The 125,056-nt window shown below is 39.7% G+C and overlaps 2 protein-coding genes across 7 annotated transcripts; one reads left to right on the forward strand and one right to left on the reverse strand.

The window, feature by feature from the left end:
- Positions 1-37,343: 37,343 nt before the first annotated feature.
- SERPINI1 (serpin family I member 1) lies at positions 37,344-98,745 on the reverse strand. 6 transcript variants are annotated; one of them, XR_012674698.1, is made up of 10 exons: positions 98,631-98,735; positions 63,589-63,856; positions 61,568-61,798; positions 58,688-58,882; positions 57,608-57,812; positions 49,608-49,705; positions 43,355-43,441; positions 41,983-42,072; positions 40,039-40,176; positions 37,344-39,811 (listed from the first exon to the last, which is right to left on the reverse strand). XR_012674698.1 is itself a non-coding variant. In XM_075157436.1 (10 exons), the coding sequence occupies exons 3-10, from the start codon at positions 63,836-63,838 to the stop codon at positions 40,100-40,102; spliced, it is 1,233 nt and encodes a 410-aa protein (XP_075013537.1). In that variant the 5' UTR covers positions 63,839-63,856; positions 98,115-98,258; positions 98,631-98,713; the 3' UTR covers positions 37,344-40,099. The 6 variants fall into 6 exon arrangements, 4 of the variants coding, with proteins under 4 accessions (XP_075013537.1, XP_075013536.1, XP_075013538.1 ...); XR_012674696.1 differs by lacking the exon at positions 98,631-98,735 and adding an exon at positions 70,597-70,618; XM_075157436.1 differs by adding an exon at positions 98,115-98,258 and having other exon boundaries at positions 37,344-40,176; positions 98,631-98,713.
- A 145-nt stretch (positions 98,746-98,890) lies between these two features.
- On the forward strand, positions 98,891-111,860 carry PDCD10 (programmed cell death 10). Its single transcript, XM_075157438.1, has 8 exons — positions 98,891-99,012; positions 105,654-105,868; positions 106,506-106,559; positions 107,912-108,029; positions 108,685-108,811; positions 109,194-109,272; positions 109,586-109,668; positions 111,376-111,860. The coding sequence occupies exons 2-8, from the start codon at positions 105,773-105,775 to the stop codon at positions 111,455-111,457; spliced, it is 639 nt and encodes a 212-aa protein (XP_075013539.1). The 5' UTR covers positions 98,891-99,012; positions 105,654-105,772; the 3' UTR covers positions 111,458-111,860.
- The last annotated feature ends 13,196 nt before the right edge of the window (positions 111,861-125,056 follow it).

Genomic DNA, 125,056 nt, shown 5'->3' on the forward strand with positions numbered 1-125,056 from the left:
TTTTTTTTTTAGCTTTGCTTTGTATCTTAAGTGGGATTTCTGGTATCTCTCAAGGAAGGAAAAAAATATTTCCTTCATTGTGGAAGGATTAAGAAATATGGATGGCTGAATTAGCTAAGACATCGTATAATATTAAAGCAGCCTGGACTCTCCATTATACAATAAAAACTTTAGAACAAAAGCCCTCAAAAACAGACTATGAGAACTATGTTTCTCTGTATATAACATCCTGATCCCCACTGGCAGCTGAGTGGATGAAAAAGCTGTGCTGGACATTACTACATCTAGGAAAAACGCTGAGTAAACACCTATTGTCTACAGTCCCTTTCAGCTTGTCAACTGATGTCTGAGCAAAATTGAGTATATCATTACTTTGACATTACCGCTTAAATGCTGCCCTCAAATCACGGCTTAGCGCTGCACTCTAAGTTTATTTCCAATGCATTTATTAATACAGAGATTATATGAAAACAGAGATCCCTGGTATAACTGGAACCGAATCTAGAACATTTGTAAGAGCCATCAGTTTGTGCTACCAAGCTGGGGAAAGAAGCCTTTTGGGTTACCGGACCTTCCCTTACCTGGCTGAGGCTGGACCAGATGACCTCCAGCAGGGTCCGTTCCAACCTGAATATCCTACGAGGCGACGTTCATCACAACCTTTCTACCACAAGCATTAACACTGAATCGCCTTGCCCTGACCACTACACTGTATTCCGGCAACCAGATACACCTGTGAGGCCAGCAATCAAACCCAGCTGCCTCTGGCAAGGACAAAAGATGCTTGATTACAGGAGGAGTGCAAACATGCAGCAACGGGGGCCGTTCGCTAACACACATCCAAACTGGGGAATGGAAATATTGCTATGACTTCATCTGAAGTGGAAATTAGTTGGGGGGGACGACTTAAATTTCATAATTTTGTAGGAAGAAATAGTTAAACAAAGCGCAACAGAGTTTGTGATAGATACGTGGGGTGCTTTGAGGAGCCGAATGTGCTCAGCTCTACAGTATTTGTTGGCAGCTCGATATCTCTGCACAGAAATGGCACCTTGTGAGTCTAAAGAGAGACCTTTCAAATGAACATCTAGTTAATTTTAAGAAGCACCATAATAAAGAGATTTTATTCCTTTGGGCATCCTATGAAACAGAATTCTTTGAGGCCTGCAGGAAGCCTTGAAGAATAATTTCCACAACCCAAAAAATTAGCACAAAGAGGGGAAAAAAGCACTTTAAGCCCAAGGCCTATGGCCAACTACCTCAGGAAGGCTCTTTCAGGGATGCTGGATACAACAGACTACACTTTTAGCAAAAACTCAACAACCGGGAGACCCAGAACGGCTTACGGATGAAAGGAAGAGCAGCAAATTGCACCTGATTATTATTGTCAAAAAGTTCATTGTTTCTCTGTGAAATCTGTTTTTCTTTTGGCGCTAGTTCCTTCCACTGAAAAAAAATTTTTTGTTTTTTTCTAATTAATTTTAACTTTTGGCAGTTGCACTGCAGTTTATTGGTGGCTGCTCTGCTCTCTACAGTTCTTATTGTTGGATAGTTCAGGTCATATTATTTCGCCCAGGACAATATAATTGCTGTGACAGTTTTCAGGGCTCATACAGATATCTATCTAATAGATAAGCCACTAACTCTGCGAATATCTTCTCTTCCAATCAATGTGCTTTGTTAAAACAGGATTATACACTGAAATGAATAAAAGGACATTCTATAGTGAGTAGCTAAAATTAGTACTAAGGGAGTTACAAAGCCCCATGCTTCAGGAATGAACCACGTACCGGCTGGTGACAGGCAGACTTGCCCTTCACCTGCCTCTGGAGAAGGACAAGAGCTGAGCATATCTGAGAAACCCTATCCATTTTCTTTGAAAGACTGCACCTTGGCTCTACTGCAAATAGCACACCGTCTGCATAGCCCTATCTCAAATTAAAGGATGCGTCTCCAAGTATATTAGAAAAACAATTTGTTTTAAAGAAAGAGATGAATTACAACTTAATTAAAACAACACAAGAAGGCTGGAGAAGGAAGGATGAATTCAGACCAGTCCTAAGGAAACTCCAGTGCTCGCAGCGCTTTGAAAGAAGACGTTCGGGCACCATGCATCATCAGCACAAGAATTTCCATTAGTTATTCCCAGGAGGCACGATTCTCCTCAGGTAGATGGCTTCACAAATATACCTCTTTACCACAGCATACTTCCCAAGCCCAGAAATCACTCACTCCAAAGTCCGTTTGTATTTAGAAACAAAAAAGAACAGAGGTTGAGGGGGAACACAGCAGCAGTCTGCTTCTGAAGGATTTAAAGTCACAGCAGACAGAACAGACGACGTGCCACTTGCATAGCATGAAATGCACCCGTGACTTACAGCGCAGTAGCTGAAGAGGGTGTTTCAGCATGCCGTCCCGTGTTGGAAAGCAGACAGTACTCTTGGAAAGCAGATAAATGCAAGGAGAGTGTTAACCTTCAGCAATATATAATCTTTCAAGAAAGTTGTTTACCAGCTGCTTTTCTCCAGCAAAGACACATTCAGTAATTAAGAACCCAAGCTTTCTGGTCTGCAAAAAGGTGTGTAATAATTAGCTTACCTTGTTTAGCACCATGTTGTCTCCTTATTTGTTTCCACTCGTAGTTGCTAGTTGTCCTCAGCCTATTAGGAAGAACTGAGGCTTCAGCAAAACAGCCCAGGCTGGAGGAGCAAATCACAGTAAGTCCTACGGGGCAAGCACTTCCACAAAACAAATTCAATCTCAATGATCCCCCCCTTCCCGGCCACTCCATGCACATCCTAGCCCTTCATCTGCTCTTTCTTTGGGGGCTCACCAAGTTCACCAAGTTTTACCTTGTTAGGCAGAGCCCACAGATGTCTTGGTTCTCTGGCTGTAGCTGGCTATGCTTCTTATCTATCTGGGCTTTATTTATATGCCCGTCACCCGTTCTGCTTTGTAGGAGACTGTTGACCTCTGTCCTCAGGTTCCCAGAGAGCCTAACAAACACCCTTCCCACGTTAGGAGGGCTGCCTTATATCTGGAGATGGCTGCATGGGCCCCAGGCCCGCAGGGCAGCATATCTTTTAATTTACAGGCAGGGGAAGGAGGAGAGGGAGTAACGGGAAGACCGGTAGCGACTGGAATATGAGAACTTCAGGAGTCCAGCTCACTTAATGATGGGCCTTACAGCATCCATACTGGATTCCTGCCCTTCAGATGAATCAGGCATATGGAGGAGATATGCCTATAGAGGGAAAAATGGCTTTCATTCATCCACAGATGTTTATAATTAGAAACAGAAACCGAGATTTTTGTTTTCTCCTAATATTGTCATGTAATACCTTTCACTGTAGTTATTTTTAAAAATACCTAGTTTCTTTCAGAGATGACCATTTGCATACATTTCCTAACCAAACCATGCCACCTCCCCCAATCCCTGGTCCTTCTCTTGCATTATGAACTGCCCTATCTAGCTGCACGTACTGTCAAGTTGCTTGACATTAAATACACACGCACACTTACTATGTCACATTATATTTTGCTGTGAATGTAGATGGGGTATCTGGGCCTGGACTTTTTCCTCTGGTGTGTACAACAGAAGACATTACCTTTCCAGCCACGTTTATAATTCTAAATTTGAAGATAACTGTGCACTGAGCGCTGCAGCAGTCACAACGAAGGCACCGCAATACATCTTCTAGACCACCGAGGCATTACCTTGTAAAGCTCCTGCTGAAACGTGCCTCCTGAGCTTTGTTGTAACACCGCATTTCCAGCCCTTGCCCAGGCTCAGTCCTCTCCTCCGGTCTGCGCAGTCCTTGGCCACTTGCCCCTCCGCTGTATCCCCACAGCCCCGCTGGTTTCTCTCCAGCACAGACCCTCTCACCGGCCCTTTCCCGGCCAGGCTCCCCAGGCACAGAACCTCCCCCTGCGCTGGCTGTCTCCACCCTTGGGCTGCAGCTCCCAAACGTCTGCTCTGGGAGGACCAGCACTACTTCACAGTAGCGCAGGCTCGGACCTGTAACGATTTATACCGGGTTTCCAGCAGGGCTGGTTAAAAAAGGAGTTCCTTTTTCTTCTCTTATGGCAAGGAGATAGAGACCCGTACGTGCTGTTGTATCCCCTGGACAGTGCTGTGCAGGGCTTTGCAGTGCCACACAATTATGCTCGAACTCGGACACCTTTCATCATATAAACTGCTGCCCTGGGGCCCTGCCCGAGCTCATGCGTGCCGTGCTAACGTCATCCTGCATCCAGCACCCGAACTGCTTCAGGCTTCCAGGCGTCGCACTGAATCGGGATGGGAAAATCCAGAACTTAAAGGCAGATTTAGGGCAGATTTAATTACGGCCTTTTCAATAACTGGCAGACACCTGTGGTGTAAATAAACCCGTAATTTGTAAATGGGATTATATCTGCAGAGAAATTTGTCCTGGACTTATTCTAGCACCTTCAAGCTGACAAATATTAGGCACCGAATGTAATAATTAGGCATTCTGTTACTGTGAGGTTTTTGGTTCAGAGTGCTTGAGTGTGATACTGTCACAGTAAAAAACTTAGGACATTTTTATCTAATCTTTGTGGCATGGGACATGATATGCACTTTGAGCACTTCCCTCTGTAGAATTAACGTCACATTCCATTTTCTCTGCAGGCATACATCTACCCTTCTGAGCTTAAGCTGTGATTTTATAGTTGTACATGTTGTAATGTTTAAAGGAAGACAATAAAGAACAAAAATAGCAGAGGAAAACAGACTGCCAATACTTCAAGCTAGAACCAGTGGTAAAACATTAAGCTGAGTGAAGAAATGCAGCAGGTCTAAGCTCCTTATTGTGTTTTAGACACTGCTGATTTCAAATGTCTTCCAAGCTGAACACATTCCTCTATAATGTACCCTGATTCAGACACCTGTCCTCATGAAGAAATTTGCCTTTCAAGGATAAATAGGCATAGCTCATACAGCATGGATGTCGTTTGACTGATTTATTTAAACCCACAGAACTTCTTGCTCCGCCAACAATTTCATTTTGCCTACATGATACCAAACACACCAAACGCTAGTGGTGGACCTGAAGATGGAACTGGGAGAAACTGCAGGGCAGGACCAGAGACACGAGCAAGGAGAGAACAGCTAGGTCCGGGAGGCAATGAAAGGCTTGCAGCAGCCCGAGCGACCAGAGACACCCTGGGCTAGAGTTTCAGGCTCGTGGGAAGCATTAGCCCGACACGGTGAAGGTCTTTGCAGCCACCAGCGTGTGACTGAGCTAAGACAGAAAAAGAAGCAAGATAAAACCTAGGAGAGTAAAGCTCGAAGATGCGTCATGCTGAGAAAAGGTGAGAGCTAATACTGACTAAAAAAGGGCTTGGAGCCCTGAGCACAGATGCAGTCTCTAGTTTGATTTTCCTTGAGTTCAGAAAAAAGGAACTTTGTATGTTTTACACAGAAAATTATAATTGCATCAAAGAAACATCTGACTTCATCATCCACGCCTCTTAATAGGAGCATCCTTAAACTGGTTCAGTGCTCAGGTCGTAAAGAGTAATTACAGCAATCTATTAGAAAGAAAATAGACTATATGTAGAGTAGGAATGGGAAATATATTATGTTAACACATAGTAAAAATAAAATGATCAGTATGAAAAAGAAAACAAAAATTGGCTTGGATTTCACTCCCCAAGGCCGACTGCACCATTTCCTGTAGCTTGACTATTCATGAACTTTCTGGTCATTCCCAATTTGTTACTGTCCATGCTTGTCTCGTCCCTGTTATGGTCATTACATTTATTTTTATAGCTGCTTTTATCTGAAGCATATGTTGTCAATGGCCTTCTTTCCTTATCTTCAGTGCTTTCAATTACATAATGTAGCATGGTACCTGGCAATTCCAAAGCAAATGTATCTTGGATGATAGATTACAAATGAAAAATGAATGCTCTGGGACATCTTAATAGCTTATTTCCAACCATGCTTCCTGCCAATGTGCCTCTGCGTGTCTCATACATGTATCCAAATAGATCAAAACATCAGTCAGTATTATTCACTAAATTCATTTTTTCTTTTAGTGTTGATAGCAAGGAAATCATCAAAAATGCTGAAGGTTTTTTATTGAACAGCAAAACTTAAGTGGCAGTGATCGAAAGCTGCCTCATAGACCAGAAGGTATTTGATTTTAACCAGTCAGGAAGGAAATGGTAAAACAAATGAATATACTCTGATCTTCAAAAAGAGGTTCTCCAGGGAAAGGGGAGAGTGTTCTGCTTCTCAAAGGTTAACAGCCTTATAGTGCCCTTTTTGGTAACCTGATCCCTGATTTGTGAGTAGTTTCCTTCCTTCCTTCCACACAGAAGAATAAAACTGGGCTTCTGCAGCTTTGAAGTCACTGGAAGTTTTGCTGTTGAATTTAATGCGGGAAGGACTTTAGTAGTCACTTGTGTTCAGAGAGGGAATAAGCAAGCACTGAAAGCGCCGCTGTCCTGGCATCACCAATACACAAATACCATGAACAGAAGCCAGGGCAGACAAAAGAAAGCTAAGCCCCTTCCTGGCCACAGGAACACGCAAGCTGGTCCATGGAGGAGAGCTAGACTGTCTTCAGCAGCAGCCAACGCAGAGCCTGCCGTGCAGCGAGACGCCAGCGAACCGTCGGAGCACAGCCCTGTGCCAGCTGGTTCGTGGTTTGTGACGATGCAGCAAGCACCATGACCTGCCACGTCACCCCGTCCTTTCCCACAGCATATTTCAAAGTGCGTGCCAGGGAAATTTCTTACAGATACAGTGACCTGAGAGTCAACAAGGACCTCAGGAAGTCACTTGTGATGTCCTTAAAACCGTTCTGCGCTCCAGCACTAGCAGGCGAAACTCTAGGGAATCATTGACAAGTTACTTACTCCATATAGGTGTACAAATTTGGGCTTGATCCATTTGCATTAACATTCGTGATGAATTATAGGCTTAACTGATCAGCTCTGATTTGCCTCTGACGCACTCTCTCAGCCTCTGAAGCTCAGTGTAAGGAACTAAAAGAAGACATTTTTGCAAGGAACAGCACTGCTTTCCTCTTCCCCGTATTCACATCTAATACTGGTGCTGCAATGCACAGTCCTGGAGAAGGATATTGGCTCAAAGTCTTTATCTTCTGAGTGATTTAAATAATTTGGACCAATTGTGCTTCATGTTCTACAAGGTTAATGTGTATACGAGCAAACGGTCGTCTTTGAAATGCTCATCAGTAGTTGATGATTTCTTTTCTGTTACAACTTTGCTTCCATGACCCATGTACAGTAATACTTACAAATTTTTTTAAACCTTGCTCTGGAATTCCTGGGATCATAATAAAGAGATTAAATGAAAAGTCTTGTTTTCTCCCTCTTCACTTAAGGAATCTGTCTTTTGATTTGATATTGGTCACTTTTTATTTTGTATTGAGAGATTTAGACATAATGAGAAATGAAGAGACAGTTAAAATGAGACTTGAGAACTCCGTTCTGAGCTCTGTCAGCCCTGTACCTGTCCCATGACGTTAGGCAAGACTTTGCGAACACATCGCTAAATTTTCATGAAATGTCAGGTTTGAAGGCATCTTTGTGAACAATTGGAAATTGATTTCACGATACTTTGATACTGAGCTCACAGGTGGTAACCATTATTTTAGATTTCAGACTGCAATCACAATAGATGAAATCTCAAAAGCTCTAGCAAAATAAAGGCTCTGCTTTTGTTCCATTCCTTCCAGATTTTCTTGAAGTCATAGATTAGATTTAGGTTAGACCACTCCATAACATAACTGTGGAAATGCAAGGGAGTAAAACTCACGAGTAATTTGCTGCAGGCCCATTTTTTTCTTGAGTGAAGCTGAGTGTAAGTTTGGCAGGAAAAGAAAGCTAGATAGTAATAATCTAATTTAGAACCCAAAATGTATATTAATTTATCCCCGGTTTGGCATGAACTTGAGACCAGTTTCAAAAGGTTCCTGCTGCTGGGGTTTCTAGTCCACCAGTAATGTTGAAATGTATCCAGCGTGCTTCCTCAGTCTTATGGCGGTTGTCCAGTCAACCAGCTGGAACCTAATTGCTCTTTTTTCCCAGTTTCCCATGTGACATTGCTGATAGCGAACATCTCATTTAAAGCTCATTGCAGCAAAGTGACTCAAACATTACCAGTACATTCTTGCTCCTGGATGCACTTTAAATAAAATCAGCAAGGCTCCCCAGATATTACCTCGTATTTCTCTGGCATTCCAAAGCCAGAGCATTAATATAATGAAAGGAAAAATTATGAGGGTAGAACCAACCTCCTGTCTGGAAAGAATAAATCACTGTCTGTGCCTCTTTCTTGTGACTGGCCCAGGACTCAGGTCTAAAGCGCAAAGCCTCCGAGCGCGTTCCCGGGAGAGACTCGACCAGCTCCTAATTACATGTGCGAGAAGTGGGTGGTAGCTCCACTGGGAGCTTGTAACCGAAATGTCTACCCACGGGACTGGAGCAATTTCCCCTCTCAGTCTCACTTTCTAATGCCGAATTCTGGGAAGAGAGCCTAGTCCTCAAGTGCTTTTTGTTGTGATTTGAACATCGCTGATTTGAATGCTCCTTAGTGCCCGATACCTTGGGAAAAGACTCTTTCCCCTTCCGTCTCCAGTCGCACCGCCTGGCAGCAGTCGGTGTTTGGGGGCTCGCTGCTGTCTGCCTCGGCTGGGTCGGCGAGGGTGGTCCTTCAGGCTGTGCTTCCTCTCTGCTTGAGCTCCCTGCCTGGCTGCCGAGGAGATGGCGCTTTCTCACATACATCCTCGGTTGAGAAGAATACGTTTCATCCTTCGTTTTTACCCTTTCCACCCCCAAACACAACAGTGGGTTTTTATGTTGATTACTGTATTATACTATATCTGGATTAATTTCTAGACCTGAGGTAGACTACTAGCCTCACTCCTCAGAAAGCTTTCGGTTTTTCTGTTCTTATCCTCCCCACGTGAAAGATTCCCGTTCCTCTGGAACAGTTTGCCATGCTGTACAGCACACAATGTTCTGCTTTTCCTGTTTCAAAGCTCTGGTTGCCTTGTTGTTTCTGTGTAAACCACATCATCTCTCTCTGAATCTGTAAAAGCTTGTTGCCGTGTATCGTTGAACTGTATCCTCTTGATTCTGTAGTATGTTTATGGAGAGGTTTGTCACAGCGTGGTCTGTTCCTGTGCTGGGGTGGACTACACTGACTGGACCTAGTTATCAAACCCTGTGAGCATGTAAATACTGGGAAGGAACTGGCCTGCTTCTATGAATTGCAAGAATATTTCCCGAGTGTGAGCCCTCAACCTGACACCTCTTTGCAGCGGTCCATTGTCTTTTTCCTTCTACAGCTGTAGAAAATACTTTGAGCTAGACACTGTTATACATTCAAAATCTTGCGACCTAGTTCGTGCAATATTTTGATCAACTATTTTGACTGCTAGGCTGTGGGAGAGGTAAGGACAGTCTTAAGGAAGAGCCTGGAAACTTTTCAAGCTGGTCATTTCTCTTGCCCGGATCCAATACAGACATTATAGAGAGCTGCTGCGACCTTTCTGCTGAGAAGTCGTTGCACTGCAGAGCTCTACAAGGCTGAGCAGTCATTACTCCTCCCCGTGCAACTGAACCAATCCACGCCTGCAGCCAATACACAGCAGAGAATTTATTGACTGTCTCTGGAATTAGGCAATTCTGTTAATTGTCTTCATTTTCCAGGACTCTGTCATTCTTTTCCCGAACCATTACTGGCACAGCTATTTGTGTGCCAGCGTGAGCTGCCTGGAAAAAAAGCTAAAATTGAACAGCAAATGAATCAAAGACAAGGGCAAACACCTCTCAAAGATAATTGCACTCAGATATCCTGGGGAGCCCTTACAAATCCCTTTTCAGCTTCCACAGCTCTTTTCCCTCATTGTGGCTTTGGTTTGAGGAACCCCTATTAAGCAACAAGACATTCCTAAACAATGCTAGCAATGAGTCAGAAGGCTTCTTTCCTTTTTCATGATTTACCTCCCCAGTGCTCTCTAGCCATACCAAATTCCCAAGCAAGGACTTTTTGCATTATTTTTTTATTTCTAAGGGTCAAAATGATCGGGGTGGCTCTGCCTTTCCCATCTACAAAGTGCATTAAAGAGCACTAGGACATTGGTGGGACATGAAGAAGGAAACTGCGTAGCCTGTTCTTTTATTCAGGCTTTTTTTTTCCTTTTCTTCACAGCCTGGGTGTTAATCCCTGTACCATTTCCCACAATGAACATGTGGTCTGAACTGGGACACGTTTTAAATAAATGCAGTGGGAGTCAATAATTGCGAGTGGTTGTCTACACAGAGTTCCTAGACAAGAAAGTCACCCAATATTTTTAATACACCAAACTCATGACACTCAGTGTACACATTATGTCTTATTTACATATCGCTTATCCATACTTACTTGAAGTCTGTGATATCACAAACGCATTAAAAAAATTGAATTTCTGCTTCAATATCTCTTTGATCAGAAAAAAATAGTCCCTTTCAGACACAGGATTTATTGTATCTTTTAAGTGAGTTGGTTCTAGCACAGTTGTGATCCTACAAAAATACAGTGCTAAAGTATGGTATACATTTTGAAAAAAAACCTGGTATCTGGGGGTGAACAGTCCTCTGGCAGTTTTGGGATACCATCCAGCATTTTCAGATTTGGCAAACTGGAGAATACACTTAAAGAGAGACAAAAGAAAAATAGAAATTGAGATAAATAATCTTGGGAAATGTTGAGAACAAAATAGACACTGACAAAAAACAAATAGTGGATTCAAACATACCAAAATAGATTTGTATTGTTGGAAATCTTGATTTGTCATTTGTTGCAGAATTTATCTGATAAAGAGTTAATTAAAAATTCTCTGTTGCACAAGTTTTATGTCCTAGACTCAGTAAAGCACTACAAGTATCTACATTTTTAATAGAGTAGAACCAATTCAGTTGACTAATGCAAAAGAGGACACAGTGTTAGCCTAGACTGAATTTCCTAGACTGCTGAAAAGCAAAGATTCAGAGCGCAACTCAGCTTTTATCCTTCTGTGATAGAGAAACCCTCTGCAAAGCTTTTTGCAATTCCCTTTCTTCCAAAGAAAAGACGTCCCTGTTTTGTGGGCATGATGCAAAACCGGAATGAATGGCTCTACCTCCTAACACAGTGTCCCTTTTAAACAGCACATCAGTATCTCTAACCTCGGTCACGAAGACTGCTGTTTTCTTCTTTAGAAGAGTTTGATGGAGCCGTAGCCCCCCCATAAGCATCACACAGGGTGTTAACCCACATGCTGTGGTATTTGCTCCCGTGCCTTTTGAGGTGAGCGTGGACTCCAGTGCTCAACCTCGGCATGTAACTCAGGGCTTTATCTATGCTTGAAAATGATTCATTCTGTCTTCCAACGCTGGCAGTGAAAGTAATACCAGAGTTATCTATATGTAATTGCCTTAAGAACTGGTAGGGTTGGGAGCAGAAACATAATTAGCAATTTTCAAAGTGCTTTTCAGCTTTTCTTCTCCTGAACCTTTTGATACGTAAATAAAATGTGAAATCCATTATTTTAAATTTACTTTTTAACTTTCACTTTGATATCTGCCTATCTACCTTTAGAAAGCACAAGCATCATCATCACACTGCCAAAGGGATGCCTACTAGACTGAAGGAAAAAGCCTACTGGAAACTCAGAAAGGTTTTCATTAAACACTTTCTTTTAAACTTCTCTTTTTTTTTTCCCTCCCAGGAAACGACGACTTCTTAGACACGCGCTGGAAGGTTTATCTCAAAAATGTCAACAATGCCTTCTGTAGATGGCTGACGCGACTCTGTGTTTGTAGTGGGGAAAAACACGCAACCATGCAGAGTTCTGAAGAGTTCAGAAGGAACACGCTTCGTTCCCCTTTCTGACCTGTGTGCAATTTTTTTCCTGGCAACAGGGTTTTGGAGTCAAAGCAACTGGGGGAGAACGGAATAGGGGTGTGAGTGTCAAAACATGCATGAGACTTAGAGTAAATTATCTTCCCCTGAATTCTCTACTCTATCTCGGATTTGAATTTTCAAGTCCAGTGTCCGAGGCAGCTCTGTTAAGTCTACACCACGCTGCCCTGCCTGCAACACATACCCACGCTGAGTGGGGTGTTCAAGGCAGCGCAACTTCCACAGTGCTGCCAGAGAGAGAGGAGAGAATCCAGAAAAATCAGATGAAGGTAACTTAGTTTTCACTTGCTTTAGCTCCCAGCTTTCAACACATCCTTCTGATTCCATCTCTGACATGAAATGCAATTTAGACTCCTTTCGGAATACACGAGGGATGCAATGAGACTGAAGAGAGTTTGAGTAATAGGTAGTTTCTATTAATAAAAGGGAATGTAATTTATCTGCCCTAGTCACTATCTCTGAACTTGATCCGCGGACTTAGTTCAGTCCAAGAACTGCTAGCCATGTGATTACAAAGCCTCCTAGGCAGTTTCTGAATATTTTGTGGCTATTCGCAGATGCTGGCTCACCAGCCCATGTTCCTGGAGCATTTATAATAGCTGAGACTATGGGAAAATAAAAAGATTGCTCGTGAGAGCTGCTTGTATTTGAGATCCTATTCCTTTTGAACACACACAATCATTTCTTTGTATTGTTCAACTTTTGTTGGCTATGAGATGGTAAGACTTACAGTTGTCTGTATCCTTCTTGAAATTCACAGGGATTCCTCTTGAGTATACGGGATTCAAGCGGAGTATGTCTGAAGTCTGATATTCCACTCAGTGTCATAATGTTATTTTCAGCGAGTGATAAGTGCTGAATCTGAGGTATCTTTGGCAGCTGTTTGAAGGATGTAAAGTGGTTTTTGTTGACATTTAGTTCTCTGCATCTGTAAAATATAAAGCATATGACATCACTGATCATATCTGTAATATTATATACGTGTAAGCCAACACAGGGACGGCTCTTCACGTAGTCCAAGTCATGGGAACTTAGGGCTTCCAATGAGAGATACAAGATTTTGATTCCTCGAGACCTGCTTTCACACTAGTTTTACATTTGTGTTATTTTTGCCTACCCATGGACCTCAAGATCCCTACACTTTATGCTCTCAGCTTTCTTTATATTGTACAATGGATACATCATTATCATTGTTCTCAATATTACAACTTTCCATATACCTAGACATATGACAACATAGTAGCAATAGATGGATTGTAAAAATATAGTTGTCATGGTCACACCTGGCCTCTCTGCTTGGGTTATATTCCACTATTTCTTCATATACATTCCTTCAGTTTTCAACAACTTTCCCTTTTAGCAAAAACATCACTGAACTTGATGAGACTCATGAATTATCCACCAGGAATAGAGGAGACCTCACCTGACCTCCTTACTGAGCATTTTCAACTTGGGAATGACATGAACTCAGAATAGCAATATCCTGATGGATTCTCAATATAATACCCCCCAAAATATAATTTTTTGGTAGTTCTCAAGAGTCTGCTCCAGCTATTACTTAGGTAAATAATAGTTTTGATTTCTATGATATTGCATAAAAATAGAAACAGGACATTTTGTCTACCTTGGCAGCCTTATGGCACTTAGGTCTGTCAAAGAATTGTCCACCAACCAAAGTTTTTCCACCCGAATTAATCTTTGGAGAATCCTTCTGAAGTTTTCCACCTGGTAAGGATCACCTAGGTCCTGAAATAAAAGGTTCAACTCCTGGGAAGGGAAAAATAAGAGGAATCATTTACGGTTTTTTTCTTGCTTTCTAATTACTATATCATTAAATCTTTTCAATGTCAGAATTAGTTAAAAGGTGGATCTGTTTTATTATGCTTATATCAATTTGTGATGCCAGTTGCCAAATTCACCTTAGAATCATAGTGATGCACTGCATAATTCCTTGAAAGTAAAGAAGAAAGAAACCATCTCTTAAGCATGTGAATCTTACTGCCCAGCCCCTCCTTGCTCTTGAGTGGGCATGCCTCTGTGCGTGCTCTGGGTGGAGAAAGCAGGACGAAGTGATTGTGGCTTATTGGTTTGGCCTCTAAATTCATCTGGAAAAAAAGTGCTTGCAGTAGCCAGATACCAATATTCCCATGCATAGGGAGAGGCGTGATCCAGAGCACTGGATCTCAGCGTGAGATGAAGTTACCTCCTGATCTTAGGGCGATTATAACTTACTGCTGATCGGAACCAGCAGTAATGTAGTACCTCCTGCCAAAAGAACTGTTTAGGCCGGTATGAGGAGAGAGTGAAAGAGCTGAAATTAAACTGCTCCATTCTCTCACCATTCATTTACCATCAGGCACTAAGCAGGCAAAGAACATGTCGCGAATGAGTGGTTTAGAGGCCGCTTAAAGAATCACCATCAAAGATATTACCAGAAAGTGATTTTAATAGAGATTTATAAAGGTGCGACCTAACAGAATTCGATGGCAAGGTTCACTCTATTACTTATTACATGGATGAAAACATATAAAGAAAAATCATCTAAGGGTTTATATTTCAGGGACTATATGTGTTTGGCAGCAGTTTAGGTTTCATTCACAATTTAGCAACATTTAATTATCAACTAATCATTTACAAACTTTAGTAACGCTTAATCATTAACTAATTCAATATTTGCAAAGTAAGTTAGTAAGTCTACTACAATCACAACTTAATTACAGATTATGCTTACTATTAGTTCACACACACAGAGAAACATATATATATAAAAAATATACAGAAGGTACCCGTTAAAAATTTCCCTAGTGTTTCTTCCAGCTTGTAAAAACCTTCTGGTTTACGTCGTCACAATGCCAACCTGAGCTTTAAAGCTGCTAACTGCAAGGAGCAGTTGGCACATTATTATTCGGCTTATTTACTACTACAGTACAAAGAGTTAATGAGAAAGTTTTACAGCACAGTTTTCCCAGTTCTCTTGCAGTTTCTTTTGCCACTTCTCTGTATCAGTTACTTGTTTTCTTCTGAGGGTCCTGGTCAGAAAAAAAGATTTACAATAGTGGATGTGATACGGAACTGGCACTTAGTTACTTGCTGAAACATTATGTATATAGCTGGGAAGACATCTGAAATGAAGAAATATATATAATATTACAGGTGCATAGGTTTCCAGGCTTCTAAGATGCAAATTAATGTGAAGATTTTTCTACCATTTCTGGGCTCATAATTCAGCAAGCAATCTAAGGTCGTGATGATTGGTACATGGTTAGTAAATGACATTTCTTCTACAGCTCAGAAGAAAAGTTTTTTCTGAATAGTTGAGCATAAGGATCTGAATTCTAAAATACTGTTTCTATATATTCTTTCACATGCTATGAGTTTATATAGCGGTTATGTACTTGTCCTTTAATTGTCCTGAGCAAGGGATATGTTTGTAACTTCCAGTCCACTGACAACAACTGCAACTGGGATTAATAGCTATACTCAAAACCTCATTTGTATTGAATGAACAGCACATGCTCAAGACTTAAAGCTTGAGAAAAAGCTACTGAAGTCTACTGAAATCCTTAAAGCTATGCATGTCTTCAAATTCCTAACTAAAGCAAAGACAGCATGGAATTTTTCCACTGTTTAGTCCCAACCATGCAAACACTGGATTTTAAAATCCACCTTTCATTTCTCATTCTTGAGTGTGTCTATAGATTGTAATTGGGCCAATTCAGTCTTAAAATAAAATACACATGCCACTGTATGAAGAACTGGATTTCACTCTCCTCTTCTTGCTTGGCATATTGATATCACATTCTGAACAATATTTAAATATTATTGAACTTTTGAGAGAAGTAATCAACACCACATTAACACTAAAAATTTTCAAATTACAGTTCTGGCTTTTGTTTCCCATTTTCAAAATTACGAAGGGTATTTTCCTAGTGATTAAAAAAAGTAAACATGTACAATATGGGATGAAATCCTGCCCCTTTTCAAAGCAATGACAAATTCCATGATTTAGGCTCATAACATTTAAGGACATACTGTTTGAGTAAATAGAGTTAAGGCTTAAACGTGAATATGTCTTTTTGATCTTTACCTTCTCTCACTTGGGGACAATGAAGCTGATTTCCTCGAACATCATGTTCTTCTATGTCACACCAGCCGAGATACTTGAAGGAATCAGAAGGAAGCTTAAAAAAAGCAAAATAAAGATATAAAAGAATCAGTTAATGTTTTTCAGTTTCTGGCATTGTGTTTTCTCAGATTTCTGGCCTTATTACAGTAGAAATAATATTCATACATGTTTACAATGACGTCTGCCTTAATACCATCTGGTGAATAGCAAAATGATGTATGGAAGTGAGGATATAATGGCATGCATTTGTGTATGCATATGCATGCAAACACATTTCTGGACAAGCTTACATACAATATATCCTGAATGCAACTGAGGCACTAAATCTAAATACAGAAAATCTGCCGCTGTGGTTGAGAATATGAGGTTTCCACCCATTTTGCTTTTCCACTAAAACATGTTCTATAATTTCCAGGGCATCAGAGTCCCAGGAGGGAGCAAGGAACAAAGTCTCTAACTCTGCCTGTAGTGTGTGGAGTAGGTGTGATTTGTGTCATGCCCAACAGACACAGCACCATCATTGCCTACAGTGGGAGAACCGCTCAGTGCAACGCAGCTTGGTTATTTGCTCGGAATTCCAGCATTTCTTTCACTGGAAACCATGATGGTGGAGTTGAGGAGGAAGGAGAGATGGAGCATGCACCTCTGAGTCATCCCCTCCAGTCAGAGCTGAGCTATACACACATCCAGAAGCTGGTAAATGCTGTGGGGATTCACAGTTTAGGTGTAGTTTACCACAGCCCCTTCTGGTTTACTTCTACGAATTGGCTCAAATATCAGAGAGAGATGTTCTCACAGAATACCTGTTTTGTTATCTTTCATAGCACTGCTGGTTATGACATTTTATAGCGAATGTACACAGCCTCTTCAGGATTTATTATATAGTTACCCATTGCATCCAGTTCTGTGCATAGTGCTCAAAGCTTCCTGGGCCACTAAGTCAAATGCCTTGCCACTGCTGACACCACATCATATAATCTTATTTATAATCACTTAATCTAGCTTTGGAAGATAAAGGGAGGCAAAACATAATCAGCTTCAAAGATGAGGAAGAGATTTCAGCCTTAGTTACTCTTTGTCAGTGTCTCTTCTATAAACTTGTAATCAGACTGGTAACCCAAACACTTACTGGGGAAGGTAGCCTGGAATCACAGTTCTGCCTGATGAATCCTTTGTTTTGTGATAAAACCAGTGGAATAGTGCGTGTATTACTTAGGATGGAGCCGCAGGATGAATAGGATTTACAGAATTTTTGATTGCTTGTAGTCAGACCTGAGGAACTAGAGAGGAGATGTTAAAAGAGTAATCGATTCTGTTCAGAGAAATGCAAACTATTTTATAATAGCAGAAAATACAGAGTAGCAAGGGGTAGGACTTACCACCAAACAATAGCCACATGATCCTGAGGTCAAACCATAGGTAGGGCAATCCCTTCCAGTCCCTTAATGGGACCTCTCACCTAAGTACCGTTTACTTACACGTACAAGGCTTTCACAGAGATGTCCAAACATTAGAGAGAGGAACTTACTGGCAGTTTGTTAGAAAAACTCAATCTTGGAGAAAATTAAGAACTGAACTTCTTCAGTAGCATGTCCCCTTCTGTCATGTATAGCCCTGCTTTTACGGATCCAGGTTGTATGAAAAGATACCTCAACTGCATATTTATTTTAATCCCTTGAGGATGTTTTAGTAGAATCTCAAGGCTCCAAAGAAGAGTTGAGTTTTGTTCAATAGTCTTGAAGTCATGTGCTTCTGTGCTTTGCTAGTTCATTGCCTAAGAACACATTCAAAAGTATATTTTATATACCCCAAATGATGCAAATTCTCCGACTGTGCTTCAGAGAGATTGAACAATTTCCAGACTGGCAGCTGCAATCTAGAAATTTACCATGGAATACTTAAAAAAAAAAATTAACTTAGTAAGTGTGTGCATACAGCACTGTAATTTGACTTTTCCCGTACAAGCTCGGTGAGAGCTTGCCAGAAAGTATCAGCTGTCAGTAAGCATCATTAAAACAATTATAGTCAGGAGGAGAGATGGAGAATAAAAATGCAGCTTTAAAATGGTCTAGTGAGGATGGTAATGAAAGTTTCATATTGAGTGTAACAGACAAGCTAAATAGAACATCAGTTAAAACTTACGATTACAGATTATTGGCAAATAATTATGAAGAGATGTATTCTGTTGACCTTACTAAGATTGTCTTGCCTTTTTTAAACATCATCAAAACCCAATATTACATCTTTCCGGCTTTTGCCTGAAAGTGCATACAGACTGCACAGAACGGTACCGACAGACGGAACTACTCCCCCCTTCATGCTTTATGCTTTTTTTTAATGGGATCAAACCAGCCATAATAAGCCGTGGGTGACTTAAAGGAAGCTGCGCAAGCTCAGCATTTCTGAAAATAACAGCTATTTACTTAGGCATTTTTAGAGGTCATCTTGAGGCAAACAGACCATTTTCATGTGTATGTGCTGCTACAGATCAGCAGGCATTCACACACACAGCAACCGTGTGAAAAGAGGATTTACATTTGGTCAATATAAAAAAAAAAAGAAAAAAAAAGTGCTGGGGATTCTTGCTTAGCCCTATCTTGGTATTTGTTTTCCTTCTGCTTCCTTGTATGTTAAATGAGGTACCAGAGAAATACGTAGAAATTCTTTTATATTTAAGAAAAAGATCTATTATTCTTCACAAGACTTTTGAAAACCTACCTTCCTCTCAGCTAGATACTACCTCCTCTGCTGAGACATGAATATATACTCCTAGTCCCTTGAAATGTGGGATAAAACATTTTAGCTGAACCATTTAACATGATATCTATTCTGACCTTTTGGCAGAAGCCCACTCACAGAATTCTGTATTGGTGATAGAAAATAAAACATAAAGTTCCAGAATCAATATGGGATAGATAAGACTTCTCTAATCAGGTGGATAGTGAGATTTCTATTGGAAAGAGTGACAGAAGGAAGCATTTTTCATCTCAAAACTGCCTGAGTTTAATAAGCACCAGCTGGACCCTATCATTATGTCACAGAAGATTTTTCTGAAGGAGCAAGTGCGACATTGCTTTTCTTTCCCTTGCTTTGTTTTCCTCACTCTTTTGCTGCAAAATTGATGCAAAAGAAATGGCAATGAATGAGGCAGGATGCAATTCCAAACAATTACAGATCACACAATACATGAAAGTAACATTTTCTGCCTTGATTGTGAGGCCCTTCGGCTGGATATGAATCTCCAATGACACCTCTGGGAGCAGCACACTAGATTATGTCAAGCATTAGGGGAAAAAAATTAGATTCATGATGTCTGTCCAGGCTGAGTCATTTCCTCTCACTTTGCCTGCAGTGAGAAATTGGTGGTTATCATAAATCATAGTCCTAAATTCTTATGAGAGAGGAATTAATTTCACTAATGGAAACCCTCTGTGGCAATAGCACTCCTCTATTCTCTCTCTTCTTGGGGTGGGAGAGTATCTCTGATGTCTTTTAAGCAGAGATACTTGACTATATTTTAAGAATCCTATAAAAGAGGATTGGAAAGGAAACTTAAAATGGTAAGGGGGAAAATTCTTGTGTATGACTAACTTCTAATTTGTGAGGCTGGCCCTCATTCTAGTTGTTCGTGCCATGGCTACAGCTTTGCCACTGATACCAAATCCACGTACAAAATTTCAGAATACTCAAGTCAACATTAAACATCTAAAACCTCCATCTGGTTTAAGTATGATTTCTCCCACCTCGCTGGAGTTGCCAGCCTGCAAAGCCAGGCTTAGCAAATTTTCTTGGCTCCCTCTACCGTCAGTGGAGACAAGTGGGTATGTCCAGATGCCCGCTTACTCAACCCAGCCTCGATCCCTGTTATTTTCAGCTGGAGTGAACCACAGTCCACACTGTCTACATGAGGAGCCCACAGGCTTTCCTGAGAGGGGACACAACTTCAAGGCATCTGAAGCTTGATGAGGAGGATCCCACTTTAAGTGCCTAAAGGGTGGTTTGAAATAGCAGGACTTCTGATCACTTCAAAAAAGCTCAGGGAAATAATTCTGTTCCATGTAGCATCATTGAAATACATAAAATAGCCATTTCGTCTAAATAATTAAACAAACAAACAAACAAATTGTACAAAGCAATTCTTTGCTAGCACCTTGAACTCTAGAGTACTGCATATGAGCTGAATAGAGGTAGCATGGACTGTGCGGATAAGTGAAAGTACTCATGACTAACCCAATATATTTTATGCTTTTTCCTCAGTGGAAGTCCCTGTGGAGAATTAAGTGGCTGAAATATTTTGTAAAGTGGAAGAAATGAGTACAGAACAGCTACTGCATTTTTCAAAACATGATTTATGAGATATCAGACCATATCTTGGAAAAGCACGCACTCCTATAGAGTTCACTGTTAAAAGTCACACATTATCAAGATGTCAGAGTCAGTCGTGTGTCCGTGAAATGGGTCTGCTTCTCCTCCCACTGACACCTTAGCAAAATTTTCATAAGTAACAAAATGCTGTAAATTCCCTAACTGCAGCGCAAGTACATTTGAGTCCAGCTGACTTTAAGGGCAGAATATATTAAAAGCCCATGAAATACTTTGAAGAGCTATAGCTGAGCTACTTCTGAAACTACACCAGTGAAAGATACTCTGAGTGAAAAACATTCCTCCTGTGTATTAGTTTAGATATTTGGCCGTTAAGAAAAGACTGTCAGTCAGAAGACTCCTTTCTCCTGATATAACCGGCAGCCTCGATAAACACACATCTTAGACTCTACAGCACAGGTTCAGCTTTGCCTCACAGAAAATGGCAAATGGAAAGCTCAGTGGAAGAGGAATAAAGATAAATAAGGTTATAAGCAAACTCTTGTGATTGGGATCTGAAAGGCTTTTGTCCCAGTGTTTTGAGCAGTTTTGGGGTCTGTTCTAGCTTCCCGTAGTCTTATCCCCAGCTACTTTTCATGAATCAGCAGCCCCAAGCAGGCTTAGTTTTCACTGAACCATGGCGGCTTTCCCTGTAAATATGAAACGTCCTTGATAAAAGATTTGTGCTATTTATACTACCTCTTACACATACTCAGAGTCAGAATTCTTCTGGTGCTTGCTACTGCTTCGCACCCCACCAAACCAGAGCACATACATAGTGGAAAGGCCCTTGTGCTCCCGTGCAGTCGACCCCAGCGGCAGTCTGCTCAGATTGCTGTTTAACAGCAAAGTGCTCCAAGCTCTGTCAGTCCCGCCACTATAGAAGTGACAAACATGGACCATTCTAAAGGAACCAAATCTAATGTATTTTAAGATCACCTTTAAGAAAAAGAAAAAAACCCCAACAAATAAACTGAGAAACGGGCGATAAACCCTCCCAAAGCAAAGAGTTCTTATATCTAGGTCAGAGCTGCTGATTTTGCCTAGGCTCTAGGAGAGCTGGTTATGGATCCGTCCAAACCATTTGCACAAATAGCTGTTTGCTTGCATGATACAAACACACGATTATTTATGTTGCCTCAGTCAATTGCACATACCAAAGCTGATCAACAGAAATGAACTGCAGGGTTAACTTAAAAACGCAATTTGTACAGGTATTTAAAAGACAGGAAACTCAGAATTCAGGCTGTGCTTTGTTCAAAATGCACACAATTTACTGCTATGTAGCAGGTGTTGCTTGTATGCAAACATTTATCATGAGAACTCTCTGAACTTAGAATAGTAGAGGACTTGGACATTGTGTTTCCATGCTCTATTACCTTCCAATTATTTTTTATAGGAGTTTTATGAGACATTATGCAACATTTTGAAGCAGTTCTTTTGAGCATAATTTAGTGATAAACACACCTGTAAATTATGGTTACAATGCATCCTTGCTGCTAGCTGTATCATCAATTATCTTGCTTTATGCATCATAAAAATGCCCCCCTCAAAAGACATAATTAACATAATTAGGTCTTATCACCATAATTATACGTTCCTACCACATTAACTAACATTCCATGCAGCTCTTCATGGATCTAACTTGCAACGATACAAATTCCACATCTCAATCAATGTGCCTTTCACACATTTTTACAACAAATTACACTTTTTTTGTTGAGACACCTTTTGTCTTTCAGTAATGAGCCAATGACACCAAGAAAAAACACATTTTTCTTCCTGTTTTCACTGCACAATGACCTCCATCAGCAATACAGGTTGGTACATTTTAAAAAGAAACTCAATCCTGTAACACTATCTTTGTTGTCAAAGCATGTCAAGCCAGCTGTGCAATGACCACAGTTACCTCTCTTCTTTCACTCTCCTACCTTTCAGACATGTCTTGCTGTTGCATAAAATCCTCACATCTTGCATAAGGCTATTTGTCTACTGTTAAAGCTTATCTTCTCATCTTTGCCCCTGCGTCGAGAGGTAGTTCTACATCCTCGGAGGAGAGGTAACCTGCAAGGATCCTGGCTGGGGCTGTGTGGATTCACTGTCTCCAAGGAAACACCGTCACCTCGCAACGCAGTCACGTTAGGAGGTATTGTTACCAATCTCTTAAGCACATCAAACAAACTCCTGTGCTGATCTAGCTGGTATCAATGAACCGTCTTTCCAGAAGGTGGCTAAAGATAGGTTGGTGATACTTGTAGCAAGATACGTGATCATCCAGATGAATCGCTGGTGCGCACACTCCAGTGACTTCACTTTTCTGAATTGCTTTCACATTTTTTGCCCACTTTATCTTTTCTTTGCTTAAAAGATCCCCTGCTTCATTAATGGCTGTTAAATGCCTTATTAATTAACCCAAGAACTTTGGATGAAAAGAAAATAGATGCTTAAAGAGTCTCACGTTTTATGTAACGTTCATGAAAGTTCTTCATGAGCATCTCTCCACTGTGTTGAATGTCCTTGCCTCATTTGAACATGCTCAGCCATTTTATAAACAATCTTCCAGGCTTCCTTCTTCGAGTTTGCATATGAGAATGAAAACAAGAGACTCTTCTCTTGGTGGGAACTGACAGGTCAGTTTTGTGTCTATTTTTATATTATTTTTTTCTTAAAACATTAAAGCTATAGGTTCTGAGAATAAGTCTAGTGAAGCTCTTCACTTAAAAATGTATTTGATATAATGTTCGTTTGGTTCACTCAGACAAAATGTAGACACTGGCAGTGTGCCACTGATGGAATTGGAGCAGCCCAATATTGTTATGGGCATTGGCTAGTCCCTGCTGAAGTTTACAGATGGCTCTTAAACTCTAATAGTAGTTACGGGAACCAAGTTTCAGTGCTGTGTAAGGTTATAATAGAGCAGTCAATCACGCCCTATTGATCTGCATCTTCCACATGACAGGCACAGTTCCTTCTTCATTTGAGATCCCAGGCTCCATACTGAAAGAAGAGGGGATAAATAGATTAAGCTAGATGTGGAAAAAAGTACACAGTAAACCCCTCTACCTCATATTCAAATGGAAATACCATATAGCCACAAACCTCTATGGTTCGGACTTCCTACCTTTCAATTTCTTCACAGAAAAATTATTCCCTAGCCTCCCTTTCCTTCAGATTTCTCTTTTCTCTTCTTCTTGGTCATTATAAAATGATCATTGTAAAATGTTTCTGTACAGAAAGGCATGTGCTTTCCCCAACAGTGACTGAAGTCTCCAAAACATTCCCTTAGAAATTCTGCTGGCAAACTTCACTGTGCCAGTAAAGTACAGGAGCATAGTGTTTTTCAGAAAATTTCAGCTCCTATGCAAAGGTATTTTGTGGTTCCAAATCATCTGAAATTTAACAAAGTAGTCATTTCACACAGGTTTCACTAAAACTTTAGGTGGTACGAACTGAGTTTATTACACGGTGGGCAGAGGACGGGGTATTAAGAGTTTCACCAGGTCACTTGAGCATATCTTTTCTCTAACTGCTAAGAAAAAAACCCACAACTTATTTCTAAATTAAACAATACTGTAATTTGGGGCTTTTCTACTTATAATTTTTCCTCTATATATAAAATGAAAGGTATTAGTCCACATCACAGCCTAACGGGCTTCAGATCTTCTATGGCAAATGCATTCCTCATAAAGCATATGAAAAATTATCTATGTGCTATTTCAGTGAAATGACATCTTTAAGATGGTGTCGGCCTTTCCATTACAAACACTATCTTTCAGATCTTTACAACCTGCCCATAAAAATGTGCTTCTGCCAAGAAATTCAGCAGCATGTCCCATCCCTGCAAGAAAAAAAGTTTTTCCCACTTTATCCAATTTTGACGAGTAATTTTGAAATGGCTGAGCGGGGCAATACAGGGTGGGCATCAGTCTCAACCACGTGCCTCTCCCATCTACATCCAACCGATCGGATGCTTCCCTGCATGTCCTACAGATACAGCTGGTGCTCTCCTGAAATATGTATGAACTAGGCAGAATACGTCTCATCCCAAGATCTGATTAATGACAGAAACAATTCAAATTATTATGACTGCTGTAGGCCACAAGAGGCCCTATTGTTCTGGGCACCATAGAAAGCCAGTAAAATAGAGTTTGCTCCAGAGAGTTTGTAGTCTAATTGAACAGAGCAGACAGACAAAGAATAGGAGAAAGGAAATAATATTATCCCTCCTCCTTTTATACAGAAATAACTGAAATGCTCAGACCATGAAATCCTGGCGCTGTGGTAGTCAACAGCAAAAATTCTGTTAATGTCAATAGGGTCAGCGTTCATACAGGATTCACAGAGACTGACTTCGTTAAGATCAGACTAGATGAACAATCTGGCATTAAAGTCTATGCATTTAAATGGCTGAGTTTTTCTGATCTGACATGTTAGTCATCGTTAAAGAATACTTAAATGACACTTCTCTATTATAACATTTTTCTGATTCAGGGATACAGCAGCTTGTAAAAATCAGTTTGTTGATGTAATTTCATGTTCTTCATGTAAAATTCTTACTTTACTTAGTGTTAGCTTGATCCTTACTGGTGATATCCAACCATTAGGTTGATGCCACCAGTAAAATCGGATCTAAAAACTTAACGATGTTATAGCGACAGCAGAAAGCTAATTTCTATATTGATCTTACCTGGTTTGACTGTATCTGGGAATCCATGGCATTCATGTTGGATGAATCAGTTAGAGAGAGAGAATTTCTTTGAATATTTCATTAGCATAATCTGCATAGATACTCATAGGAAGCACTAGAAAAGGAACACGATATTAAACGCATATATGCTCATCTGTGCTTCAGCAGATAAGCAGGCACACTTGCATAAACTAACTGGTTATTTTGCTGAGTTACCTAGGCAACAAATTTCTTTCTGTCCTGCCCATTCAGGATTCCAGTAAACAATTTGACTCCCACTGGTACAACTTGGAGAGCATTCACAGGGAAAAGCCAAGTACAGCAGAATAGTCTTGGATAGAAGAATAGCAGAGTTAGTGAAACATTTCATCAGGGTTACCAGACAAAAAGGAATCAACAACTAGCTGCATAAATAATTGAAGTGAAAACTATATATGTCTGGTTTTCTAAGGTGTTATAAATGCATGAATTCCAAGAGAGTTGGAGGGGCTGTAACCAAGCAACAAGTACTGAAACTTGGTCCTCCCTTCTGGAAAAACAATGGGCTTGCAAGTCATGATGACAATATCTGGCACTGAAGATTGAGTCTTTCCATTGATTTTATGGTCTTTGGATCAAGCCATAAAAAGGGATGTTTATGGAATGAAGAATGGCATTTTTATTTGGTTTAGGAAAGACTTATTTCAGTATCAAATCTGACTTTTCCAATAAAATAGGTGAACAGTTTCTGGATGAAGTAGACTTTTTCTGACACTAAAGAAAGATCACGTATAAGTAATGTTTTGAGATTTTTTTTCTCAAAAGTTTCTTTTCAAAAAAGTAATGGGCATAACTTGCCTTCTCTTGCATTTGGCAACTTATCTATGGGTGCATGAAAGAGAAAACAAAATCATATCCCAAGTGAAGTTGGTGGCATGCAGCACTCCTGTTGATTGATGTACAATAATGATTTCTCCCATTATATGTCTCACTGAGATGAGATAGATTTCCCCTTTCACCTTAAAACACGGCTTTTTATTTTGAACGAAATTATTGCATCCCTAATCCACAGATGCACATAAGCTTATGCTTAACCTTTTAGCCCTTAAGAGTAATGCCATTGAATTCAACTGGAGCAGAATCAAACTTGTATGTGCATACAGAAAAAACCCAAAGCCAGATATCTGCCAGGTTTTTCACAAGAGATTGAACCGAGCATTCTTTTACAGAGGTCATGGTTTAGAGCTCATTGAAATTGATAGGCAAACTGCCATCCATTTTAATGAGCTTTCTGTCAGTCTTAACTTGTCCAAATGCCATTTCTCTCTAATTCTCAAAATTTGAAATATCTTATCCAAAGCTGCCAAAACAAACAAGATCAGACATTTGATGAAGCCACCCAGAGATGAAAACTCTGATATGAGGGCAGTCTCATTTGCTTCCATCCACATCTTTATTATGAATCTCATGTTTCATCTTTACATATGTTAATTGTTAATAATTCCCGATGGAATATGACATTCATTAAGTACTTCCTAATTTATTGAACATAAGTTTCATCAGGTAATTTTAATCACATGAAAATCATTCTAAACGCATTTTGATAAACAATTTCCTGTTGCAGTCTTGTAAGCTTCCTTTTACACCGTGTCATTTGAAGCAGTATCTCTGGTTATTCTCCCGTCTAACTTTCATCATTGCAGATGCCACCATATTTCCATAAATTGTTGTATTTACTTATGTAACTGCTGCCAACTGTTAAAGAGTTATGTTTCCTTTTTTGTGGAGAATTGATTACCTGAATTATATTGAAAAAATTGGTTTACCTCATCCATCAAAACCCTGCCTTCCTGAAACTCAGATCTTGCAAATATGGGAATACTTAGGAGTCACTAGAGCACTCCTTTATTAAACTGGCTTTACGAAGTTGTCATATGTTAGATATTTAAGATAAATAGGCATAATCTCTTTAAGTATGGAATGGGAAAACTACTCATAATACATTTGACTCATGCAGTCTGCCATTATCAATACCAGCAGTTTTCAAATTTTTTATACTGGACAGCCTTTCCTTTTGCCTGAAATACTTTGCACCTTTCCCTCCCTTTCTCCCAGTACCTTCCTGCCTCACGTGTACATCTGTTTCATTCATATACTGAAATATGTTTAGTTGTGTGCATGCACACACAATATACCAAACTCCACCTGCACAGCAAACCTGTTTTCCATGCGTATTTACAGATATGCGTATTTGTACATGTATATGTATTTTTGTGTGCATGTGTGTATGTACACGTGTGTGCACCTTTACACACACACGCATACATGTATGTAATTAATGTGCAAAGACAGGCAGGGGAACAGAGTGAATTTCAGTACAAATGTGCTTAAAAACATATCCACTCTCTTGCAAAGATCTATCCATTCTTACTTTTGTTTCTAACTATGTTTTACTAACTACATTTTACTAACTACATTTTACTAACTACTTTTGTTTCTAACTATGTTTTACTAACTACATTTCTGGTTGATGGTACTCCGTTGCTGGGCCAAGATGAGAAAAACTACCCAGCTCTACATATGCTAAGAAAGGAGTGAAAGGACAGGAAGGCATACAAAAGCAATACAGTTGAATGAAAAACGTAATTCGGTTGTATAAAATTCAGAGACACCTGCGCCCACTGCAACCAAAGAAGGAACTGAGAATTATGAACGTGTATTTACAGGCAGAACTTGTTCCTGACATCTCTGACTTTTTTATCCCTACTCTTTCCCCGAGTCTTATTGCAAAAAAAAAAAATTGAGTTCAAATAAATGTCTTCTTATTCACTGTCTGCAAGGATAGTAAAGATGTTCTCCAGCTGAAAACAGAAAGCAGGGCCTCCTATGATCATGGGGAAAAGAAGGGAGAAGCATTATGACGAGAACCATCTATTTTTATTAAAGGTGTTTGTTCATACAGCTTTTGTCAGGAAATCCAAATAATTTGCTCCCACTTGCTTTCAGTTTGAAAAAATGGCAGCCTTGTGTTACAAGAAAGGAGAAACGGCCTTGTTTCTCTCCAGTGCTTCTTTTATAGGAAGGAGACAGCACTGTAGCTGTCCACAATTCCTGCATTTAAAGCTAGAAACTGGCATGTCCTGCCAAAAGAAATTAAATGTAATGAAAATGTGTTTCTGGTCAAAGTCAGAAACTGCATTTGCTGTATCACAGTATATGCGTCCTGAGGGCTACACGACGTTCTCCTTTCAGCAGTACTGGGGGTATTTAAGCATTCTTGATTTTCCATTGCTTTGACCCCTTTGCTAAGTATTTGTACCTGCTGCTACACAGGCATGAGTGCTGGCTTCACCAAACAGGGAATTTCGGAGTAACAAGCGTTTTGCATTCACAAGGCATATAAATATCTATTTTAAATCAGGTCTACTGACTTTAGTAGAGAAGGCATTCTTGACTCATATCTATTCAAAAGACAAGATGACCTTAAAGTATCTCCAGGTGGATGATGCACCTTCCCCTTACTCTACACAACACCGTCTTTCCACCCAAGTTCTGGTACTGTAGGACACCAAATCTGTTGGCGGGACTTCCCAGAGCATGTGTGTGTAATTACTGATAAGGGGAATGCACCATCAATATGCATTAGTCTTTCCTGCCAACTGATTAGTTTCAATCAGGGTCCAGTAAAGGCAATCCACTGGCTTGAAATAGAATGACTTCATCCGTTGCCTCTCTCTGCTTTAGCTGTTTTCATCCAAAATCCCCTCTGAGGACAAATCTAGATTTTTTTCATAGGTTCGTTTCCTCCCCCCTTACATTTTTGCTTTAACAGAGATGAGGTGATAGAAGCAGCAGCTTTTCTTTAAGAAAAAAAAAAAAAGATTACAAAACATACTATTCAGATCCATCCTGATATTTGGACTTCAGAGAGGCAAAGTCCACTGCTGGCCTAAAGGGGGGTTATGAAGGTGCTGTTAAACTACTTTATGTCACTGTATTCTCCGGTCACAGACCTGCCAGGCCACTGAACCAGCCTCAAACATAAACTAAACCCATCTTTCAGCTGCTCCAATTTGTCTTGCTCTGCCAGCTCCATGCTGTATTCCAGCAGTTGGGAAATACGAATTTTCTTTTCTCCTCGACTCTCACTGGGGGAAAAAGGGGTCCCTGTCTTCAGCAGGAAACATTATGTGCTGTTGTTGCTTCTTCAGGCAAACAAATCATATTAAAAAAGTAAGTGACCAGAGGTAATTCTCTTGATTAAGGCAGTTTAATATTTCTACTGATACTTGTACTTTAATGTGTTCTTTCAGACCTCACAGTTTTTGCAGTTGAATTCTGAGAGATCAGCAGCTGAGCTTCAGTAGAATTCCTCCTCATTTTGCATGCTGCCTTTGCTGTTTTGTAGAGCTACTGAATACAAAATGAAGCTGCAAGAGTGTGTTTGCTCTATAGCTAGCAAGGCATGAAGTACTTCTTTCTACAGCTGTGGAGTACATCCAGAATATTCATAACAGTGTCGCAGGAGATGTGATTCAACGTGTGACATTTAATGTGCTATTGTGTGACACCAGATGATTAATTCTCACAGCAAAACACAGGCTGGTTTAAATAAACAAAATTAAATATATTTTTATGATTATAGAAATCATGTGTTACATCTCTGAGGGAACATCAGCTGCTGCTCCCAAATGCTTCATATTTGTTTGCTTGTTTTTAAATGCTTTGATTGTTCACTGGATTTTCCTGCCACATAAATCCATTGACACTTTGGCCCAACAAGGGGAATCAGCGATTTGGACAGTAGCTTGGGACACAGTGGGTAGCTGCACATCAGTCTCCATCTTGTTTTATGATCAGCAGTTTACAGCATCATATTGTTCCCATTTTCAGCCTTAGACATCGCGAGAGTTTAAAAGGACGGGGACCTTAACCCAGTGCCAAACTAGCGAGGTTCTTCCTTCTCTGCCCCAAGGGCATTAGACCAACCGTACCTGTTGGTCACTCAGCATGAGGGTTACTTTCTCCGTTCCGGCAATGTTATCTTCTGCAGAACGAGTCACTTGGGCTACAGTCAAATGGGTGGATCAGAGACCAGTTCTGAGCCCAGTGTGCCCCCTGGCAGTGCTCCAGCTGCATGTTGGAGCAAAACCGTATGATTCAAACCACCATCCCTCTGCATCTTCCCCTCCGTGGGAAGGAAATGCAGGCATGCAAACCACTAGACCGTATCACAGGTCACAGGTTCCCTCTTTGGTGATCACAGGCACAGGAGGCGAGGGGAAGCCAAAAGGAGTACCAGCATCGCAGCAGAGGCAGAGCCACCATCTCTCTTCAGATCTCAGATCTTAGCTGACAAGCAGGTGGAATAGCATTTTCCCACACAATAACCTTGCCCCACGTGAAGGGAAATTTTAACCTGCAAGGTTCTAGGTAAGTTCTGAGATGGAGGACAGGAGCAAAGACTGTGATTTTATACTCCTCTACCAACTGTGTTGGGGAAAACTGAGTCCTAACTGCTGTGTCCACGCAGATTTAGAGAGTGTTACAGCAGCCTAAGTCACCAGCAGCATTATTGCCATACTTACAGTGGCATGACACACAAAAGAACAACACTATCATAGATCCCCTTTAGTTTATTAGGAGATTGTGTCTTTGTGTATTCCATATGTCTGTGCTGAATGTGAATACGCCTGCAAAATTAATAATCTCCAAGCTCCATTTAAAAAAAAGGCTTTGTACAGAAAATGTAAAAAATAAGCAGGGCTTTACAGCATGAGAGATATAAATACAAAACATGTTTTCCACTTGAAAACCTTTGTTTATGGAGTCATGAGGATGCATTTCCTGTGGAAACAGCAAAGTCTTCGATCTGCCTTTTTCTTGAATACTGTTCAGATTATCGTGCTTACAATGAAGGGTGGAAAATGGGCTGCCAGATGGTTAATGGCCCTTCTGAAAAATAGCCTTCTATGCTGCTTTTTGGAAGTCACTTGTCATGGAACTATCATAACATAATCTCTGTACTCTTGTCATTCATGGAAGGAAGCATATTTTAAGCAGGTGTTATCAAGGCTAAAAGAGCCTGACTTAACTTGTCTTAAAGATACTTCTTAGCGCACTGCCAATAAATCTACTAACAAGTTGCTGGGTCTAGAAAATACATGCAAAGTAATACAGAGGCAGCATATAAGGGAATGAGTTCTGCCAGCTCCTCAAATGGGGGTCGCGGCTCCTCTTCAGGGCCCTCTGTGTTGACAGTGGCTGGGTGGCTGGTGAGCTTTGCCACTGCCCGTCGTGTTAAACGCTGATATCCCTTTATTTCCCCAGGATTCTCTGCCTTCATCTGTCTACTTATATTTACCTTGTGAATTCTCTGTGCAATGATTGTAGGCAGAGGAATATGCTACCAACAGTCTCAAGAGGCCTGAATTAATCTCATTTAACTTCAGGGACCTAAAGACAGGAACCTAGCCATGCTAGGCTCCCTAAACAGTTACTAAGAAAGGGAGAGGGGCAAGCAACCTTTTTATTCCAGTATAGGCATCCTGCATCAAGGAAAAGACCTCCAGCCTCTAAACCAAGAAGCACAGAGTGGTTTGATTATTTTGTACTGCATTATCTTAGGGTTTCATGCAAAAATACTTAGGTTAGGTTTTGCTTACACATTATAATGTAACAGTAAAATAGCAACAGTATTTGTGATTCTCATAGTATGTCCACATTTAATGCACATGTGTACACATACAAAACACACCTTTATAAATTCTACATCTTAGAATAGAATAGAATAGAACAGAACCGAACAGACTATTTCAATTGGAAGGGACCTACAACAATCATCTAGTCCAACTGCCTGACTAATTCAGGACTGACCAAGTTAAAGCATGGTATTAAGGGCATTGTCCTAATGCCCCTTAAACACTGACAGGCTTGGGGCATCGACCACCTCTCTAGGAAGCCTATTCCAGTGTTACACCGTCCTCTTGGTAAAGAAATGCTTCCTAATGTCCAGTCTAACCCTCCCCTAGTGCAGCTTTGAACCATTCCCAGACATCCTATCACTAGATAGCAGGGAGAAGAGATCAGCACCTCCCTCTTCATTTCCCCTCCTCAAGAAGCTGTAGAGAGCAAGGAGGTCACCCCTCAGCCCCCTTTTCTCCAAACTAGACAAGCCTGAAGTCCTTAGCCGCTCCTCGAAGGACATGCCTTCCAGAGTTTTCACCAGCTTTGTTGCCCTCCTCTGGATGCATTCAAGGACCTTCACATCCTTCTTAAATTGTGGGGCCCAGAACTGCACACAGTACTCAAGGTGAGGCCGCACCAAAGCTGAATACAGCGGGATAATCACCTCTCTGCCCAGCTGGTTATGCTGTGTTTGATGCTCCCCAGGATGCGGTTTGCGCTCCTGGCTGCCAGGGCACACTGCTGACTCGTAGTGAGCCTGCGGCCGACCAGCACCCCCAGAGCCCTTTCTGCAGGGCTGCTCTCCAGCCACTCCTCTCCCCGTTTATACTTGTGCCCAGCATTACTCCATCCTGGGTGCACAATCCAGCATTTTGACTTGTTAAATTTCATCCCATTAATCATAGCCCAATGTTCCAACCTATCTAGATCCATCTGCAAGCCTCTTGTCTCCCAGGAGAGTCAACAGCACCTCCCAGTTTGGCATCATCAGTAAACTTGCTAATGGTGCATTCAACTCCTGCATCCAGATCGTTGATAAATAAATTGAACAGGACTAGCCCTAGACTTGAAGCCTGAGGAACACTGCTGGTGACTTGTCGCCCCATTCACTATGACCTTTTGAGCCTTGCCCTTCAGCCAGTTCTTCACCCAGCACACCATGAACCCGCTCATCCCGCAGTTGGACAACTTGCCCAGAAGGATGCTGTGAGGTACATCTTACATGCTTATAGTCTCTTTTTTTTTTTTTTGTAGAAACACTGTGATTAGAAGTCCATTTCATATTTTCAGGTAAGTGGTCTGAAGTAATTTTTGCAAATTGGGCAAAAATTGAGTTCTTACTATCACACAAAATCATAGGTATGTCAGTTCCCACCCGGTTCTTTGTATTCATGCTTCAGGGCATAGCCTGAGAGAAACCTGCACGTGGTCCAAAACTGACTGAAACTAATGGCAATCTTTTTTTTTCTTCATGGACTACAAAGGGATTTAGAACAGGCTCCAGATGACTCTAATTAAGTTTAGCTTTTTCTGATGATGCTCTTTGCTATGGGTGTTTTGGACACTATGCGATTGTTTGCTTGATTTAAACATTTAAGGTTATGGAACTAGACATTCCCTAAGTTCTGCTCAGAGGTAACTGCACTTTCTCCCTTAGGATGGCTTACGCCTACCTTGTCGTAATCATCATAGTGAAGAGGAAGAAATGGTAACATCCTCGGCTTTTGTAAGTGCTTGATACAAGGCAAGCTATTTTACTCATGGTTCCAAGCTCTCTGTCCCACATGTGTCATGACTCAAAAGGTCAGTAACCAAGAGATCACCTCCTCGCTTTGTTCCATAGATGTATACACATTAAACTTGGAATGACACTGGAAAATAAATGAATTAAAAGTATTCAAGGTTAGCCTGTTCAGCTTGCACCCTACGAAACTGTAGCAGTAAGGCTAGCACTGAAATATTGTGACAATTCACAAATAATTTCTGTTCAAAAAATCTGAAGTGAACTTATAAACTGTAGCACATTGTCTCTGATTCTCTTTTTGTTTAGAACAAGGAGAAAATTCTATAGAGGAAAAATCAACGGTGACACAGATGTAAAACAGGCAGCAGCAACATTAGAATTGGCCTCTTTTACCTCTCTGTGGGTTTCACTGAGGGTTTTAATAACAGATCATCTGATGAAGACATATCCTTGGTTGAGAGTTGGCAGGAGAGTTGTAAAGACTGCCACTACATGCTGGTAATTCCAAGCTGCAGCCTGACCCAAAGAGAACATTTCCCAGGAGAGCCGACGAATTTTGAGACCAGTATTTCTCTTGTAATAAACTTGCAAAATTTTATTAATTTTTGTGTCAAACTATGCCAGCTTTCTGGCTGTTACCTTTAGAAGTATGCCATTTACAAACTATATTGACAGTGACAAAAGCCTCAAATAAATAGGCTTTTTGTATCAGACTGTTGGTTATTGGTGAGATTTGGCATTGTCCAGACCATGATCCTTACAGGTCTCAGGGCAAGATGAGACTCTTGATGTCTTTTATTTCTTAGCATGTTTTGACATATTTCTTTCATTCTGTTCAGGCAATGCTATCATACAGTTACCGCTTGTAAGCATTCCAGCAGTGCAAGTTGCTTGGTTTTAAAACATGACTCTTAACAAATACACATAAATAGAGTAAAAATGTTAAACTATGATTGGGTCAACTCTTCTGGTAGCATTAGAATACTTGAAGGAATGGCTGAAGCCCAACTAAACAAATTGTTCTTGAAGAAAAAAAGATTTTTTTCATGGGAGTTTCCAATCTCTTAATGAGAGCACAAAAGACATGATTTGGACACTACCCAGATCTCCTCTGTATGGTTTTTTCCTTCCTTACTTAAAAGCACTTCTACACAAATACAGAATCATTTTTCTGTAGGAATTCTTCCCTCACTTTGTCCAAAAGATGACTCTTCCATAGGGAGGAGAAGATGTGTGTTTATGACAGCTAGATAGTAAAACAACTTGTTATCAGTAAAGCATGGGTCATACCTGAAACATTGATATTGTGATTCAGTGTGGTGGAAAAAATAAAAACTCAGGCAACGGGCTAAATTCCCCAGCTGCAGGAACAATTTCAATCCTTTTCCTCAGCCAGGTCCTAGTAGACCTAGACCTTTACTACCACTATCTGCCAGATTAGTTTCCAGAATACAGTGTTGCAAACACGTCATTAAGAAAAAAAACTTTCAGACTATTTGATCACAGTCAAAAGTGGAGAGTGCCATGAAGACTTCTGCATACCATGCTTTTTTAGGAACAGCTGCCAACATTTTCAGCTTTGATATGCTTGGTTTGGAGTTGCACCTATCTGAGAATGATTAGCTGCCTGACCTCCAGGCACAGCCATTAATGGAGTTTGGAGGCTGCATTTGTAAGGTGTTTTGAAAAAGTCTGAACAATTTCTAAAATGGCGAGTGGAGCTGAGACTCACCTATTGTTGGATGATACATTTATTTTCACCACTGTTCTCTGTTTACCTGCCTGCCAGAGTGACTGTGAGTAAGTCTGATATCCTTCATTAGCCTTACAGTCTTGACTATTGCACTGTGCTATTGTCTATAAACTGCAATTTAAACTGCATTTTATTACATGACTTTTGTCTATATTTTTATTCAGTTTGCCGAATGCCTAGAGAAACTGGCCCAGGACTCAGGCTTCTAATTACTGCTGTGAAATGAAAAACATTCATGTGGATGTTGTTGTAAGAGCAATACACCATATAAAGAGAACATCACTTGAGAAGCCCTGGTCGTTGGAGGTAACAGCTATGTAGCGTTGTTCATGAGTTTTACAGTACCAACTCTGACTGTGTATTGCGAATGATTTCTCATGTGTAACTTTGTTTTATAGCCCTTAACCAATGCCAGCCGGAAGCCAAAGACAAGCTACTGAATCAATTAACAAAGGTCCCCAGTAAGCAGGCAGAGTCTTCATTCTGTCTGGACCCCTATAATTACTGCAGTTTGATGCAAAATCCTTGGGGACTGCAGACAGTTTTACAAGCTAAATTAATCTACAATTCCTCATCAACTGTATCAGTAGATGCAAAGTAGCTCACAGGGGAAGTGAACTCACTTCTTGCTGGTATTATCTGACACTAAGGTAGTGTTTTCCTCCTCCCTGGCACTGGATTTTAGGGGTAAATCATCCATCTCTCTTTAATCCATGTATTTCCATTTTGCACTGTAGGGACAAAAGCAAAGACTGGCCTTTAAAAGGGACAGAAACAAATCAAGAATTAGCCTGTAAACACCACTTTTGGAGTATGCCTTGTCATCTTTTTTAGAAAATCCTCATAGGAAAAATATTGCCTCCTCCCCAGGAAGAGAGTAGAACACCTGACAGCGGTGTAACCTCACTGTGCAAGGGGAAAAACACACTGGGAATCTGCTCACGCAGAAATTCTAGTGACTACATGTAAGGCAGCAAGCGAGGGGGGAAATAAGAGGTAAGCAAAAGAGAAACAACAGAATAATAGGGCCAGCATATCAATGACTTCAACCCTAATATTTTCTTGACTGCAAGAGAGAAATAATCTCTCCTATTGCAGCACTGACACTGAAGTAACCACAGTACAGCCCTACTGCTGTTCACGGAGATGGGTTGAAAAAACAAACTTTTATTTCGCCCCACGCCAAGAACACAATGCAATCATGCAGGCTATGAACAGAACAAAAATTCCTCTATGAGTAATGAACTTAATCCAGCTATCTGTTATCAAGAATCAGCGAAAAGTTTGCAACACAAAGCAGTCTTTAGGGGGGTTTGCTCCCCCTGCCCCTGACTATTAATCTCAAGCACCTGGGTCTAATTATGCTCGCAAACTCAAGCAACTCTCATTGACTTTACCAAGACCTACATATACTTGAGTCGCATTCAGGATATTCAGCTTTCCAACACTCCCATAGGATCACTGTCAATGGGAAAGTACTTCTCAGCTTCTTAGGGTAGAGTGACATCTTGTGGTTTCTTCTTTTGTCCATCATTGAAAAATAAAAATTAGCCACAAAAGCTTTGACTAAATTTTTCTTTGTTTCTGGTATAACAATAAGATCCTATTTGTTTGAGGAATATAATGTACTTGATTCACAGAAACTGATACAACAGTTTACTTTGCCATCATCAAGGCTTGTGGAAGGATAATGAAAATTAGTGCTTGGAACAGCAACAAAGACATTCCAATTCATACAACATGACAAATTTGTGTTTGAATGTAATACTAATCCAGAAAAACTGTTTGGTGCTCAAGGTCATGTGCAAGTGGGATCTTATTAGTTAAATAAGTCAGTCTCCAGTGGTAGCACCACTGCTAAAGGGATTCGTAGGGAAAGTACTCTTTCCAACTGCAGCTCTGAAAAGCATTTCCACCTGGACTCCAGTAGATGTACGTAAGAAAGAGAGAAGATGATAGCACTAAGCAACTGCATCTCAGGCTTAAACTCCATCTGCATCACAGAAGGATCTCAGTAGAAAACGTCACATCATGGGTCACTTACACAGCACAACTACAGAAGTTTCAGTGATTTATTTTCTGATATAGCCTCCAACACAAAATACAATTTTTTTTTAAGACCACACACCTAAACTCACATATGAGCCACTTTTGACAAATGCCCCTCACCAAAAAAAAAACCCCAAACAAATAATTTTATTTTGCTAGTTTTGTCTCAAAAAAGCAATAGCATCTTTGAAAGGAACATTGTATAAAATCTAGATTAAAAACCACAAAGGTATTTATATACCTCAATAAATTGGTAACAATATTTAAGATATTATCACTACTGAAAACCAGTATTGTTTGAGAGCTGTTCTCATTGTGGTCTACAACTAACATCTTTGCAAAATTTGGTAATAAATCAATTCATATCGTTGAAAACCAGATAATTCTCAATTTTCAAGAAACGTGAAATGGCTATTTTGCATCTGTAAGGACTAGGAGACTATCGAGTGAAATAACTAGTGTCTGCATTTCTGTTTCTGCTGGTTTTCCTATATGCCCATTTAGGCAATTCTCAGAATCAGATTGGAATATGCGATTCTGCATCTTTCCACTTTCACCTATGCTCAGTCCAACTGCTAGGGAAGTCTGTGCACTTGCCTGATATCCTCTATAAATACTTCAGACTGGCAGCTGTCCTTCCATAACTCCATAGCTTTAGTTCAAATCTATCTTCAGTCCTTCCCTTGGTAAGAAGCATCTATGGTGCAAGGAACTAATGCAAAGAAAACACAAAATTGGTCAGGAAGAACTTTTGATGGACTGAAAATAAACATGACTGAGGGTTGTCATCTGCTTCCTCATGTCTTTCCAACTCAGAGTGAACATCTCAAAAGTTAGTCTGAAAAAATGTAATAGCTTAAAAATCAGGCTCCTAGATGGTTAAAACCACAAGAGATCCTTAGCATATGAGTCACTTTTACAGACATTAGGTCATGTTCATCGAATCATTTAAACATGAAGAACCAGCCCTTGTGTAACTCCATGTCAAAGGAGCTGGTTTTACCTGCAGTGAGGCTAGTTCCATGTCTTGCTAAAATTAGCCCCTGCTCCTTCTTAGAAGTACTACCTTTTTTTCCTCTCCCAAGCATAACATTTTAAGCTATACAGAACTAAAATTACAATTTTTGTCTAAATTTAAATACAAAAACTGTCTCACCAAGTCCAGACTATAATACACTAAGGGTAATAAGCACCAGTAATACACTAAGGAATTCCATTTTTCTTTTGTGCAACAGAACTCAACAATTCAAGAAGTAAGGGCTAGAAATGTGTTCAAATGCTCTTTCTCCGAGGGAGCTCTTTCTCAGCCTCCACGGAGAACATCCATCACTTCGCAGTCTGACCTGCATGATTTGCACCAGCAGTATTAAAAAAGTGAACAATGTGTCAAATTTTGGAAGTTCTCCTTGCATGAATAACTTTGTGAGCAATATCTATGCTGTTTTGAAGTGAATGTATGCCAGAGAACCCTATAACTAAAACTAAAGTTTAGCCAATACATATTTGTTCCCACAGAATTCAAAAGACAAAACTCCTATTGACTGCGAAGAAACCCACTCATTATCCAAAAGTTTGTATTTACAATCTGTTTCAAAGGAGCTCCTCCCTTCTTTTCTCCTATTTTCTCTTACCTTTTTAATATCTTCTGTTCTTTTTTATGTTTTGCACAATGAGGGAGGAAATAATTATATGCCTCTCTGGTGACAACTGGTACTTCTCCTCCTCTTGCAAATGGAAACAGCAACTAATTCCCCTGCTAATATTTACTTGTGGTACGTATCATTCTCCTCTCCGTCAGCTTATTCGCAATAAAAAGTGAGGGAATAAAAATGATTATGTTGTTCCTTGAGACATTTATTTACGAATAGAACATTTTTAGACACTTAAAATTAAGGTGGGGTTTTTTGTTTGTTTGTTTTGGGTTTTTTTTGGGGGGGTTTGTTTTGGGTTTGTTTTTTTTTTTTTTACTTTGAGAAAGATCATTCTAGATCACTGAAGTGATATACTGCAAAGCTTAGGTTAAAGTAAAACAACTACTTCGGGGGAGAAAAATATGTCCACACAAATGACATTACTATTCAACCATTTTACTTCAGTCACATACATAGCTATTCTACACTGACTAATCTCAAATATTCATGCGATCAAATTTTATTGGCATCAACAGTTACGGAAGGTGAATTGCAGAGTCGCATGCAGGAGCATTCATAAAAGCAACATTTTAGAATCACATGTGGGAGAGTTCACACAAAGTCTACCACAGTTATAGGTTAAAATCCACTAGGCTTAATTTGTTCCATTAACTTTGATGAGACAGCATATCGCAGTCTGTTTACTACTTTTACAGGAACAGGAAGAGATCACATTTTCCAGATGTAGTTCTTCAACTCTGTGAATTATCATCAAGGTTTGCCATTTGCATTATTCAGAGCTGCACACATTCCGCTCCTGTTTCATTGATCAAGTCAGTCTTTGGACTGTAAAAAAATTACGAATAACGGATTTGCAGTTTTTTGCTTTACAATTCACTAGAACAAGAAATAGTTGTTGACACGTACACAATTTTATTTTAAGGATACGGCAATCACAATGACAGAAACAGAACCATTACTTTAATACTGTAAGCTTTCCTCTGGAAACGGACTTGCACACAGTTAGATCTGAAAGTATTTTAAATGATATCTTGGGGGAAAACACAGCAAACCTTAAATATATTAACTTCAAACTTTATGTGCTTATCTCCTCTTTTTGGTAGCTGGTGGCAGTTAAAGCTCTTCAAAGTCATGGCCACTTGTATTCATTGCTTCAGGGTGCATTACCCTTCCCATGAATAACACAGTACCTGTGGAAAAAGTGGGAAGGGAGGAAGGGAAGGAAAGATGTCAGAACTGAAAGGAAAAGTTGAGGTTATAAGATGACAAATACTGATGATAAATTCTAGAGCATGTGGTGCACAATTTTTGTAGGAATGTATGTCTCAGAGAACTTGATAGCCATGAAAGGCAATGGATCAACAGCCCTAGAGAAGAGGACCTCTTTGTATTCAGAACCGATACAGTACAGAGAAGAACAGTGAATCCTCTGCATTTCAGTGCCCTCTGAAAGGCTCGATTCTGAAGGCTTGATTGAAAACCCACCAGAAATCAACACACAGGTTCACTTTCATGTCAGTGGTTCTGATGAAGGCTCATGAAGTACTGCCTCTGATGTCAAGCGATTATGACACAGTACTGGTTTCTAGGCTGGGGGGCTCCAAAGACAGCAGCTAACCTTAACTGAAGCATGAACACCTAATCAGAGTAGCCTTTGTGATCACTTCTGACCCGCACACACATGAGCTGCTCGACAATGTTCCTCACAGAATTAAAAGTGAGCCCCAGAAGCCACCACACCAATCAGTTAACAATTATTAATAGATAGATACTTTGAGTTCACAGATTCACTCCACATTAGAGCATGCAACCCACAACAAGGAATTCTCTATATGAATACTGCTCCCCTACGCTATTTAAGCACCATTTATATCTTTCCCATTTTATACATTTCTATCTAACCTGTTTAAACACAGTAATCAATCATGAGCACTTAGGGTATTCTTGAGAATAAGAGTAACCATCACAGATTTTTTTCAAAAGGTCTCTAACCTTAGATTTCTAGATTGGTAACGAGCTTTCAGGCTTTAACTACAGTTGTTGGAAATTACTCTTTCTACATGCAAAATCAAGGCCCGTGCAACATTAAGAACCGCCCCCAGGCTACCAAGCTCTACTCTGTTCTGATTTAAACTTTTCTTTTTGGGGAGATTTTTGTATATCGAGTAGGGAAAAGGGCAGATACCCTCCTCGAGACACATTTTTGCTTAATTATGTGTCAACAACAGCAAGAATACTTTGGTCAAAAAAACCCCTAAGAATTGGTATCACGCCTTGCACACAAGTGACCCTACCTAGCTAGACTATAAGTATTACTGCAATCTAAATGATTTAATAAACATTGATACCTACGATGGGAATCTCAAATACTGAAAAAACCTGTCAAACTGAACCTACCAGAGTTTGCTTGTAGAACGTGTAAGATAACACAACACACAGACCCATATGACAGTCTGTTTTGTCACCTAGTCACATCCACACCATTAAGACAAATTACAAATATGAACCTAAGGAATTACTTAATCATTGCCCATTTTGCTAGTGAGTGCTGTTCTCATCCTTTGCCTGCCACAGAACACTTCAAGAGCACAACAGAATTATTCATAGCTGTAATATCTGTCCATTATGCAAATAATTTGATACCGGGAACATCTCTCACTGGTCTTACTACAGCCAAGCTCTTAGGGAATACAATGATTATGGATATTCAGGGCAGTAACACTGTGTTCTCTGAAGAAAAATGGTGAATTTTTCTTCCCCAGGGTTTTTAGTCATGTAATTATGAATATTTTTCAGGATTATGTCAGATTTTGGTGTCTTACTTGGAGAAACATTAAGGGTACATAGAAAAGGTCAGTCTTTCAATATTAGGTATTTTAAGACAAATCAAGGAAAATTCATAACACAAGGCCAGTTCATCAATGAAAATACGCAATTTTCTTTTGTACACTTGATGACATATGTGAAAAATGTGGAAGAGTCTGCAATATTCTCACCTGTTCTTCTGTTTCTGACCAAAAAGAAAAAGGGATGATCAACTATAACTTGAGGATACAGCACTGCCATTCTGCTAATGGCAATCATTCCTAAAGGAAAAAGAACATAGGCAACTTGTTAAATATCACTGCACGTTCTCTTTCATGAGAGACAACTTGTGAAGCTCATGAGTAGACGCTGAAGTCCCACACTCTCAGCACTAAGCGTCGCCAAGAAATAGCATGAAAAAATCTAACTGAAAATGAGAGAGACCTACAGAGTAATTGCATGCCTATTTATGCTTTAAGAATGATTAACAATGGAGAGTGGCACAATTTCCCAGGCTGAGGGAGCAGCTTATAAATTTTAAGATCCAGAACCTTAAGAGGAGTTATGACTCCCGCTCACGTGTACAAAGAAAATGCATTACGTTAGACAGCACTGCTGACCTGTTTTAAACAGCTCCACGCCTGCAGTTGATAGTAAAAGGTAACCCTTAATAACTATGGAATATGCAACAACTAAATGGGCTGATCTCGCAAATTTTAGCTTGAGTCTTTAAATAATGCAGAGGTTGAAAGTAAAATTAACTGGGAATCAGTTGGAATTTGGCTCTGTTGTTTTTATTTGGATTTCTCCAGGATATTATTATTATTTCCCAGTGTTTCAATTACTTTTACATTTTCATTGCACTGTTAATAAAGACTCATGTATGCCAGTAATCTCTGTCCATATTAATGTTACAATTCAACCCAGTTACTGATATTCATGACCAGGGAAGCCATTCTTCCTTGCCTCAAGGACTGGTACAAGTAGAGGCAATTAGAAATCACCTAATGATACATATTGGCAACTAATGTAACTTATTTTCAGGAAAAGCATGTGACAACCAAGTAAACCAGCCAGCTGGCCTCCTAGCATTAATAGGGGCCAGCCATGTTTTTGCGTTTAGCGCTTCCCATCTTGCATCTCTGTATACAAGCTTATTAAAATGCAATTTCAACAACAACTTTCAACTCCTTCTAACTATTCTGGATCAAATGCCTCTGACCATCTCAATTAACAGATCAAAAATCACAAATGCTTAAGTTCCATAAAGAAAATATAAATTGCAGTCTGTACCCTTGTGACAATCAGAAGCAAAATAAGGAAGAAGAGGTTTTCCATGAGAGGATGCTCAAAATTCTTTGTGAAACACATCATGTTAAAAAAATGCTAACTCTTTTCATTTCCAGAATTCTCTTCTGAAAAGCAGTATACTTGCCATGCTGTCTTCATGCTACATGCTATTTAGCTTTCCTGGCTGTACAGCAAGTCAGTTTTAAAAAATTAATTAACATAGAATAACCAGACATTTGATTTAGTTTTTAGTTCTGCTTTTCAGGCAGGTACCTGAGGCAGCAGCAGCTTCTGATCCTTCCTCATTAACTTCTAGAAATGCCTTGTGAAATGCCTTTGCAAGGTAAAGTTCTTTGTTATCTGGAGAGGAAAAGGAAACATACTTCAAGTGGCTCAACAGTAAGATTGAAGTATTTAAAAAAAACACAAACCCAAAAAACCCCAAAACAAACACTGCCAAAACCCCCAACACTATTATCCACCTTCTATACCAAGTAGGGAAGGATAAGAGCTTTGTGCATAGGAGTTGCATTAAAATACCTTCTGCCTATATTTTAATAGCACCATTTACCTCGCTTAAACTTGCGGTGCTCTCCTTCACTATGGCTATTAAAATAGCTCGGCACTGGCTAGAGCACCAGTATACCAGACAGTAAAAGACAGTCCTTGAACACAAGATTTTAAACGCAACCATTGGGAACAAGGATTATGACATTATATGGCAAATACTTATACATAAAGAATTTTATTTCCGCATTAGGTGCAATATAGACTTCCTCCAGGAAAATTAGGTATTTTCTTTCTTCTTGTCATTATATTTAAAAGAAGCTGAAGACAAATATTTATTGCAAAAACCACCACAGAACTAGGTTTTTTCAGTCTTGTTTGTTTTCCATCCTTCTTTGTCAGCATTTTAATTTTGGTCCAAGCCTACTCCTGCTTAAGCCAGTGGATGTTTCATTACTTGTCTTCAGTGGCTAAATGATCAGACCTATTGGAATACTCAGCATCCTGCAGGAAGCAAGACACGTAACACCATTTAATCTGTTTGACTAAGTTTCATCAGAAAGACATAACAAGGATTAGACATACATTTATTGTACCTGCATAAAATCCACAGCAATGACAGAGCACAACCGGCAGTTAAGACAGGAATAAAAGCTTTCTCAACAGGGAGATACACAACCATGAAAATCTAATCTAACCACCCCAGTGAGACAGCTATACCACTTTGCATTTCTGATCTTTCACAAAGTGTTCAACACCAAAACTAGCTGAAGGCTGACTAAGGAGGGAAAGCTTGGGACTGTTCATCTAATTGCTACTCATTTATTTTGGCTCTCACAGTGCCAGCCACTAGTTCTAATACTAATGCAAGCCAAAACCACAAGAGACAGCAGTTTCAAATGTCTCTCCCCAGCAGATCTCATTACTGCTACATACACTCAGAACAGAAGCAAACCTCCTAGTTCAGCTGCTTAACTTAAATCTCACCAACAAAAGCCCCAAATCATTCCCTTTGGGATTGTGTGTAGTACAACATATACTAGATTGCTAACTGTTGTACTAGTTCTAGGCTTCAGTTCCAAGCCTTCAGGGATGCTATCTTGAAAGCTAGGATAAAGTTTCCAGTATGTTACTTTAAAACATGAGACATGCAGCATCTACTTATCTTAAACACTAAGCACAACTCTCACAGCTTTTGTCTCCTTAGCTGTTAACAGAAAGGCCACCTGAAAACACAATGTGGTTGCATTCCAACACTAACATCACCTTTAAGCCTCAAGCATTACCTGCAAAAAATAAATCACAACTAACTAAATACTACAATCGTGTTAAATAGTCATCCCCTAAAGTTTCCACTCCATTATGGACCCCTTAAGACTCAAGTTCTCAAAAAATGTTTTGGAACAAACACTGGATGTGCAAGAACATTTACATATCCATGATAACGGATAGATACCTAAGGCAAAAAGGGTGACAGATCCATGCACATCAGTAATTCCTATTGTGCATGTCTCACGTTACGTGTGTGCTGCCTTTGTAAACATGTCGGTTAACAGGATTCTTGGTAAGTTTATTGGTTTATTCTGCAAATTCTACCTTCCGGGCAGCTGTATTTTGCTATCCTTGCCTGAGACCATTTCAAAGCTCTATTGAGCATTTGAGCTGTATGGCACATACCAAAAGAAATCAATAACTTTGCAGCCTTTATAGAAAAATGCTGGTTTGGGGTTCCTTATCTTAAAGCCAAAAAAATTTTTAGGTTTAATAACAAAGAAATACCCACTTAGCCTAATCATGTATTTTGATCACTTTTTTTTTTAATCACAACACTTAACCCTGCTCCTGTGACCGGTAATATTTACAGTAATACTCTGTATTTTCATCCTGAATGCTTTATTTTGCATAGTGTGGTGGTGCTTACGGTACACTGAGGTATATTTCTGGTCAGAACACTTAGCACCTCAGAAGATTGGTCTTCATCTGGTGAGCTTATAGACCCTAATTCAGATAGCATAAACATTGCTAACATTTACCATCAGGTAGAATAGTAGGCCTACTTGTAAATCTATTCATGATCTGAGTATGAAAAAAACCCAACAATATTTTGTTAAGTTGACAGGAATACAAGTGCCACTGCAGATGAGACCAGTATGTCCAATTAGTCTAGCACACTGCTCCAGCTATAGTATTATTGTTGCTTCAGAGCAAGATATAAGCAGCCTTACAGATGAAAACTACAGCACAACTTACAAAAGAAAAAGATCCTCTCACCCAGCATGTGCCTTATACCCTAAACCAAGTTTCTAATCCACAAAATAGATAGAATATATAAAATATATAGAATATATATTCACTGCAGTGTAGACGGTTTTGATTGCTCTGAAGCAATTTTTTTTTAATCCCAGCAATCTCATGACCTCAAGAAATACCTAGCAAAGATCTCTGTGGTTAAGTTTTCCATAAGAGAAGTACTTTCTATTTGGTTTCAACTTGTGGCCTTTCACTTCTTTGGATATCATTGTCCTTGGATGGTGAAAAGAGCAATTCCACATCCCAATTTACTTTCTCTAGACTCTTCTCTTCATATTGCTACTATCACATCCCTCTCATTCATCTCTCCCTGAAGTGAATGAATTTATTTTCATATCGAAGCATAATGTTGTAACCTAGTGTTCAAGCATTCTTCTCTTTGTTCTATTTTATGATTGTCAGATCACTGACTGCAATACTTTAAAATCATACACATCTTGCCATACATCTTTCCTTTATGGCTTTCAGTGTGGATAAGGTGGGGCTTACCTGAGTACCTACTACCATGTCGTTTTTCTCTAGTAGTTTCTTTGAATCTGGATTTTCATAAGAACCAACCTGATTTGATTGTTAGCACCCCAGAAAAGTCCCACAGAGATTTGGTTTAGGTTTAAGCTTTCTGCAGGACCCTAGCCTAGATACCCATTAATGTGTGGGAGTAATCTGAGGCTTACTTCTAATGTACGTGACTCCGTTAGCATCACATTTCATTTGTCATTACACTCCATATGCTTGCAAACTCCTACTCATAGCTGCCAACTGGTTGCTCTGCAAGTCTCATTTTAAAAAAGCATGCAGGTTTATTGGCTTTTCTAGCTTAGGTTGACCCAGAAAAATTATACCTACCTCAGTCAAGACTTCGAAGAACTATTTACTGGACTGGTGCTCTTCTAACTACTTTATATAGTGAAAGTAAGTCATTACGATTACTTCACTGCTTCCTGAAAAGCAGGTCACCCTGAGGTTAAAAGCAGTTGCCATTTAAGGCATTATACAACAGTAAGAAATATTATAATCATTTGAAAGGGAAGGAGAATTTTAATATTGAAATTAGTTCAAGGGTAAGTCCTAAGTGGTGTCAGAATACTCAAGTGGCAAGTTTACGTGCTGTGTAAATTATAAAATCCGAAATACCACAAGTTGTTTCAAGATTATTTTGAACACCTGATGGAATCAGAGATGCAAGTAAAACTGTCAAAGTCTTTTGCTGAAAGTGAGAGTCAGAATACATGCAACTAGACAGCCAAATAGGAATGTCCTCCTACTCACCTGTGTCAATTGACAAAGAACTTAATTTCTGTGAGAGAGTAACATTTAAAATGTGCATCCGGATTAACACTTTCTCTTTGGTTGCTCACAATCCAGACATCCCAGAAGGTAAAGCTGACTCGTCTATTTCCATTTTTCAGATTGAGTGCAAAAAGCAAAAAATTCTAAATATTGAAAAGTAAGTCTGTAATCCTGCAATTTGATTTACATCCACTAAACCCACATAGAATTTCACTGAACTCAACAATCTGTGCCTGGATCTGATTACAGGATTAGGGCCGTTGTTGAAATTGCAGAAGGCTTTCCTTGACAATAATCCAAAGGCAAGAGCAACAGGAGAGGGGGAGGAGAGTATTTTTAAACACAACAGAATTTCTCAAAAATCTCCTTAGTTTTTCTTTTATGATTCGTATCTTCCAAAATTAAAAGTGTCCAGACAACATTTTGTTCAAATATCTGCATTTAAGGTTTCATGAAGTGCCAAATTTTCCAGAGGGCTGACACTGAGAGGCATGTAAACTTCTGGCTTCAACTTCCCTGTTACCTGACATACTATTCAGGTATTTGCAAAAGCAAGCTTTCAACATTTTTCTTCATGATTTTTTTTCTTCCCCTTCCTCCTCCCTCCCCATTTCACATTGTAAAAATTAGAAATAGGAAACATATTTTGTATTTTAATTACTTAAAATTTCATCTCCATAGCATCAACAGCAGGTTTTTCATTAAAAATATTACTTCAAAAACATTTTCTTAATTTATAAATGACCTTTTCATCACCTGGTGGCACACGCCCTTTTAAGTGAAAAGCAAGAATGTTACAGTAAAACTCATGAATTCTCTCTAAACGCTGCTCTACATTACTTAATAAACAAGTTAATCTTTAAATGGCAGAGGAGTTAATTCAGTCATGCAAAACATGGTATTTTGATTTTGTACAGTACAATTGTCAAAAAAATAAAACTTTTAACAAGTCATTAGTCACATGGATTAAAACACAAGCAAGTTCCAATCTTTCTGCTAACCTTTCAACTACAGAATTAGTCTCTGATATATAGGTGAATTTTACATGAAATGAAGTAAGAGCCATGCACTGCCTTTGTGGTTCAATCTCCCCTGTGTATTTTCCATTCTCTTTAGTACTTTTCCTCAAGTAAATACTTTATGTATAGACCAGAAATTACTGGAAAGCTTACTTTTGTTTGGGGTGGCAGAGAAATTGAAGGTGTTTTTATTCAGAAAAATAATATTTTTTTTAAGAAGGATTTTTCATTTATTCAAATTCTTTTCACATTACCTAACTCCAGCTCTTCCCACAATTTCACTGGAAGAGTGAAAGCAGCAAAACAGTGGAATAAGCTACACGATATACTATAAAGAATATTTCAAACTTAGCAGAAGTGAAAAGGATATGAAAAATCACAAACATTTCTGCTGTAAATTTTAGAGGAAGGTTCACATCCATTACCACTATTTTGAATAAGCCACACAGGTGTAATTGCTTCCAGAGACAGACAATTAAGAACAGGTATTTGCCATCAGCTAAGGATCTATCTGGCTAATTAGGCAGTAACCCATAGAGCAGAAACACATACAGGGAACAGGATATAAGCATGAATTACAAGAACAATGGCAGCAATCACACTAGTGCATGCTTCTAGACAGAGAACAACTAGGTTTGCAAGAATTCAGGTCTAGACAGACCATGCTAAATACACTGCTTGCGTGGCTACTTTTGTTACACAAAACCGAAACAACTTCTCAGGCAAAGATGACTCAACTACCTTTTGTGCCACTTCAATACCTTTTAGGAGGTAATAAAAGCAGAAATATGTCATTTCCACATGAATTTCTAAATGTACTGGATATTTCAACTTCTGAAAATGAAGTGTTGACAACATGTTGAAATAGGCAAGCAGCATATGTGACTAAATTGCTTTTCTCTCAGAACTCTTTCTTTCCTGTGCTGCTTCTATACAGCAGGTATCTGGGGAGATGACTAATTGTACAACAGCTTAATGCTCTTAATGCTGTGAACAAATAGCCTCTAGAGATAAAAGATGACAACCCCCTTGCTGTGCGAATCTCATTTGCTATCAAGGCACTGAAGCCATATATTGCTCTAATGTGGATCTGCCTCTTGCATAGTATTACACTTTCTCTACATTTCTAATGACATCGAATTCTGAAATACTCGGAGTGAACTTCCCCAGGTCAAAATCCCCCACCCCACACACATACACTAATGGATTTTTCCCCTGCCCCAACTGCTCCTACAGTGAGCACATTCTTACATGATGCAAAAATCCCAAAGGATCAAAAAATTGCCAGCAGGTTTTTTTTTTTTTTTTCCATAAAACCACTTTGAAAAGCTTGTTGGTTATCTTTAGGTGATTTTAGTACTTCCTCATATGCCCTGAGAAACAACGCAAGGATCTCTTACCAGACATTGCGGTGAGGTCAGCGCTGCTGCTGAACAGCTCTGTAATTCCGAGACCTCTCCAGACATCTTTCAGATCAATTTCCTGTTCTACTGTGAACCTGGAGAACGTAATAGAGAATTACAAAAAGCCCAGAATGTAAGCAATACTTATTGTTATTAGAAGATTAAAATTTCTAGGTAATGACAATTGAAACACTGAGGTAAATAAAGCAGGAGAGGTAAAGTAGGAGATTTGGCACTGGTAGTATAGCGTAGCGACACCTTCTACAAAAATGCTTACAAACAGATTAGTTTACTTTCACAGGTGGATTTTTTTCTAATACAGAAGCAATCAAAAAGATGCTAATGGAATGTACAGTCCCTGACCATAAAACCTCAGTGCGAAATGATGTAGTGACTAATGTAAATGCTTACTTTTTATACAAAAGCTTTACTATAAAAACTGAATTTAATTGTACACATACTAGAATATCAAATAAGGCAAAGGACAGCACAAACTTGATAGACAGCTGTTGGCAAAGAAGAAGGAGGAAAGTAAGAAAGATACTCCATTTTTATTTAGACAGCAAAAACAAAAACCAGCAGTTATGAACACGAATATAATGCATTTCTGCCTCAACTTCTAATTACTCTGGTGGCAAAATTTTAATTGGGTTTTGACTGTGAGAAAAGAACAGGGAAAATGTTGTTAGGGCAAATGCACATGTGAGTACAACCTGGCAGGATTTCAGGGTTCACTTGCAAAGCCATGTTCTAGGCTATGTTGCTATGCTGGAAGGACAAATTGAGATTAATCCTGAGGGCAAGATTTAGAGCAAAAGCTCGTTCCATTTACAAAGGCTTCTTTTCAAACATTATAAAAGTTATGCCTGGTGTCAATAAGACAAAAAAGACTCAAGTCCTTAATGTATGACCAGAAACAGACGGAAAGCTGGAGAAACAAAGAAATATGTCATAATAATAATAAGAATGGCAGCCCCAACCAGAAAATACCAGAAGTCTACAGAGAAACACAAGAGACTAATTATAAATATTTGTTATGGGTGAGTTATGGGTTCTCTGTAGACTGACCAAACAAATTATTAGTGATTCAAGTTATGCTGACAGTGACTGGTTGTAACTGTACAACACAAAATATATAATCTATAAGGTGTTGTTACAGTTTCTCCAGCAAGCCATTCCGTCAGAAATAACTCTGCAATTACACTGCAGTCCTTAGTGAAGGGTCTTACCTGTGCTAGAACTGAAAATAAAATAAAATGTGCTTCTGTGCAATTTCTTGTAATAATTCTTTTTCAGGACTAAACCTCCTCGACTACATGGAGGAACATGTTCTTTTCAGAAGAAAGTATAGGCCAGAACTCTGAGCAGAGAACAGCCGATGAAGAGCTGAGATGTATGATACCTTGGCACATAGGTTTTAAGACTTGGCAGCTTGAAAAAGAATAATCTGGATATCAAAAGACACCTGGATAAGAGTCAAGTGGATCTTCCTCACTTACAACATTTACACAAAATGAGAAAAATCCAATACACAATGTACATTCATAATGAGCTTAGAAATGCCATAAGAAGCCAAAAATCTATGATAGAATAGAAATTAGTCATTACACAGATGAGAATTTTATGCAAGTTAAAATAAGATCTGGAGACAGTCCAGGATCGATAAATCACTGGTGGCACCGCAAGTCCAGATGAATTCCAGGATATGCCTGGAATAAAACCTCAAAAACTGATTCTTGTGATTTTATTGTTTTGGCAGTTCTCAAAAGAATCAGAAGAGACCAACAAAGATTTATGTACTGGAGGAACCTTATGGTGTTCTGGCATATTTTGCATCAGTCAGTGTGGCAGCATTTAAAAAAAAAAAAAAAGATGTCATTATCTTAATGAATGAGATGTAAGTACACAGACGAGATGACCTAAAAACTGCCAATAGGATTGTAGAAAGGGGAAATGTGTCCTGTTTTTTCTTCAAGAGGAATCATGACTCGCTTTCCTCTGAGAAAGCTGTGGACACTCACACTGGTCAAAAACTACAGGCAGGGAGCTCACAAGACCTTCTGCACAATTTTAGCTTTAAGCTGAGAGACAAATCTGCAAGTTGCTCATTCATTCAAATTTCCCACTGGCTCACAGGCTCCAACACTAGAGACTAGTTTTACTCTCACTACACACTTGTAATGTAAGTCCAGATCTATTTTAGAGACTTCAGCAAAAACCCTAAGAAAGATGACTTAAGACTTGATTCCTGATGCCAGAGTTAACTAGAGTTAAACAGTACAGAGGTTCTGTCTGTGCACATTGAATAAATATTTCCTTCTATGTTAAAACTAAACTATAACATTTTGAAAAAAACACATCCAACTGTACCTACCTTACAAACATGCAGAAAAGGCAAATTAGCATTAAAATGCATTTTGTAAAACTTTCAGAGTGGTGTATTTTTCCTTTTTTGTCTTTTATTTCACCATAATTAGTATTAAATGTATCAAGCTGTCAAGATAATTTAGCTATTAAGTAGTAACGTCAAACTAGTAAAGAGTATCAGGATAGGATATTAGCAAGAAAAGTCTGCATGAAAAGCAAAATTTGAGGTCACAAATAAGAAAAATAACTGCAAAAAATCATTTTTTCCAACTGCAGAGAATCACTATAAGATATAAATGGAAATCAGGTGGGTTTAAGTCTCTGGACCACTAGTCAGAAAATGCACTTATCTGCTAAGCGATGAATTGTGACCCAGAAAGAAAGCATGACAAAAGATGCTTTTGCATACTAATCAAGGAAGAGGTTTGGGAGATGTTTTTGAAAAAAAAAAAACCAAACCAAACAAAAAAACCCAAAACAACAACAACAAGAAAACCAAACAAAAATCCCCACCACAACCACCCCCATAAAGCCCCAGCTGAATATGCATCTGAAAAAGGGAAATGCAAACAATTTGATTGGTTATATTGCTAAAGAATACCTACATGAATAATAGTAGCAGTCGCTTAATTACTGGATAGAAGCTCTACCCCTGACTGAAACCTCTGGAAAGGCAAATGCTGAACAGGTGGATGAGTGAAGGTCTCTACAGTATCTATAAGAGTGAGTTCCTGCTTTTTATGACAAATAAAGTAGACCAAAAATATCACATCAGCTGTATAAATACCAAACTATCCCTTTATGAAAATAAAACTAATTACTTTCCCTTCTCCCCTTTTACTTTTGTCATATGGTAAAAACCCACTCTGGACCACTGTTCAAAATGGCATCTCCCCTCCTTTCTCACATGCTCTGAAGAGCGGCGAGAGTTACAGATAAGCTATTATTAATGATATTTCATATATTTTAGCTGACACCAGAACTAGCCTCTTTTGCAAAATAACAGGGCTGCTTTACACTTTGAAATATAATTTCAGCCTATACAAACCGACGTAAACATTCAGTATGAGTTATCCTCCAGTCATATTTGGATTTCTTTGCGTTTCTTATGGACAGTGATGTAGGTATTCCAAATCAAAGCCGACAACCTGAAACGCAGAAGAGACGTTCAATCTCATTTCCCAAGCCGGGCATTTGCTGTACCTCCAGACTTTAGGAATGCCAAGCTACATGATCCTAGCCCTGACACATGGTTATTTGCAGTGTTTGCTGCATATAATGAACCAGATGGTCACACTTTTTTCCACAATCTTTTAGGTGCTTCTGATGCTAAAAATACTATGAAAAATCAGTTTCAATACTTCAGTATCAGGAGTCATGGAATAGTTGCAACTGGGAGCATTAAAAATCATAAATGGAAGTCTGAGAAAGTTCAGACACTGAAGAAAAGATGAGGCATTTTCACCATAGGACCAGAACAGGAACAGAAAGACTGGTCTGTTGAGTCAAGAGGAGAGCTTCTGTACTTAAGCAGTTCTAGAATGTTCACCAACACACATGTTCATGGATATATGCTTCTACAGATCACCTTAGAAAGCACTGAGCAGAACGGTATCAATAAGGGATAGAGGCTCTGCCTATCAGCTGTTAGCCAAAGGCAAGGAGAAGTGAAGATGTGAGTTAGCTCTAGATTTATTTTTACAATGTCCATTTGTAAAGTCTCTCTACTTCCTACATGTAAAATGCTGTCCAAATAGCTGAACAAAAATACTTCCCTTGGTTTCCACCGTCTTTGGATCTCTCTCCCACATGAAATGAAGAACAAAATGAGACACTTAGAAAGTAGAATTAGATTGAGAAACTAACAAAGTTCTCTGGAGAGTTTAGTAGAGAATGATGATATTTTCATGAAATTTAAAACTTACACAAGAATTAGATTAAAACGATGCATTTATGTCATCGGCAGTCTCTTTAGTTATGTATCCGAACCTTTAGGTTTTGGATAGAGCATTAACTTTAACATACCATATCAGGCCATCTTTCTTCTATTTTACAGACTTTCAAGAGAGAAAAAAAGATGGCTTCATCTTGTATGATGCTGTCCAATCCTTCTGAAATGCTGAATTTTTCATGAAGTCCTTAGACGCTCAGGATCCACAGAATCAAGGATTAGGGTACACTTTCTAGTTATACAACAGAAGTGAACTAGAGCCTAGTATGATTCATCCAAAAGGCTGTAATTTCAAAAATTACGAAGAGTTCTGAACAAGCAAAAGCAAGGAATTCCAGGTTTTCAGATTGGTTCTAATACATTACGTTCTACAGAACAAAAAGTAAACAAAGAAATGGCTCCATGGCTTGAGATCAACAATATTCTTGCTTGGAGGACACGTCCTCAGGATCTGAATCACTATTTTAACCTAGCAAACAGCCTACAATACAAAACTGCCAGCTGATATCAATTCCAGCATTTCAGCTGGAGTTTCAGCTAGGTTGTCCTGAGGTGCTAGAACTAGCCTGCATGATTTAATAGCCTGAAAACAAACAAGCAAGCAACAAAACCCCACTAACAGCAAAAACAAACAAACAAAAGAACCCATACAGCTGCTCTGACCAGGTGAAGCAAGGCAGGTCATGGTTCTTTCTCTGGCAAGGTCCTTCTATCCAGGGCTAAATATGGTCTACAGAAGTTGGCTAAGTGTGTATTTCAGTGGGACGGTTTTAATACCTCTTCCGTGACTGTATCTCAAGAACAATCAGCACGGGACTATTCCTCATGAAAAGGGGACTCAAGAGAGCGTGTTAAAAAAAGAGACTGTTTTTTTTGGTTTGGGGTTGTTTTTTGGTTTTGTTTTTTTTTGAGTGAAAACAACTTTCAGCTAAAGAAACTTATTTCAACACCATCTAAGGCATTTTCAAGATATTTTAAATGTACAAAAAAGCAAGAAGGTCATTATAGAGAGCCTGGCATACTGGAACAATCCTTAAGAGGAGAGCTGCGGACTGTAGCACTGTTATTAGGTACTAGTTCCTCCTATGCTCTTCACATAATTTATGTTAGAGAGACAGCTTTGTAAATTAGATTCATGGTCTGTTTCACTCCTATGCAAAAAGTGGATTAAAATGTTGATCACTTTAGTCTGGGTTAAGCTGGAAACAATGATTTGAAAATGAAAACGAGAAAGTATAATTTAACAATTCTGTACAAATTTCTCCTTTGCTATTAAGAGGAATAATACACAATTTCATTTGCACACAGATAATGCAGACAGAAATTGGAAAGTTGTGATTAACTCTGCTTTGGCTAGTCATTCAGGTCCTATTACAAATGTATAAGTTTAAAAAATGTCCCCTTTATATTGGGTAGCATCTTCCAGGATATAAAAATTTAATTTTATTCTACTGCTGCTTTCAATTTCTCAGTGGACAGAGCCTGCAGGCCACATTTCATAACATGCCTTTCTGAGTCAGAGCATAAAATATTTATAAAGTGTTTATTTAGAGCACTGATAAAATCCTGCAGATCACCTCTGAATCCCTAATGGCAATCCAACACCTTGGGAGCATGTAATTAATCTTGGAATTTTTGTAAGAAGACATATTACTATATGGAAGTTCGAGCTCATGATAGTTACCTTTTATAATCTGAAAATACTGATGGTAATCAGCACCTGGTTGTACCTCTTTTGCCTTTCTATAGCCTTAATTCACAAATGTTTACCAAGTTCTCTGAGGTTCTTAGATAAGAGCAACAGGCACGACGACTAACCTGAGTATGCAATAAATAAGGACATTATATGACCACACAAAACCTACGCCTCAAACTCATGTCTGAGAACCTGGCTACAGAAAATCCTGGAGTCTCTGCTTTTGGTTAAAAGCAAGCAAATCCCAAAACTACCTCCATAAACTTAATTCGAGTCATAAACGTAATTAATATGTTTTCAATGACATTCATGTATTTAACTTTAGATACCTAAGCTTCTTAAATTTGGAAGCTAGTTTTCACAGATTCCCTATATAATCAACGGAGACAGACTTCTGTTGTGGATCTCGCACTCAAGAAATTGTTTGAGAGAAGATGTCCAACTTCAGCACCTGATGCATAGGCTGTGAAACGCTCCTTATAAAAAGAAAGCTTAAGGGATGGACGAATCCTCATATTTTACTTTTCATTACCATCTAGGTAAGGTTTGCCCAAGCCAGCAGGAGAAAAAGTGTAGGAGAAACGCCCCTCCCCTGCGCCTTAGTGGACTGTTAATAGTAAAGCTCCTGGGACCTGAAGCTCCAAGAGAAAAACAAACAAAAATCACAGGAATAGTGTACAGTAGGTTCAGTTTGTATAAAACCCGCAATGCAGCTCTTTGCTGGTCTCCCTGCTTCTTTAAAGGAAACGCTACTTAAAAAAGAAAGGAACAGCTACTATGGGGCAGAGAAAAATAGCCCCGAAATGCTGCTGTTCCCTCACCACTCTGACTCCAAGCGTAACAGCTTTAAAGAGAAGTGGAATTCCATCTCGAGTTGGAATCAGGGCACGCTGACAGCACCAGTTCATTTCAACCTAATTTATCCTGGCTAGCCCTGTTTTACTGTGCTCAGCTGCATTTAGCTTCTTGAAAGTGGTCTTTGCTTGGAAAGGAAGCTGATAAAACTGCAGGGATTCTTGCCCTGCTCTTTTTATGTGAAATACAACGAACTCAAATCTCCAAGTCACATGAAAACAAAGAACTATTTTAATGATTAAAAGGATTCACTATAGTTTATTTTTTCTGCTGCCATGTACCCGCTGCACTGTGCCACAAAAGCAGAATAAGTAGAAGTGATCCACATCAAACTTGTGCCATATTGTTATACAAACACTTCAATGAAATCATTATGAATCACTGAAGGACATCATGATCCAACTGTACATTATTAGTGATATTTAGTAGTAAACAACTGCATTACTAAGTCAAGTGTAGGGCAAGCATGAAAAATATTTGAAGGTAGATGAAATAGAATTCTAGGAAAGATAACTAAGTGGTACCTGTGAGCAAATATGCCACTGAGCACACAGAACTTATGTCTACAAATGAACTGACAGAAGTTTCATCCCTTCTGGTAGTAACATCTTGTTATTCTATTGCTCCTCTAAGGAAAAAGAAACCAGCGCTTATTACAACTGAGAAAAAAGACAAAAGACACAAATTGACTGGAATTACCTCTCAACACTCAACCATTAGAATTTTTTTAATTAGCAGCACATAGAAATCTAATTAGGACCTAAATGAAACGTTTTAGCTTTTGTTAATTCAGACTTGCAATATTTCTGTGGCTCCTGTCTAAGTGGAACTTACCCATAATGAGTTCTGCAACACTCTGAACGTCATTCAGAGTGGATATATTCCTGATGATGAAATTCTCCTTTCTGGAGCTTACATATGAAAGGATGCAAATGCAGTGCTCACCTGTTGTGCAAACAACCATCATTCTGCACTGCACGCCCCCGGGCTTTCTGGTCAAAGCAACCTTCACGTGGATGCTACATAACTGCAGATTTGATCAAGATGTTCAAGCTTTACCTACTCTGCTACTCCAATCAATTTGAATGCAGTCTTTTCCCTTCTATTGACATGGGAGCATATTCTCACCTTGGTAAATACACTTCCACTTTTTGCTTCTTTACAGAATTAGCCCATTCATTAATCAACGAGGCTTTGACCAGTGGTTCCAATGTGACCAATGGAACTTCCTGTCTGGAAAGAACGATCATCATACTAATCTCATCTCCCTCATATGGTATTTCCAGAACTTGATAGATACCACCTGCTTCATTGGAGCCATCGCTGAACTCTCCTACAGAAGAAAAACAACAACAAAAAAAGCTATTAGAAGTATTTTCTTTTGGTTTTTTTACTGGAGATAGGGGAAAAATAGAAGGTTAATACTATGCAGTATTTATTAGATACCGGAGACAAAAATGACCCTTTGTATTCTACTCTGTATAAAACTTATATTAGTTTCTTCATCATAGGATTTGAGGCTTACATCCGCTTTCTTAAAGAAAACAAGCTCATGCAATCACACAGTTTGTGGATAATCATACTTCTGAACCTATTACTTAACTTCCATTGGTTAGACAGAGAGAAGTCTAGAAGTTGTTAAGGCTGCCAAGACTTTCATGGAAATGGGCAGAGGTTTTTTTTATTCAGGAGAGACAATTTTTCAGTGATGAGACTGAGTGAAATACTGCCAACGCTAGACACGGTAGAACCTAATTGGAGTTCAAGCTCAAGATAGAAACGATCATTCTGTTGTTCAAAGAACCCCTATTTTACCTTTCTAAGGATATTACAACAGTCATGTGCAAACATTATTCATTTTAATATTTAGGACAGCACAAGAAAAATATTGTAGTGAGAAGCAGGACTAACTCAATAATTGTAAAGGAGTTAGATATAATGGATAAACATTCTGAAATCCATCATGTGGCACCGAACATGTACCTAAAAAAGCAATCAAGAAAGAGGTCATTATAAGTGTTGCTGCCTTGCTATAATACACAAGCACACACATTACGAAAAGACATCACAATCAGAGTCCCTTTATTGGGCAAACACCACATTTAAAATTCTAGGTGAAAGAACAGACAACAATACAAATGAGTATTACCGCCAAAAACCTATTAAAGGAAGACTTATTAGCTTTAAATTGCTAAAGCTCCAACTTACCATAGTAAAACTCTCCCTGCTGGTACATCATTGGAATCTGCACTTCACTTTCATCATCTTTAGTGAAAGAGAAAGTTCTTGTATTTTCAGGTCTGAACTGTGATTTCCAATTGCCTTTAAAGTAGATTGCATTGATGAGAGCCAAATGAGTTAGAGCACCAAAATCTCTTGAAGACACAAAATCTTTGATCATATCTAAGAAGAAAAGCAACTGTCAGTCTGCATGTCAAATTGAGCATTAAATCAAAACTTAAGACAGCTTGAAAAATGCAAGAAAATAAAAAGTTGTGCTAACATGTAATTTCCAATTCAGCTGTTCCATTAAATCTCAAATTAAACTGCCAGTGTTTTGTAAACCTAAATCACAGTGTAGGTGCATAAACCCTTCCACTGAGTACACGTTAGTCAACTGTTTCCTGACCACTACTTAAATATACCCCACAATGAAACCAAGGGGAAGAGGGGTCACATGAGGAATGTTTACACTGGTGCTATAATACTGTTCAGCACTATCCTCTTCAGGTCAGAACTTCTACAAACTTTGGCTCCAATCCAAAGAAGCATTTAAATGGGCGCGTAATGTAAAGTGTGTAAGTATACCCATTGGAACTTCACCTGAGCCAATTTTGAAGGAAGCATTCCGTTTCTAACCAAGTAATATCCAACAGACTTCAAAGTAAGGACTAATCATAAAAAAACCCCATAAATTCCTAGCATTTGCTCCACTGGCATTAGCTCTTGAAAAGCAAAAGAGAAAAAACCATCTAGCATCTGCTCTATTCATGGGAGGTATGTCAGCTGAGCATGGCAGCTGCTTTGCTCCTACTCCTCAATAAGTCATTTACATCAGAAAACAGTCTGTTACCTGCTTTAGCTCATCTTAAATGGCTTGCTTCTCGGCAAAATAATTTCGAGTTTGTTAAATTTGGTGCACTGACCAGATTTGTTACTATTCTTGAAAAATTACAGCCTACTTCAGAAAGCTTTCTTGATCACTTCTATTTTTAACTGACATTGCAATGCAAGGTGTTAAACACATTCCTCAGTCTGATTATTACTTCTTAATCCACGGTTTAAAATACAGATTAATTCTGCTTTCTGGAGCATATGACACCGACTAACTGGTGTGAAATTTGTGTATCAAAGGGCAGTATTTCTTCTGGGTTGCTGTTTGTACTTCATTTTATCTAGAACATTCTTAGAAATGAGATGTGACCCATGCTGCCGTACTCACTCTCCGTGGTTGGAAAAAAAAAGTAAAAATTAAGAAGGAACACACTTTCAGTTTTTCCATTTCTATTTGGTACATCATATCCCCTTATATTTTTCAGCCACATCTTGTTAATACCCTAACGTACCTTAAGAGTTTTTCTGGCCAGAGAAACCTTTGACAGTTATGTTTTCTGCTCTGAGCCTCCCATCATGCTTAACATGCTGGAATTGGAAACCTGCCTGTCTTGTACCCCTTTCCTAATGAGAAAATGAGCCTCCTCTGTCAGAGCTGGCAGGCAGGAGAGAGTGAGATCCAGTGGTCAGGGACTAGGCTGAGGGACTGTTACTATCGCAACCTAACGCTAAGAGACCCACAGCTGCCTTTGTCAGCTCTGCACAGCTCCTTCCAGGGCAAGGGTTACCAGCTCGGTCAGCACATGTGGCAGGTATTAAGCAGGAGAACTTGTTCTCTCTAAAAGAGAATTTTACTTTTTCTTCAGACAGTGCATTTCTCTGAAAACACTCTGCAATCTGGTGCATCACTTACATCCCCTCTATTTCAGTTGCTTGAGATAAAGGGTAGAATTTATTATGAATATAATAGCCGCCATTTTCCCTTGGAAGAAACAGATCATTTCCTAAATGGAATAAAAGCATTATATGAAGTATTTTTCCACTTTGGTGCCATACATTTCCATAAAGCATTATGGATTCTTAAATGCTCAGACCACAGGGAGATGTGTTAATTCCTTACAGGGGATCCCGATACCTTCAAATTTACAATGGTACGACGGATGTTAGAGCCAGATCCCTGTTGAATTACTCTTAAAATATCAACCTCCACAGCGTGCCAGATGAACTAGAATGAGATTATGCTTTGATCCCTACAACGGGGGACTAACTTCACTCCCATACCTTGAGTCTCTGCACGTATTCAGAAAGCGTCACATCTTTGGGATTCCATAAGCGAAGCAAGCACTATATCACGCAGATCTGAATATGCATATTTACATCGGTAATTTTGTGCTTACTCCCCTGCTGCAAATTTTTGTTGTGAAACTCTGTTGACAGTCTTCCTAAAAGCAACTACTTTCTCAACATGCTATCTAGTTTCCTCACATTGGAAAAGATTAAATTACAGGGTCTGATTTTGTGGTTCAGAATTATCTTTTGTATTCCTTAGTATTCCATTTCTCAGTACCTTGTAACTATGAGTTCCTCAGAGAACTAGTGATTCTCCACACATTCAAAGCATAGGCCAATAACCCCTTTGTAGACAACTTTTCTGCAGTTAGCAATAGTACTTACCTATTTTTTTGTAATTTAATACCGAAATCAGTATTAAAATACTATTAAAATGCCTACCACTAAAATATTCTCCTTCAATAAATGTTACAGGTACTTTAAGATAGTAAGACAGGGGAAAAAATGTTCAGACAGATACTCCTATATGATTAGCAATGGCTAATATTACTTAAGACAGATTATCCCTGCACAGGAAAAAAAATACAATTTCACGAAGAGCTGATACATTCTTTTTATGGGAGGAGATACTTTAATCTCAAACGGAACAGATAAAAGCCAAGGCAACAATTCAACACCACTGTATAACTTTGGAAACACAAACACTTACTGCAGGAAGTATATAAAAGAATCATGTGGACTTACTATTCGTATGATTCTCCACCCACTTATTGATGTGGGTAGCTACCGCTGCACTTTGGCTGAAATCTATATTCTCTACTTCAGCTTTAAAGTATTTTTTCACCAACTGCAGAAATTTGTCACTGATATGAAATCCATTCTGCACATAGAGAGAGTTAGCAATATTCAGAACATAATGACTTTCTTCAGTAGTTGCCATATCAGAAAGGTCCTTCAAGAAGGTAAACTCTTCACCTGACGAAAGAAAAACAGATTCAGTGTTTCACAAAGGAAATTTATTCCATGTTTTTTCTGCTGGAAATTCACATTTTAATGCAAAAAAAGAAAAAAAAGTCTTTTTTCTTAATAAACTTATTTCTAAACCTACACACACCTTCAGATCTGAAAGAACAATCTACAACGCAGAACATATTATTTAGAGCTTATTTTTTCTACTACCTATAATTAGAGTAATTAACGAGATATTTGGATCCCATCACAGACAAAGCTATCAATGGTAATCCTTTCAACACCAAAAGAGTAATTAAAAAAAATTATTCTTATAAGTCACACTTTTATGTTTTGCCACCATAAATCCTTAACAGAATTTTCATTACATCCTAAAAACCAGTTATTTAAGGAAAAATGAACTTCAAGTTTTGAAGCTAAGGACTTCCCCATAGACTTCTCTCTGAAAAAAAAGAGGTCTAGAATTTCCTAGGATCCTGCGTGGGGTAGTACAGAATCATTTGCTTGCGTAATGAGGAATCTCGAGTAGGATTAAAGCAGTCTGCTTTAAGATAGGAAACTTGTACTGTTGCATCATCTACCTGAAGCTGAAATTTCTAATTTAAAAAAAAAAAAAAAACAACAAAACCCCCAAAACTTAAAAATTGAATGCAATGATATATTCCAAGCAGAAATCATTGGATACTTTCACCAAATACCACTCATATGCAAGAACAGTGAATGGTCCAGCTCAAATCAACTGCATAACTTCTTCAATTATAGGTAAAGGATAATTTATCAATGTTTTAGAGACAAACTGTAGAACTAAATATGTGCTGTAGTCTCCACAGAGGGGCATCATCTGTGCAGTGGTACTGTTGAACATATCTTGAACACTATAGTCAGAAATTCCTCCCCAAGATCCTTTCACCGAAGACTTAAAGTACGTCGTACGAATAAGAAATTTCATTCAGGTTTCAAACCAATTACTTTGATATCAAAATTCATAGAAATTGCTTTTTCAAAGTCATTTTTTGCCATTCGCTCATCCTCTCCATTTGCAGTCATCTTACAGTTGCTTGCGCTAATAGAGTGTGCTTGCACTCCACAGCACAGCACTACATCTAGACGCGTGACTTGGCTCTTCCCGTACTAGAAACGGCACGGTGTGGTAGTATTGTTCTCTTCTAGAGAAATGAATCCTGTTTCTCTGAAAGGCTGATGGGAACACAATGGCGTATCATGCCGAAACAGCCAAGATGCTTCTATTTCCTAAATTAGCTTGTATATCTGTATGCGACTTTATGCAATGCAGACAGAACACTAGCAACACAGAAGCAGGGTAAAGAACCTACAGGCTCTACCTACAAGAACCAAATGAATTGTGTCAAAGTAAGAGACATTTCCAGTTAAATTACTAAAGTTTTCCTACTTTCTTATAAGCAATATTGCTAAAACTACTGCTTTCCTTTTCAGGTTTCATTATAATCCCTGAAAAGGATGTTCCTAAAAGGTCATCTTATAATTCTAGAGGCAAAGGCAACCTTATTTTGCAGATGGAAACCAAGATCAAGAGTTAACTGCAATTGCTTAAGATTCAGGTGCTCAAGCCAGGATTGTACGTTAGCATCTCTCAGCTTATGCAGAATCCACTGAAGCATGCTTCAGCATGCTCAGGCCATCAAACATGATGCCAAGAAGCCTACTGATTAATAACCCACAGACATGACCCAGCCCCTTCCATCATTGTTCAGGCATCGCCATCTGTTCCTTTAAGATAAAAAGCCCCATAGTAAAACATGACTAAAAGGCCTTACCATTTTTTAAGCTGTCAAAACCCAAGGAATGTCGAATTTCTTTCAAAGTGGTTCCATGGGCTCCAAGCTCTACCATTCCCATGGCTATTGCAATGCTCAGAGGAGAGAAAAGAATATTGTCATCTTCTCTTGTAGCTCGCAGCTGATTGTAAACATTCACAGAAAGCTCAGCAATGGTTTCATCAGGAAAATTTGTCTTGAAGGCTTTGCTTTGCAAAACAAGCAACGACAGCAGTCCAAGGAAATACATGTCTTGAGATTCTAAGGTCTGCAAGAAAATTTTAGAGACAAAAAGTTAATCTTGTTTAAGTAATTAGAGATTCAACTTGAGAGAAAAAATAGTAAACTTTTAGTCTTAAATTTATGGAGTTCAATGCACAATTCAGTTATTTGGAGGAGAAACTAATACATACACTGTTCAAACTGAAGCAATGATCTATTTTCAAAAAAATAACCTACTTCATTATGTGAATTATTATACCTTCTTCATAATAGATTAACAAAACACGGCTTCTATAGGAAAAGATCTCAAAGACACAGTAACACATTTCTTACTTCCACTTTTTAATGTTGTTGTTGTTGTTAAGCAATGCTGATCTGGAATTAGTATGTATTTCTGTACTTTTTCACCAAGGAGACCTACAAATCCACATTTCTTTCGTTTGACCTTCCAGTAAGATGCAACTTATTTATCTAAGTCACTCTAAGCCCAAAACTGGTAAAACTATTTCAAGCACTGTAAGAGAGCTTGCTGACACCGGTGACAAACGAAATGTACCATGATGTTGCTCAGTTACAAAACACATGGCCAGCAGCCAAAAATTCTTTGAAAGAAAAATAAATCATGCCTTAGTTACCAAATGAAATCCTTTTTGTTAGTAAATAATGGTGAAGTTAGGTAGTTATGCTAGCTGAGAGACACCACCTGTTCAGAGATCTTTAGAGGATAAAGTTATTGTATATACCAGTGAGAAAGATTCAACAGAGAAAACAAAAAGTAAACTAAATAGAAAAAAGGGTTAGCACTAATGCTTTTGACTAATCCATCCTTCAAGCTTTGCTAAACTGCTTCAGTAAGCAACAGTTCTCACTCTATCCCAGTTTAGCTCATCACACAACTACTGATATTAAAATTCCAGCTCCTGGAGCAGCATATGTATGTCTCCATCCTTCCATTTTCTCTTTACACTTCATGCTACCTTGGCATATGACCTACTACTGCCAATTGTCTTGGGTCGGAAATATCAAGCCAACAGAGCTTGCATTTCAGTTCCTTCTCTTTGCCACTTACGGTATCTCTAACACATTATGAAGCAAAGATTCCTGAAGCAGTAGGTTAGACAGTACAAGACTAAAAGCTTTAGTCCAGAAGTGTTTGCATGTTGTTGTGCCAGTCTGCAGGGCTTGTCAGCATGGGACAAATTTCTGTGAATGTGCTATTCTGTTGCTCGACTGAAGTCAATTTGCATGCAGCCAGCCCAAGTGCCTCTGCCTTATGCTTCCCAGCTCTCCTGTGTCTGCAGTTACCATGGGTTTCTATATACCTGACACAGAGACCCTTAGTAAGCTTTATACAACATTTATAATTACGCATTTCATCTTCAAAAGACTATGTAGCATTATCTAATTAACTCGCACAACACTGAATGATACATAATTTAAGCATTATTACTTGCATTTTATAGCTGAGAAAATATAAAAAGCAATAGGGTACACATACGTGCCTTGGCAGCAACCGATGCAGTCACTAGTTAAGATTCTTCTTGTCCCCTAGCCGCGGATCAGCCTTTTGTTTATTTTTTCACTGAGAACATTAAATAGATGAACCGGTGCAGCAATCATACATGCTTCAGGGGAAAAGGATGGGCTCTTAGTGTGACACAGTAGCTAGAGCCCTGTTTCTCCCCTGCCCCACATCTCTTTTCTCATGATTGCTTCCATACATGTATGAAATATGCCCCTTTTCTCAGTTTCTAATAAGCCCTCCTCTATGCTGGCATCACTTCATCTCTCTGGACTACCTGATCAATCTTTCTGTTTCTTAGCAAGATAGCAAAAATCTCCACCGAAGGCTCTTATTCTATTTAAGAAGGGCACAGAGTAAGTCATATAATCCTAAAGCACCAGTTTCATATTGTGCTTATTACTTGATGACTACATATTTCAGTACGCTTATAGAACCATCCAGCACTTCACTGCCGCCCAATGGAACACACTTCAGTCTGAGCCATGACCATCGCTATTTATTTCATAAAGACTGAGACAATCTTTTTATTGTCCAAAACATTATCAACATACCACAGACTTCCCCAGTAACTGCTTTTCTTAATAGCAGTTAATTTTTTTTTTAGCCTGTCCATTTATTAATTATTGACTTAAGGATATTAAGGTTTCTGTTATAGAAAATAACTGGATTTCTCTGTTTTCTTTGTGATTCTGAGCATTCTAGATTTCTTTGTTTAAAAAAACCAAGAGCACGCATCTCTCCTAAAGCTACATAATATAAGACTTCCTTCAGCACATCACTGATAGACTGAGCCCAGTTATTAGTCTCCCATCCTAAAAGCTGTACAGGGCAAGAAAGGCTTATAAGCTTAGGTCACGCAGGAGGTCTATAGCAGTGCCAAAAACGGTACTCAAAAAAATAGATAAGCAGAAGCTCATCTTTCCTGATGCTTCTTAAAAGCATCATCGTGGCTTTTAAACTGGCTTGCAAATTCGGAGAGTCTCACATCCTAATCTAAGCAAACAAGTTGTGTTGCTCAATGCAGATGCGATTATACAGACAGCTAAGCTTTTCCCCACCCTGTATCAAGAACTGTTTGAGCTCACTTTGAGACCTGACAGGTTACAATAGACATAAGATAATCTTCAATTTTAAAAAAGGAAATTTCCCCGGTCTTTTAGTTGCAGAGGCAGCTATTCAGCACTCCATCACTGATCTTTGTCATATGTGCTATTGCCAGACAGGCTTAAATAATTGCAGAGGGGAGGTAGAGGGAAAATTTATACATCCTAATGAAATGCTTAACATGTAGGTTACACTATTTGAATGCTAATAAAATATCTGATATCAGATAATGCTAAAAAAAAATTATATACAAATCAAAGTCATCTTTCTTCCTGACCACTCCTGAAAAGCTCCTCATGTGAAATAATCAAGTTATAATATTTTTAATTATTTAGTTGGACAGAAAATAGAATAAGTACATGGAGACAAATAAGATTTATACTGAAATGCTCCTACAAGACAAAGTACCAAACTTAAACTTAGTTTTTGAATACATGCTTAAATCCCATTGATGGCAATGCAAGAGGTTAAGCTGTGCAGAATTAGGTTTCCCAGTTCGAATGAACTAAAGCCAAACAATTTAGATTTCCCCCCTCTTCCTCTTCGACATCACTTTTAGTCTAGAGAGGTTTTCTAGGAGAGTTCACAGAGACGTTCCCCATACACACGTCCAGGGAAGACAGCCAGGGAGGCGGGAATGAGCCCCCAGGTATAGGCAGAGGATGCAGCCAGCTCTTTTGCTGGCAGCGCTCGCTTAAGATATTTGTGAAAACATAATTTCTCACAGTGTATGAATAAGAGTACAACATAAGAGAAGATGTTTTGAAGTAAACTGAAAATCTGTGGGAGATGGTCAGTGGGAAGAAGGCTGTAAAACAGAACAGACATCTGATCAAGCCTTGCCAGCCAATATGACAACGGTCTAATCTTATCGGTCTACTCTGAGACGTCTGCGGTAAATTCTTCAGTTCAATTCTTCTTGCACTTCCGGTACAAGCGTACACTGTTCTATTGACAACTGGGAATCCTGCTCTTAATTATCATTCTAGTCATAACAGTTACTGCTTTTCTGATCCTGCCTTACTTTAGGCTATTACTTTTGGTTTTATGCTTCCTCATGCCTCTTCATGCAGCAGGTCTTGATCCAACGAACAGCTGAGCATTTATTATGATGCAGCATGTTCTCAGCATCTCTCTTCAGTAAGAATTGAGGGCACTCTGTTTTGTTTCCGCAATAGTAAGGAGAACATTTTTTAAATTGACTGTACCCTATTCACAAACATACTTTAAGTGAAGGAAATGAAGTTGAACATTAGGTAATGTATGTCGAGGAAGTTAAACAATTCCCACGAGTATCATCAAACTTTTTAGTCAGTCTTTTTCGACTCTTCCTCAGAGTCATCAGCAGTACAATCTGTCATCGCTGTTCTGCATCAATGAAATCTAGTTAAGTAATACCGCATCAGCTAAAAAGGAGTCAAAGTCCACATTGAACAGTGTTTAAAAATCAAGAACCATCAGTTTCAAATGTTACTGCATGCATTGTGCATTTATTGGCTACCTATACGAATGAAAAAAAGCAGTTAAAATCACTTTTGCTCCTCAATCACACAGATGTTAAGACCAAAGATACGAATGTCTCATTTGAGGGCCAGTCTCAGATAGAATCTAAGTTTTGTTTTATTTTATCTTAATTGATGCATGAACACCACTCTCTCCTACCAGGCAATCAAAGAATCAGTGTAAATAGAGAAATACTCTCCTTGCACTAGCCTCTTCTTGGAAAACAATTGTGTATCACAAATCATCGCTAGCTACAGAGGTTTGTCAGCGTATTAGTTTTGTTCTTGCTTGCAACTGTTCTCAGGAAAAAAAGAACATTAAACAATGCAGTATCGCTTCAAAAACCTGCGAAACACCTGTACCTCCAGATGAGACATGATTGCACAGTTGTACCTGTGCGGTGTTATTTGGTGACTTTTACCACAACTTCAATGTAAACGGGCTCCCCTAACATACATATTCTTTACTTGACCACCAACTCCACTCAGTTTGACATTCCTACATGATTCTTTTGGTGTTTCTGCTCTGGGTACAGAGACATGTCTGTTTTGTCTGGGGGCTTCTTTCGCTTTTGGACACTGTACAGGGTTTAAGTTTCTTGGAGCCATCTTAAATGAAGGCACTCCTCTCTTTCCGATTTTTCTTATTTTTTGTCACTTCCCTCACATATTACTTAAAACAATAAAAGAGGGATTCCAGATATATGTCGTTCAGTGGTTACTTGCATTGAGGTCACAGCTAGTTCAATTCCTAACTTTTTCATTCAAAATTTCAGACACCTTCTGTAAAGATTTCATCCGTCCCGAAATTCAGCCTACCACATTTCCACAGCAGGTCACAGGCAGCATTCCTGTTCATTTGCCCTGTGGCCAGCACAGATGTACTCCTGTACATGGGCAGAAGGAACACCAGTTTTAAGAATGTTTGAAGAAAAAGATTCATAGGCTAGAATACAGCACTGATTAACTATAGCTCTTGCCTTTCCCCAAGCATAAGGCTGGAATGACTAAGAGGAAGTAGAACAACATCGCCCCCTCACACCCACAAACTCCGAACTATTCAGTTCATTACATACGCTTTCAGAAAAATGCAAAAGGGGCAAGCATCCTCTGTAAGCGAAGATATTTTGAGAGATATCATATCAACAAACTCAAACTGAGTTCACAGACATGAAGTACCGTGAATTTTGAAACAGTAAGAATTGGATTCAATGTAAGAAGGTGCCCAAAATTCAATTAAAGATTGAATTCTAGTACCTTATGCATGCCAGACAGGTTGAAAAAAGGGGTTATAATTTCCTTGTCTTTTACACCTTTACAAGCTGTGGTTTTTATAAAGAAACTCATTTACAGCTTTAAAAACCTACAAAATAAAACTGTGATATATTGCCTTAGTTCCTTAGCACACAGAGACTAAACTAAGATTAGTTGCCTTAAAGATTACTCTTGGCTACATGCAAGCTAAACACCAAAGGTGTGGGAAGCACAAACAAGAAAAACTGCTGAGTCCTTCTGATCAGCGTATAAAAGAAAAGCAAGCGTGGTAACAGGATTGATTACATTCTCTCCTGTAAAGAAGAGTATCTGCAGGAACAGACAGAAGTCTGGGAGAACAATTTTATAAAGCAAGAGATGAATTTACTAAGGGAACAAGCCCTGCTGGTCAGAGGGAAAAAACACTACGTATCTAGGTAGGAGCTGGGTGCTTCCTCCTTCCCCTCAAACCCAACCAAAACTGTACCATGTTGTGACAGATTAATTATGAAAGGATACAAGTTCGGCGAAATTCAGCCACTACTGCTTTGTCAGTTAGTAAACATGACAATTGCCACAGGCACCTTTACTCTGGATGATTTCTTGTTGGCAATCTTATCAAACAATACAATATCAAAGAGGGAGGGACTGCGTAACTAGTAATAACAATTCAGAAAATCAACACAACTCTCCCTCCAGAATGAAACCAGTGAACACCAGTTGAGTGGAGGAGATGCACTGAGCAGTTAACAAGATCATTAGCTGTTCACCAGGACCAGGCAGCGGTTGTCATGGCTACCCTGAAGGATGTGCAAGGGAGGTACATAGCTGTAAGGAAGAGCTCCCGGACTGGTTCAGGCTTGCCTCGGGCATGCCGCCCTGCAGCAACGGGGGAACATGGCTGCTACCGCAAATCTCAAGATTCTTACAAATCCACTCGATCAGTTTGTACTGCAGAACAATATAAGAATCGTTTCCTTCAATCCTTTCTGCTTTGTCCAGGAATCCAACCTTTCAGATTTTTATTTATTTAAAGATCGGGCAAAAAATTGCATCTCCAGCTAGCGTTACTGTTCTCACACCTGGAACGTTGTGGTTTTACCTCTAGAAAATCCCACAGAAATAATGTGGCACTTCCTCCCATCGGTTGCTTACTTTGTTCATTGTCCCTTTCCTCCCCTTCATTCAGCTGCTCTCTCCCTCCAGCACGGGGACTGACAGACAGTGTACTGTGAAACAAGGCTATAACCTGAGTTGACTTAACCTGAAAAATAATTCCTTTTACATAACGAGTGAAAGCAGGCAGGTATACAGGGGATAGCGGTGCAAAGGCTAACCGCTGTAATCAAGCATCTAAACGGGAAATCTACATCCTACCAACTGCTGTAAAGGTCTACTTACACAATCCATGTAGGGCATGCTTACACGTGGAGTTGAGATACTGGAGAGCCCGCCTGAAGATGACAGGAGGTAAACGAAAGTACCAATTCTCAGAGCAACAGATATGCAGTTCATAGGTATTATGGCTTACAGCCAGAGGAACGTACCCAAGGAAATGGGAGAATAACTAGATGTCCATAAAAGGTTTTAAGTTATGGCTATCACGGACAATGCAAGCAGTTCATGAAGGTATCTACAAAGTACTTTGGTTATTAGAAGTGGTTTGGTTATTGGAAGGGGTGACAATCATGTGAAATTATACATGTCTCTTGGTACCAGGCAGGCACATAAATGCTAGCTATGGTGTGTTACATTTAGCCAGCAAGTCAACTCCTTCATATTAGGGTATGTACTTACATTTTCTGTGCCGCAAAAATTGTTTATCCCTAAAAAATGTTTATCCTTAGCTTATGTGAGCATATGACCTTGTCAAACAGAGATTCTACAGACACATCTAGAATCATTAAGCTTGTTTGAATCTGTTTGTTTCAGAGATGTGCAATGACATCCATATTTCCATCTGCACAAACATTAGTAATAAAGTTACTGGATTTTATCACCATCTGTCAATTATGGAGTCACTGCCTTCTGGAGCTGGAAACCTTGAGGTTAATTTCATCAGAAAGCAGCACAATAACAATATATCAAATACTGGGGTATATAAACCTCTAGTATATAGTGACTAAGACAAAGAGGAGTCATTCTATAAGAAGTGTTAGGACCATACCAAAACCTTGCTCTCCAACAAACAGCAAGGCATGCCGCTCAGGATTCTTTATTTCTATTTTTTAAATGACCCCATCATACCAGTTTCTAGAAAACCTGAAAGGAAAACGGTACACTGGAAACTTTCACATTGACAATTTCTACCATTAAATCCCAAACGTTTTTAAACTTTCATGGAGCTTGGCACTGAGTCACTAACCTGCTGAGGCAATTATGCAAGCCAAAGTTGTCTTAATTGAGCTTCCTCAAGCATAATCCCTCAGCTCCAATTAAAAAATAAAAAGAGATGCTGAGAAGCCATGTCCAAAATACTTAAATTTGAATAGCCTAAAGCAAACATCTAAATCTATGTCTAGACAATTAAGAAAAGGTGGTCTTATTTCAAAAACTACTACTATAAGGCCTGCAATTGTGAGGATCCATACACAATTTCTCTATTTGTTTCTTCTGTCTAGAAGAAAAAAAATTTTAGAAATTGTTTGGCAGAGTGCTTTTATTTGTGACAGCTACTATGTGCCCCACAAAGTAAAAGGTGTAAGTAAGAAAACACAAAACAAACAAGCTCTGTGAAGGAGAAAATTTGAAGTATTAGAGAATTTGGGGATTCTAAAGGCTCAGAATTGGGGGTGTGCACGCAGCCCTTCTGAGAAAGTCAACAAAGCCTGACTGGGGGGAGCTTCAAGGCTAGAGACTGAAATATGACATTGTATCTGCTTTCAACAGATGAAAAGTGGGGGGTCTACCTGTCAAGTCCCATAGAAGCAGCTTAATCAGGCACAGATTGATTTTTTTTTACACATCTATATTTATGTTCAGTGAGGGTTGTCAGTCCTGTACACCTCTGAATGAGGTCACTCCCACGCACATTGGTCTTGTGGTGAAGATGCTGAACTCGATTCACTATTGACAAGAGTAGAACTGGCTGAAAGAATCAGTGTGTTTCACTTCAGAAGCATCAGTTATGCTTTTTTTGATATTAGACAGCTTTCTGTGTATACTATTTGACTAACAAATCAAAACTTTATATGCCATCAAAACAGTGACTGGATCTCAACAACTTCTTTGTTTTACATTTTGCAGTAAGAGTTTAAAATTTGGGGCATCTTCTTCTATTCAGAAGTGAAATGGCTGGATTTCCCACAAGAACAGAGTGAGACACAAGCAGAAAGGTCCATATGGGTGCCTCAAAGTTGCCTTACCTTAGACCTGAGAGCCCAGCAGTGGGAACCTCCTCTTAGGACCGATTTCACTATGGAAGGAGGGACAATGCCTAGACACAGGAGGTGAAGTTGGTCTTAGTTAGAAGCTCTCAAAAACCAATTTTGACAAGTTCTACTTTTGGAATTTTTTTTTCTTTTGAATGTGTGGTGGGTTGACCCTGGCTGGACGTCAGGTGCCCACCAAAGCCGCTCCGTCACTCCCCCTCCTCAGCTGGACAGGGGAGAGAAAATATAATGAAAGGTTCGTGGGTTGAGATAAGGGCAGAGAGACATCATTCACCAATTACTGGCACAGGCAAAACAGACTCAACTTGGGGAAATTAGTTTAATTTATTACCAATCAAATCAGAGTAGGGTAATGAGAAATAAAACCAAATCTTAAAACACCTTCCCCCTACCTCTCCCTTCTTGCCAGGCTTAACTTCATTCCCGATTTCTCTACCTCCTCCCCCTGAGTGGCACAGGGGGATGTGGAATGGCGGTTGCAATCAGTTCATCACACGTTGTCTCTGCTGCTCCTTATTCCTCAGGGGGAGGACTCCTCACACTCTTCCCCTGCTCCAGCGTGGGGTCCCTCCCACGGGAGACAGTTCTCCACAAACTTCTCCAACATGAGTCCTTCCCACGGGCTGCAGTTCTTCACGAACTGCTCCAGCGTGGGTCCCTTCCACGGGGTGCAGTCCTTCAGGAACAGACTGCTCCAGAATGGGTCCCCCGCAGGATCACAAGTCCTGCCAGAAAACCTGCTCCAGCATGGGCTCCTCTCTCCACGAGGCCACAGGTCCTGCCAGGAGTCTGCTCCAGCGCAGGCTTTCCACAGGATCACAGCCTCTTTCGGGCATCCACCTGCTCCAGCGTGGAGTCCTCCACGGGCTGCAGGTGGGTATCTGCTCCACCGTGGACCTCTGTGGGCTGCAGTGGGACAGCCTGCCTCACCATGGTCTTCACCACGGGCTGCAGGGGAATCTCTGCTCCGGTGCCTGGAGCACCTCCTTCCCCTCCTTCTTCACTGACCTTGGTGCCTGCAGGGTTGTTCCTCTCACATATCCTCACTCCTCTCTTCAGCTGCAGTTGCACAGTTTTTTCCCCCTTCTTAAATATGTTATCACAGAGCGCAACCACTGTCGCTGACGGGCTCAGCCTTGGCCAGCGGCAGGTCCGTCTTGGAGCCGGCTGGCATTGGCTCTATCGGAAACAGGGGAAGCTTCTAGCAGCTTCTCACAGAAGCCACCCCTGTAGCCCCCCCTGCTACCAAAACCCTGCCATGCGAACCCAATACAGAATGAAAAGGCCAACGTAGTACTCCACTCGCAGTGCAACCATCTAGGGAGATGACAAAAGAGACAGTAGCATTATTTTTCCTTCCTCCGATTTCCTTAGGGTGGTTTGGGAAAGGAAGGGAGAGGAAGGGTGTGATCTGATTCTGTAGTAGTTGTTTTCTATCAGAAGCAGCAGAGATGGCACACTGCAGTCAATTAATTTAGATACAAGAACAACTTCTTGCCTGCTCTTGCATGTACTGCAAATTCCCTTACTTACAATAAGTCACATTTCTGTTATTTTACTGTGAAATTCAGTTGATCAGCAAGCTCCCAGAAGCAAGCTCCCAACTATAATTTAATTAAAAGGGCAGTAGCTAAGTTTCACCATATGCAACTGCCAGATGCAATCATTGCAGTTTAAGTCTAAAGGCGACGTTACTGCATGTACTGGAGCGTAGTTTTATAAGTGATGAAAGCTGTCACTTATGTCACAGACATTGCTGTAATGCATTACGATATTACAGTTTCAGCAGAACCAAAAAATATTAATAATACATTTTGTGAAAGCATTTACAGCAAGTGAGTTTGGAATACAATGTTTCAAGTGCCATACACTTTTTCTTGCAACTCTGTATTTATGCATAAAGTCACTTGAGATATGTCACATTACTTTGCCTGGCATTATGCAAGCCCTCACAGCCAATTTTAAACCTTCAAAAGTTAAAGGACTGAAGGGCACAACTAATTAGGGATAAACAAGGACAGAACAGGAGCCCTTCACTATTCAGTGATTAATAGGGAATACTGCATCAAAAGTACCTTAAAATTGTGTCTCTTTGGAGGAGACTTGCTGAATGCATTTCAAAAGCCTATCAACCAACTCAGGAAAATTTTTAAATGTTTTTAACAAAATGCAATGAGGAATGATAGTCTTCAAATCACCCCAAAATAACTAAATAGACAAGGTATATATTAGCTGGGAAACAGTGTTTCAAAAGTTCAGAGCAGAAGTTAACTTCTTCAATACATTGTTCAGCTTCCTTCACAAGGACTTCAGAAAAAAAAAGATCAGGCTATGGATGTAACTGTCAAGAAGATGAAGAAAGTTAATTAAAATGTATCACGATTTCAGAAAACGAGTCTATCCCTTCATAAACTGAATACAAGTGTGACATCCAAAACAGCTTGCTTTCCTACAAAACAATATTGGCTTCAGACCTGCAATCAACACTGGGCTCCATTTACATGTAGGTAATGTCACTATTGCCAGGAGAGTTATTATTCACTTATGTTAACACTACTCAGATCAGAATTAGTTTCTTACAGTACAGTAATAAGATATACAGATTGCTTTAGAAAAAAAAAATAATTAACCCTAGCATTAAAAGTAGATGTTATACCCCCGATTAATTACAAACGGCAATTCATCATTACGAGGATTGTTATTTATAATGCACAGACATTGTTTCTCAAACGCTTCTCAGCTTCATAGTCCACTTCTGTGGAAGATGCAAGACCGCAGTAGCCGCAGCCACTGGTGAGCTTCCAGCCAGCTACAATTACTCTTAGAAGCAACTGCATATATCAGACAGACTGTCATGACAGCCGCAGTCCTGACAGCCAGCAACAGAGCGGAATTAAACGCTGGCCCACGCCATCCCTGGAGCACAGCAGCATGCCAGCAGAGCTCCCCCCGCCACCCCGGCAGCCCTGGCACCCTCCGTGCTGGCAGCGGCGCTGGAGCCAGCCAGGGGACCGTGCTGGCAGAGGTGGCCGGGCCATTACCATCCAGTTAATTGAGCTGTCCTGGCACAGCAGCCGAAGCCAGGCAGGACCTATGAAAGACTGTTTTTAAAATGAATTGAAAGAGCTGTTTTGGCAAGTGTGCTGAGCCTGACCAACAGAGCCACAGTCGATACAAAAATCAAAATGAAAACAGCCTGTAAAGCTGGTCTTGCACAAAAACTTCAGAGACAAAAGGACGAGAAAGAAGAGTCACTCAGAGGGTGTTTACTTCTGAACCAGCAACAAGTACATTTCATCAAAATCAGTAACACTGAGAGAAAAATTTAGCACTACTATCTAAGCTTCACCACTTCAAATATTTCTCTAAGATAACAGCATGACATCTGTTACAAAATAAAGACCTTTCTCCTAAAAACTATGGAATAATCTGGATGCAAAATTCAGCTAGTAGCAGGATTTTTCACTCTGTATTTCACACAGTTGAAAACTCCAAATAAGCCATATGATAAGGATTTCTTTTTGATGTGAAGGATGCTGATCACTGATCTTCCCAAAGGAAGAAGACCATGTGGAGAAGAAAATTAAACTCCTTCCTCCTGCCCTAAGGCCAATTCCAATTTTTCCAATTCTTGCCTCTTAGGCTTCAGCATCATTGCTATCTGCTCTGCTAGTAGTTTTCACATATTTTTGAATATTTTCATTTGTCTCTCTTATCCAGAAGTCCAATTTGATATTGCTTCCACTTGAGAGCAGCTCTGCAAATATCTAAAAACAACAAGAAAAAAAACCCACCCACACAAAACCAACCAACCAACCACAAAAAAAAAAAAAAAGAAAGGAAAGCAACCAGGGCCTCTGCCCGATTACAGACACCAATATAGGCAACTGATCAACTCACATAGTATCTGTACAGGAGGAAAAACCAGCTAGCATGGCATAGTGGACAGAATTGCCACTAAAATCCTCATTTTTTTCTCCATACCATCACTGAAGTCCTTCTCCCTCTTGTTCTTCATAAGCATCCATAAACTTATCCATAAGCTTAAAAAAAAAAAAAAAAGAAAAGAAAAAATGGAAACAGTAGTAGCCTCATACTGTTCAATCTGGGTGAGCTGGCAGGGTACGAAGACAAGAAGCAAATGCAGTGCCCTGCATGTGCTACTGAAATTGTTCAGAGAGAATATTTGGAACAGCAGCAGTTTCAAGGGATAAATGGGAACATTGGAAACGGAAAGAGAAAGACAGAGAGGGAAAAAACCAATCCCTGCTGTGCAGGTATCTTACCCACAACAGAAGACATGCAACAACCAAAGAAATACAGCTTCTTCAGTCAGAGGCAAAAACCAAGGCTCGTTTTACTTGAGGGGGGTGGGGTGGGGAAAGAGGAAAATATTCACATTTTTATTCTAATAGTTTTGCTTATCCTGGCCTTGGAGACCTATAGCTGGTGATATATCCCTCTTGGCTCACCAGGGACAAAACAGCTCAGTTTAGAGTCCAGTATTCAAGCTGCACCTGGAAGGTGGAATCTGGCCTTTAAGCGCACTTCTGCGGATCACTGTTCAAGTCTCATTGGTTTGTGTTTATGAGAACTGATGCTGTTCCAAGTATCCTCTCGATGATGAGCCATTTAAACACCACATGCAGGGAGCTGAATTTGTCTTAATCTTGCTTATTCTCCCACACAGAGAAGTTTGTATCATGTTAGATCTGATTCTAAATGCTAAAGCAATTCACATGAACAAGAGCAATCATGAAGCACTGAAGAAACAGTCCACTTCCGTCGTTCACTGGCTCACACCTGTACGATCTCCCTGTGGCTATATAAACATATTCATGTGTCGTGGTTTAACCTGGCAGGCAGCCAAATACCACGCAGCCGCTCACTCACTCCCCCCGCCCCCCCAATGGGACGGGGAGAGAATCGGAAGGGTAAGAGTGAGAAAAACTCGTGGGTTGAGATAAAGACAGTTTAATAGAACAGAAAAGGGAGAATAATGATAATAAATAATGATAGAATATACAAAATGAGTGATGCACAATGCAATTGCTCACCACCCGCGCTGACCGATAACCAAGTAGCGATCGGTACTTCCTGGATCACGCCTACCCTTCATATACTGAGCATGACGTCACATGGTATGGAATACCCCATTGGCCAGCTGGGCTGGCTGTCCTGATTATGTTCCCTCCCATCTTGTGTACCTAGCTCAGTCAGTAGGCACGGGAGCTGTCCTTGGACTAGGAGGGCACTTAGCAACAACTGAAAACATCAGTGTGTTATCAACATTCTCCTTGTACTAAATCCAAAACACAGCACTAGGAAGAAATTTAACCCTATCCCAGCCGAAACCAGGACAGTATCCACCCCTTATTCCATACCATTTACGTTATGCTTAGGTCTCACATTTTTCAATACCTTTCAATTAATCATCACTATCTTTTTTATATATATACATATATAATACATATACATACATATATACATATAATACATATACATACATATATACACATAAATATATATATAAATGTCCATTGAGTTCTTTTAGTCCACAACTTTGGGCTCCATCTGTCATAACAGTCTTTCAGGGCCAGAAGGATGGTGTGTGGTGTTGGGCTGTTGCATCCTGAAGCCAGTTCTCATTTCGGTACTGCTGCACTCGTTCAGTTCTATCATCGTTGCACTTTGCTCGGTTTCATCGGAGTTAGTTCATTCTTCATTAATCTGGGTGATTTTCACTGCTATACCATTGATAGCAACCATAGAAATAATGATATACAGTATCATATAACAATTGACATTATAAAATTCAGTTCATTGGCTATTTTCACCCAAAATCAAATCCCCTTGAGGTACACACCGGACTTGCCCATCCTTTCGCATCACCCACCAAGTGCACCCAGGTCCTTGAGCAAAAGCAATCCCACGGATGGGTTTTCCCTTGCCAGAGGCAGGAGTAACCCAGACTGTCTTCCCCAGCATATTTCTCATATGCACGACAGGGACTTTATCTCCATCTACAGTACGTAAGAGTCTTGATTGGGCAGGGCCAGCTCGATTAACAGACCCCCTAGTGTTGACTAACCAGGTGGCTTTTGCTAAATGTGTGTCCCAATGCTTGAATGTCCCACCACCCATTGCCCTCAGTGTTGTCTTTAGCAGCCCATTGTATCGTTCGATTTTCCCAGAGGCTGGTGCATGGTAGGGGATGTGATAGACCCACTCAATGCCATGCTCTTTGGCCCAGGTGTCTATGAGGGCGTTTCGGAAATGAGTCCCGTTGTCTGACTCGATTCTTTCTGGGGTGCCATGTCGCCATAGGACTTGCTTTTCAAGGCCCAGGATGGTGTTCCGGGCAGTGGCATGGGGCACAGGGTATGTTTCTAGCCAGCCGGTGGTTGCTTCCACCATGGTGAGCACATAGCGCTTGCCGTGGCGGGTTTGTGGGAGTGTGATATAATCAATTTGCCAGGCCTCCCCATATTTGTATTTCAACCATCGTCCCCCATACCAAAGAGGCTTTACTCGCTTGGCTTGTTTGATTGCAGCGCACGTTTCACATTCATGGATAACCTGTGCAATAGCGTCCATGGTTAAGTCCACCCCTCGATCACGAGCCCATCTATATGTTGCATCTCTTCCTTGATGGCCTGAGGCATCATGGGCCCACCGAGCTATAAATAATTCACCCTTATGTTGCCAGTCCAGATCCACCTGAGCCACTTCAATCTTAGCAGCCTGATCCACCTGCTGGTTGTTTTGATGTTCTTCAGTGGCCCGACTCTTGGGTACGTGAGCATCTACGTGACGTACTTTTACAACCAGGTTCTCTACTCGGGCAGCAATATCTTGCCACAATGCGGCAGCCCAGATGGGTTTACCTCTGCGCTGCCAGTTGTTCTGCTTCCACTGCTGCAACCAACTCCACAGGGCATTTGCCACCATCCATGAGTCAGTATAGAGATAAAGTACTGGCCATTTTTCTCGTTCAGCAATGTCCAAGGCCAGCTGGATGGCTTTCACCTCTGCAAACTGGCTCGATTCACCTTCTCCTTCAGCAGTTTCTGCAACCTGGCGTATAGGACTCCATACAGCAGCTTTCCACCTCCGATGCTTTCCCACAAGGCGACAGGACCCATCAGTGAACAGGGCATATTGCTTCTCGTTTTCTGGTAGTTTATTATACAGTGGGGCTTCTTCAGCACGTGTCACCTCCTCCTCTGGGGATATTCCAAAATCTTTGCCTTCTGGCCAGTTCGTGATCACCTCCAAGATTCCTGGGCGACTGGGGTTTCCTATTCGGGCCCGTTGTGTGATCAGCGCGACCCACTTACTCCACGTAGCATCGGTTGCATGATGTGTAGAGGGGACACTCCCTTTGAACATCCAGCCCAGCACCGGCAGTCGGGGTGCCAGGAGGAGCTGTGCTTCAGTGCCAACCACTTCCGAAGCAGCTCGAACCCCTTCATATGCTGCCAATATCTCCTTCTCAGTTGGAGTGTAGCGGGCCTCCGATCCTCTGTATCCCCGACTCCAGAACCCTAAGGGTCGACCTCGAGTCTCCCCTGGTGCTTTCTGCCAGAGGCTCCAGGTAGGACCATTCTCCCCGGCTGCGGTGTAGAGCACATTCTTCACATCTTGTCCTGCCCGGACTGGCCCAAGGGCTACTGCATGAACTATCTCCTGTTTAATTTGTTCAAAGGCTTGTTGTTGCTCAGGGCCCCATCTAAAGTCGTTCTTCTTCCTGGTCACTTGATAGAGAGGGCTTACGATCTGACTGTAATTTGGAATATGCATTCTCCAAAAGCCCACAACGCCTAAGAAAGCTTGTGTTTCCCTTTTGCTAGTTGGTGGGGACATGGCTGTTATTTTGTTGATCACATCCATTGGAATCTGACGACGTCCGTCTTGCCATTTTATTCCTAAAAACTGGATCTCCTGTGCAGGTCCCTTGACCTTACTTTGTTTTATGGCAAAACCGGCTTTCAGAAGGATTTGAATTATTCTCTCCCCTTTCTCAAAAACTTCTTCTGCTGTGTTGCCCCACACGATGATGTCATCAATGTATTGCAGGTGTTCTGGAGCCTCACCCTGTTCCAGTGCGGTGTGAATTAGTCCATGGCAAATGGTAGGGCTATGTTTCCACCCCTGGGGCAGTCGGTTCCAGGTGTACTGGATGCCCCTCCAAGTGAAAGCAAACTGTGGCCTGCACTCTGCTGCCAAAGGGATGGAGAAGAAGGCATTAGCAATGTCAATGGTGGCGTACCACTTGGCTGCCTTCGACTCCAGTTCGTATTGAAGTTCTAGCATGTCCGGCACGGCAGCACTCAGTGGCGGCGTGACTTCGTTCAGGCCACGGTAGTCTACTGTTAGTCTCCACTCTCCATTAGACTTTCGCACTGGCCATATGGGACTGTTGAAGGGTGAGCGAGTCTTGCTGATCACTCCTTGGCTCTCCAATCGACGAATCAGCTCATGGATAGGGATCAGGGAATCTCGGTTGGTGCGGTATTGTCGCCGATGCACTGTTGTGGTAGCGATTGGTACTTGTTGTTCTTCAACCCTCAACAACCCCACAACAGAAGGGTCCTCTGAGAGACCGGGCAAGGTGGACAGCTGCTTAATTTCCTCCGTCTCCAGGGCAGCTATACCAAAAGCCCACCGATACCCTTTTGGGTCCTTGAAATACCCTCTCCTGAGGTAGTCTATGCCAAGGATGCACGGAGCCTCTGGGCCAGTCACAATGGGGTGCTTCTGCCACTCGTTCCCGGTCAGGCTCACTTCGGCCTCCAATACAGTTAACTCTTGGGATCCCCCTGTCACTCCAGAAATACAAATGGGTTCTGCCCCTTTATAGCCTGATGGCATCAGGGTGCACTGTGCACCGGTGTCTACGAGAGCCTTATACTCCTGTGGCTCTGATGTGCCAGGCCATCGAATCCACACAGTCCAGTAAACCCGGTTGTCCCTTTCCTCCACCTGGCCGGAGGCAGGGCCCCTCTAGTTCTGGTCATAGTATCCGCTTCTCACTTCTTGCAAACGTGAGTCAAGAATTCCTTCATTACAGTCCAAAGTAAGATCAGCCCTTCTACTCTGTCTGGGGAACTGTTCACTGGAAACTGGACCGTCGTGAGACAGGGTTTTCCTGAAAACTGGAGCAGCATTTTTCCTGGGAGAACCCCCTTGTGTGATTGTTTTTCCTTGCAACTCACGTACACGTGCCTCTAGGATGAAGGTAGGTTTTCCATCCCAGTGCCTCATGTCCTCTCCGTGGTCACGCAGGTAAAACCACAGGGTGCCCCGTGGTGTGTACTTTCGATATCTTCTCTCTTGAGGAGTAAAACGCTGACTCCTAATGGCTGAGATACTGGTCCGTACAGGTGGAGAATAGGACCTATTGTCTTTGAGTTGCTGGACCTCTCGGGACAGTTTCTCTACAGCCGAGACAAGGGAGGAGGAGATAGTTTCTTCAAAATCCCGAAGTCTGCTAACCACCTCATCCACCGTTGGTGCTTCTTCCTCTTTCCAGCACAGTACTGCCAACGAACTGGCATACGATGCTGGTGCGCTCCGTACCAACTTCCGCCACATGGGTCGCGTGCACTGGACGTCATCTGGATCTTTGGGCGTTTGGTCGTCGTTCAGGTCACTATAAACCACCTCCAGCACGCCTAATTCTCTCAGGTACTGGATACCTCTCTCCATAGTGGTCCATTTGCCTAGGCGATATATAACATCTTCCTTGAAGGGATACCTTTCCTTCACGCCTGACAGCAGTCGCCTCCAGAGGCTGAGGACCTGTGTCCCTTTTCCAATTGCTTTGTCAATGCCTCCTTCCCTAGCAAGGGATCCCAGCTGTTTGGCTTCCTTCCCCTCCAATTCCAGGCTACTGGCCCCATTATCCCAGCATCGGAGCAGCCAGGTAACAATATGCTCGCCTGGACGACGGCCGAAATCTTTCCGCATATCTCGCAGCTCACTCAGGGATAGGGATCGGGTGGTTTCCGTCTCGTTTATGAGTTCTTCCTCTTCCTCCTCCCCTCCTCGTGATGGCCCTGGTCTTTCATCATCCCTTTCTAAACGACCTGATCTCCGCTTCCAAGATTTCCTCTTCTGTACAGGGGCAACGGATACCAGCAAGGGTTGGTCCTCTGGTTCAGCTGTAGTGCCTGTTGCTGGGGTTTGGGTAGCTGCAGTGCTTGTCATGGGGGTTGGAGTAACTGTAGTGCCTGTTGCCGGAGCTTGAGTGGCTGCAGTGCTTGTCGCAGGGGTTGGAGAAGCTACGGTGACTGTTGCCGGGGTTTGAGTAGCCACAGGGGTTGTCATGGGGGTTGGAGTAGCAGCAGTGCCTGTCGCGGGGTTTTGAGTAGCCACCGTGTCTGTAGCCGCCCCCGAGACTCGCCGCTCCGCCCGCCCTGATGAGGCACTGCTGCTTGCCCTCCCTCTTTTCTTGTTCCTGAGGGTTGATCTCTGGACAGTATTCCTGAATAGTTGTTTAACCCTAAACAAGGCCTGAACCACATTCAGGAGACATAGCAATATGAACATGCTTGTTTGAGCATCCCAAGGATATTCAAAATTCTCAGGGAATATTGTGGACATCTTTGTAAAGAGGATAGAAGAAAAAGGAGTTTCTGACGATATGGAAGGGAAGATGAACAAGTGGGAGAGAGTGTCCCATCCCGTCTCCCCCTTAAATTCATTCTCCGAGGAGAAACAAGTGCAATTACTAATAATTTCTAAGAGGTGGTTCCCGAGGTACAGAAATGACGGCAGCGCTGAGTACAGATACCAGATTAGACTTACGACCAATGATTTTATCACCTCATAAAACAGCAACAAAATGATAATCTTGGCCCAGTTCCGAATAATGATAAACAGCACAAAAGGGAACATATACTGCAAGCAAGGTATTACATGACCCAACATTGAGAGCCAGCCCCATAACTTTGACAGCCAATACATCAACATTGTGACCAATCAATATAATGGATGCTTATAACAATTTTGCCTTAACACACTTTGGTCAGATCTATCGTTATCTCAACCCTTCGAGCCCCACGTTGGGCGCCAAAAAGGACTGTCGTGGTTTAACCTGGCAGGCAGCCAAATACCACGCAGCCGCTCACTCACTCCCCCCGCCCCCCCAATGGGACGGGGAGAGAATCGGAAGGGTAAGAGTGAGAAAAACTCGTGGGTTGAGATAAAGACAGTTTAATAGAACAGAAAAGGGAGAATAATGATAATAAATAATGATAGAATATACAAAATGAGTGATGCACAATGCAATTGCTCACCACCCGCGCTGACCGATAACCAAGTAGCGATCGGTACTTCCTGGATCACGCCTACCCTTCATATACTGAGCATGACGTCACATGGTATGGAATACCCCATTGGCCAGCTGGGCTGGCTGTCCTGATTATGTTCCCTCCCATCTTGTGTACCTAGCTCAGTCAGTAGGCACGGGAGCTGTCCTTGGACTAGGAGGGCACTTAGCAACAACTGAAAACATCAGTGTGTTATCAACATTCTCCTTGTACTAAATCCAAAACACAGCACTAGGAAGAAATTTAACCCTATCCCAGCCGAAACCAGGACATCATGGTATGTTTTACAGAGGGTGTTTGGGGTTTTTTTGGTTGGTTGGTTTTGGTTTGGGGTGTTTTTTTTTTTTTGTGGTTTGTGGGTTTTTTTTTAAGATTTTAAATGGGTTTTTATAATTCGAAAACTGTAACACCTTACAGAAAGTAATCAAGTCATTCCCAACACCCAGAATGAAAAATGAGGGTTGAAACCTCGTTGTCTCCCCCTCCCAAAAACAGACTACCTGTTTTCCAGCAAGTCTCAGGTGTTTCCTCTAGGATTTCCTATGGCAAGTTAATATTAATTCTACCTTTTGTTAGAGAGCCTATAATACTACTCCCATTTTTTGTATTATATGCTATGATTCATGCGCGTCTAACATTTTACATTGGTGGGTAATATACACATTCTTTTCAAAAATTAGGTTAATCTTTTTAATTGGCGTGGCTTTGAAAACTAAATAGGCTAACCTGAATTCTTGCGCCTGTATATAAGATCCCAATTTTCCACAGGTTACGATTGTTATGTCTAAATTAAGTTGTTAAATAGGCAAGGTGGACAGCTGTACCTCAAAGCAAGGAATTTAGACCCAGTTTATGCCAACCAGTTCCATTAACACAGCCACAGCAGAAAAGATATTTTAATTTACCATCAATATATCTCAGCAGCAAACTCATTAGCCAACCATCAACCAGAATCCATTGACTCATACAGACCTCCTGGAGTTGGTGCAGCTGTACGCAAAGTGTTGCCCAAAGCGTGCACGTTTTTTTAGTTATTCACCACAGAACAGTGATTCTTTGGATCCAAATACACCCCAACGTGTAAATGGGCAAAAGCTCATCTGTTAATTCTTGAAGAAGTACATGAAGATCAACTGTACCCCTTGTGGAACCTAGATTGTATACCTCAGCCACCTCTGTCTCATCATCAGATAAAGTTTATCACTGTGATACATGAGATACTGTTTAAAATTATGGCTAGCCCACCTCTTAGAGAGAGAAAAGCAGGCATGATGATAGAATTTAAAGGAGTAACATTACTTACAGTATGAAATTATCCACCTAAAATTCTTTTTAAGTTTATTTCTTCTTTGTTCAAAGTCATCCAAGGAAGAAGACAAAGGCTCTCCAAGTGAAGAACAATGCTCAAAGATTTGTTGTTTTAAGCAGTAAACTGCCTGTGTACAAGTGAAAGCAGCTCAGCTACATCAAGTATCCAATCTTGTTTGACATTCAATGGCACGGATTTCTGCGCAGCTTAAAGAGCAAACAGTAATCAGCTGAGATATCAGCTTCGTGCTTCTTTTCATAAAAATATACGGAAGCCAATTGCAGCAAACATCAAACCTTAAACAGGACACATGTCTTTTCTAGCTCCCAAAGTCTGCAGTAACCGAGCCTATTAATAATAAAGGAATAAAAGTTCACTACACACTTTTTTCCCCAATGCTAAATTAAAAAGGTAGACTTTAAACAATCCAGTCTTCACTGCATATAGAGTTGTAATATTTGCATGCTTACTGCGGCTACTAAATACAATAATAATGATGTCAAACATGACGACGCACTTGCCTAGGTAAGACTTAAATTTATGTCTCTACAGCCAGACATTAATAGCCTAACATCTGTTTTCCCATGATTCACGGAGTTTCAGGAATTGTTACGATGTACTAGGAGGGGCAATGAAAGGCCTAGTAAAAGAATGGATTAAGAAAACTCTCAGTACAGCAAGACTTGAAAACACACTTACCACAGCTGTAATTACAAGCCTGAATGGCCATAGCTGATCCCTAACCTCAAACACTGCTTACACTCCCATTCAGTGAGCCTGCATTAGGAAAAAATCTTTACTGTGGCCTTATTAAACAAACATTTCCTTGTAGTTGTTTTAAAGGTTCTACTAGTTTAACCTGTTTATATAGAGTCAGACCATGACATTACAAAATTAGAGCACTAACTACCTCAAAGTCCTCAAGTTGTTCAGATCTTCATAGGTCTCACCACTGACTTTTTGCTGAGTTGTTTCAGGAAGGGAACTGCAACCATATTCATCTGCTATTTGACATCGACAACTCACCACTCCCTCTAACAATCGCTGAGATTACTTTATCCAGGAATGCATACTAGAAATTTTTCCCTGTAATGTTCTAATCAAACTGCCGATGTCTCAGATAGCATATTTGGTTTATGATATGTTAATGAATTGTTAAAGAGGTCTGTGAAATAAAAGCTTATATTCTCAAGCAGTGCCTTTCAAAAACCAGAAGTATTTTCTATGTCTAAGTAATTTTCTCCTAAGCTTGAGTGTGACACCAGTCCAGCTATGAATTCTTTAAGGCAGGTGCTTATTTTTTAATTGGACTAACAATGATGCCAGCTGAGGTAGCCAAGTATGAAAGTAATGTGGATTTAAAAGCTCAAATTTTGCCAGTTTCGGGATGTTTTATTCCAGTCTCTATCTTTGATATCAATCATGGAGGGAGAAGAAAAAAAAAAGAATTAAAATACTACTCTGATTGTGTGCACATAGTGGATGGGAGAAGAGTCGTCTCAAATTGTAGTAACAAAACGTCGGGCTGGTCTTAGCATTTTGCATTAGCATTTTTGCAACAGTAGCATTTTGCTGGCAAAGACAATGAAGTTCTGGAACAGGTTGCCTGGGGAGGTCTCTAGATCTACCCATATCCACTAGATCCCTTTAAGAAGGTTAGACAAGCACATCAGGAGTCAAGACACAGTTGACTGTGACTTGGGAAAGGAGGACTGGAGGAGTAAGTTTCAAAGTTCCTTGTATACAGCATACATTTTCTCCATCCTCCATGTTCTGAAAAAGATACATATATAGGCCCATAGATGTATACATACACACGTACATCCCCACACATATACATTCTATGGAGCCATTTTAAGAACCATAAAACCATGTACCTCTTAAATGCTGAAAAACAGTGCTGAAAAGGGCTTTATCTACCTAAGGAATAGTGATCTCATATGGAAGATGCATGAGAGGGAAAGCAAGAGAAAAAGACTATATAGACCTGCTAGTGATCTATGTTCTATGCAAAATGAAACATCAACTGTTAAAGGAAAACCAAGAAAGCTCCAGCTGAAAATCTCTTTTGGTTCAATGATTTTGGAATTATTTGGCAAAGCAGGCAAATAAGGTTCAAATCTCTGTTCTTCATCAGGTATGGAAACACAGAAGTAGTCACTGCTTTGTGAGTTTTATAGCTGGCACATAAACCCCATTAAGAACCAAGTTCTGTTCACTATGCATCTTTGCTTTTATTTAAAAGGCCTGAAAAATTACAAATTTTTCCTCTTGACTTGGAACTAGTATTACCAAAATATTTTGGAGCTACTCAGAAAATTTTGCATGTTTAGCCACTCAATCCATAGGGGGGGAAAAGTTAATTACACAACCCAATTATGCATTTAATGTCCCAGGGCTAAGTCACTGTATGTCCACAGGAAGCATTAATAAACATGATATATCTCACTTTAAAAATTGTGATTATCATTTTTCAATAACTGAAGCTATCAGCAATATGATACTTCTCTATACTTTATGAAATTGAACCAAAATGGCAAAGCCTACTTGAATTTAGCTCAAATGCCAGTTTATTGGGAACATGTTCTCTTTTTGTTCTTATATATAATGTCAAAATTCAGGGGTGGATTTCTGAGAGTGCAGCACACCAGGGCTCAGCTGAGAACAAACAGGAGGAGCCAAGCACATGAGATAACAAGCCCTTATTTTCAGGGAGGGGCCCTTGCCTAAATGGGAGGTAAATATTCCAGGGTAAAAAAAAGAACACAAAAAACCAGAATCATTACACCCTGAAGACTACATGTGGAAATGGTCCACTTTGCATTTCAGTTACTGAACACAGGAGAAGTATTTAAGAAGGTTCCTCTACGGAATAGAAAACATCACAGTACTATGTACTTATAGTCTAAGACCCATTAAAGTCAATTGAAAGACCTCAATTCTATCATATTTTGCATATAGGAAATCTGCGTGCACACACTAAAAACCTTTCATAAGTTCATAACATTCTTTTCATGTACTGAAAAATGTAAAGTCTATTTGAGGAGTACATAACCTTTCTGCAACTGCAATACAATGTACAAAGTTGAAAGACTCAAACTGAAGACAAACATCTTTGGTTGCTGATACAGGAAGAATTTAGAGATAGAATAGACATTTTATTTTCAAATATGAGAGACTGGTAATAAAAGAAAAAAAATGCTGAAACTACCTTGATCTGTAATAACACAAAAACCATTGCCACTTGGTGTTTTTACCTCAGCAACCTGATGCCTGTTACAGGTTATTGACATTCCGTTTCTGAACTGATACCGAAATACCACCAAGCTGTCAGCTCCCATTTAAATACCGACCTAGCTGCGTCTTTCTTGTTTTGAAGACAGATAAAATAATTGTAAATTGGTACATATTGCTGTAGACTAGCAAACCCTAGTATTTCAATTATGAGTGAAAAGAAAACAAAATTGGTAACTTTTCTTGCCATACAGACATCATGGTTACAGTATAATTTAACATATAAGCAAACTTTATGAATTGTGTGCTAAATCATCTTCAAGTCTTCCAATAAAATATACATATCATCACCCTTTGATATGCTTAGTTTGATGCAGAAACATGCTATCAACTCATCAGGTAATCACTTCCAATATATCAGAATACAGGAAGGTCTAAATATACCAACTTACATAGTATGTACTAGTGCTTGCAATCCCTGTTTGCATTACCAGATATAATAATGTCATGTTTTTTGAAAGGCATTTTTACCACATAACAGCTACTGCTAATATCACTGTGCCAGGTCTTTTTACTAGAAACTTTCAAAACTTAAACAGTGGTTCATCCAGTATATGCACACAAGATTAGCCCAAGGTTAAGTCTTACGATTTTAATAGTTTTTTAGAATAAAAATATTCAGATTTTTACTCAAAACCAAGAAAAAGATCACATTCCCACAGAAACAGTTAATCTCAGGTGAATTTGTTTCAGAGGCTACAGCTCAACACTACTCAAGCCTAGAAATATTCTAAAACAAATTAAAAAAATGTACCAACAAGCGATTTCCCTAAGCTTTTCCATAGCTTGCATAAAGACATCAATTACCATAGCTTGTCTTCTAAATTAATGATTCACAGTGATGGATTATTCATGCAAGTCGGCCAGCTGAACATTATACTTTGACTCTGGGGAGAAAGTATAGCATGTCTTAATTAACTATATTTTGTATAAGCCAGAAGACAGTCAGAAAAATTTTATTTCTCTAGTCAACCAGGTAAAATGTAAGAAAATAAAACTAGTGGTAATTTAAATATGAAAAATTCTTCAGCAGTCTCCACAATCCATATTTAAAGTGAACTAGCAAGAGCACATTGCCTCAAGTGAGCTCTGTAAAGTAGTTCCAAATTGCTGGTTTTTTGAACAAACTGACTTCAGATCTACTCCATTTAAGCGTGAAAAAAGATGGAAATTTCGTGTTAATATGCTGTTTCCTGTCTACGCACAACCTTGCAAGACTTCAGTGATGGCACAATTTCTTGTTTCAAACGGTTATCAAGTATTTTCACAGCCTTGACTGAAATTCAACTCAACACTGAATTTTTCTATGAGTGAATGATACATTATTATCTCAAATATTTTCTGAAGGAATGCTGTATTCTAACAGCCTCCTTGAACATATATCACATTTACGTGTTGTGTAAGCCTACTGATGATATTTGTTACTTTGATCAGGGCAGTGCAAAATACCTCTACAATTCAAACTATACCTAGGATTTGCAATTGTTAGCTTTCAAAGTGTTATTCAATCATATTGAAAGATTTACAAAATAAAAATGGGAAGTCTATGATAAACGTTACAATTTATCCTTAGAGGAAGTAATATGAATGATCTAGTAACTCTAAAAATCTATACCAAGCTGCTCCAGGATAGCAAAGACCGCCATGCCTGATGAATTATATGACCACCTAGTTGGTTACATGGCTTATATACAATACGTTAAGGTTGCTAAAAGTATTAATCACATTCAAATAGACATTCACCTGTCAACGCACTAATACCCAGATGCCTCGCACTCATTACTGGACTTTATTTTATGAGTAGGAAGAGTCTGTTTTCATTTTATATTGGAGGTTAAGTATAGATTAAATGACTTGTCTACTACCAAAGGATCTAAAAACAAGTAAGCTTTTTTCCTTCTTCTTTTAAAACCATCCTATCTATTGGTGTTACCTTCTCTGAGCTCCCAGGACAACCCTAGAGCCTTTGAAAGCAAAAATTTAATTTTGTCCTTGCTCTCTTGGTGCCTCAGCAGTATTTCTGGGGATTCTTCTAAAGCCCTACAATTCTTAAGGAATTAAGTAATAACTCAAAGATAGGATAGTTATATAGATAAGGATTAGGAAAGAATGGTGAATATCAATTCAATTAGCCTCTACCAATCCTGAAATGACAAATAGTGGAAACACATATTATCATACATCTGCCTCCATAGGGCTTTCACTACAGGTAAAGATGATACCGTATTAGACCCAGCTCCTTGTAAATATTCTTACATGCAGATTTGAATTTATGTTGCTTTCCTCTCCTTCCAAATACGAGATATGCTAGTGTTCTTGTTGAGCAATGCGCTTCCATCACTTCAAGCATTTATTTTCATTGTGACTGTGTGGAAGCTTGTCCTCTTGAAGCTAAAGGGTATTTTGCTGTCACTTTGTATATGAAGACCTGGTATCAGTTATGTCAAATTCACAAGTGTACTGTGTTTTGATATTGTACATACATTTTGCTCCCTCACATTTGTATATGAAAAATTACCAATGGCATTTTTTCGCTTCATGTGTATCTTCCGCTCAAAATAAATCTACTTACAGTCAATTTGTTTCTTACTCACTTTCATGGATATCTTCTCTGTATGCTCTGCTGCTCCATATTCCCCATAATTAGACATTTCTGCTTGCTTGTTTTTCTGATATTTGTTTTTCTCGGTATCTCCTCATAGATCTAATATCCTGCTTTCTTTAGTATTTCAACGCACAGTAGGGAGAGCAGATGGAAACTGCCAGCTACAATGACGCCAAGTAGCTTCTGTGCAAGTGGAGACTCCAAAAGCTCTAAAATCCACATGGGTCTTTGTACTACCATGACATTTTCTATGCCTCAGAGATGCTGGGGAGGTCTAACTAAAGGCACTCTCCCACAGGAAACTGAGAACAAGCATGGTTGTAGCATCCAGCGCTACACCACACAGCTGACAGTGAATTGAGAAGCTGCATTCATGCATGCATGGCACGTGAGACTTCAGAACCTGTCCCCAGGAAGAAGGAGGAGAACACTTACTGCTAACAAAGCACCACAAATGTTGTTTCAGGCTGCTTAGTCCTATCAAGCATCATCCTTTTATTAAGAATGTTATCTCATGTCTTGCTGAATCCCCAATAGGTATTTAGAGATGCTCTTTACACACCTGAGTCTGTCAGACAAGGAGCAGACAGAAATGTGGGGAGAAGTTATTCATCAGCCATTCTCTTCCCTCTGGCTTAAAAAAAAAAATCTTTTTAAAAAAAAACACTTCTGGACAAGTTCATATGGGGGTGGGATATTTCACAGACTACTGTTATTTTCTGTTTGAACTGGTAGTAATAAAACTACTCCTACTTACTCTAAGAAGAAAGCCACAGCTAGTACTTCTCACAGTTCTGCTTCCTTGCAATGGGATTTGGAGCTGGGCAGTGCCCCTTGGAGATTAGAAGGAGCAAAGATTTGTACAGACACACTGCAGGAGCACAGAGCACCACGGGCATAGCAGAGGAAACGCTAGAGCATGCGGAGGGAGATCTCTACGCCTGGGCACTGAGGGAGACTGATAAAACAGGCAAGCAGATGAGGAGGTAAGGCCCAATTCTGATGCAGAGGAGAGACCCAAGGCAAAGGCAAAACATCCCTTCCAGACTTTCACTACTATCAGTTACGGACACACATAATCCCTATCCTGTGATACTGACGTCACCATTACTGGAGGATGAAATTGAGATCATAGCAACCAAAGACCAAAACAGTGTTGAAGTAAAAGGGTTCAGCTCTGCACCTCCTGTGTTTACATCGTAAGTGCTAGATGGTTGTTCTTTTCAACACCTTGCCTTACTTCTCTTAAGAGATTCTCAGACACTGCTGTCTTCTTCCCAGATCCTCAATTTGCAGACTCCTACTAATAGCTTCTTTGGATAGAGAGAACTAGGAGAACAGATGTGTTCATGAGTTCTGTGACTGGACTAATCACAGCCAGAGTCACAGAACAAGGAAAAAAAGAAGATGGTCCATAGGGCATGCTGTCGTGAAACAAGATCTTATTTTTCACGCTAGACCATGGAGGTGTAGCAGGCACATTAAGCATTAAACTAAAAGTCTCTTCTGCCATCTTCAACTCAAGCATCAGTTTTGTCAAATATTACTGAACCTTTATTTTAGAAGTGTGGAGTCAGCTTTGGTTTGTTACTTTTTTTTTTAATAACAAAACCACCTGCTGCCTGTAACATTACTGTGAAAAAACAATGTTACTTTAATAAAGAGGTTTTTATTCACCATATGTAAGTGCACATGCTTTTAAAGACAATATAGAATTACTACAGTGTTTTAAAAGTCCATATCCAGTTTAATAAGAGACTAGTTTATTCCTCTTTAGTACTTTAAGAATCATTAGACATCTTTCAACTCCCACTAATTACTTTGGTTTTGGCAGACATTACTGTTTCGTCCTCCTGCTTTTTTTAATAAATCTGAAATTAACAAGTCAATAAACCGACATATTTACAGTAAAAATAACTTGGCTTCCCTCTCTTCTTCCTCCCACTTCTTATATTTCTCTTTGCAGATGAAAAGGTTATCGTTCACCTACAGACTTTACATATACTTAGAGCAATTTGGGTAGGGACCTAAGCATCTTTCCTTTACATCAACAGCATCTCAAGTTGAAGATCTGAACAGTAAGCTGTTCGTGCTGTCTTAGGTTTTGATTAATAGCTTTAAATAGTTTAGAAACTAGAGCAAACATTTTCTTTTGAAAAAAGATATCCGAGAAAGAAAACATGAGTTGCTTCAGTGAACTCAAATTGCTATGTGAAGTACACAATCATTAAATGCTCCCAGAACTGCTTTAATTTAAATGTGGAAAGAAAAGCGTTTGAAAAGGGCAGTTTTAGTGTACCAATTAAAAAAGATGTCTTAAATCTCTAAACCTATTTTCTTTCTAACTGCAACTTACATAACTAAGATGTATGGGGAAAACTGGGGCAGTGAACATTACCTCACACATAGAAACAGTTACTGAAAAATGAATTTTTGCTATACTGTCAAGGAAGGAGGCAATCTCCAGTGGCTAAGTGATTGTGAGGAGTTCAGACAGGCTGTCTTTAGCAAAGTACCCATGCTCCTAACATTACCTTGACATGCCAAGGTCAGTTAAAAGAATCGTGTTGAAAAGTAGACATCCAAGTTCTCCAGCTTACTCCAAACTTCTACAGGAGAATCAAAAAGCACCAGATGCAAAATGCAACTAGTGAGAAAGTGTTTGGGCACATTATCTTATTGCAAAGGTAATTAAAGTGTTTGCTTTCCTGTGGTGTCTGAGCAAAATTCTCAGAATTCAGTCAGAATTCCAAAAGCAAAACAAAGCCTTAAATATGTTGTTCGAAGAAGTTAGAAAGGAAATGATAGTTCTCTCTTCTCAGATGAGGAAGTCCCCCAAACCCACTGCGCATATAGAAACATGGATGATAAAGATAGATGAAAACAGAAGAGCACAGGAACTGAAGTTTTTCCGAGGTTTGGAGAGATCATTCCTAGCTAAAAAGTGTTTGGTTTTGTATATTTAAGAAATCCCACTGCACACATGGTACAGTTTCAGTTTCAATTCTGACAGAATTGATCTTTCTAGAAGCAGCCAATTGTCCGTTAGCCCCATCAAGTCATCATGGGTTTAGAGTTGTCAGACATACACAGCAGATTAGAAATAGTTTACATTATTGAGCAATTATTTGTTTAGATGTAATGGTAATGGTGAAAGACTGTGGGGCTGATGTACATAAATAAGTGGAAAGATGTCTTCCGATTAATAGGCTAGCTATTTGGTTAAAACTCAATACAATCACATTGTTTAACTTTCTTCTTCTAGACGGAATATTACTTGACGTTATTGATTCTTCCCGAAAGAATAGTCTCGAGGTCTGAAAAAATATTTCTCAAGAATTAGCATAATACTTAAACACTCAACTAAACCAAAAATCCTTTACAACACAGGAGGTGAAATCTTACTTAACCCAAAAGCCAGACAGACACATATTTAACTCATAAGCTTGTATCAATAAGAAATTTTCTCTTTTCCCATCCCGTAGCGACAGCTGCTTTGCAATGACTCTGAAAGACCAAAAAGGATGCGGATAACCCATGCAGCTTTTATCACATTAGCCACAGTCTGCAGTTTTCATAATCATTAGCTTTGAAGTACACTAAACAAAGCAGAACATGACCTTACAGTTGATATTTTAATCACACTACACAAGAACAATTCTTTATCATACATGCTTTATTAAGGCCACCAAACAAGTTGCTATCCAGAACTACTCAAAACACAAACAGGCAGAAAAGAACACTACTGTTGCACAGCCAAGGGAAGCCAGGCAGTGGCCATGCTACAAGGAGGGTTCGCTGCTTTTAAATGCAGAGTCACCCGACAACCTCTGACATGTACCTCTGATTTTGGCTGGGCTGAGGGATCAACAAGAAGCAGAATGTGAGCATGTATACGAGACTAATAGAAAAAAAGAAATTGAAGCTTTTAGTTTTAAAATAATGCAATGCAGTGTCGCTTCACTTATTAGCAAAATGCACGGATTATCTTATCTACATTTATGTTTAGTACAAGACGTAATTACCTTTTTAGAAATGGAATTTTGGGGAGGGAAAATGAAAAAAGATGACATGGCATTCTTTCAGTGAAGTCAGGAAATTGAGGAGATTTCATACAGGCATTCATCCTACTTGAATTCTGACAGTACTGTGTTGTTATAGACCTTCTCCAGCATAAACCCCCTTTCTAATGACTAAGCTATTTACATTATAGAAAGTATATATTCCTAATGTGATTGATGCAGTTTACTTACATCCCTGTCATTTTGTACTGCTTTAAATACCAAGTACAGAGGGAAAATAAGTCCAAAACTTTACCATTATTATTTAATTGCAGGATTTTTTTTGTTTGTTTGTCTTGAAGTGGATAGCTTCATTATTTCCAGCACAATTTTACAAAGAAATTTAAAGAAAATGTGTTGTTCTGTGAAGTCAATCATTCAGGATTCAGAAAGTATTTCCTTTCCTCCTGCAGGAATGCATGTTACATTATTTCCACCCCAAGTTCCGCTAATCTTTTGTCATCCAGTTCACAAGACTAACAGCACTCAAAAGACACTAACTAAACCCAAAAATTTTAAAAATATTTCCAAATTTAACTACTCTGGTCTTTCATGTATTTGAGGAAAAAGACAAAGTTATCAACTGTGATTAGTGACTATATTGATGTCTTTCCGTACCATCTGCCCATTACACTGACACGTAACCAGAGATACTGACTGTAACAGAGATATGCAAGTGCACATAAAATAAAGAAAATCAGGCATTAATTTTTGAAGCCATGTTTATGCACCAATTTTTAACATTATTTTGAACACACTGCATAATGAAGATGAGGACAGCCTAAAGACTGAGTATAGGACAGATGTACCCTATATTAACTCATATTCAGCCTGTATTTTACAAAGAGAATAACGTATTGCCTATACAGAACATGGATCGTCAAAAATTATTTTAAAAGGTATTCAGCCACGCCAAAAACATGTCTTCGTGGATGATGAGCAACCAAAAAATAAATTTGAAATTTTGAGAAAAAAACATTAGATATGTTAGTTGAAAAGGCCTTTAAAGAGCTAAGAGCAGCTAGATCTTGATGTGAAGAATCCTACCACTACTAACTCTTCTCCACTGTTACATTTTGTGATACATAACATTGGAAGTTGAATTAAACTACACATAAACATGACATTTACATCTACAGAATAAATTTCAAAGGAGTTATCACGACATAGTGTTCAGACACGCGTTCCTAGAACTCTTCTAGACTACATATGAACATCCTTCCATGTGAGAGGAAGAGATGAGAGGAGGTAGCAAGAGACCCAAGTCTTAAGAACCAGCACAGAAACACACCACACCAGCTCGGAGGTGCGTTAATCCCAGGCCATTTTTGGAAGCAACCTGAGCCGGCAGCGCTGTAGCTAAGTCATTCAGTAGGCCAACAGATACGCAGGATATTATGTGGTTTCAACAACGAATATGGAAGTAGATGAGTGACAACTTCATGAATACTTTCACATACATGTGAAAAAATCATTCACTGAAAATAGTAGATGGGGAGACAACGTCAAAGCAAATTTAAAAGCTCAAACACAATCTCAAACTTGACTTGAGAATGTGAGCATGTAAGACAGACAGCCTTGTGAAGATAAATTTTGGAACTCATGACTGCATTTAACAGCAAACTTAACAAGCCTTCACCTTGTATTACCTCTTAAGTTGCCCTATGCAATTCTGCAGGCAACCCATACCTTAAAGAAAAAGTCAGCAACCATTCCTCCTCCCTCCCTCACCTCCTTGACAGTTATTCCTCATCACACCCAACCAAGCCACAACGATTCTGAAAAATACAATGGACATAAAAAATATAAAAGTATGAATTTTGTCCAAGACCTCACTACTTTAAAAAAAAAAAAAAAGACAGAATCTGGAAAAGTATCAGGAAATTGGTGGAAGGGGATAGCATATTCTATTTTAAGTGTTATCACCAGTAGGACTGCAGCTTTGTAGTTTTACTTTAAAACATATTAATTTCACTGAAAGGATAAAATACCATAGACATGCATTTGGCTCAATCTATGCTATGACATTTTGGTAAAGGTCTGTCACCTAAGCAGAATGGCATCATTTTCCATGAAGTACTGATCACATCAAAAACGAGGAGACAAGAATTGGGGAATCAGAGATAGCAGGTGATTAATAACACACAATTCATACACACTATGCAAGTTTTAAGTAGCCCTTTAATACCAAGATGTGTGGAGTATTTCATATACAAGAGATCATACATAGATCTAATTAAAACAAAACGAGGTGATGTGGGGAGGAGAAAATTCAGTACCCATAATAAAGAATAACAATCCAGGTGCTGTTTTTTCTTTTTCTTCCCCTAGTGTTCTTGCTCACCTACGTGAAGGCGATGGGGACCGGTAACATACACCGATACCTGCACGTGATCCGTCTGTTCCCACAGACAGCTATCAAAGTCTTCCCGCTTTGCCATCTCACTGCTGCAAGAAGTTATGGCCAACGTTTGACAAGTTTAATACTTTAGCTGTTCACTCACATGTTCACATTAGAATTCATATGTATTTTTTTAAAAAAGCAAGTTGCAATACTGATGCATCAGAAATGCAGATACAAATCCAAAACTGAGTTAGCACTTCAACAACTGAGTTCATTTTAAATATCATTTAAAGCTTTAAATCTTAAAACTTTCTAGTAACACAATTACCTCAACAAATAATACACAAGTTTACTTAATTTTTTTTAATAGCTAGAAGACAAAACACTCTGTATACACATACAGCCTGCAGAGCGTTGAACAAATTAACAGAACAACTGTACCATACACGAGAGAATCCCCTCAAAAAGGGGGTTTCGGAAGCACGGGTGGGCAGCGACCAGAAAAGGCACACAGACCCGCACGACATCACCCTCTTCGGCGCGGACGGGTTTTTAAGCACTACCGCTGCGGCACCTACCCCGCTGGAACTTGCAAACAAAGTGCCCGTGCTGAACGCCGACGCCGGTGAGCGGGGCTTGAGGACGCCTCGGCTCCCGGGAGGCGGCAGCGGTTTCCTCCCCGCCGCTGCCGGCGGGCGGAGAGACAGCGGGTGACTGAACACCTGCAGGGGTTCGGGGTTTGGTTCTCCCTCCTCTGAAGTTCTCCCGCCGTCCCCAAACGCCTCCTCTCCCCGCCGCAGCGGGCGAGGCGGCGGGCGCAGCCTCCCCTCAGGCGGGCGCAGCCGCCCTCCCCTCAGGCGCTAACGGAACGCGGCGGCGCCTTCCCGCGCCGCGCGAGCCCGGGGCGTGCCGGCGCTCCCACCGGCGGCCCCTGCGCGGGCAGGCGCTCCGCCGCCCGGCCGCTACCGCCGCCCGGACACGCGTGCCCCAGCAGAGGAACGGAAAGCTTCACTCAATTTAAAAAATAAACCGGAGCCGCTGCCCAGCACATACACCCCCAGTACCGCCAGCAACGAAGGGACGACCGCACTCACCGGCCCGCTGCCCGCCGCCGCTGCTGCCGCCGCTCCGCGCTCCGCCGCGGGTGTGCTCCCGCCGCCGCCAGCGACCGGGTAGTCTCACCGCCCCGCGGAGGCTCCGCCCTCCCCCGCCAGCCCCGCGCTCTGATTGGACGCTCCGGCCTCCTTCTCCCCTGCCTGTCTCCGCCCCCCCCCCCCCCCCCCGCGGCCCCGTGCCGCGTGGCATTGTGGGGCTTGTAGTCGCGGGTGGTGGACTACAAACCCCAGCGGCCGGCGCGGCTGCCGGTTAGTTCCGGACAACGCCTGGTGTGTGGTAACAGCGGCGGACGCTTCCTCCTCGCAGGCGCTTCCGGCGGGGCGGCGAAGCCCACTCGAGAGCTCCGTGGGTTGGGGGCAGGTGAGGTGCCGTGCCTTGCCGCTGTCCCTCCTTTCTCAGTGCGTGCCCGCGGAGGAGCGAGCGCGTTTGGTGGGGGGGGTCCGATAGTGTGTTTGCGCAGGGCCTGGCTCGCCCTTCGGGGCTGCGCCGCGTTAGAAGCGTAAAACTCTTTCCAGCATTAGGGCCTGACTGAGGGGCGGCGGGGGAGGAGGGGGCGGGCGGGGAAGCGGTGGGGGCCGCCGGTAGCTCCCGCCGCAGGTGAGCGCGGCCTTGGGCCTCGCCGTGTGGGGAAGGTGGAGGGTGTCCCGTCCCCTCCCTGCCGGGGAGAGGCTCCCACCCCTCCGAAATAGGGAGACCTGTTTCCTCTCCCCCCGAGGCGGAGGTGCAGCGGGGCGAGGCTTGCCCTTCTCCCCGTCCTTCCCGCAGCCCTCCGGCGCCGCGGGTGGTTTGGGGCCCTCCCCGGTTTGGGGTGGGGGGGGAGCGGCCGAGGGGGGCTGCCCGGCTTGAGGCCCCCCCTCGGCCTGGGCCGCCCCGCGCTGGCCGGCCAGCCCCGGGAGGGCGGCCGGGGTGGACGCCCGGGCCTGGGAAGCGTAGGCCCGGATGTGTATTATTTTTAGCTCGTCTTAAGGCCGGAGTGGAGGGCTGTCAGGTGAGCGCCAGCGGTCAGTGCCTCCGCAGGGGGGGGAGAGGAAGAAGGCATCTCGGCTCCTTCCCGCAAACCTGGCGGCTGCGGGGCCGCCCCGCTCCGCAGCGGGAGGCGAAGTGGCGGGCGGGGAGAGCAGATACCCCGGGCTGTGCTCCTGCGGGTAACTGAGCAGTCTGGGGGGACGGTCAGTGCCTGGGAGTCCCACTGAACTGCGCCCTTAACTGGGGAGTTTGGTTGGTTCCTTTCCTGTCGCTTACACATACTGGGGCCAGGTTTGTGCTGTTCCTCTTATCAGAGGAACTAATTGCCCTCTGGTATGTGTTTACTTGTTGGAATGTATTTGTACGTTTGAAACTGTGTCTTACCTGTTAGCGTCTGATAGAGTAATAGCTTTACTTTCACATTCCCAGAGAGAAACAGGGATATGTTGTTGTGATTATATATGCTAAGGACCGTGACCTGTTTCAGTTATACTGTATAATAATGTTAATGTTGCTAACTAGTGAAATTGGGGCACAGTCCAGGAGGCTATGATTTCTCATGTGGTAGGCAGACACAAAGGCTGGGTGTATTATGACAGACAATCACTTCCATTTTGAAGTTCAGGATTGCAAAAGAATATGAACTAGTTGTAAGCCTGACTTCAGAGTAGGCTTGGATTTTGGGTTTTGTTTGGTTTTTTTTTTAAAGTTGATATGATTCTAAAAATAGACATCTTGGGTTTATTGCGAGTTCGTGTGGTTTCTGAATTAGTCATCCGAATTGCTCTTACAATAATCAAATGCATAAGCAGTTTTTCTTTGTCAGAGTGAACTCAACTGTAAGTGGCTATTATATGTGTGTGGAGATGTTTAAAAACTGCATATCTCTATTCTAGTGAGAGGCATTTAAACATACTTTTAAAACTTCAATGCTATTTTCTGGTGACATTCCTTTTGTTAACTCTTCAGTGAAACTGCTGGGTGTATGAGTTTTTTTTTAAGTTTCTTGTTATCTTTACTGATTTTAAAATACAGAGATTGTTATTGTAGCAGTTGATCTGTATGCCAATGCCAGTTAATTCAACCATGCTGTCATGAAGTCACCTCATTTTTAAAAAGAAGGAAAGTAGTTCTGTATCTGAAGCATAAAGCTTTTAAGCTTTGTACCATATAGTCCAAGTTATACAATGGGAAATAATTAGTCTATAACTGAAATACAGACCTGGCAGTTAAGTTACCATCTGACAAGGAAAAGGAGTGTGGGGTTTTTTATTTAAGTGACCATTAATAAGGGAAACTTAATTACCAAGCTATGCGTGGGGTATGCATAGAGTTAAAAGAACATACTCGGCAATCATTTTTAATTCTGTAAAATTTGCAACTGTAATTAGTAAATTACCTAAACTCCCTCCTCCCATGCACACTGGTCTTACAAATAGGAGCCGAGCTCTTTGCCTCTGAATTCAGGGTAGAATTCATGCTGCTGTTTTCCTTCCCCCACTTTCTTCCTGAACTTAAATTAGTTTTCCTGGTAAATCAGGGGTCTCGGATCAGGTTGAAGGTAAAACCTCCTCTTGAATCCTCACTGCAAAAAGTGGAGCAGAACTTCTTGGCAGTAAGGATAGCCTTTTCTAACAGGAATAGAGTTGTAATTTTTGCTAGAAGCCAACCACTGAAATAATCATTCTGGTAGGTCACTGCCTCAGGCCTTATTTCTCTTTAATACTTTTCTAAAAAAGAGTATTAATGTTTAAGTGCTTAAAGTTTTCCAGATCTAAAGGTAGATGGAGCCTGGAGAAGGGAATAGAAACATCAGTGTATGGGTAGATCTACTAATGACATAACTGAAGATTGAAATCCTGCCAGCTGATACCTAATGTTGCTGTTGTTTTAAAACTCTTTAAAAGTTGTAATCATGAGACTGTGCTCTCTTCTCTTTAAACACTGTTTCAAAAGATAGTGTTTAACAAACACCTTTCTTTCATGGATACCTTGCTTATTTTCATGCTGGCCAGTGAGCAGATGTGGGTTTGGGGAAGATTACTACACTCTGATGGTTATATTCTTATTAAGTAGCTCTGCAGTTCTGCTACTTGATTTTAGTGCATGACCAAAAGTCTGTCAGTAAATGACACAGATTAGAGAAAGCAAATTATCACCTTAAATACCGTAACAGTAGTTGTACATTTTGGGAAGTGTGGTGTTTTTTGCTATTTGCCCTTTTTGGCTTACAGGAAGTTTATCTTAATGTAGTTTTTTTTCTGATAAATTTCAGTTGAATGATTTAAAATGTCATTGGATGGATATGGGGGAATACGTCTATCAAAGAATCCTTCCAAATTTGTTCCTCATCTAAAATGTACCAGTTCTCTCAGTGTTTGCTGAATAGCTGGAATAATATTTTAGTGCTGGAACTTAAAGGTTAGAATGTAAGATTTGTACTGACAGTGAAAGTATATACTCCATGTTAGTACATCTCTTGGAATGCAGCTTGATGTGTTTGATGGTTTAAGACTGAGCAGCAGGATTGTATTAGCTGGCGTCTTAGCATAGTTCACAAATTTAGATTCTCTTTAAATTCCCTGTATCATTCTGTACATTCTCTATGATAGTTGATTTCATCTGATGATGTAGCATGAAGCATGACTTCTAATTACACATATACAGATTTGAATCTGTGGGATCACTGTAACAAAAAAGACCAGGCTTGCATGCAGATTAATATTTGGCAGTCTGTGTATTCCAGACAGCATATCCTACTATCTTCTCCTTGTCTTCCCCCTCAGAACAATTAACAAGTTTGCCAGCTAAGTAACACCTTTTTTGCATCTTACAGCAATTTGCCAGGATTTTCTGAACTATGCGACTACGTTGTGCTGTTCTAATAAATCACTTTCTCATGGAGTCTTATTCCATTTTTTTTGAGAATGTAAAAAAAACCATTAACAAATGAAACTAGTGTAAACTCATCTCAAATGAAAGATTCTTTTGAGATTGTAGTGAACTGAAGTTAAGCTTTTCGAAGGCAGTGTTGCCATAAAGCTTGGCAGCTATGCAGATGGCTGCTACTGAAAGCTCCTAGTCGCTGCATGACAACGTGCATTAAACTTCGGCTTTAGTCAGGCCATTTTGAAGGCAAGTGGACTTTCTAATAATTTATCTAAATACTAGAACAGAAACTTCAGTTTGTATGGGGATTTGGTCCATAATCGGGACTTCAAAGATATTTGTCTGTGGTTTAGTGCAGCTATGACAAACTGTCTTTCTGTAATGCAAATAAGTGGGGGTTTTGTGAAGATTTTTATCCCTGCTATTTAACACTAGCAAAGACTGCAGTGCGTCTAAGTTATATCTGAAAGATGTGAAGAAGTTGATCCCTAGCTGCAAAGACAAATAGTGTGGCAATGTTAGCAGTTACTTGCATGACAGCATGACACTACCTAGCGTTGTATCTTCTGGAAAATGGAAAGATTTCTGGAATAATGAACTACCAGTGTGATATATTGAATATATTTCTTTTCATATGTTGGCAACAAAAGTATTTGATGTTCTTACGTATTTCTTGTGCGCATGTATATTTAAATCTAGCTCTTGTCTTCAGTCGCAACACTTGTATCCTTTGTGTTAATATAAATCCAAGGTTTTGTATTTTGTTTGGAGACTGTCCGTGTCTAGTAAAGAGGTAATAGATGGTGTATAATTGTTTTTATACAGGGGGTTTAACTGTACCATGGATTAGTAACAATAGCTTATGGCTCTTCAGGAGAAAATGAGTTCTTCATGGTAGTCCACACTGTAATAGGTTTTCATCATCATAAAAATCCATCATTTCAGTTAGTATTTCCTTTTCTTTGTGGATGCTGCTAACCCATAAAAACAAGTAATTATATCTAATGGTTATTTTGTCCTTTTTTCCCTTCTTTCTATGATCAAAAGTCTTTTGGGTAGACTAGAACAATGTTCAATGACCTGATTTAACTGCTTTAAAAACTTATTCTTTTGAGAATACAGTACTCTGGATAAAAACTTGCAGTAGATTAATCTGTGAATGCTGTCTTCAGTGGTGCTTGTAAGTGTAGTATCTTGCATGAGTGTGTATTTTTACCGAACTTCCAGAAACAGAATTAAACAGTAAAACAAAGAGCTCTCCATCCACTCTGCCCTTTACATGCCAGAGTCTTTAGTGCAGGGAATATGCATGTATAATAAATGGGACAGCTTGTACTTGCAGTTGTGAGTGAAAACTTGTTCAGACAAGTTCCCTTCCCCCTCATGTGAGGAGACCTTGCATGAATTTATTTAACTCTGAAACAAGTTCTTTAAAGATATTTAACTTTTTGAGGAATGATGAATATATGCTTGTATTCTCCCATGTTCTTGACAGCTGTAAAATATCTATGAGTAGATGATAAAAATGTGAGAGTCCTGATTTTTGCAATTCCATCCATGTGGACATATCTCATCTATACAGACCCCTTTTTAAAGTCTCGGTAATCCTGTTCCGTGGCTATAGGAATCTGCTCACGTATGTCATGTTGAAGGGTTGGAACAGTAAGAGAAACAAAGATGAGATTTTGCAGTAAGTAGTCCATGTCAGAAGACTTGTATAAAGAGCAGTTGCTTGTTACTATATTCACGTTTGATTTTTCTTCAAATCATGTTTTAATGGTTGGCTGTTTCTGTAGTGTGACCAGTTCTTCACTTGTTTTCTCACTTTTGGATATATTCTTGCTACCTAATCACATGCTTAGATGAGACATGCATATTTGTAGTCATCCAAGTTCTTCTCTGTGCTTACTGGAATCAATAACAAATTTCACTTGTATAATTATAGCTAAACTACTATATACCTGCCCTGGGCAAAAAAGAATGTCTGTTCTTCTATTTAAACAGCTTGAAGATTTTTAGCCAGTGCAGAGCATAATGAGGAACATAGCTTGAAGAAATATCTTGGCATTTTTTAACCTGTTCCAACTATCGGGAAGTGATATTGATTACTGTAGTAGCTTTTGCTATTCTTAAAATTTAACTTTTTTCACTTTTTACTAAAATATGAATAAAATCAGTACACGAACATACAAATGCCTGATGTCTGAAGCTTGTTAGTAGGAAAAAATCTCCTCTAGTGCATTAAATACTCCAAGCAAATCTAAAAATTAAAACTCTGAATCTCTTTCTGTGTCTCTTTATTTCTAACTTGGACTTTAGGTCTTTAAACTCAGTTATATAAAATATTTTAAAAGAAACTTATGAACAGAAAATATAGCAGGCTGTAACAAAGACTTCTTATGAACTGTAGGGTGACGTTTTTTCTTTTCCACATAATTTCAAGGTCTGAGCAATGATCACTCCGTGTTGGATATGATGAGCTGGACTGGGTGGAGAACTTCCAAAACCTAGGTTCAGTTACTGGAACAATAATTTTCCATTGAGTTACCATAGCTGTTGACACACCCTGAGTGGAAACACGACTTAAGGCTTCTGCTTATATAAAAAAAAAGATGCAGTATTTGGAATTCAAATGGGCAGAAAGTAGGCACTGATCTCCAGCAGAATCACAACTTGATGAATATGCAAAAATATGGAGTATTTATAGGTAGTCTTAATGTTAATTGTCATAATGCAACTGTATGGGCTTTGGGTTTACAACATGTAATGCTTTTCAAGCTTTTTATACGTGTGAGTTGTTAGGAATCTTATGCCGCTGCTTATGAGGGGTGGCAAGAGTTTTGTAATACACATCAGATAAAATCACTTCTTTCAGGAAAATGAATTCTGTAATAACTTGAAGTAAAACGTTTTTGTAGTACCTTACTCTTTCAAATATCTGTTCGCGTAACAGAGTTCAATTAGGATTTTGAAGTTACATGACGTAGTCATTCCATACTTACTGAACTCATGTCATAAGTAATTCCTAGTTTCTAGGCAGTAACGAGCTAATGTTGTTCTGTGCCTTTTCATTTTTAGAACCTGTCAGTCCTGAGCATTCATAATTGTGGTTTTTTTGTTGTTTTTTTTTTCTCGCACGACCTAAGGACAATATATTTTTCGAGTTCTTCAAGTATTCTTGCACAACGAGGAAAAAGAAGAAACGTTCCAGTGAATGAGGAGTTTTTTGCTTCTATAGTGTTTTCCTTGAGAAGTGGGTCTTTGAATGAGGATGACAATGGAAGAGATGAAGAATGAAGCAGAGACCACTTCTATGGTTTCCATGCCTCTTTATGCTGTTATGTACCCTGTCTTTAATGAGGTAAGCTACATTTCGCTTTAGAATGTAATAATACCTTTTACATTGGGAAATATGATCACAGTAAAAGGTTGCTCATCTTGATTGGGAAAGCTTTGTGTCTAACACCATCTTCTTTCTATGCATTGTTTTACCCTTCTTTCCATGAATACAATTTCATGCTCGTCAAAGATTGCTAGCTGTCTTGGCCCTGATCTTTTTGTTACCTTTTACAGAGGATTTTCACAAAATGCTAGGTCCTGCATTCTAAGGCAGGAAGTAATATTCAGTTGAACATGTACCTGTGAACAGCTTGATACGTTTTAATTTTACTGCTAATGGCTATAATTTAATAGGATATTTGTTTTCTGCGAGTATCAGAGATGGTCAAGATGTTCTCAAAAGCTTCTGTCAGACTTCTGCTGTAGGCTGGATAAATGCAAAATATGTCCAGTGACATGTTTGATTTTAATGTTTTTATTTTGGGGGGAAAGTCTTTCCTTTGGGATCAGACTTTATAGTATCTCTCCCTCAAATGAGACCAGTAATTTGAATGCTTCTGTCAATTCCCTTTTCATTATGCTAAGGCAACGCATGAGTACTTGACTTGTTTTGTTCTGATAACGTTAGAACTGCTAATAATTCTAAACTTTTATTGCAGCTAGAAAGAGTAAATCTATCTGCAGCACAGACACTGAGAGCAGCTTTTATTAAGGTGAGAAGTAACTTGTATCAAAGAATGATTGTTTAAAAGATAAACCATATATGATGAAGCTAAAAAGTCAGCTGTCTTGTTTTCTTGTGTCTTTGTATTTGAAGACTGCATCCTTGATCCAACAGTCTAAAAATAAAGTGGACAGTTGCATGGGCTGTAAGTTTGAGATGTCTGCAAATGTTATGAGTAGAAATCTGAATGGTACAAGCATATTGAGCAATTTTAAACAAACATGTCTTGTCCATGTAGGACAAAAGCTTAAATGAGGTCAGTGAAGGTAATAAGATAATAAACTTAGTCTAAATATGACAAGATTATGTAGAATAGGTGCTCATGAGAAATAGGCATGTAGCAGACTTTGAAAATGGTTTACAAAGTGAATGGTAATGGGATTTTTTTGTGGATGAGGATAAGTTCAATGTTCGTATTTCCATCCAGCAGTAAATGGAAAAAAGATTCTTCTAACTTTTCTATTATATTCCTAAAGAATGAAGATACAGATATTCCTTTATACTGCTTTATTGAAGTGGTGATCTTTTGAAATTCTTTAAACAAAAATAATTGTAGACATGACATATCTTAACACGTGAGCTGTGTGACTAAGTAATACTCCCCTGTTTCTACACTTAAATCTAAGTGTACCTAGACAGTCTTAGGTCTCAACTAGAGCTCATACAAGTTAAATGTTTTTACGACTGGTGGTAAGAAGCTAAGCTGAACGCAAATAATGTAAAAACTGAGATATTGGTAGAAATGGTAGTGCTAGCTAAAAAAACCGCACACCCTTGTTCTTATTCAATACAACATAATTTTTTGACAGCAGCACAGGTAGTGTGAATACCTCCAAAGGTAGTCTAGCTTAGCTTTACTTAGATATGTCATCCATCAAAAGGTTTTTTCTGAAAAAGCAATTCCAAGATGATGTTTGAGCATATGATGTGATTCATAAGAGGCACATTTATAAAATGTCATGTGGAAGATGGGGGAGTAGCACCTGTGTTTGAGTGAATTAAATCCCAGTGGATACAATATCTTTGTCTCAAGGTTTAGTGTTTATGAAAATATAACAGAATACAGAATTTCATGAAAAACTTTCTTATTCAAAATGAAATGAGTGGAAAGGCTTATTGGAAAAGTTGTTTATACAAAATCACTGATGTAATCCAAGAAAAATGGGTGTTATAGTGGAAGAATGGTTTTCAGTGTAATCTGCTAGTCTAAAGCCATTAGACTTTTAAAATTTCTAGCAAAACTCCTGCAGTATATGAAGCAAGCTACATGAAAATCTGCCTTTGTGCTTGCAATGTTCAGGTCTTGCATATTTAAGAATAAAAATTTTCTTTGCCATGCAGGCTGAAAAAGAAAATCCAGGTCTTACACAGGACATCATTATGAAAATTCTGGAGAAAAAAAGCGTGGATGTGAACTTCACAGAGTCTCTTCTGCGTATGGCAGCTGATGATGTAGAAGGTAATATCTTATCACTTGTGTTGGATAAGTGTATTTTTAATTACACTATTAACTAAGAACATGCATTTCTCTATGCCTATTTAAAAGAAGTTATTTGTTTCTTAATAGATTTTTTTTCAGCATGGTATAAAAATATTTGTATTTTCTGAATACCTCTTTTGGAGAGGTTAAATCTCCCTAAAAAACATACCTGACTAATAAGAGAAAGAAAGAAAAGGAATGTTTATGTGGGTGCATAGTTCACCTTTTGCAATGCTAACAACCAGAAAAAAGCATATATGGAGTATAATAGTCACCTTCCTTTTCTCTGCTTCAAATTAAAAGCAGTAGTTATACTGTCAGAGAAGGGGAGCATACAGTAGGTTTTAAGTTATTCTAATACTGTATTTGATTAGTGTAGTGTCTTCAGTGTCTTGCTTAAATAAAGTAAGATGGGCTTTTTTTCCAGCTTGCAGTAATGAAGATTATTGTTGCACTGTGTTTCTATTGATGCAGAGTGTATTCACTGCAGTTTTCTGGTCATGGCTATTTTTGTGCTGTTCACCTTCAAACATAACATGGCAATACTGCTGCATTTTGTGAAGTAGTGTTTTTAGCTGTCAATAGAGACTTGAGGAAAAACTAATGGTATTTTTGAATATGTTGTTCTTGTTAGAGTATATGATTGAAAGACCAGAACCAGAATTCCAAGATCTTAATGAAAAGGCACGAGCACTTAAACAGATTCTTAGTAAGATTCCTGATGAGATCAATGACAGAGTGAGGTTTCTTCAGACAATCAAGTAAGTACTGTATTATGTATTTTTCTGCAGATTGAGGGGTCGAACTTTGTATTTAAATTTGAATGTTCAAATGCTGTAGAAGACGCTAGCAACACTGTTCCCGCTGGAAAGGAGCCTGATCCATGCTTATAAACGAGCAGACAGGGTTGAGGATTTTTAGCGAGAGCCCCATGTTACTAAGCCGAACTTCACTTGCTGATTCCTAGTTTGAATTCCTGTGTCACTGGTCTAGCTCTTTGCATTTGGTCTCCCTATATCCTGTCTGACACTTATTCTGTAGAGACTGTTTTAAGAAGTATTTGACTACTAGAAGGGGATTAAATTCCAACATTTAAATAGGATAGCTTAAGGATATTACAACTATCTTTTTATTGCCAAATAGGGACATCGCGAGTGCAATAAAGGAACTTCTCGACACAGTAAATAATGTCTTCAAGAAATACCAATACCAGAACCGGCGGGTATGTGCAATAACTCTTTTACAATATTTTTAATAGTAAAGGAGGAAACACATCCTTTTGATAAAAAGATGAATAGGAGAGCTTAACTGGTCAATGACTTAATACTTTAACAACATTGTTAAGGGATTGTTGTGTGGTAGGTCTCAGCAGTTTTATAGGAAGAGGATGATTTTTCTGTATGTCTTCTAAAAAAGTCAAAATTCCTATACCTACATAATGTTAGCCAATCTTCTTCTCACTTTAACATCAAGATTCTGACTGTACCAAACAATATGTGAACTAAGAGTGTGTTCCTGGTCTTTTTGTTTCTTAGGCGCTTGAGCACCAAAAGAAAGAGTTTGTAAAATACTCCAAAAGTTTCAGTGATACTCTGAAAACCTATTTTAAAGATGGAAAGTAAGTATGTTTTTGTAGTAACATTTTATGTAATGAAAGGTCCCGTTGACTAACGGGAAAATAAGACAAGGTTTTGGGTATAAGCCACTTTCTTCAGGACTTGCCTAATTTTTTTCCTCACCTGTGTCCTCAGACCATCATGGCTGCTTTAAAATACTTCTATTCCTTTTGTAATGCCTTTGAGGAAAGGGAAGTCTGTTAAATGCACCACCATACAACATCCGTGTGCAGTATTAGCTTTGAATTTGAATATGTGAAGTTAAATTTCATGGCCTTGTGGGGTTTTTTCAGTGTATATACAAGGACAAAAAAGTTATGAATGCTTTATTGAAAAAAGTAGTCTACCTATTTGAAGTATCGTTTGCAAACACTAAACAGTTGTGCAGTGTTTTCTTTCATTTACATTTTTCTTGGCCTTTCTTCATAGCTCCTTATAGTGCTTCACAGTATTTGGAATTACTCAGCTGATTAATCTTTTTATATTTGAACATTTTAGCCTTCAAACGGAGGCTTTTTTCAGGTCTTCACCTTGGGTTTTGAAGTCACTATTCTTACATATTTCACTGTCGTGACTGTTTCAGATGATGAGTGTATCCCCCTCAGGTTTTGACAGTGCCAAAGTGTTCTATGTGCCACTGTTTTAAAGATGAGAACTAACTTTCATGTCTGGTCTTGTTGAGCTTGGCAAAGACTAAGAGCACCCAGGGGATGGTGCATTATTAAAGGAGAGAGAAGTTTTGAGACCAGCTGTGAATACTACCTTGCTTCTATCAAAGCATTCTTTTTTTTTTCTCCTCTTACCAAAATTGGGGCTAAATTTGGTTATGATACCAAAATGAGAAATTTAGACCTTGGTAGCTTTATGATTACTGAAAAGATGTATAGGGAAGTTTTCACATGAACTAGGTCTAAACAGTCTTAGTTGATTAGAAAACTATTTGACTGAAAAAACGGGGAAAGAGTTGTATGTGTTGTGCATGTACCCCAACCATACTGGAAGAGACCTACGTGAAGTGAATGCTGTGCTGTGTATTGTGGGCATAAGGTTAAAGTATGTTAAGTATTACCAATATTGCAAAAAATCCCAGGTAGGGCTTGTATTTCATATGCTTGTGGACTCAGAAGTAACTTGTATCTGTCTGAACTCCATATTGAATAAGATACCCTGCTCCCACCAGAAGGTAACAGCACTAAACAAAAGTCTTGCTCACAGATGTCATTACTGAGCTGAAAAACTCAGTGACCCCACACCTCTTTCTTAACAAAAAGATAACTAAAATAGTATGTTGCTTCCATATGCGTGCATGCTTATGGTATTTCTTGAGGAAAGAGTTGCGAATTCTGAAATTACTAGGGGATGAAATGTTCAACTTTGAAAAGAACAAGCGTTTAATGATCATCTGCTCCATTCTTTTTCTTCGTTAGCTAAAACCCCAGAATTAAATGATTGAGGTGTCAATGATGATGGAGAGCCAAAGTCTTTAAGTTCTGCCAAAAAACATAGTTATCCTAGTGTTAGCTATGCAAATAAGTCTATCTGTTTGCCAGCAGTAAGTTTCAGGTAGATCACGGTATGGTAAAACATCAATATGCTTCCAATTTGCAGAGCCTAGATGCCAATATATTTAGTTGCCCAAACTTAATGCTGTATTTATTGAACGACATGTTTCTAAAAATGTCTGAAGCAATATCTTTCTCTTTTAACAGGGCAATAAATGTGTTCATAAGTGCCAACCGACTAATTCATCAAACCAACTTGATACTCCAGACCTTCAAAACTGTGGCCTGAAAACTGTATATGTTGAGAGTTGTACTTTTCAATGGTGGATAGGGTACCTTTATATGTAAATTTTAAAGTTTTGACTGTATAAATTATCAGCCCCTCTTGAGGGGCCTAATGCAGGATTTTGAATGGGATTATTGCCATCTTACACCATATTTTTGTAAAACATTGTAGCTTAATCATAATCTCACAATGAAGATTTTGCATCACTTTTTGCTATTATCATTCTTTTCAGAATTATAAGCCAAAAGAATTTACGCCTTAATGTGTCATTATGTAACATTCCTTATAAGAATTGTAAATATTTGGTGTTCTGTTTCTGACATTTTAACTTGAAAGCGGAAAACTGCAAGATTATGTATTTAACAATATTGGTGGCAAATATTCAATAAATAGTTTACATCTGTTAGACTGTCTTTTTGTATGTGAACAAAAATGCATAACTCATCTTTCTAAAACTGCAGAACATTCATTAAATGGAAAAATTAAAATTATTTGGGTGCTTAAAGCTACTGGCAGTTCAAAAAGAGTATAAAATGAGTTTTTTTCCTTAAAGCTGAGATTTTGGCTGTGATCTAATACCAGACCAGAATACCAGAATAATTCTATTAAAATGTCTTTGACAAAATAATAAAGAACTCCAGAAGTGAGATGTGCTTTTGTTTTTGATAGAAACTGTATCTCACTTCTTTCTTAATCTTCTGTTAGTGGTAAGTTAACAGGTTTTACTCCTAGCATACTCCAAGGTTTTGAGCAGAGGATTACTTTAAATATATGCAGCTGACTATGCAGCAAAGGGTGAATTAAAAATATTAAGATAAGTGGGTTTTATATTGGTACCTTTTGGGAGGGAGGAGGAGAGAAGAAAGAACTCTTCCAGGTAGCAATAGTGATACTATGCATGCCATAAGGCAACTATTTTTTTCAGGGACTGAAATCATGCGAGACCTCGATTGAAAAAACTTGTCTGTGTGGATGGTTAAGAACTGCTGATAGACAGATTCAAGTATTATCCTTGTGATTTCATGGTAATATTTCACAAGTTCTAATGAATATCTTGCATGCCCCTTTGAAGTGCACCTTGAGTTTATTGTGAAATAGAATTGTTACAGAACAAACTTCTGAAAGTCTTCAAAATATTTACATGGCCGTAACTAGTAAGTTGAGGGGAGAATGTGAAGCAGTTTATAAAGCTGCACAAGCTGTTGCAGGAGGATCACTTCAGACTGAAAGAGCACAATTGCTACAGAACTATTCCTTGTTTAGGTAGAAATGATGAAGAAAGGGTACAGCCAGACTTCTCTTGCACGCTGGCCTGGTGCCGTATTGCTCGTTTGGGGCAAGTGCCTTATCCAGAGTTCAACAGCTGGGTCTTTGAATTTGGTTATCTGCGTAAATGATCTAAAAGGAGAAAATGATATCTGCAGCCCTCCAAAATAGCACTGGATGTTCTGCTGTATATCTGTGCATGGAAATGTTTCCTTGATGAAAGCACTGACTGTAGTGAAAGATAACAATGTGAAGGAGAGTATTATGTAAAAATGAGTTTGGAATGTATGTTGTGAATTTCTTGGTTACATAAAGCTATAAACAGGACATGGTCCTTAAAGCTTGCTGTTCAGGCTGTTTTCTGTTTTGACAGTGGTGTTTTGTGTTTACTAGCAAATTGAGCCTAGTAACATGACAAAGGGATAAACAATTTATAGTTAAAACTTTTTGTTATTTATTAAACCTTGGCATGCTAAACTTATTTCTTGGAAAGTGGTAGAAGGGAAGCAATGTTAGCAGTTACAAAGGAGGCAGCCTGACTAATTTAGAGTAATATTTGATTTGCATCTTTGAAACCTGTGAGTAAAAAGCTTGAGTAGTCTTCCTTGCAGATGATGTTAATTTACGGCATAGCACCAAAGGACTTAATGAAAACTAATTAGTTAGGTAGAAGAAAGGGAAAGGCACCCAGAGCTTCTGATACTTCATTTGTCTTGAAAAAAGTGTTTGGTATTTGGGGAGACTGCACCAGTGACTGTAAGGAGAGACATGAAAGCTTGGGTTATACTTTGTGAATTGGACTTAATTCCAATAAAATCCTGAGATTTTTCCATCTTCTTGGATTGAGAGAGACAGTAGCTAGTGTTGGCAATCCTTATTAGTTGAATGATGTTTATGTCTGCAGGTGTATTAAAAAATATAAAAAAGTTTGACTTGGGTCCCAAACAAGATGCTGTGTTAGGTCCTGTAATTGATTCCTTGAAGTTAAAGATCAAAGAGGCTATCAAGAAATGAACTGTTCCTGTTCATCAGTTCTTCCTAAAACCTTTAGTGGGTAAAAGGTACCAAGTATAGGGCTAGGCTTCAGGTAGTCTGGCCAGTATGTTTTGTTTTATTTTAACCTTCTTGTGATTTCTTTTTGTACCCTTAAAAGTAGTGGAAAACTATTCATTGTAATCAATGTCTGGTAATGGGAAAATTTGAAAACTGATGTCTTCAGGTCACGCTTTTCTATTGTGTGCAGTGAATCTATATCTAGTGGTCTTACAAACTTTATTTTCCACTGAGTATGAGCTGGGGCATATGTCTGTCAAATTTTATTGTGGTTTTGCACTTTATTATTCAAGTTACCTGAGTAGCTAAAGATGAGTTTCTCTTAAGGATTCCTAATACAGCAGTTAGCGTTGCAAAATGCTATTAGAAAATTTCTGCTGTGAATGTGGGTTATAATTGATATGATAATGTTAACAAACAGAAAACCAATCTAATAAACAAAATAAAACTTTGTATATTTGTTACTGAAGCAAGGAAATGTCTTAATCACTTGTTTTGATCTTTCTCAGCCTATAAAGAAATGAAGAAAAGCTTAGATTGACTTACTTCTGTTTAGAAGCTTCTTGTTTTAATACCAATAAAAAGTTTTGTTTAAAAGTCTGTAAGATGTGCCAGGTGCCCAGCTCAATTTAAGCTCTATCTTGAGTTGATGTAAAGTGGTAAGTATGAAGTTTCACAGCGTTCTGGTGTCAGAATTTTTATTTATCCAGACAGTAAAATGAGATAGTATGATTAAGCATTATCTCTTCATATAATCTCATCTAGATTACCACTGAAATGTTCCTTCTTAATGTTCTTTTCAGATCTTTCACTGTATGTCAAGGGAAGACACGCCTTGCTGATTCTGCAGGTGTTATCTGATCTCTTTATTTTACAAAGAGACTGTGTATGCTTCTCTGAATTGCGTGGGGAATGAAAAGAAGGTTATCTAGACTAGCTTGCCACAAATCAAAGTTTTAGATTATTCCAGTATGAAGGGGAGATAAAATAAATGTAACTTAATGTGCGAGATGCTCACAACCACATCTGGCACAGCAGTGATTATCACTTACCTTTGGAGGAGCACCGGCTGTTCTGCTTGAGAATATTGCTTTGCCATGCTCGGTCTGGCTCATCTTCCCACAGGACTAACCAGTGCCCTCTGGAAAAGGTTTCGCAGGCAGTTTCTGCTTGTGAGCTGTGGGAGCTCCTCTCGCTTTGCATAATGATTCAGTGCATTTGTTCACTTTGTCATTTTTCACTCCACTGTTTTGGTTTTCCTCATACTCCTCTGGGCAGATGTTGCTTTCAAGAGACTAGCAGGAAATGTGCTTCGGGAGCAGAACCACTTCCTAGCAGCAACCTTAGTGCTAAAAAGTAGGACTGAAAAGATGCTCCTGGGTCATCAAGTTTGGCTTCCTGTTGTAGAAGTTAAAAAGTACTACATAATGTTGGTCATAAATCTGTCGAGTTCTATTTTAAAGCCAGCTGCTTTGTCCTCATTCCTCTTGTTAGATGTCATTTTAAAACAGTCTGAAAGAAAAAAAAGTACCTTCAAATATTGAAGTTTAATATGCTGCATAAATTTAATTTATGATGGAGAATTCACTAACCTTGTCCACAACCAATTGTTCTTTTTCCCTCTTCTTCACGTAGTCTCAGGATGAATTGTATACCATCGTGGGCTTCACTTTTTAAAGATACACAATCCCAAGGTTTTGGTCCTCTCTAAAAGGGTAGAAGTACAGGCAATGCTAAATTTGCTCCTTTGAGGCTGAGATGATAATTTCTTCCTCGTGCTTGTAATACAAACTTGAATTTTGCAACAAAATTCATTAGAGATGGTGTCTCCAAGGTGGAGGAGGGGGGTTTAGATATTTCTGTGGAGGTGATGTCCCTTAGCTTCTCTATCACTCTCCTGCCTCACAGCTTGGTTATGATTTTGTAGACATAGTGCGTGATTTCTGAGACCACGCAAAATGCTTCTGACTAGGTACAACCATAGCAATTGTCTTACTGGATGGCATAAGCATCTTCTCCGTAACTTCTTAATTTGTGCCTTTTCCTCCTTCACTGTCACTCAGACGCGGCTGCTGTAACAGCTCAGGAAGCAGAACATGCTGCAGGGTCTGCAGGCAGCACATTGTCGTGCCAAGGACTCGGGTAGTGTGGGGGAGAGAAGCTCTTCATTAGGCATTTATACCAGGTGATCATGTGTGATTCTCCTCTCTAATTTAGCATATATTGCGTGTCGTCTTCACAACACTTTTTGCAAGATCTGTGCAAGTACATGGCATTTTAATGGCCATTGTAAGGATGAGGAGTGCAGCTTGGGAACACTTGAGGTGCAAGAATGGTTTGTGCCTGCATTGCACTCATAAAAACCTCGGACTGTGATAACGATACTTGGACGCTATCAGAGTATAGATAAAGGGTTTAATCTCCTCCCCTTTTCTGCCACCCTGCAGTGCTTTTTATCACAGGTCAAACTGTGTTAAGATCAGTAAGACTTTACCTGGCAGCATATGCAGTGAGAATTTGCAATTTCGGAGTCTACTGTTCCAGAAAAATTGCATTGTTGGGTAACGATTAGTTTGGTCAGAAAATCCCGGTTAAAAGTTTGTCTCTGGTTAGACTTTGCTATTGCTATTCATTTGGAATTTGTTGCTTGCTATTAAAGATTCGGGAGAAGGCCATGGAAGGAAGTTCAGTTGGTTTTGTCGGGACTGTCAGGGACTGTGACACTGGTGAGCACCAAGAGGAAGGGAAGCAAAAGACTGAGCGTTGTGGTGGATGTTAAGCTCTTTTTACCCTAGGGACAAAAGTGTTCCTCCTTACTAAGTGTATGCAAGAAGGAAAGGCAATTACAGCACTGAGTAACACATTGCTGGTGACAAGGTAAGCAAAATAGATTTTCAATTGCTGATTTCTAATGCACACTCAGATCTGCTGTGTAAATGTTTGTGAATTTGCATTCGGTACCACAGTCAAAGGGATCATTGTACCTGATGGATATAATGATTTTAGAGAATGTTTTGTAGTATTTCACTAAACTAAAAAGTTTAAAACCCTATATCTAAATTAGATGTCTCTGACATTTTATGATTTTGTAATTGTAACTATTAGACTTTTCACAGTAGGTAATTGCTTTTTTCCCCAAAGCTGTATTAGTCTCCAAGGATGAGTGATGGGTGAAATAGAAGCCTGAGTGCCTGAAGTTTTAAAATGAAGAGAATCGAGTATGAGCTACAAGTAGAATTCACTTAAACTCCCTTTTTGCTGCTGGGTATCTGAACTCTTATAGAGCCACGGTGAAAAATGCTATGGTGGAATGTGAAAGCAGACTGAGTTACAACCTTTAAGAAAATGCAGGACACTTTTATGGTAAGTGAATTTTCTAATTAAAATGTTAATTGGAAGAATTTTGCCTTGCTTATCGAGGAAAACGTGGTAACCATTTTTCACTGCTGTTTGCGTAGCCATGTGGTATTAATAATTTTGTGTGGTTTTCTTCATCTGCTTAATGAGTGACAAACAATTTTCTTAAGTGGTTTGGAATGGGAGATCAGAAATTCCTATCGAGGATGTAATGCTGTAAGGATAATTAATACTGCCTATGAAGGTTAAGAAGCAAAACTCAATCCTAGTTGTAAGCTTCCTCTGAATCTAGCCAGTCTCTGCAATAGCTGTATCTAAGTACAATTCCTATGCATGCGACACTACAGCTGTAGACAAACTGTGATCGGTTAACCTAGCACCGGTATTTAGGGAGCCGTGCTGCTGATCAGAGTGTTGTCAAAGTCAAATTTAACGCAGGTTCCTCTGAAGCCTCACAAAGAGCCTTGGTTGCTGCAGATAGTGGGGGGAAAAATCCTATCTATGTCTATTTGATAAGAATTACGAAGTTTAAGGGGCAAAGGAAAATATAATTGGAGCTGAGATTTACTTGTATTTTTTACATGGTTTTAAATATCAAAACCAAAGCAAACGTTTAACAGTAAAACCTTGTGCAAGTCGGTATTTTCTATCAGAAATACCTGAATGAGAACTGAGATGCTCTTTTCAAAGAGAAAACGAATGTCTGCATTACCAAGACACAAAAGCTAAGTATGGTTTTTTTTTTCCTTCCAGCATAAGAAGAGACCTTTATATCATGAAACACAAGCAATAACAACTGCTGACGATACTAAAGTAAGTGAAGTTCAACCTGTTGACCTCTTTCTATTTGGAGCTTTTTCTCATGAACATGCAATAATGCTTCTGTAATTCTCTGCCAATATACAGAAGCAACTTGCATTAGCAGAGTAATGCATAAGAAAAATACAGCTGAGGTGCAAAAAAAACTTGTTGTAATCATGTCTGTTAGACACAAATTAAACAGCAAGGCTGATGCACTGGAATAATTGGAGATCAAACCTGCCATTTGGCCAATTCTCATTTACTGAGGTGTCAAGTGTGATGTCTAACCTTGTAGCAGTGCTTCATCTGCAAGGATGCTGAGCCCAGCGGGACATGCTCGGTGTTCTCATGCTGTCTTTGCTGGGGGAGAAAACCAACAGCCCCCCCAATCTGAGCTGATACTGCTTTGTTTACCCAATTCTTGAAACAGTCAATGGGCAGCTACCGCATCTTCCTCCACGTTATATATAAATTGCAATTCTAAAATGTAAGAAGAATCCGGTGCAAACCTTCCTGACTGTTTATTTAATTATTCTGGTACAAAATCTTTATTTATTTCTACAGGCCACAAATTTGTGTCTCAGTATAGCTCTTGAGTTTAGAACAAGCACTTGTGGTCTCTGGGCCTAGGGTTGAGGGCAGGTGGCCCAGAGAGTCCACTTGGGTCCCTGCTCTGCCCGTAGCTGTTCTGTGAAGGCAACAGCCTTAGCTCAGGGGCATAACTTTCAGCACAGACTTTTTATTTGTTTCCAGACTCTTCTGCTCCTGTAGCCTTTGAGGCTGCTTAAAATGGATGGAGTTCATTTGTACAAGGTACACCTACACACTGCCATTTATTTTCATAGCAGCAGTCACTGGGCTTCATTTTGTGTGTTCAGACTGCAGGCTCCAATTTCGGTTCTTCTCCAAGCTATTAGTCACTGTCCTTTGAGCCTAATTTTAGGAACAAGTGGAAAAGTTCATCATCAAAAATGCCTAAAGTAAATGGATTTTACTAGGGGAATGGTCCAGCTGCAAACTACTGTTGCTTCTGTTCATCTCTAGATAGTCGGTCTCTCTGAATCAAGTACCCGGAACTAAATTTGAGGAGTTGGCAGCTTTGTGGGTTTTCTGACTTTTTAAAGGTAATTCAAAAGCTGTACCTTCTGCTACTTGTGTGCCTTGCAGGCAAAACTTCTCGTCAGTTCTGTATGTCCAAAAAGCTATTTGGAGGGGAACAATGTGGTAGAAATGAATGAAAAACTTGGCCTTTACATTTGTTTTCTTGACCTCTGAAAATTATCCAAAGTGGTGAGTGTTAGTCTTGTGGTGTTTTGTTGTGGGTTTTTTTTTGGGGGGGAGGGCATCGGGGGATGATGATTTCAAGTTCGTTATACCTTTAAGTAATGTCTAAAGATGTTTCCATCTAAATTCATGAATGTGTGGCTACTCACCACAGTGGAAGCTGGATACGTTTTTTGGTTATATATACTGTATACGCTTACTGGTTGTTGGGATGGCATTGCTTCTCTAATTGCCTTTTACTGTACTGTTGGTAGAGTCTAACTATACGGCATACGCGTTGTAGACTGTGGTGTATTAGCATAGTTTAATGTGTGGGATTTTATGTGTTTTGGGTGGTTATGTTTAGGATCAATTGCAAGACTGTCGCTGCTTTGCTGAAATGATCTTCCCGTGAAGCAAAGGAGTTGTAAAAGCTGCTGCATCTCTCAGGTTTTTGTAGCTGAATTAGCAACAGAAACCAAAGAGATAGTTTTGTATGAATTTCATCCCTGAGCTATTAGAGTTCAGAAACCCGACACACAATATACATCTCTCACAGATGATACGTTTAAAATTCTTTGTCTTTCAGTTTCTGCAGTAAAAGGCTGCTTTTCTGCTGAAACATCTTGGTGAAAGAACTCAAAGTTGGACGAAAGAATTCATGCATCGGGAATGGAACTTGAAAACTAGAAAGACAATGTTTGAAATTCCGTAATGAAGTATTAAAATAAGGATTGAAATTTTCCTTACAACAAGCGTGACACTGGAACATTATTCCTGCGAGCTGCCTTTGTCAGTATTAAAAGATTTCCAGATGTGGCAGAGTTGGAAGCCGGTTTCTGTAAGAAAGTGTTGGTGCGTAGGGAAATCTGCACTGGCTTTAGCGTGACTGTAACTCCTGCTCTTGTTTCCTCACAACCTAGCTTAGACATAGTGTTGGTTGGCCTGTAGCTAATAAAGCTATATCTTTGATTTGCAAACACTATATAACTCTATATCCAAAGTACATCAACTTTTTCCCAGTGTGTAGAATATCACTCGATGGGTAACTCCAAAGTTGAAGAGGAAAATCAAATCCCAGTATCGCTTGCAGGTGCAGAGAGGATTCAGTTTCCTTTTTCCATGGATCGCTGTTGTTAGAGGGTCAGTTTGCTTATTGTGAAAAATCCCTTCTTTGTGCTACGGTATTTAATACCCAAGTCAGAATTGCCATCAGTGTGGCACTTTAAAAATAAATGTAAAATCCCTTTAATATCTTTTAACCACCCACTGAATAAGTAGTCCCCATTCTTAACTCTTCTCAATGACAAAAATCAAACATTTTTTTTCTTGATACTGCCAGCAAATTTGTGACACCGCAACATTTATTTCCCATTTTAAATGAATGAAGTCAGATCCACAAATGCAAATGTCTGCTGTGAATTGCCAGCCAGCTTCCCTACTGGGCAGCTTGAATTCGTACCTGTTCTGGCAGGATGAAGTAACAGCTGGGGCAGAGCCTGGAAGAACAGGGATGTGGGGCCATGTCTATCTAGTCTATGCCGGACTCGTGCATGCATCTGTCTCGTTTTTCTCGTACTTCTGCTGTATGGCTGGCATAAGTGGTCCCTTTTTCTTAAAAGCTGTGGCTCAGTTGTTTTGTCTCTAGTTTCAGTGCAGTTTTGACACCACAGCGAAGACTGGCGGAGAAGAAGGGTGGCCTTGTCTCAAACGGTGGCTGAAGTTCCAGCAATCCTAACCTTTGCCTGATCTCCATCAACGTGTTTAATTTTTCCGTGCCTCAGGTCCCTGTTCATTATTTAAGGAGTACACACAATGGGGCCCTGATCTCAGCTACATTACTGTAATAATAATAAAATTTCCCAAGCATAAAGGAAAGATTTGCAAGCCAATGAGTCTGTCACATTTTAGAGTGCTGCATAGTCTTTAGAGTGAGAAACATTTTAATGTGAGCAAAGGCCAATCACTTACAGTATGGGAACATTCAAAAGCTAGATGGTATCCTCTAAATATTTTAGAATTGAGGTAAAATAAATAAGTCAGTATCTTTCAGCTAAAGAGCTCAGATAATTTTCTGCGTGGATTATATTGCCAGAAGAAAATCAGAGAAGCAGATACTGGGAAGAATAGTCATAATTTGTAGAAAACGGTTGCGTGGAAGGTGAAAATCTTTACTACCTCATTAAAATGTCTACTGCATGTTTTCTTCCCAGAGCAGGAAAATGCTAAGGTATCTGAAATTGCTCATTCTTCGCCGCAGTACCTGCGCAGGTGCCAGGTGGAACTGATCTACGGTTCCCTGCAGCTCCGTGATGCTCTGTGGGCCGTGATGTTATTTGGACATCTTGCAGCCACCTATTGCTGCTGCCCGTGTGCCCCTCCTCTCCTGGCTTCAGGAGGTGGCGTCAGTAAGTTCCCCAACACACGTCTTCCTCCAAGACAATGCTGGCTGAGAGGTCCGCTTCATTCCAGATGCAAGGCTGCTGGGGCTGTATAATAAGCCAGCTCCCTTTTGCCGAAGAGAGGAATGGGAACCAAAAAGGGTGTCTTACCCACCCTCCCTACATGGTTAAAGAGGTTGTATTTATGTCATAGAATTTCTGAGCTTCATCTTTTTTCTAGAGATTGAGAGCTTGAACAAAAGGTCGTCTTTAGCATCTTTTCTATTTTAAGAATACAGTAGGAGCTCTTAATCTTTATGAAAAATTATTCCTATGTCTCTATTTCAAACTTATTCCAGAAATACAGCATTATTTATTGTATTGTAGTACTGAAAGTTGTCAGTTCAGAGCGGGGTCATGTTACGCTTCGTTTTGTGCAGAGAGACAAGACAAACTAGGGGTGAAAGAGCTTGGAGTTCAAAACAGTATTAAAAACCCCAATCCCTTGATGTAAGGTGGTAGCAGTGGAGAACAGGCTGACCTTTGACTTCAAGCTGTAGCCGGGTCCTACACTCTACCTCTTCCTAACCCTTGGTTAGCGTTGCATGCTGATACCAGGGTGAAACCAGTGGAGAGAGGCAAATTAATATATTGTTCTAACAGCCAATCTTTTGCTTCAGAGGCTACTCACAGGAGATAGCAGCAATTCGGCTGTACAAATTCATTTATAAATTACATTTTGTAATTGAGACAAGTTGGCCAAATGGAAATGGAAAAAGGGGAAAGTGAGAGGAAGATGATGGTGTCAGAGGGATAAAGAAAACGTTTTTACATTAGGCCCCTTGTAGCTTAGACTTATGGACCCAATTCTGAAGATGTTTTGGCACATAATCTCTTTGTGGTTAAATACGTGCTTATAATATGCCAAGTTCGTTGTTTTTGCCTAACCAAGGCTTTAATACTGTGTCTATTGAAAATAAAAAATGAAACTGTGGTGCATATCTTGGGAAAGCATTGCCCTAATACTTTCTTGATATAGTATGCATGTAGTAATTAACAATTACTGGTTTTTTCTCTTTACCACAGAGTAACATTTCTAAGCAGCCTGACCAACTGCAGGCTGCTGATGTTCTGAAGATGACGTTCTGAGAGTCCCGTGCTGGGAGAGAGGCAGATTTTTGTTTTTTTTAATATCTCGGTGAGTCTAGGCAGATTGGTTACAGGGGTATATCTTGATTGAAGAACGATTGTGGTCACCAGTGTGAGAGTCACGAGAAAGCATCCCATGATTATTCTCCTGAAACGTGGATGAAGCATCCCCAACACTTTTAGAAGTATTTTATAATTATAACGGACAATGGTAAGATGACTTGGAAAAGTGCACATATGGTTCTGGCTACCTCTGTTCACAAAGATTGCCTTGAATGGAAACGGAACCAGAGAAGTGCGGTTAAGAAGATCAAGGGAATTGATTAATCTTTTCGTGAAGAGGGATTAAGGGTTTGGCTTCTTCAAAATCTAATCAAGTTCAGAAAAGAGATTATGAATCTCTACTTAAATATTTGAGATGGATAGAAAGAGAATTGCTTAAGCTAAAAGCTGATATGATTGTATGATCGAATCATTATGACTATATGATGACTACGGTTGGGTTAGCTACTAAAAGTGGGGGTTCCTCCTTATTTAAGGTGTTCTTCCAAACACCTTATGAGGAAAAAGAATCTAAATGGCTTTAGATGGAATTTGAGTTCTTGGAAGACCTTGTGTAACTGAGTGGAGAGTTTCTGGGGACAGGAAATTAGATAAAGTCTATAAATATCTGAGGCTTATCTATACGTAAGGGAAGAGGGTTAAAGGCTATTGAGTGACTGCTTTCCACACAAATATTTGCACTGAACCCATCATATGCTTTTGGTGGTCACTGGTTGAGGCCAGGAATTCACTTCTCCCCTTCCTTGAATACTGTAGTTTTTTTTATTTATTTTTGGTGTGCATGTGTATGCCAGGGGGGATGTTTGGGCTTTTCTGACTTTCTAATGGAATAATCTGACTGCAGCCACCTAGAGATAGTGCTGGTGGTCCTATTGGAGCAAATGCTTAAGCACCTGGGTAGTGTAAACTCATTGTGTATCTGTATATGGTATACTACAGGGGTGTGAGACAACGGCAATTCCCTTTATCGTTCTATAGATTAGAGGTCTTATAAATTGCTTGGAAGGGGGTTGTGACCTGGAGCGTGTGATGATATATTGAACAGATGTACCAAAGCTCCATTCTCGTGTAAAGCTAAGTGAGCTTCTTTGACCACAAATTCTTTTGGAATAAAAAGTGCCACTTTGGACTGATTGAAACTAACTGTAAAAATGGATCAAAGTTTGTACTTAACTAGCAAAATAAAAGTGTGTGTATATGGGGGGAATATTATTTAAAAAAAAAAAATCAAGATTACTTAGCTCAACACGCGCGAAAGAAAGTTTTACTCATTTTAAAAAATGTTACACTTAAAAATTTAATTTTTAGGCATTGGGTTTTTTTTAAGTCTGAATTAAAACATTTCTAGTAGAAGAAAACTCATGATTCGGCTTGAAAACTTTTTATACATCATTATGAGAAAAATGATTTTGTTTTGTTTCCTTTTGACTTCAAGTTTCAGCCACCAAGACACATCAGTTATTCTGTCTCTGCTCTTACTGTCCTGCTGGCAAAGCATTTAGTGTGGATTGCTTAGCACCTTAGAAAAACAGGGTATATTTACATTTCATAAAGCAGAGATCCTCATTCCCGTGGGTGAAATAAGTTATTCTTCAAAGATATCATTTGCAGTCTAGACTATCATGATAATGTAAAACAGAGACTAGCAGAAATAGCAATAAGAAAATATTAATAGAATCGATACAAGAATTAGTCGTGATTTTTCTAGACAAGCATTATGAAGCTGAATTTCACTTTATTTCTCATATTTTTATTTAACATAAAAATGAAAGAGTCAGCATTTACTAGTATAGACAGGAATTTGTCACGAAGAGATGGGATCGTATTCCTAACATTGTTCTCCACACCCTCCCCTTACCCCCTGCCCAAAGCAAGTAAATACTTCTTGCTAGTAAAGAACAACTGAAGAAATCAGGGTAAAATGTGTGCTGCAGGGTAATTGCTTAGGAGATTCCTGACAAGATACAGAAGCTTCCAGCCAGTTTCACCAGATCAGGTTGAGCCCAGCAACCAAAAATCGTTACCATCCGACAGCTATTCAATAGATCATCTGAAATAAGCTTGTGGTCTCAGGTGTCCAAAGCTCAAAAAAATACCCCCTCATTAGAACTGGAGTTAATTTACACCTTTCAGAGTTTCAGCAGAGTGACTGGCCCACAGAGAAGGCAATACCACTGTATATTCCCCAGGGAATTGAAAAGTATTGGAATTACCTTTTTTTGAGCTAAATAGAATGTATGAAATTCACTCTTGTCATTACAGTTATAGA

This window comes from Calonectris borealis, chromosome 9 (assembly GCF_964195595.1).
Source record: "Calonectris borealis chromosome 9, bCalBor7.hap1.2, whole genome shotgun sequence".
NCBI classification, from domain to species: domain Eukaryota; kingdom Metazoa; phylum Chordata; class Aves; order Procellariiformes; family Procellariidae; genus Calonectris; species Calonectris borealis.

Coding starts and splice junctions, on each gene's coding strand:
- SERPINI1 (XM_075157434.1), bottom strand. Junction 57,813..58,687: donor GCAGGGAGAGTTTTACTATG/GTAAGTTGGAGC, acceptor TTTCTTCTGTAG/GAGAGTTCAGCGATGGCTCC. Junction 43,442..49,607: donor TGACCTCACCGCAATGTCTG/GTAAGAGATCCT, acceptor TTTCCTCTCCAG/ATAACAAAGAACTTTACCTT.
- PDCD10 (XM_075157438.1), top strand. CDS start 105,773: ATGAGGATGACAATGGAAGAGATGAAGAATGAAGCAGAGACCACTTCT. Junction 108,030..108,684: donor GGCAGCTGATGATGTAGAAG/GTAATATCTTAT, acceptor TGTTCTTGTTAG/AGTATATGATTGAAAGACCA. Junction 108,812..109,193: donor AGGTTTCTTCAGACAATCAA/GTAAGTACTGTA, acceptor ATTGCCAAATAG/GGACATCGCGAGTGCAATAA.